The sequence below is a fragment of the Amblyomma mixtum genome, chromosome 5, assembly GCF_055824585.1.
Source record: "Amblyomma mixtum isolate Tamu chromosome 5, ASM5582458v1, whole genome shotgun sequence".
NCBI classification, from domain to species: domain Eukaryota; kingdom Metazoa; phylum Arthropoda; class Arachnida; order Ixodida; family Ixodidae; genus Amblyomma; species Amblyomma mixtum.
The window spans coordinates 112,317,730-112,461,908 of NC_143016.1; the positions used below are offsets into that span (position 1 = coordinate 112,317,730).

The 144,179-nt window shown below is 46.4% G+C and overlaps 1 protein-coding gene across 1 annotated transcript; it reads right to left on the reverse strand.

Moving 5' to 3' along the window:
* Positions 1 to 37,840: 37,840 nt before the first annotated feature.
* LOC149343374 (ATP-binding cassette sub-family A member 17-like) lies at positions 37,841 to 97,020 on the reverse strand. The gene is made up of 18 exons (XM_089542380.1): positions 96,740 to 97,020; positions 85,691 to 86,119; positions 81,926 to 82,679; positions 78,851 to 79,032; positions 70,780 to 70,893; positions 69,831 to 70,103; positions 65,494 to 65,643; positions 64,421 to 64,564; positions 62,157 to 62,330; positions 59,850 to 59,990; positions 58,408 to 58,699; positions 54,349 to 54,509; positions 53,224 to 53,788; positions 50,498 to 50,706; positions 49,122 to 49,447; positions 41,733 to 42,350; positions 40,361 to 40,589; positions 37,841 to 38,146 (listed from the first exon to the last, which is right to left on the reverse strand). Exons 2-18 carry the CDS (start codon positions 86,111 to 86,113, stop codon positions 37,841 to 37,843), a joined length of 5,061 nt encoding a protein of 1,686 aa, XP_089398506.1. The 5' UTR covers positions 86,114 to 86,119; positions 96,740 to 97,020.
* Between the last annotated feature and the right edge of the window lie 47,159 nt (positions 97,021 to 144,179).

A 144,179-nucleotide genomic window follows, 5' to 3' on the forward strand; every position in this document is an offset into this window, starting at 1 on the left:
ACGGCACTGTGCTTTTTTTCATTCTCATCAATTCCGCCTCTAAACACTCGAATCTTTTAGCTTGTTTTGTACAGCAGCAGGTACTTCGTTCTCCTTTCTGCTTTAATCATGTTCACGGAAGCGGAAGCTACCAGTACAAAGACTGAAGTAGTTATCTCTAGAAGCCGGTGCGCTGCCTGTTAATTGCGCTCCGATTTGGTTGCGCAACAAGCTCACAGGACAATGAAGGCAGCACTTCAGATATATAAGAAATGACCAAAATTTGCACATGAGCTTTAGCCGCATGTTGTGGGAAGGAATAATTTGTTCCATAATGTGTCGTTATTTGTCGAATGTGGCATAAATATGAAAATTTAGGGCTGCGTCATCTCTACCACCCCACTTCAATTTTTCTCTGCCGTGTTTTCATTTCTACGGTTCAGTGTAGAATGTGAAACATCGTTCTCTGAGCAAGGTGCCAAGTCGGCCTGCGTGACGCCGACGTGAGTAGCAGATTCCGAACCATAAGCAAGGCACAAGCGCAATAGAGTTCTTTAATTTCTGCACTCAGAAGGTGTCGGGTACTGAGGAAGGTTGGAAAAAGCGTGGTGTATGGCGGCGCAATCTGTTGTTAAATGCTGTAACGTAAGGTCTGGTATGCGGGTCGAGCGGTATTCGGGATTTCTACGTCAGGAACATGACGTAACAGCCTAGCATTGTGTCCTGCGCTGGGGTGGGAGGGAGCGCTGGTGTTGCTAATTTAAGTATAATCTACCATATCTACCACTCCAGCATGGCCTATTCTGAGCACTAATATCTCTCTCTCGTGTCTAAATTTTCAGTCTTGCTTTTTGTTTTGCGTATCAGACATAATTTGAACTTCTGAGTTAATTCAAAGATTGCGACGTCTCTTCACGCACGTCGTTTTTTCGCCTGTTGAAAATTAAGCGGAGGCTGTGCTCCATACCTACTGATAAGCGCATTTTCTAAGTACAGTTTCTCCATATAGGAGCTATTATTCCCTCTTTCCTTGCACTGCCTGTATTTTACCCCGCTATCTTCCGTAGGCTCTCATGAAGTCTTAGGTCATATCCTTCACTTCAGCTATGTTAATCTCGTCTTTTCTTTCAAACCTTTTCTTCGGCTAAATTTTCAGTCTTTTGCAATAACGCTGCGAAAGAATGTAAGCAAGCAAAAAGAAACACTGGAGCTCTAGAGCTAAGTGCATCCCAATTTTATGAGAAAACAAAATTACGGGGTAGAAAAAGGTATGCCCGCATCCAGGATGGGCCTAGAAAAAATTGAAAAGCAGACAAAATGTTTCATCATTTCCTGTTCGAAGCCATTCGTCTTGAAAAACGATGAGAGCCAAACAAACCTTTAAGATACATGTGGGGCTTGATGTGCCTACATAACTATACCAGGGTTTGTACGCCTTCAGCCCCTATAAACAGCTGCAACACCGCGCCTTATGACTTCTTTTACAGAACGGCGACGACGTGCGAGCCATTCTCCTCGCCAAGCAAGGTTTGCCAGTCAGAGGATTTGCACGATGCCGACTTCTTTCTTTAAGATACTTGCACCTTGGTGCAAGAAACTCAACTTGAAGGGCGAGATTCAAACGAAACAAAATGATATTCTACGGTATGTTAGGATTAATGCCCCTAAGCCGCTCGTGCTTGTAATACACGCCGTTGTGACAGCTGTAAAATAATTTGAGCCGCCTGTGGTCCACTATTTTCTACTGACGTCGATCAGGAACATGGTTTTGTTTGCATTTTTCCTCCATCGAAATAGTGATATAACGACCCGGGCTTCATCTCGCGTCAGCGAGTCTGCAATCGAACGCAATTGCCGCTGAGCCACCACAATGCGTTAAAAAATAATGACGGCCACAAAATGCTGAAAACGCCAGAGAATTATTAATGTTGTTGTGATATCTCGAAGAATGACATTTTCCAATTTTCAGAAGGAAATCCTCAGCCGAGATAAGCGTCGCTATCTATTAATGCGTCGCGCTGGTGTCAAGACCAGCGTGAAAGGGCTATAAATAACTTGTGCTTGATAGTCCATGGTAGAGAGAGGGTGTGGTAGATGGTCCTTGGCGATCACAAAATGAACAAGGGAGGGGAAAACCTCAGGTTGCTTGAGCCAACGTTTCGACAAGGGGACTTGTCTTCGTCTGGGCAAAGCGTTCATCATTGGCAGGGATTAAATAGGGCCTTCGCTCCGAGGAGGAAGGCCCCGGGGGTGGGGTAGGAAAGGGGTGTGAGAGGGGATGCGTGTCAGGAAGGGGAGGGAGGTGAATCTTGATTCGTTAAGCTGCAATAGTGGAAAAAACTTATATCCGGGGGGGGGGGGGGGGGGGTGTAATGAACAAAGGCTTTGAAGGGCCTGCGACGGGGGGCAGGCGCTGGGTGGACCTGTAAGACTCAGATAAGAGGATTAGTCAGCGTGGTACAGGGAAATGAGAACAAGGCAAACAAAATAGGCTGGCACTGGAAGGCCAGCCTATAGGATAGGATAGGTTCGACGCTCGCTACTAGAAAACGCAGTATTGTGCTTTGCACTTATAAGCGAAGTTTGGCATCCAGCGTCCAATCCACGGCAGGCGCGAGGAATAGGAAAGTTCACCGCCTTGACAGCGTTCTTCAGATGTGATCACAACCGCTATATTCCATTCCTTAAATAATAAGGAGAGCGACCATTTCTACAGCACCGCACTATTACCTTCAAAAATTGCGACAGAAAGGCATCATATCGTGGCCACTGTTTCCGCCGCGTCAAACATCGCAGGATATGTGAAGAATTACAAGGAACACCGCGTGGATTCTGGTTAGAAAAAAGATATAAACAAAAGCATTATGTGCTGCTCAAGACCTTATTTAGACGAGTTTGAAGGTTTCAAAAATGAATCACAAGGACGAAGTCATTGTTCATCTTAGCCAGGCTATTTATATATTATTTTCGTGCAAGTGTAGTCCTGATGGAAGAGCCGGAAAATAAACCGTCCCTACCAGCCACCGCAACGGCGTCCTTTTGTGATAAGTACAGAAATATCGCCTTTGGATAGTCTGTGAGTTTTTGGCATTGCCGCCATGTGAATTCAGCACCCACTTTTTTCTCCCGGCTAAGCGCTTCTTGTTTTGCGGTTCGGTGCTGAATCCTCTTGTCCGCGTTTTATTTCTAGCTGATAGTATTTACATTAGGGAGGGCAGTGGTAGCTGTTTTCTACGACGTCCTCCATCATGTAAGTACACAGTCTTTTGTGCATAGCTTTCTCTCCTGTTCTGGGTGTGGAGACATCGCGATTATGTGATGGATCTTGATTTATAATGACATGACCTGAATCTTCACCTAATCCGCTTTTTAACATCCCCCCTTCCACATATCAGTGAGAGTACCATATTCAAGATGCGTTTGTTCAGCCTTCCTCAACAACCTCCGGTATGATAAAAATGTCTGTCCTTCTCTCCCATCAAAGTTCTTTTTTCTCTCTCATATACGTCGTCGGTTTAGCAGCAGTGCAGCTGTGTTGCTTCACGTTTTACAAGGCCATGGATAGCCACAAGAAAACAATGCCACATTGTTTTAAACCATTGCACATTTATATGTTATTAGGTGCACCGACTGCAGGAATTCCGCGCCGGTGCTGTTCCCCCTTGTAGTCACTACTAGAAATTCTGGACTGTTCCTAGCCCGTGCTCCTTAGCCTAGCGACCTATGACGTTCTGTTGTGCAGCCTCTCAGTCATTTATTTATTTCTTACGTCACGAGTGGTGCCAAAACACTTTTTTTGAATGTTCAAAGTCATGCGTCATAAGGTGGCACCCAAGGAAACTAGAAGCACTTGTTCGATATTCATGGTAACGGCTTTTGTGCCACGTTTATGCGGCAGCATATTGAATCTCGAGTTTCAAATGTTTCTGGTGCCCGCTTGTTTAGACTACGACACTGTGTTCCGTTCCTTTAGGGTGACCAGTACCTTTCCGGTGCTTTTTAATGAAAAGTATTAAAGGCAGAACCAACTGAACCCAGCCGAGTTCAAAGGTTAGTCCATTTCACCAAACTCTCAAATGCGGGACTAACAAAGAATACTATGCGTGATGTACTAAGGTGCTGCTGGTTATCAGTAACTCACAATACATTTGTTTCAGTAAAAAAGCGAGCATAAAAAATGCCGAAAAGCTGTCGATACTTCAGAAGTAGACCGCGCTGTACTTGAAAAGTTCGACCCGCACTTCTTAGGCGTAGGCATGTTTCATCGGGGCTTAAACACTAGGAGTACTCAGCAGGTTTTAGTTTTCGTTAGACACAGGAACTCTGCACTGCATAAAACAACCCATTGTCCTATTTTTTTTTTGCGTCTCCAAGCGCACGTTTCGCGCCCGGGCTCCTGAATAGCCGCTTATCACGTCGACATCTTCTTTGCGCCTTTTTACTGGATTAATGATTTTGATAAAGCCGAGCATGATATCTCAAGCACAAAGACTGTGCCTGCTAGATCAATTTGTTCTCATCTGCTTCCACTGTAAATAAATGAAGCGCATGAAAAAGGGCCTGCTCAGTGGCTTTTGTACATACGCGATAATAATTTTTATTTAATAATGCTATTTTATCAAGAGCCTCATCGGCAAAAAATTTTTCTTTTATAAAATTCACCCACAGGCTGGAGTGTAGCGACATCACCTGACCCGATAACTGCCACAGGCGGGAAGTCGGGAAATCGGGAAGTCGGGATTAATTTTAGTAGCCTGCGACTGCTAACTTAGGCCCAAATCTCATTACACGACTGCTGCTCAATGTCACCTCCATAAAAACGCTACCACAGCAAGCTGCATCGAAACCACAGCATTGTAATTCGCCGACGATATATTGCGGAAGTTTATGCAATGAAGATAGGCACTGAAACCTCAGAAAAAAGTGAAAATTACACCAGTAGGGGTCTCCACTCCCCTTTTTTTAGCTGCGCTCCCAGCAAGAAGCTCGATACCTTACGCGAGTGCTCTTGTACATTCCCTCTCCACTTACCCGGCAAGTGTTTTAAAGTTCCGCTTCATTCAAAAGACACTAAAGATCCAACAAAAGCCTAACGATTTAATGCTTGCAGTGGTGAGAACATTCTTTTTTAAAGCACTTGTAAACTCCAAAGCCACGTTAAACATTTCAGTTTGTGTTTTTTGCGTGCTCGATGTTCTACTGAAATTTTTAGTAGAGAATATGTTGACACTATATTGCCGATGCGCAAGCTCAACCATAGCCACAACCACCTTTTTGGGTTTGTTATAGGGTTTGAAATTGCAGTTTTAAACTCAATTGAAATGATGTGATGGAACAGAAACTGTAAACCGATGCTCCTGACGCCTGAACTGTCAGGCAACGAGGGAAAAGGGCCGCAGATTAGAAGGAAGTATATGCAGAAGAAAATAAAGTGTTCTAGGCCAATTTCTTCCTACTCAATAAGTGCAGGGAAGTTGTCTCGGCAACACGGCCAGGTATACGTTCATCTTAAAGAACTGGTAGGCCTAACTAATTTTTTTTCCAGCCCGTGGTTTTCAAATTTGTGTAGCACGTGTAATCTACCGATGCGCTTGATACGTTTTTTTGCCCGAAGGTCAAATAAAGACCAGCAGAAGTCACTGCTTCTGCGATCACTAAAAATCTTGCTCATCCTCGTCAGCTTGGTTACGCCAGCTACAAACGACTCTCCTATTGATCGTGTGTTACTGAACTTACCCAGCTGCATCCGCCCTTTCCCAGTGAATTTCCTTGTTTCATCTCCTCACCAGACGCCCTCTTGTCTCCTGCTAGGTTCTTCAAAGAAATAAATTCAAGACGCAAGGGAACTAATATACTCTTACAACTGAGGAGTGCAGGGGACGCCTTTCGGCGGAGTATACGTTTGTCTTATATTCCACTCCTTTTCCCAGAATCACCGCACTCATGCAAGGCGCGCACCCTCTGCAGAAGTGGATATACTCCTTGTGTTAGAAAACTTCTGGACTGAAAAAAGCTGCAGCCGATAAAGTGATCGAATCGCGAAAGTAAGCGTTTCTAATGACATGAGAACCAGGCGTACAACCTGTTCACGATTTCTGGGATGAGTGTCTGAGCATTTAAACACACATATATATGCTTCATTTTGAGTCCCGCTACGTCTTCATGTGCGCATTTCACGAACAATTGTTGTTCAACTCCACACATTGCTGCCACGTTAGAGTTGGCACAACTCAATAAACGATAAAACAGTTCAGGCAACAGTACACGCCATAGAAAATGTTCGCTCAGAAGCAATTTTGGGGCGCATGGTATGTTGAATACTCTCACTTCAATTTCAATTTCAATTTATTTCCCATGTACACATGGTGAGGGCCGAGGTAAAAAGCCAAAAATTGTGGCTTGACGTGCCCCTCGGTCCCTACATTGCAGGGCAGCAGGTAACATATAAATGTTTTACACAAGTAGCATCTCAAAATGTAAACAATAGTTATCAAAAATGGTTTTGCATGTTATTAGAAAAATGACAAGGAATGAAGTGTACAACAAAAAAAATGGTAACAAAAAAAGGAAACAGAAAAATACATGTCATCGAACAACAGGAATTCGGTTACTCAAATCAGGTCAACACTATACGGAAACAAAAGAGATAAAGAAGCAGTGAAGAGATAAAGAAGCAATGAATCTATAAAGTAGCACATACATCGTGTATAACTTGGAGACATGCACGTGAAAGATCAACTTTTGCAGTTTGAAACTTATTTAAAAGACGGGGCAGCGTGTTTGCGAGACTATGTGTACCATATATTGTGCGGCAGGTTGGAATATGCCACAGTTCGCTGTGTCTGCTAGGATAAACTTGTACGTTTAGTGAAAGGTGTGCCGTGCCATGCAAGTAATTAATATTTCGTTTTATGTCCTTCTTGTATCTTTCAGCTAGCCTAACATTATACATTTCAGATACTTTTATGGCATTGAACTGGTGGAATAAATCGCATGTGTTTATATCATAACCGACGTTTAGTACTGCACGCGGAGCCTTCTTCTGTAAAACATAAATCTTATTTTTATTGGTACCTGTAGTTGTTCCCCAAACTAAGTGCACATAATTCGCACAATTATTTTCATTAACAATGATCTGCAGCTTCACTTCAGCTCCCCTCGAGCACTCACACCGTACATAATACGACTGCAATACGAAATATTTTGACTGCTATTTCGCGGCCAATCGAGAAGGTGCATGTGACCTGACAGAAGTGCTTTCCTTCAACCGAAGCATCATTCGTTTCTGCGAAGAGTTTCCCGGAAAGTTGCTGTTTTGAAACAGATGACCTAAAATATGAACGGCGTCTTCGGACGGCATTAAATATTTTCACTCAGCGATAGAGCTGTGTTCCACAGAAATTTCGACAGTTACAAGAGAGCCTTTTCTCATACGCATACAGGGAAGTAGCTCGCTTGATAGAGTGACTGCTTCGGTAGAGAGGTGACCCCTTGGGTCAAATCACGTGCCAGCACAAATTTTACTTCAACTACAATGTTTCTGTAGAAGCTGTGTAGCTTTCCTTTATAGCCGTAAGGCTGCGCTTTTGTGGATGCCAGTGGGTAATGGATAACTTATTACGAATCTAGTCCACAATTACGGATTCCACAACACGTTTCATCAGAATTAGGGTTTACAGCGAACTGTGAACTAGATGTGAGCGCCAAATATTTTAGACACTAAGCCTTCCGAAACAGACAAAATGCCGCATTTTTTTTAACTGAGGCAACATTCCAAAAGCGCGTTTACTAATGCGATAGCATCAGAAGGTTTATCGCGGAAAAAATTTCTTCGTCGTTCAAAATCTGCCCATTGCCTTGAGGAAAGCCACTTTATCAGACATAAAGTGCCTTCTCTTCCTCTAAAAACATGAACAAATTAAATGTTATGACATTGCCAGCACGTCTTATAATTTGGTGTCACTGCGAATTTTTTTTAACCCCCTTCAGTTATTTGTTGCATATGAAGAGCAGGATCATACAGCAGGGTGTGCATAATCATACACGTTTTCGGGTAGCTTCGCTTCAGACATAACATCAAGGCGGAGCTAAAGAAAAAATTCTAGGTCTGGTTCGCCAACCTCGTCCGGCACCAGTATGGCGTATAAGGAGCGTCTCTCAGTCCTCCTTCTTAATTCGAAACGTGATAGTGAGCCCAGTCTAAAATGATGTCTACCACTGACGAGCTCCATTACTCACTCTGTGCACAAGAGATAACTAAGATATAAATGTGAGGTATAGAACCTGCCCTTACCTACAGCAATCAACGATTCTTGTTTACGAGGAACAAAGTAGTGGCAATTCTCCGCGCAGAAGACACGAGGTGATCCATTAGCCTCGCTTGCACAACGATAAATTGCCCTGTTTCGCTTTCTTGCTCGCTAATTAGGAGCCTTCCATTTCCCTTCCATTCATTTCACTCTGCAGCTAGCACGTATGAGGCGCGTCTGTGGCGTTCACAGCTTCCTATCAACGACGGAAGGGCGCGGTCACTCTGTGCTTGCGCAGATAGGAGACTACATGCAATTCTCCGAATATAAAACCACCAAGGCACCTTGAGTCTTTTTCAAACAACTAGTTAAGGCGCGGTTCGAGTTTGAACAATACTCGAGCGTGGCATAAAACGACATTCTTTCAGTGGCTGTGCTTAAAGGTTGGCCAAACGTTAACTTCCTAGACACAATCTGCGAGGTGACTCGAAAGATGTTTGTTCTTTGGGATTTCGAGTCGCCTTTCGCTTGAACTTCACCCGTCATAAATGCTACACTACAGTAACGGCGCTATGAGTCTTTATACCACCTGGTAGGCACCCGAATAGGGCTATATAGAATCGCTAGTTTTGCAATAAATAAACTCATGAATGTTCGCCGAGCGCTGCTACAGTTTATCGACCCAAGGATGTAAGAATGCCACTCCGAAAGACGTTGCCACATAGAGTGGCACTTGTTTCATGTGTAATCATTCGAGCATACATGAAATATTTCATCAAGTGAAAATTAATGTGTTGCAGTAAAAATTAGTGATTCAGTTAAGTTTTGTATTTCTTGAAAGTGTCACAAGTGAATTTTTGTGCTACTTCCCAAGGTGCCCGTACCAATTTCATAAAACAAATTTATCGGCCATAGTCATTGTATTTCGATGTATGCGAAATGCAATACCACACGAGGGCTCTGCAACATTATTATATTTATTTATTTATTTACAATACACCTAAGGGCCCTCGTGCGGGAGGACTACATGGGGCGGGGGGAGGGGGGGGGGGGTATACCAGCATGAAAATATGGCACAGGCACTTGAAACAAAATACACGTAATAACGAAGTATGAAATAAAGCTAGTAATGCACAAAAATAACACAACAAACAACACAGATTAAAATACTCAGTAAATGCACATAATACAAAAAAACAGATCTGTTAGTCCATGGTTTGCTTTAGTGAATGCTGAAATGATTGTAGGTCAACCTCAATAGCTATGTGTGATGGCAAGTTATTACAATCTATTATAGTACCAGGAATGAATGATTTCGCGTAGAGCGATAAACGGCATGTTATGCGTTTTATTTTGTTATCGTGGTCGCGGCGAGAAAAGACTGCAGGGTGTGGCAAAAAGAAGACGTCGTGGAGCTTGGGATGGTGATACAGTTTGTGGAGTAAGGTTAGGCGAGCGAAATGGCGTCGACATGATAGTGGTTCCAACTCGGCACGTTGTTTTAATGCTGTGACACTGGTGAAGCGTGAATAATCTATAAAAATGAAGCGAACAGCATGGTTTTGCAGGGATTCGATGTTGTTTACAATGTATGCTTGTTGAGAGTCCCATAAGGCAGAAGCATACTTAACTTTCGGGCGGATTGGCGTGATGTAAGCAAGTTTTTTTAAGTGTGAAGGCACGTGCTTGAGATTACTCCTAAGAAGGCCGAGTGCGCAATTTGCTGATGCTAAATTGTGTTAATATGGTAATGCCAAGTTAGGCCAGACTGAAATTGAACTCCTCGGCACTTTTAAGTTGTTGTAAGTTCTACTGTATTGTAGTTCTACTCTATCGCACGTTAAAGAGCGCCAGGTGCCCTAAACTAATCCGGAGCCCTCAACTACGGTGTCCCTCTCACCCTAAGTGTCAGTTCGGGGTCGTATACACTACAATTTCAATTTTTTTAGAAGAAAATTTTTTTTCCTTTTAGTCGAAACAGTGCTATTATGTTGGTTGTTCTTTCTGTGCCACAAAGTGTTAGCGCTCGTCGGCATGACCACAGCCTCTCTCTCCACCGGCTTTTCGCTACAAATTACGACTGCCGCACTGCCTCACACAAGGTTCAAGGAAGCGAATCCCAGCTGCGGCAGCCTCATTTCTGAGGAAGTCAAATGACATATGAAAAGTCGTCCAACGTGAGGGCTCGTTAAGGAGCCTGCAGTGGTCGAAAAGAATCCCCAGCCCTTCATGACTTACCCCACGCACATCTTCGGGAGGCTAAGCCTCAATTATACGTCTACGGTATTTGATAAAAGAGCTTTCACTATTTATTGCTTTTCAGGCTCATAACGAGCCATCATAAGCTGCTATTACGTGAGTTCTTACCACACTGCTGCCAGCATTTACATCCCCATTAGAGGTAACTTGATGCAAGCGGCCCGCTTGAGAGGCATAACGAGTGGCATGTAAGATTGCATATTCCACGTGGCCGCGCGTCCTGCTGCATTCCTCGGCAAGGACTGTTTTATGGCAGGGCGTACATCACGGGAATGTCATATACTGCGAAACAAGAGGCAATAAAAGCAAGCCTTTTTTTTTTCTGAAGAACAAAAAATGTGATACTTTTTCAAGCGTGATTCCTTGCCTACGGCAGCTGCAAGACTGCCGCGAACGGTCGTATACCTGCGGGATTGCGTAAACATAGCATTACGGGTGCATTCGGCGGCAGTGCTATGCGCGCTGCGCAGCCGTTCATCGAGCTGTTTCACTTCTGTCTATTCTTCTCCTGCACAGTGAATTCTTCCATAAATGTACAGCGGTGGTTCTCGCCCATAATCTTTTCAGTGGCTGGCCTCATATCGTGCTGCAGTTTTCATACAAAGTATCGCTGAGTGTGTAGCCCAGGTGGCCACATGAATCCTGATTCTTAAGTTATAATGCATTTCAGCGCTCACCAGGAATACAGCCAAAATAAACATCATAGATATTTCGAGAGTAAAATATCGACATAAGTTATAAGATCTTTGACTTCTAGGGACAAAAAATGTGCTAATATTAAAATTTATCTCATTCATTAACACCGATAACTAGCATACGAAGTTCCAGCCATATCAGTCTTCGACTGATATTTTCAGATGTATCGGTATTATAATCCACGGCTGTTCTGTTTCCGCAGCCGGTAGACTGCGTGCGCGGGATTCGGCAACGCAGTTATTCAAGAAATTCTACTAAATTGAAAAAAATATTCGTTCACTAGCCAGGCGGGCGACACTAACGTAAATAAGAACAACCATGATTCATTCCTTACTCGGCATTACTTCAATTGTCAGATTGCTGAGCCGGTGTGGTTTCATTAGTACGAACTGCATTCTTGCGTTATAAGGAGTCCACACTAATCCGATGACAGCATTCTAGATCACTCGAGCATTGCGGGGGACGTTTGCAATGCATCTGTTGCAACTGTTTTGCTGCAGCCATCGTGATCCCCAGGCATCTGTCAAAGTATTTGCGACTGTAGCCAGAAAGCTAACTGCTCGACGCGCTTGGAAAAAAAATTCAGGGGGCACTTTGACTGTCTAAAGTGCGTAGAGGCGAAAGCGTTTTCCGCACCACTCGCTGCTTCTGTGGTACTGGTGGCGCCACACATAATTGAGTAGTAATTACTAAGTGATGACAAATCACTAATTAATGGTTAATTACTGATTAATGCCTGAATACTAATTAACTGCTAATTAATGGCGCTTAAACTTCGCCTTTAGGAGTGGAACGCGACTGCGTGGTGTAGCGCTGCCAGGGAGTCTACGGATTTATACGCAACGCTTTTTGAGGAAGAAATGAAATGGCGCAGTAATTCTCTGGCATCTCGGTGTATACCTGAACCGCACCGCAGAGGAAAGGAGGAAGTGGGAGTGAAAGAATACAAAGAGGGCCAGTAATGAAGAAAATGAAAATTGTATCTGAGGAAAGGAAATTAGGCAGTAACTGTCTCACACATCTCGGTGGACACCCGTCAAAATTCAGAGGGGCACTTTTTTGACCTGAAGTGCGGTCACTGATGTTAAGCTTCGCCTCTAAGAGTGGAACGCGACAGCGTCTTGCAACGCTGCCAGGGAGTCCATAGAACGCCATCGCCCATTCGGTTCTACGCCTCGCTTGTCAGTAAATTGGTTTTTGAGGAAAGGAAATGTATCTGTCTCTCATATCTCGGTGGACACCCAAACCTCACCGGAAAGGAAGGGAGGAGGATGAGAGTGAACGAAGACACCGTATTCACTAGGCGCGCCTTTGTTCATTGCAAACCATCGAGCTGGCATGGCGGAGTGGATAGCATGCTCGTCTCGCACGCCGAAGACCGGGGTTCGATTCCCGAGCTCGACCAATTTCCTACTCGGTTTTATTTGTTTATATGGCGTGACTATAAAAGTTACAGCAATTAACTAAGCTCAGTCCCACTTACTTGGAGCATCACTATACGTTCCCTTCAGTTGGTTGCATGGTTACTAGCCAAAGTACAATTTGCCCCGCTTGAAATTCGCCTACTGTGACGTCACGACCGTTTCGACCAATTCAAAAGCGTGACATTTTTGTCGACAACTGCTGCTTACAACGATGAGGCATTAAAGGCTTCTGCCTTAAAATGCGTTTGAGGACTCGTCATGATGGCACGAAGATGAGGGATGCGTGCCCTCAGTTAAATAAGAGGGCAGCTTTTGACGACTATGAAGAGTGTTATTAATTCTTGCGAACGTATTGATGCGTAAGCATTACTTGCTTCATGTTTATGGTAGAGACAGGGTGTGGCAGATGGTCCTTGGCGATCACAAAATGAACAAGGGAGGGGAATAACTCAGGTTGCTTGAGCCAACGTTTCGACAAGGGGACTTGTCTTCGTCTGGGCAAAGCGTTCATCATTGGCAGGGATTAAATAGGGCCTTCGCTCCGAGGAGGAAGGCCCCGGGGGTGGGGAAGGAAAGTGGTGCGAGAGGGGATGCGTGTCAGGAAGGGGAGGGAGGTGAACCTTGATTCGTTAAGCTGCAATAGTGGAAAAACTTATATCCGGGGGTGTGTAATGAACAAAGGCTTTGAAGGGGCTGCGACGGGGGGCAGGCGCTGTAGGACCTGAAAAACTCAGATAAGAGGGTTAGTCAGCGTGGTACAGGGAAATGAGAAGAAGGCAAACAACATAGGCTGGCACTGGAAGGAGGGGCATTTCCAAGGAAGGACAAGGCAGGGGGGGGGGGGGGGGGGGATGGCTCGAGTTAGGAGAAAGCCAAAAGGTGGGGCGGAGGAGGTAACAGGAATCTTCATGGTTTCCGAGAACAGATAGTAGGGGGTAAGGAGAAAAAAAAAGGAGTGAACAAAGGGAGACGGTGAGAAGGTCGGAAATGGGGTGGAAGATATGACGTGGGAAGAGTGCAGAGAGCGATGCGAGGTTCTAGGAAATGGTCTGACCGCGTGCAAGACATTCGTTAATTTAAAATTCTGCTAACCCTGGAATGTACCTGAGAGATTCCAGGTTTCCTCTGGACATGGTAATCCCTGTTGGCTGCAGTGTTTTAAATTTGTGGATTAGGAATGCTTCTCTGTATTTTCTGTCCCTAGTCGATTTGAAGCCTGGCTGAAGAATGAATAATTTGAATTCGTCGAATTTGTGATGGCGTTGATTAAAATGGGTCGACACTGCCTTCTGTTCATTCCGTGTTGTGTCAGCCCGGTTCCCCTTTTAATCTGGCACTCATTGTTTGCCCGGTTTCTCCGATATATTGTTTATGGCAGAAGGAGCACTGGAGAGCATGTGCAGTCAAAACTGGTCTTTATATCGAAACTGAAATCGCTTGCCGTACTTTTAACCGTAGTGTCCCTTTGTAAATGTTTGCATGTCTTGCATCTAGGTCGAGAGCATGAAGTTACTGTCGGTGGTGGTTTCTTACCGAGCCTAGCATGCACCAGGATGTCCTTCAGGTTTGTGTTGCGTGTGTATGTTACCGTTGGTGCGTCGGGAAATATTTTCTTGAGACGGTCGTTACCAGTTAAAATGGGGTGGTATTTCCGCAGGATATTGTTTATGTTTGGAAGCGCGTTTGAGTATTTCGTTATAAGTGCAGGAGGTCGTTGACTGTTAGCTTTTGTTCGTTTTTTAAGAACTACATCTCGTTTCAAAGTGGTTGCTCGTTGGAACGCATTATTAATGGTTGTCTGTGGGTGGTTTGTGATGATTAGTGTGTTTTTTCGCGAGTGGAGGTGTTTCAGGTAGTCGTCGTCGTCGCTTCATATTCTTCTTAGTCTCGTTGCCTGTCCTACGAATATACCTTGTTTGCAGTGTCTTGGATGATGGCTAGTGAAATCTAAGTATTGTTGTCGGTCAGTAGGCTTCCTGTAAAGTGTGGTTTTGAGCTTAATATTTTCTAAATAGACAGTGGTGTCAAGGAAATTGACTTGCGTTTTCGAGGAGTTGAAGGTGAATTTAATGCTGGAGTGGAATGAATTGAAATGTGTGACGAATGCCTTCAGGGTCTAAGCCCCATGCTCCCATATCATGAAAATGTCGTCTATGTAACGCAGGTATATAAGTGGTTTTTTTAGAAATGAATTTAGAATTTTAGATTCTAGTAGCCCCATAAAAATGTTCGCGTAGGTGGGTGCGAAGGGAGTGCCCATGCTTGTTCCAAATACTTGAAGGTAGTAAGAAGAATCGAATTCAAAGTAGTTGAGTGTTAGTACCAATTCAAGTAGCGTGAGGTACACTTCAGTTTCGTGCCGGTGAGGACTTTGAGTTAGAATTTTGGAGAGTGCGTCGATACCTTCATTTATGGGAATATTTGTGTACAAAGCGGCGACGTCAAGTGTGACAAGTATGCTATCTGCTGGATAATGGAAGCGTTATTCAGAGACTCTATTATGCGGAAAAAGTGCTGTGTATCCTCGACAAAGGAAGGGAGGTTGGTGGGAATATCTGCAAGATAGTTGTTCAGGAAAATTGATAGGTTCTCTGTGCGCGTGTTATTCTTGGAAACGATAGGTCTGCCGGGGATATCTGCGGTAAACAAGTCTTCTGCGGAAACCTTAGGGATTTTGGGAAGTAGGTAAAAGCGTCCTGCCTGTTTGTTTAGCGGATTTAAGAAGTGGTAGTCGGACTGCGTGATTAGTTCCCTTGATAATAAGTTTGCCAGTTTGTTCAGAATCAATTTGCAGAACTCTGAAGTGGGATCTGAATCTAATTTCCTATAATGACAAGGGTTGTAGAGTTGCCTAAAAGCTTCTTTTTTGTATTCTTCGGCCGGCAGGATAACTATGCTACCTCCTTTGTCTGCAGGCTTAATGACTATATCGGTTCTAGAAGCTAAGTGGTTCAGAGTAGCCTGTTCCGTTGGGGTAACGTTTCTGCGTTTTCGAGCTTGCTTTGTTTGGTCTATAATTTCTTTCGAGACAGATTTAATGTACAAGTCTAATTCGGGACTCTGCTGCGCTTCCGGCGTCCACGTGCTTTCGGCTTTGAGAGGGATGGGATTAAGGCTGGTTACTTCAGTAGGGTGAGCACGTGTTGACCACGTGTTACAGGAAAGAGCTAGGTTAGTAATCGGGGTGTTTGTGTTTTCGGCAAAGAGTTCCTTAATTCGCAATCTTCGCGCAAATTCTGTGAGATCTCTGTGAAGTTCATACTCGTTAAAATTATTGTTAGTTGGACAAAATGTAAGGCCATGCTTCAGAATCCGTTTGTCGCTATCACTTAGGGATTTGGAAATATCGAAAATGTTGCTGTCAGTGTCCTGCGGTGGAAAAGGGGTATCTTTTGTCTGTATCGAAATTGGCGGGCGGTTGTTAAACTGTCCAGATGCATTCGTATCTGGAGGAAATTTATCTCTAATTTGTTTACGCTGTTGTTTATCGTGCAGCTTGCGTTCCTTTCTGGCTACAAAATCTGCTAGTGCCTGGCTTTCGTCCGAATTTAGTTCTATCTTACCAAGTTGATCGTGGAGGGAATTTAACTGCTCTTGACAATGTTCTTTTAAAATAGCTATGATTTCAAAATAGCTATGAATTCAATTCAAAAGTTTGGATTCAATTCAATTCAAATTAAATCGAAGTCCTTTGAGTATTGTCCTGTGCAGCGAGTAGGATTTGTAAGTGTGTAGGTGGAATCGGTAGTTAGTTTGTTTAGTGGCTAGCTTTCTGGCGACCAGGAAAATTCGTCTTTTGGGTTCGGGGCTATTGGTGCTGCCAGATGTAAGTCATCCGTGCTTGTGCCGAGTGGACCTCTTGACGGGTGTTGTGTGTTTAGGGGACTTCTGTTTGGGGGTGGTATCGGTGTCGAGGTCCGCGTCGGTGCCAATCTGGGTGCTAGTGTGCGTCACTGATCGCGTAGGTGTCTGTGTGAAGCGGTGGCTTTGTTGTTTAGTGGTTACTTTCGGTGGGATTCCTACGTGCTGTTCCGCTGGTGTGGGATCCACGGTTACCGTCTGTGTGCCAGCGTCGCGAGTCTTTGGAGTGAACTGTGTGGAGGTGTCCTGGGTCCTAGTGGGGGGAGGCTGTGGTCGTTCCTGGGTGTTGCCACTTTTGTGGGTGGTCTGTTGTTGAGTGTTGGCCAGAGTGGGAGAGGGAGCATGAGTGGGTTGTAGCGTCCGCTTAAATGTGATTCTCAGCCGGTACTTTATGTTGTCTGCCATTACTTGGACGCCAAAAAAATTAGGGTGAAGTCCATCTCTGGCCAAGAGCGCCTCAGGGTCATGATGGATCTGAGCGTGGTGGATGATTTCAACGTCTTTTTGGTAATGTTCCATGTCCAGAAAAAAATTGTTGAGCTTAAACGAGTCCTGTGCGTGAGCTGCGCGTTGGCGGGATTGTGGCATGTGACTGTGGTGCAAGTTGACTACCCAACGAAGCACGGTTGTCAGGTGCAGTTTCGTGATTGGTCTGTTGGCATGGACCTCGTGTACCAGTGTATTCATGGCCTCAATGGTCTGTTCCGCACTGCTGTGTTTCATGTCATTAGTCCCGCAGTGAATGACGAAGTGCGTGATGTTCTGTGGTGCTGCAGCTATCAGTTTCCTTATGTCATTGGTTTTGGCGCCGCTCTGAAACATAATGTATGGTGCATGTTCTCCGGGAGGAAAGTGATTGTGGATGTGCTTGTATTGACTATCACCTATCAACGCTACATGTGCCAACGAAAGAAGGGGGAGAGGCTTACCTTGTTCCGTCATCTTCCGTTGACTGAAGTCCATGGTAGAGAGAGGGTGTGGTAGATGGTCCTTGGCGATCACAAAAGGAACAAGGGAGGGGAATACCTCAGGTTGCTTGAGCCAACGTTTCGACAAGGGGACTTGTCTTCGTCTGGGCAAAGCGTTCATCATTAGCAGGGATTAAATAGGGCCTTCGCTCCGAGGAGGAAGGCCCCGGGGGTGGGGAAGGAAAGTGGTGTGAGAGGGGATGCGAGTCAGGAAGGGGAGGGAGGTGAACCTTGATTCGTTAAGCTGCAATAGTGGAAAAACTTATATCCGGGGATGTGTAATGAACAAAGGCTTTGAAGGGGCTGCGACGGGAAGCAGGCGCTGTAGGACCTGAAAAACTTAGATAAGAGGGTTAGTCAGCGTGGTACAGGGAAATGAGAAGAAAGCAAACAACATAGGCTGGCACTGGAAGGAGGGGCATTTCCAAGGAAGGACAAGGCAGGGGGGGGGGGGGGGGGGGGAATGGCTCGAGTTCAGAGAAAGCCAAAAGGTGGGGCGGAGGGGGTAACAGGAATCTCATGGTTTCCGAGAACGGATAGTAGGGGGTTAGGAGAAAAAAAAAGGGGGGGGGGGGGGTGAACAAAGAGAGAGGGTGAGAAGGCCGGAAATGGGGTGGAAGATATGACGTGGGAAGAGTGCAGAGAGCGATAATATACTTATGCGAGGTTCTAGGAAATGGTCTGACCGCGTGCAAGACATTTGTTAATTTAAAATTCTGCTAACCCTGGAATGTACGTGAGAAATTCCAGGTTTCCTCTGGACATGTTAATCCCTGTTGGTTGCAGTGTTTTAAATTTGTGGATTAGGAATGCTTTTCTGTATTTTCTGTCCCTAGTCGATTTGAAGCCTGACTGAGAATGAACAATTTGAGTTCGTCGAATTTGTGATGGCGTTGATTAAAATCGGTCGACACTGCCTTCTGTTCATTCCGTGTTGTGTCAGCCTGGTGCCCGTTTAATCTGGCACTCATTGTTTGCCCGGTTTCTCCGATATATTGTTTATGGCAGAAGGAGCACTCGAGCATGTAGATAATATTGGACGATGTGCAGTCAAAACTGGTCTTTATATCGAAACTGAAATCGCTTGCCGTACTTTTAACCGTAGTGTCCCTTTGTAAATGTTTGCATGTCTTGCATCTAGGTCGAGAGCATGAAGTTACTGTCGGTGGTGGTTTCTTACCGAGCCTAGCATGCACCAGGATGTCCTTGAGGTTTGTGTTGCGTCTGTATGTTACCCTTGGTGCGTCGGGAAATATTTTCTTGAGACTGTCCTTTCTTGAGACGGTGTTTGGCTTGTACAAAGGGTGTCCACACATCCTGTCCACAAAGTAACTTTGGCAAACTCGGGTAAGTTTGGAGGAGCGCCGCGAAAGCTCCAGCCAATGGGAGGTGGTGGTGGTGAAAGCATTTATTACGAATTAACAGGAGGTATGTTTGGATCAGCCCATGAGGGACCGATCCTTACAAACACTAGGTGGAGGTCCCTAGTATGGGACCCCAGTGGCGGTTGCCGCCGCCCGGGCGCGCTCGAGTAAGGCTTGTTGGGCCTGTAAGTTGTGGCAGCCGAGCAGGGTCGCCTCCCAGTCCTCCCGGGTTGGGTTGGGGATGGGGGGAATAGCGGGGTTGGAGGGGCAGGCCCACACCATGTGATAGGTGTCAGAAGACACTGCACTACGCGCGCTCTCTCACCGGGCTGTTTTCTCCTCCCCATCCGATCAGGAACCCGATTTTAATCCGGTCTATACATTCAAAGATATTACAACATATTATCAAAATTGTCATCGCCTTTACCCTAGCCCATGTAAAGGCCTGAAGAAGGCGGATGAGCGGCTCCTTCTCCGCCTTCTCACCAATACATTGCTGTGCCCGGCAGCGCTAAAACATTTTGACCCCTCCTTTAGCGGCAGCTGTCAATGGGAGAAAGCTTGGGTACGTTCGGAAAGACCAACATGAAAAGACCTGCTCGGGAAGGCAAACATGAGTCTCACAATCCCTACTGGTGCCTGTCACAACTACAGCCACTTGTTAGTGCAGCAGCCGCTGCGCTGGTGGTTGTATGAGGAGACGCAGCCATCTATAAAAGTGTAGTAGAAAATCGCCAAATCTGCATATATGGGAATTAACCAACGGAGATCCAAGTGGTGCGCGTTTTGATGGCCAAAAAGAAATAAGTTACACACGCGCACAAACAACAAATGCCCAAACGTAAACAGTAGTGCTCAGTGTATTCGCGTTCATATCACGGAAGGAGACATACGTGCCCCATAGTTTTTTGACACTCGCACTTAAACCATATAGTAAACCTTCTCGCCGGAAGCAACATAAATAAAAACTGAATACCCACACTTTTGGCTCCCACTCAGTCAAAGGGGACGCAACGGAAGTCCCCCCCCCCCCCCCCCCAGAAAAAAAAAACGTTCAGCAGTGATGAGACTGAGGCGACATGAGACAACGCCAGAAAGAGTGATAAGGGAACAGCTGCAGCTTACTCCCAGTGTAACTTTCCATTTACGCCTCTCAACGCACAGCGAGCGACAGATGGAGTTTCTTGCTACAAGCGACTGCACTGATGCCACTACACTGATGACAGCGTCCACGTCAAAATGCCTGCTCTATAAAAGCTTGAGCTGTAAAATGTTCTCTATGCGTACGCGAGCACTAGAGGATAGACGCGATGGTAAAAGCTGCCTGACTGAGATGGTCACCATGCATTTCCCGTGCAAAATTTCAGGTTTTCATTCTTCTCAGCAGTCTTCTTGGCATTGCTTCGCCCATTCCTTGTTATTTAGGAATCGCCTGACAGGCCAATGAAGGCACGAAAGTTTGTTGTTCTCTCTAAAGCACTCCAGGTGAACAAAAACTGCAGAGCAGATAATTTTCGCGTGGTGAACACTAACATGTTGTTGGTCTCATTCGGATAACCATTCAAGCCACTAAAGACTAAAAAGCTGCCCGCGCTCCCTTCATTCTCTGAGAGTCCTCTTCGTGAACTTCTTTTTCTCGTCGGCGTCGGCCTCTTCAATGACGGGAGTTGCACTGCTGCCCCCATGAAAGATTGCCGAAGCGCAAGACACGGCGCTCACTGGCTCCGAGGAACTGTATGCCCCGGTAAGCTCACTGTTATGGCCATCGATCAGCATAAGTTTCTGTCGCTGGTGACACCACATCGGAACCCGCGGATAATGCGATCAAGACTGCCATTTCTGGAAAGGCGTAAACGAATAGTTCTTCACTATGCTCATTGTTCATTTATGGCAGCCAAGTTATCGTTTCTGAAGAAGCAGGCAGTGACGACCATTGCGCCTCGCTACGAGCAAAAGCCAGCGCGAAGCAACAGTAGTAACATCTAGAATAAATTTCAGTCCTAATGCACAAGCACGGATGGTTTATTGTCGGAAAAAAGCTGAAGACTCCAAATGCCACCGTTGCCTATTATCTTTTCACTTAAGTGATAGGAATGTTACTGTGCTTAAGAACTTACTTTCAGCTTATTTCAAGGTATTTTAGAAGGTAATCACTAATGGAATTAGCGATTACCACTTCACTTGAATTAACTTATACTTGAGTCAACAGAAGCGTCCACCTGGCTTTCGGGAAGGCTACTCAACAATACAAAATATTCGCACTATCAGTCAGATGATTGCGATAGGCGGATAATAAAAACCAACCTCTACATATAGCCTTCATACAATACGAGAAAGTCTTTGTCTCAGTCGAAACCCCAGAAGTCATGCATGCATTGTGCAACCATGGTTTAGAAGAGGCATATCTAAGAGTACTGAAAAATATCTAGCGGCTGCACAACGGCCCTAGTCCTCCAATCCTTAATACTGTAGAAGTATTTCAGGAAATGAGACACGATCTCTGGACAATTGTTCATCGCGTGTTTACAGAAGGTATACCGAGACGTGAGTTGGGAAGAGCTGGGATAAATGGGTAATGCTTCAGAAATCTCTGGTTTGCTGATGATACTGACTTGCTAATCACTAGAGGGCCGAACTGCAAAGCATAATCGTGTAGCTAGGCAGCCTAAGCAGAACTATGGGCCCAGAAATGAATATGAACAAACGGGCCGGGGTCAAATCCACGTCTTTGGGATAAGTATCCGAAAGCTATTAAACCCGCGTCTTTGGGAAAGGTAGCAGAAAGCTATAGATAGTAAGTCACCAAGTATGTTCCAATTGTCTTCAGCGCGGCACAAGCGGAGGAGCTCCAGGCATCGCAACCATTCACACCAAGTACGACTTCCGTCCTCGGACTTCCTGTTGCAGCGGCTTTTGCAGGAGTCACCTTCGCCGCACAGCCCGGCAGGACTCCACTAGCAGAAGTTGTTCACTTAGGACTCGAGGTAAACCGGTACCTCCACCGCCACGCCGTTCGCAGGGTGTGTAAAAGCGTCGCTACAAAGCCATTGCCGGAATCCTCCCGTGAGCCTGATGGTGGCTGGCTAAGACAGTAATTTAGAGTAGTTTGAGAACCCTTGGGATTGGGAATGCTGCTGATTCGACAAATTTAGGCTGGCGGTGCATTACTGATTTGTCTTTTGGCTTGTTCGACTAGAGCTGGTGATCTGAAACTCCACTGCTATTAGCGCTGGCATGTAAAACTGCTCAAGGTCAATTCGAGTCAGCGCAATTGATGTGAACTGCAGCTAAAACCTCACGTCTAATGGATGTGATAGCGACCTTAAAATATGTTATAGATCCTCTGCATTTTACGCTGCTTGTATAAACTCTTCTGTGGTTTTAAACAGTAAAAGACTGGAAGCATATTCCTGCACACTATGATTCACTCCCGGTATAGATACTTCAAGTGGCTAACCCAAAAATTTATTTTTGCTGGAAACCTACTCTACCGTGTAATGGGATATTTGAGGTAGAAACAAATAAGTGGTAATAAGAATGACACGCAATGGCTTTCACCTTCTGTCGTCATCATTATGATGATGAACATCATAGCAAGCCTGATTAACCCTCTGCAGGACAGATGCCTGTCCCGCATTTCTTCAATTAATCCTGTCCTCTGCCAGCCGCAGCCCCATTATCCCCGTAACCTCATCTCTCTCTTCTCCTCGTTCTCTCCCTCTCTCCGTTCCTTTTCCCACTTGTAGGGTAGCACACCAGGCATCGCCCAGTTAAGCTCCCTGCCTATCTCTTCATCTTTCCCTCTCGTATTGAGGGGCAAATACGTTTCAAGAGCTACCAAGCATTTCAAATTTCCGATTAGACCTCATTTTCCTTCAGTGCATGTACAGAGGAAGGCATTTAGTGTCCATACTGTAAACGAAGATTCCGTAAAAGCTGCGGCGAGTGCAATCCCTGCAAAAGTGGCATTTCGTGAGATAATAAACAAAATCATCCTGCAAATTATCGCCACAGCTACCACCATATATTTGACCAACACTGCTCCCTCTGCGAATTATTGGTGACAAAAAATTCCAACAGCACTATACAACTGGACCAGAAAGAGGAGGAGACAAACACGGCGCTGAACTGACAACTGATTTATTTGAAGAAAGATGTCAATATATACCTACAGAAATGTGCACACGTGCGCACAGTCATACATCCAAGTTGTGATAAAAACTACAAAATGCCAAAATAATCGCACATGTTGTACCTGCCTTCCAAGCTACGCTTCGTGCAGCAATGTCATTTCTTTCGCTGACAAAACTAAACATGTTCTGCTAACGCAACCATTAGACTTTCTGATGATGAAGAATGCTCGGCGACTTCTCTGGTAGTCTTGTCAATTGAAAAAATTAGAATTTTATGTCGTCAAAGAATGATACGCATGTGGGAAGGCAAAGTTTGTAAGCAAAAGTCGGGAGTGTGTATTGGAGCCAGAATTGCCCCACTTCTTAGCAACATTTTTTCCAAGTTATGTTGACAAAAATGTAGAGAGTGACTTCAATGGAAGGTATATTCAAATTTTTCGGTATGTGGTCGACTTCCTGGTTCTAGTTAGGTCTTTGGGTACTGATTGTGTCCCTGAGTTGCTTGATGTTTTTTCACGGCATGGGTCTGGACTGACGTTTGCACATGAGATCCCTCAGAGGAACGTCTTACAGTTCTACATCTAAATTAGTCCTTCTTGTCAAACCATGTATGCTGGCGATACGCTCGCAGGAGTGAAAAACCTCTTGTAAGCTACGCTTCTTGTCATTCCAAGCTTGTAAAATTCGGAATTGTAACAGTATGTATTGGTATGGCTGTCAAAAAATCTTGTATTCATAAAATGTACAGTAGTCTTGCCGTCCAAGCCCAGGGATGCAGGGAGGCCGGTTATGAGGGAAGCCGGTTATCCGCAAAGCGGAAAGTTGCGCCCAGAGTGGCGCCTGATGCTTCAATTTCAATTTTTTCCTCTGACTTGGTCTTTCGAGGAGGGACTGTTTGTGGTTGTTTTTGTTTTATGTTTTTTAAAGTGACTACCTTATATTGCGCGCGTCAGCAATAAACCTCAGTTGCGAGTTAGCGCTTGTCTGCGTCGTTTACTTTCCGTCCCTTGTGTTCCCTGTGCGCTATTTTTTACATCATGAAGCCGGTTATCTTCCCGTCCAAGCCCAGAGATTCTTAGAGCTCTGAAACGTCCCGGACAGCCAAAAGAAAATGCTGACAGGAAAAAAAAAATTTGTTTTCATGCCTGATGTGCACGCGTTGTCGCATCGTTTTAAGACGGTAGGGGCAAAGTATGGCCTGAAGGTTATTTTTTCTGCTCCTAATAAGCTGGGTAAGTTAGGGGCAGCAGTTCAGAGAAAGCTGGAAGCCCTCAAACGGAATACTGTCTGCAAGGGGAACCATGTGAATAAGTTCGTTAATTGCAAGATGGGCGTTGTGTACCAAACTCTATTATCATGTGGTCGTTCTTACATAGGCCAGACAGGCCGTTGCATTAATATTAGACTTATGGAGCATGCCAAGTCATTGGATAAAAAAAGACACGAACCTGGCAAGTCATTGCAGTGTATGTATATGCGTACCATTCTTTAACGACACAGAATTGTTATTTTTTCATAGTGACAAAACTACCATAGAAGCCGCAGAAGCATTCCAAATCATCAGAAAGTCTATTGGTTGCGTTAGCAAAACTTGTTCAGTTTTGTCAGCGAAAGAAATGACATTGCTGCACAAAGGGTAGCTTGGAAGGCGTGTACAGCACGTGCGATCATTGTGGCATTTTGTAGTTTTTATCTCAACTTCGATTTATGACTGTGTGCGTGTGTGCCCATTTTTGTAGGTATATATTGACATCTTTCTTCAAATAAATCAGTTGTAAGTATAGCGCCGTGTTTGTCTCCTCCTTTTTCTGGTCTTGTTGTCTAGCACTGTTTGAATTTTCTTGTCACCATGGAACACCAAGTCGCCCAATCTGCCGTCATTTTCGAGTTACTTATCAATTCGCTCTCGCCCTGCCATAAGCTTGCCGTCTCGGTAAGCCAAGCTAGTAGAGTGTTTGCTCCGCTAATCGCTGGTGCCGGGTTCGAATCCGGGACCAGGACGAATTTTTCCGTAACTACAATGTTTCTCCGAAAGCTATATAGCTTTCCTATGTAGTGGCATGGATGCGCTTGGGTGGATGCTGATGATAAATTATTCCGTTATTACCATTAAATCAGAAGCGACCCACAAAAGAATCAGCCTCGCTGCAACTTCATTCCAGAGCTCACACTTGACGCATACAGCACGGTTATTGGGTTGCACTATCGTCCACGCAGTGGTGGAATCATCATCATCGTCATCATCATCTGCCTGACTACGCCCACTGCAGGGCAAAGGCCTCTCCTATGTCTCTCCAATTAACCTTGTCTTTCGCCAGTTTTGGGCACCTTATCCCCGCAAATTTCTTGATCTCATCCACCCACCTGACTTTCTGCCGCCCCCTTCTACGCTTGCCTTGTCTTAGAAACCACTCCGTTACCCTTAAGGAACAGCAGTGGTGGAAGTGCTGCTCCAATTTCCCCAAAGTGCAGCGCAAACAAATTGGTGCTCCATCTTGCGCCAAGCATGTATTTTAGCGACAATTTGCGTCAGACGATTTGCGTGACAGAGAGATGTGCGCTGCATGCCTTGGCATGGACAACATTGCGTTAGAAGCGAGGAACCATAGCAATTTGCTTTGGCGTTGACAACATTGTTGTAGAAACGCGGCACTGGAGCATAGGGCGCCGGCGTGCATGAGGTAAATTGACACTGCCGATGAAAAAGTTGAATACGCGCATTTCTGGCTCCCTCGGTCGGTGGAATCCTTAATCGTGCCTTCAGGTACGTGGCGGTATTGTCCACTTGCAAAAAACTGTTTTCGCGCAATATATCGCGCATATAACTGCTAAATCAACAGGAATTTTTTTTGTGGCTATTTCCATGCATTCTTTTTATATATTCAGCCTGTGATTCGTGATTTCACGACAGCCCTGATATCCCACCCCCCTCTTTCCACACGCACACAGACAGCATAACGCGCAATGCGTGCTTCTCTCATCACGTGAGACTTTTTCATTTCTGCTGTGAGCGGAATCTCGCCGTGGTGCCTGTGCGAAGCTGTAACAAACACAAAAATTCTGGACAAATGGATTTCTGAGCGGGAAACCATTTATGAACGCAGTTTTTTTTTATATAATTGAAGATTTCACTGTACCAATATATACATCCGCAGATGAGCTGATGGCAGCAGTCTTTCTTTTTTTTCTATAATGTTTTTGTTATCGTCAAAAGCGTTCCCTATTGGTTTTCTAAGGGAGTCTTAACTGTGCGATGCGTCCGATGGAAACGCTTTTGAAAGAAGGGTTCTGGTACCTATGAGAACAATGGACAATTAGCTTCAATATTTCCATAACAGCATTGTACAATTTTTTTGTTTTCAAAATTTTTACCGCAGAATAGTGGGCATGCCACTTGTGAATGCGTACCCTGGCGTTGCAGGAGAACTGAAATGGCTTTTGATGGGAGGTGTTTGACTGCATAGAAAGAGATGGTAGAGATTGCTGGATACACTAAAACTGCCACTGTAGCATGGACGAGCGAAGAAAAGAAGTTATTAGAAAGGAGCTTCTAAGGGAAGGTTAATGGTGCAAACAAATAATATATTTTTAATCATGTCTTGAACGATGTTTGCTTTTTTTTCTTTTTTGTTGTCATCTGCAATAAATCTTACTAGCACAAATGATTGCTTTGAGGCATTTTTGTATATTCAAGTAGTAAATAAACATGCCTCAGCACCTGCTCGGAATACGTCTCTAGCTGCTCCTAATTAACATATCGCCTGCTCAAAGTCCTCCTCCCGAAGGTAAGATGCTGCTTTCTTCCCTGTTTCCGTTACGCGGGCACTGCACGTGTTGAGGACACGCTTTAATGTTTCGTCAGCCGCATAGACATTCAGAATGGAATGCGTACTTGCCCTTCCTCTAAAGAAAATCCCAGCGGCCACCGTTACGTTGCTGTGCTCAATGTTTCGAAAAACCCTGCCTTTCCAATTTTAGCTTCGTTTGCGCGTGACTTCCATTTCCAAGAGTCGAAGTCAGCGCGCCTTTTTTCCCGTCCTTAGATTTCGGCTGTATGAAAGGGAAATGCGGCCACTGCCGTTTAAGAAAAATGAGGAAAACTGGATATGCGTTGAGCGAAAGCCAGGCCAGAAAAGTTTTTGGTTTTCACTCAAGCATGAACGTGAAAAGGACTTATTGAAAAGGAAAAACGACTCCCAGTTACTGCCACTAATATTTATTTATTTTTTTTTGCTGCAAACGTCTGGAGCTCTCTCGTGAAGATGAAATGCAAAGCAAAACAAAAAACTCAAACAAAACTATCGAGCTGCAAAGAGGCATCAAAGTTAATAATTTGGCGCTTCGCCAGGAAGCATGAAGGGGCTCTCACATACAAAGCAAAACCTGAGGCTTGAAAACATAAGCGCATAAAGCTCTTGCGCATCTAACTTGCACTACCATGAATACAGTCTTGGCTGTAAATTCTGCTAGCGTATTTACAAATGATTGTGTATGGCGGGCAAGACACTACAATTACTTCAAGCCGACACAACACTGTAGTGCAGTGCAATACTGAAAGAACCTAAACGGCGAATCTTGGATAATGTAAGTTATGTGTTTTCATAGCCGGCAAAGTATGCGGGGGCCCACACCCTAATTAGTACTAGCGTTCCTCTGGCCTGATGTTTGACTTCTTGGGCCTGAAGTGCTGGGAAAAATTTTGCCCCTGACCCAGTCTTTTTCAAACAAAGCATGTAGCCGTGGCGCTCACTGGTCAGTCGGTGATGTAAGTACGTACAATTGAAATCAAATGAAATAATCAATAATTTAGCTTGTACAGTTGCACACCAAATTTTGCAAGAGCGAAACGAAAAACAGCATCGGATTCTCAGCTTTCCTGACTAGCAGCGGGCTGTGGAGTAATCTGAAGGAACGCTGGCTCTTTAAAGGCTTTTAAGTGCCCGAATACGTTTCCCTCTGGTCAGGAATGGGAGGAGCAGCTGTTTTCCTAAGCCTTTTCCTTTTTCCCGCAAAGCTTAAGGTTATTTTATCCTGCAAAGATTAAGAAAAAAAACATAATTTCGCAAATAACTCTGTCATTTCGTTCTTTCTAAACTTCTGTCGGTAATGAAAAGCCGCTATGAAAACATAAAAAAACGCAGACATGGGTTTCGTCAAGCGGATTACTTTTTCGAAACGATTCGCTTTTTCTGTGGGACGGAACTGCGGGGTGTTCTTGAAACTAAATGATGCAATCCGAACCAGCGATGCTGCACAAAATGGAAAACACACTTAACGAAAACAAAATAGCAGAGACTCTTGGCGCTTGAACGCTAATCCCCTATAGGCTTTTAACATCACAAACAGCCTGAGTGATTGGTTGGAAAATTCGCTTGCTTTTAAGTCCTGTCGAAAGTCGTATATAAGCTTACCACTTTGTGCGCGCCCTGGTCGTTTCCATGAACGTACCGAAAAACGCACCTGCTATACGCGAGAATACATACTGTACTGTCTTGGCGTTACTGAAATGTGAAGGGGTTTAAGGTAACTAAACAGAGTAGACGTGGAAAATCGTGTGCTTAATTTTCGATTGGAGAGGACATTGAAGCTCTGCCCTAAGGATATGACGCGATAGCATTAGTGCGTTGCTGTCGATACTTGTATATGCAGAATTTGTAATAAGGGAGTAATTACTCATTGGCATACACCCCAGCGCAGCCATACGGCTACAAAGGAAAGCTATACAGCTTTCTCAGAAACTTCGTAGTTAAAGAAAAATTCGTTCTGGTGACGGGTTTGAACCCGGGACCACCGCTTCACCGGAGCAGTCGCTCTACCAACTGAGCTAACCGGGACGGTACGCTTATGGCAGAGCGAGAGCGAATTGATCTATAACTCTAAGTGGGAACAGTGTTGGTCAAACACACAGTTCCCACTTCGAGTTATAGGTCAATTCGCTCTCGCCCTGCCATAAGCTTGCATTCCCGGTTCGCTCAATTGGTAGAACGGCTGCTCCGGTGAAGCGGCATTCCCGGGTTCAAACCCCGGACCAGGACGAATTTTTCTTTAAATACGAAGTTTCTGAGAAAGCTGTATAGCTTTGCTTTGTAACCGCATGGCTGCGCTGGGGTGGATGCCAATGAGTAATTACTCCCTTATTACAAATCTACTCCACCTTGGTAGATTCCCCTAAACATGTGACCATGGAGGATTTGTCATTCTATAGATAAAAATCGTTAGATGGCGGTGAGTCTTCTCAACATTATCAGCGCAAGGACGCCGAGGTTAAGCGATAAACCACTGCATTGGTAGGCGGCTGCTTCAATCACAGCCACCAGTGGGGATTGTGCCACACATGTGTCTCCTCTTGAGCAACCTCTACCCTCAAATCAATAACTTCCACCGGCCTCCCTTTGGGTACAGGTGGCGCAACTCTCCTCCGAACTTGCTCGAGCTTCCTGTCACTGGCTGCAGCTTGCGTGACGCTTTTTCGAAACAACCGGAATTTATCCTTGAAACTTGGGTAAGCTAGGGTTAGTTGACAGCAAGGGCAAGACAAGACAAGATTCTTGCTCGGGTTGGTGCGTTTGGAGCAGTGCTTTCACACTAATATTTCGGAGCACGGAACAAGACAAGACAAGATTATTGCTCAGGGTAGATACGTCTGGAGTAGTGTTTTCTGCAGTAAAATTGTGTGTAGCTCAGCATGGAGCCAAGCACGCTGCCTGTCTTCCAACGGGAAAAGAATTAACAGCAGGAAGAGAACGAGGTGGTGCAGTGGTTTCGATATTCCTTGGGCGAATATGATTTCAGTTTGGTTTATGCATTTCGTCTGGTCTAGTTGCTTTGTTAGAGTCAGAGTACTGATTGACTGCGCACCACTCTCAGGAATACATCAGGCCCTGAAAACAACTGCGGCAGAAGCTGTGTATTATAATTGTATCGTGGCACAGACCAGGTCTAAACATATACCAGGTGGTTCAGGGAAGCCCCTAACTAAGCTTTAAACGTAGGCGTTCCGAGCTAGCAGTATGGCTTTGCGGCACAGTAATACTAGTCTTATCGAGCAAACTTATAAAGTGAACTGCACGATTTGGGTGCCTGGTTTCAATAAGAGATTTGCAGCTGGATGCTATAAATAGCCATATCAGTTTTTACCCTCTCAAAAGCGAGATTTTCTACGCTGCTGTGGCTCAACAGTGAAGATCATCATGGCAAGTGAAGATCATCATCATCATGGCATGAAGTGAAGATTATGGCAACCGCCTATGTGTGCCTGCAACGATGACGCTAGCACCGTGGTTAGACTACTAAAAGTTTGTCACCATCAAGATTAACCTTAGCAGCAGCAGTTTCAAGAAACTTAGATTCGAGAGACAGACGCAAGGTCAAATCAGTTTTCGTGGCAAACAGGTGTACCCTTTCCGGTAAGGTATCGAGTCCTGTCAATTCGGAGTGCTCAGCATTAGCCCTAGACCTACACACTTTGCTTCTTTCAAATGGTCATCTGCGTCATGTTAGGTCTTACATTTTTTTTAGTTTGCCCTTTGCTACAGCCCCGTGTTCAGACACATTTAGGTCGATCGTTGGTCATGCTGGGATCGCAGGTAATAAGCTAGTCCACGAGCTTGCCTGCGACACTCTTTTCCAGACACCTGCGATCTCCTGCCAAAGCAGACCGTCCTGTAACGAGCATCTATGCTGCAAACGCATGGCATAGGAAGAGGACACAACTCTCCGTGACTCCTTTCAGACACTGCCAAACCTCAACTCAGCGACCCTGAGACTCACATTCTCCGCAAGCGTCAAGCCAACATAAAGCTCGCCTGCTCCTCTTTTGCATGTGGTGTAACCCCTCCTACCCTAACTGTCCCTCCCACTATGTCAAAATGAAGCACTGATTCTTTCCGTGCTCGATAGCCATCCAAACTCCTTTCATCCCCCCGCCCCCCCCCCCCACCCCTCCTCACCTCTCCTCTTAGCTGCCAACTGGACGACTAGCGTGCCGTAGTGCTCCATGCCCAGGATATTATCAGCGCTTATAGTATGTCGCTCTTTAGTAAAGTGCGTTTCTCTTTCCCATCGTGATGAAAAATGACGTACCTGCAGCTACCCTAAATGTAGACTTTCGTACACGCTGCCGACCAAACCACGTTTCTGCGTGGCAGCAGCTGCTGGTCATCTTTAAAATTGCTGAAGATGCGACAATTTCGCCTGTGCCAGCCATGAGAGGCGCTCTTTTGCAAATCCTATTTTTCCTGATTAGCTGCACTTCGAGTAGAAAAACATCGACACTTTCTGTCTCTTGCTCCTTCTCTCTTATATATACAGACAATGCGCTGCATTCACCCAGAAGGTTCTTTAACAAAGAAGAAATTCCTTTAAAGTTTTTTTTTCCAGTTGCAGTTCTTTTTGCGTAGGTAGGAAAGACTTTTATTGCTCTAGAAAGGTGCTAGTAGCAGACGAGAAAGAAGAGGTCCATCTTCCTTCTTCTCACAGGGTCGGTGCCCCTATTCCAGGGCTCCGCTGAGCTTCGCTGCTCGTTGGGCGTGCTGGATCAGACCTTGTTGGCAACCCAGATCGCCGCTCGAGAGCCGGCTCTCCCACTGTTCTGCACTCGGGTCTTTGCGAAAGCTGTCATTTTTACTGCATTCCCACGTGATGTGGTACAACGAAACGCTGCGTAACGAAACGCTGCCCGGCGTCGCTCATTTTAAAACAAAGGCTACACGGTCTGCTGCTATGATTGACGTAGGCGGTAGGGAAGCAATGTAAGTGCCTGCACACTTTTGTCTGTCAGAAATAACTGCGCTGCCAATCTAAGCCTTTATGTTCGTCTATCCTTAAAGGGGTGTGTTCTACGGTTTCAAGGTTTTTTTCTGAAATCCATCATCCCAGAAAATGCTTCCAAGTTTTGATGTCATCCGAATGCGCCCACTCCGAAGGCAGTTTATTCGGGAGTTCACATTGGGTCCTGAGACTCCCGTAGAAGATCATGGCATCATACGTGATCTTTTACTGTGCGCTACTTTTACGAAACACCAGATGGATTTATTTGTTATGCATGAGAAGTTTTTCTTTTCCTCTAGTTCGCTTTGTTTTTGCAGCAATCAAACAAAATGTCCCATTTTGGTTTATTCTGCAACAAAACGTTCCAGCTATATACCAATGAATGAGAGATAGCTTAGTTTCCTCAAGCGTTTCTGGCGCGGATGGACTGGGAGGTGTGTGCAGACGATTAACAATTATCAGGAGTGAGCAATCAACAATGAACAATAGGTAAAAGTCTCTTGTCAGCAAACATACTTTAAGGTAACAAGCTAATACACACTCCATGTGCACTATTCCTTTTCTGATTAAAATCAGACAACAAAATCAAAACAGTGGAAGGCAACAAGGAACAAAACAAGCTTCTCAAAAAGAGTGAAGACATGAACACCTTGTTATGCAATTTAGAAAGGCAACCATAAGCAATGGAGACGCAGCAGTTGCGGGAGGGGGGGGGGGTTGAAGGGGGCTCTTTTGCATATTCATAGAAGCTGCAACTAAAATTAAGAAAACAGGCTCGGTCCACCTTATGTTCTAAAACACTGAACTCCCTATTGTACTGACAAAATCTCAGAACTGCATGTGAAGCAGCTGTGAACTTGATGCCCCGGTCATGCGGCATAGAACGTAAGAGGTCATTAGCATACCTGACAGGAAACTCTGGGAAGTGATTAGCATACGTAAGCAGACCGGAACAGACAGCCCGCATAAAAAGTCTGGAATGTCCTCCAGACCCAATCCCGAGTGCGAGATTCAGAGGTCACAGCGCTTGGTTGGAACCACAGGAAGACATTATCCGCCAAGCCTTTGCTCCCTCGGTTCAATTTGTGTACATTTCACAATGTAAACAAGCTTAGCTAGCGAGGACAGCACCGCAAACCACACCGATGAGTGGAGCGCCGGTGAAGCGGACTCGAGGCATCTTATTAGGTTGCTGCACACATTTCGGATTCAGTACAAAGGCCGAACGTCAGATTCTGTTGTTCTGCTAGTCCTCTTTCGCGGCCCCTCCACGCATAAATAAACACTCTTGCGCGAACTTTTGACAGCCCACATCGATTCCCTATGCAACGTTCCTACAGTGCTCTCCTCGCTCTCTCTTGGTTCGCGCACATGCTGCAAAAAAAAAGTTTTTTTTTGTACTGTTAAGTCACTGATCGCAACCGAAGGAGTGATTCCGCGCAATCGATCGACGCTTGGAGTTGTGCCTCTGCATGGCATACGCATTTTCTTAAACGAAACTTGAGTCGACTGATCAAATAGTACATATCTATCCAATTATTACTACGCCCTGATAACAACACGAACTACGAGCATTTCATACTATATTTTTGTTGTGGTTTAACATTTATTGCGTATATCATTTTTTTTAATTCCCTGTCGCTAGATTTTATACTCTGTTCTTTTTTCATGTGTTCATATAATTTTGCTACGTACTGAAATCCTCTCTTCATATGCTGCCTATTTTATTAGAAATAGCTTGAAATTTTACGCCCCCTTACACAAAGCCTTAGGGGCCTGTAGGGTACTTCAAATAATTAAATAAACGCTTCGTTTGGAAAAGTGCATCATTTTTTTTTCGGCGAGTTTAACATGCCATTGCGACTCTGGATGTAAGAGACGCCGTAGTGAAGGGCTCCGGAAATTTCGACCACCTGGGGTTCTTTAACGTGCACTGACAGTGCACAGTACACCGACCTCTAGAATTTCACCACCATCGAAATTCGACCGCTGTGACCGATATCGAACCCTCGCCATAAACACTGAGACACCGCGGCGGCTAAACGAGCATCATAACTTAAAGAAATTCGATGAAAGGTGGAACTAAGCAAAAAATATAGGACTGGAGAGCTGGAAATCAAAACAAAACACTAGGCGCAGTAGGCACACTGTCCTGTCGTATTTTCCGAGTCCTATCTTTTATTTCAATAAAACAATCGCCCGCACGAAAATTCTCATTTACATTCACGCATACCAGGAGGTTTAATGGAAACGCTTTTAATAGAGAAGTACAAAGTTTCATTGCGGCATAAAATTTGAACAACAGCCTACTGAAGACAGCACCTCATTCCATTCAGTATTAGACACAGTGACGTAGTTTCTTTGTCAATAAAGAGATTTTTTGTGCTCTCGCCCTTCGCACTTCTCAGTGATAGCCAGTGTCTACGTGTGCGTTGCCTTTAATAGTCTTCATTGTGTCCGGAAATGCCATTTCCCCATTCAAGGTGTCGTTACGACGCAATGCTAGAGTACACTTCTGTTGGTGAGAATTGCGGGCCTATAACTCTCATAGCTTTAACAATCCTCTTCCGGCGGATTAAACCTAATTGCGAATTGATGACTTGCTCTTATCACTTTGGCATGACATATGAAGAGGCGAACAATCTCGCATTTTAAGGCGAAAGCCTTTAATGCCTCATCGTTGTCGACAGAAGGTTGTCAGCAGATGGTTGTCAGCAGAGGTGTCACGCTTTTTCTAGTCAGACCCGAAAAAAAAATCTTTCTTCACGATGAGATTCTAACCACCATCCTTCCGTTCCACAGGCGAGCGTGCTAACGACTACGCTACTTCCTGCCAACGCATATGTAGTTCTCCTTGTCTAGAACTCTGGAGAGTGTTTGCAGAAAGGCGTCGAATCAGACGGATGCCTTTCAAACGCCCTCCAATGTCTTCAGCATTCCAAACGCCCTCCAATGTCTTCAGCATTTAAGATTGACAAAAATTGTGTTCTTACTTAACATTTTAAACACAAATTAATGACGCTAGCAGCAACACCGCGCTAAAGACTTTCGCCTCACCGCACTTTAGGTCAACAAAGCGCTCCCCTGAATTTCTATTCGACAGATATGGTGCGTGCGAGCACATAATAGCCCCTATATTAGCACAGCTCGTCAGTTTAACCAAGTAACGACCCTGACATAATTACGAAGGAACAAGTTGCCCTCGAGAATTCTTCTGTCTCAAGCCACGCTTTTGTGTCCGAACACAATGTTATCTGAGAGAAAGGTTAAGTAGCTTGGGGACTCACAATTCCAGTTTAACCCATGCACCATAAATATCGATAACTGAGTATATTTTCGAGCATTAATGTCTACATTGGCATATGTGCATATTTATTTATCTAAGTATTCCAGAACAAAAATATTACAAACCATAGAATGCTAATTTTTCTTTCAGAGATTATCTATTTTTTCTTATATTCTCAAAAGGACACTGAAAACCCTATGCGAATCCCGAAATTTTCATCGTTCGCCGGGTTGTACTTTTACCACTCGGGCTAAACATTGGTGTAAACACGCATCGGGCTAAACACCCATAGAGTTTTCCAATCGACGGTCCCACTTTGCTAAGGAACGTACTGAGCAAATAGCGTGCAAGAACTGCGTCATATTTTGGTGGAGTTCAATCTTAGAGAGTGCCCCCCAGATTTAGAACCAAGACCTTTCTCGGCATTTTAAGGCAGTCACACGTGTAATGAAAATGGCTTTCGCAATTATATGAAATTTAGTTTCTCTGTTTGTTCAAAACTGTCGTCACCGGGCAGTTGTCTACAGTCATCAGATGGGAAAACCGATGAGTATATGCACATGTACAGCACGTTGAAGAGCAGATAACGCAATGAAGAGACTACGGCCTTCCCTACACGTTCCTCCTGCGACATAAATCTCTACAGTCCAACGTTTGAAAACAACTTTATTTCTATTACATTCTACCCATTTTATATTACCGCCAAATGCCACCTCTTCAGGTCAGTTTGTCAGAATGTAATCTTTAGGTGCCTGAGTGTTGTGCAAGATATGGATTAGTACCTTGAACAACCCTGCATCTCTTCCCACCGTTGGTGACCCGTGCTATTATTATGCTTTAAAAAAGCATAATAATACTTCCCACGCTGCTCCCACGTTGTTTTAACCGCAGATTTTTGCCAGAAACCGTCTCGAAATGCAACCCTAAGAGACACCCCGGAGAAAGTGTATATGGTTTTCGAGCTGTTCTTTAGGTCAGAAAAAAACGTGGATAAATGATTTCGATAGTTAGGATTCCATCTGCTGCCGTATGCAGCTAAAAATACCGACCTAATCCATTTTACTATTTTGCTCAATCCGGAAAACAAATTGTCGCAGCGAAAAACACTTGCACACAAATCGCATGTTACTCGAATTACCGCAGAAAGATTAATATTCAGCTAATTAATTCAAGACCAGAATTGTATTTAAAGTCATCACGCTTCAGGATTATCTCGCTGTGTCCCATCTGCTCTGTGGCGCAGACGTCACCGGGATATTTCGCCATACAGTACATGAAAAAGCGAAGTTTCAATTTTGCTTTTGTGTTCAAATCATGTCTCAAGTTTCGACGTTACAGACACCACAATTATTGGTCAGTAAGCATTACACTGCTACTGCATGGTGTCCACGGAAACTGCGGACACTTACCCGGACTTACCCGAGTCACTCGGTAAATCGGTTACTGAGTAGAATTTTGGGTAAGCTCAGGTAAGCTCGGAGATGCGCCGCGTAAGCTGAAGTCAATGAGAGGAAGCTCGGGAACAAATTCTGGTAAGCGCACAGGAGCGCCGCACTGGCTCCAGATAATAGGAGAAAGCTCGGGTAAGTTAGAAGGAACGTCGCGCCAGCAGAGCGGGAAGTTGCTCCGGAAGAGCAACATGTGTAGCACAATACCTACGGGTGGCTGTGACAGGAGCAACCACCTGCCAGTGCAATGGCGCATCGCTTAACCGCTGCGCCACTGCGCTAGTAGTGGTACGAGGACTCACGGCCATCTGTGAATGGTGAGTAGAGAATAACTAATAATGCATATAAAGGCAATAACCCAAGGAGTCCTGAAGGGTGTGCGGTTTTGTGACCAAAGCGAATTTACACAAGCGCGCAAACCACAACCCTCCAGAAGTTTTAAAAAGATGGTGTGTTAAAGGAATCTTTTTCCACAAAAACCGGTGTCGGCGTAGTCAGCGTCGTCGGCGTTGTGAGCGAAAAATGAGGAGCATAACTCTGGCAGGTAGTTTCCAGAGAGCAACCTAGGTGGCAGGTGCGCCACCTAGGTCACGTGATTTTGCGGCGTCATCACAGGCTGCCCACCGGATAGTGAACAAACTGCTAACCATGATGGCGGCATCTAAATTAGATTGGTCACTATTTTTCTGGGACCACTGCTGGGAACACCTGCCAACGAAAGGCAGGGGCGCATCGTTCAACCGCTGGACCACTGCGCCAGGAGGCGTATGAGGACTCCGAGGTATCTATGAATGTAAGGCGGAGAATTCCATGAATATAATTCCCATATATTCCATTCTTAAGGGTCAAAAATTGTACACGAGATGTATCCATATATGAGCAGGGCTCATGTTGTGGCGAATAGGGTTGAGACTGGAATATATGGGAATCATTCCATTAAGCTATTGCGACATACTCTTAGGGCGGCACCAACTGTTCTGACAGGCGGTGCCTCTTGAGCGGAATCTAAATATCTACCTATCCAACCCTACCCTAACCTGCCTACCTATACTACACACGTTAATTCTATCCAATCATTCTTTCGCTGTCGTCATCGCCCTCCAGACAAGTGGCGACTTTTATGAACGACAAGACTTTTCTTCGATGAGAATAATAATTTGACCACCAAAGAGCGCGTAGCTCTGCGGAACATGTGCGCTGACTCCTGTGTGACGTCCCACGAAGCGCATTTATTCTTTTCTGCATCAGTTTCAACATCGCGAGATTAATACTGCCAGCTGAATAGGAGTGAGTGAGGATTATCCTGAGCGCGCACCAACAACGAGCATCAAACGTTTCACGGGCGTAACCTCACAACGCCACAGAGTACGACGCTGAATATGGTAGACAGCAGCTTCGGCGTGTTTATTTCTTGCTCGTCGGGTACGCGTAGGGGTTTGGGAAGGCGGAGCGCGGCGGTGGGCCAGCGTAGAGCTCGCCGGCTCCTCCAGCGGCAGCCGGTCCCAGCAGGGGAGACAAGGGCGACATGAGCATCGACGGAGCGGGAGACGAGGGTGGTTCCACGAGACGCCGATAGAAGGCACACTGTAGCACCGTAGTCACCAGCACGCGGCAGTCGGTCAGCCCCAGCTCACGCCGAAGGGCGTCCAGGGCGTCGACCAGCAGTTCCCAGTTCACCGAGTCATCCATCACACGGAAGCGCACGTAGGACTGCGTCAATCACGACAGGGAGCTGTGCAAAACGCTGCTGCGAAGGTGCGCAACAGGTGCAGCTCCTCTATTCCGGCAGACTACACGGGACATTAGCGATGCGCACCTTGTGTTAAACGAATCCGGGAAAAGCACTTCTACTTCTGGCCTCCACAACTTGGTGCTTGGCTTTCAAGTTAAAAAAAAAAAAACGTGCTGAGATCATCCGTGACATAAGGAAGAAAGAGGATAGACCGAATGGCTGCCGATCAGAGCGTAATAGGCCACTAGGCTTAGCGGCACTGTCTGGGCGCTGTCCCAAATTTTTGGGAATGACACCCGGACGGAAGGTTTCCTGGTTATGTCGCCAGTGGACTGGCCATGCTAAAGCAATGCTCCGTGACGTGCGAACTAAGCACTCCGAATCGCCGGGTGTTAAGAACGCTGAGAGTTACCGAATCTCAATTAACGGTGTCTTTGTCGCCTTGTTTTACTACTCTCGCAAAAGGCGTAGCCATACGAGCCGTTTCACCGCGGAGCGTAAAAGCGTTCTTAGCGGTTATGATATACTAGACAATCAACTGAGAAATTGTGTAAGAAACGACTTTTGTTCTTTAGTAGCAGCCCTTCAAAAGACGTCCCATGCAGTTTATATACTCGATTCATCAGAAGATTAGTGCTTGGAAGTGTTAGTGCTAGTGTTTGGAATTGCGCTGTTTGACGTAGAACATATTGATATGTAAACATAGAAGTATACGTACATACTATAACTAATCTACAATTTCTGTTTACGTATGAATATGTTCTACGTCAAACTCTAGAAAGGGGTCCCTTTAAGGTCCTAATCCAACTAAAATACATGACATGCACAAAAATCTTTATGCGCCCTTAATACATTTTGCCTTCTGTTACGGAACAAGCCTTCTTCAGATCTCATGTCATATCCACTAATCGGCGAGCTTCGGCCTAGCTCGACGTTAAAGCAAGTATTGCGCTGAATAGGCTGCCTGGCACTTAGCACGCCGGTAATAACTCCTAATAAGGTTACAACTGCAGCGACGCACTTGTTCGATGATGCTACCCAGGAAGAAAGCAGCATGCTTAAATTTTCCGCGGCTTAAGACACTGTCAACAAAGACAAGCAGAAGACGTATTTTTTTATGCCTTGTTCGGATGTTGATAGTGATGATGATCAATTTTTGCGGCAGAAGTGCATCTATGGCCAAAGTGCGCCATGGCAAAAAAGTTTTTTTTTATAGTCAAAGTGAGGTCAAAGACGCATTTCCGAAGAATTTCACCGTCAAGAAGCCGACCACCAGGCAGGGGAAAGCTTGTACCCATTGCATAACCGGTGGGTACCCGGCGGCACTGTGGTTCTAACCCCGTACCTCCCGCATGCAAGGTGCATGCTGAAACGACTAGGCCACTACTGCGGTTATGCTTAGTTCAGAAGTAGCCATTTTTATCCTAAAAGCACTTGTTGTGGCCTTTTGAAGGATTAGCTTTGGTTGGCAACCTCGTGTTTTCAGTAACTCCAACGTTCTTTCACGCGTCAAAAATCTCAGGTTCAAAACAAGGCAATCCCAGGCGGGGGCCGTTTGACATGACGCCACTGGAGCAAGAAAATACGGCGCAATCGCCGATGTCGCCGCGTGATTTTCGATGAATGGTTTCGCATGCCACGCAGAGCCAACCAATTCTGTTGGAGCGACACACAAGGTTGATTGCATAATATTTGCATTGGCAACACAAAACTTGAACACTCGAAACACAGTGCTCGGGTTGGTTGTTCCGCTGCTTCCACCGGCAGAGGAAACGACGTCACAAAGCGCCCTTTTGGACACTTGAAGAGGAGTCAGTCCGACATTATGACTTCATTCTAACTAGACCAAAATCCATCCGTAATCCTATGTGACTGGATCGGCGGTTTCTTCAGTCACAGAAGAATATTCGCAGCAGCGAGTCACTGAAATCGCAGCATATAATGCGGGTCACTTTCAGGTTGCGTCGTGTAATGTTTATAAGCAACCTTTTCACTTCGAGAAATCGTGTCATAGAATATCATGTGCTCATGAGTACGCTGACTTGTTGGAAAGCCGGCTGCTGTAACCCTTCGCACTACTATAGGGAAACTGCGTAACCGCTCCAACAAAAGCTTTCGTTTTTAAAAAACTGCACGTGAGCGCGTAGCGGAGAGCCAATGGAGGCAGTGGGGCGCGAACAAAGAGTTCTCACCTGGAGCTTGGTGACACCGAGGGTGCGGCCTGGGAAGAGGCTTTGCACAGTCTCCTGGATCTCCTGCATCGCGGCGGTCGCCGTCAAGCCGCTCAGTCCATTCAGGGACACGGTGATCTCGTATCCACGCTCGGCAGCCGGATCGAGGTCGGCGGCACTAAGCATGGGCCGAACACGGCCCCGGTGCAGGAAGAGCACTCGAGAGGCTACCGACTCTGCCTCTTCAATGCTGCGACCGAGGAAGATACACCGGCCAGCTTCAAGCACGCAGTGTTGCCGGTGGAAAAGCGAACTTTGTTGTGCGTACGCTCATTAGGCGTACAACTTTGCAAATAAAAGCAGAGGAGAAATGTAGCCCGCATTTTCCGTGCAGGTGTTTCTGCAAAATGTCTACAAAAAGAAACATTCCAAGCATTTCTGAACATATACACACTAAGTGTAAGCACGCTTTGCATGCCTGCAAAAGTAACTGTTTCTTGCATGGCGACTCAGCTACCACACAGAACAGAAATGAACAATGAAAGGGACAGAGGTCATCAGTACTAGTTAGCGAAATTCAATATCGGTAGCTTCAATATTAACGGGTGGCTCGAAAAACACCCGTGGAGGAGAAGGACGGCTTTGACGTCATCTAACCTCTGAAAGTAACACAAGGCAGTCGTTGACTGCCATTGCACCTGCTCTCTGCCCGTTTCTCGCGTTTCGTGAAGGTCTTAACTTTCACCGGTAGTATCTGCTTTCATAAGTACGTAATGCTGCTTGTGGAAACACACGTAAAATTTGGTAGGTAAACCGAAATTAAAGCTCCGCCTTAAGGGTATGACGCGATAAGTTCAGTGGGTTAATGCCCATAAATGCAGAAATGGTCATTATCTGATTAGCATTCATAGACGGCGGCGAGTTCTCATACCACGACCAACGGAGTGTTGCAGCGGTTAAGCGATACGCCATTGCACTGGCAGATGGCTGTTTATACTACAGCCACCGGTAGGGATTGCACGATTCATGTTGCTCCTCCCCAGCAACCTGTCGTGAAACACGTGCGACGCTCCTCCGAGCTTACCCAGCAGCTTACCTTACTTATTAACGAGCTTACCCGAGTAACTCTGGTAAGCTCCAGTAGTAACTTGGGCTGCTAGGCAACGGCAAAAGATCGTAAGTATGTACTCGGGTAAGATCGGGTAGTTACTCGGGTTCGTATAGGCAACGTCACAAGATCGCAAGTAGGTAAGGACGTGCGTACGGTGAGATGATTCTTAGTCGGTGTAGGCGAGCGTTTAAGTGCTTTCACATTTAAAGGCATTGTATTGATGGGCTGCCCAGGGCACATCGCCTCATCGCGTTCTCCAAATTACAGCGCTCGTTTACTCACTCGTCGGTTGCCAGTAGGACCGACATATGAGTCTTCTTCACGAAAGTGATGATGCAGTGCCAGACACGCCTCCTGGCTACAGGATCCAGTCCCTCTGTCGGCTTGTCCAGAAGCACCACGGGAGGCGCCCCGATTAGAGCCAGTGCCACGGCCAGCTTTGTTCGCTCGCCCGAGCTGTACTCGACCGCCGGCCTGTCGGCCTTCTCAACCAGATCGAGCATGCGCAGCAGCTGCTCCACTAGCGGCTGCACACCTGCCGCCGGCAAGCGCCTCAGGCGGGCTGCGTGGCGCAGGAGTTGACGGCCCGTGAGCCAGCCGACGGCTCTGCGCTCCTCGCCCGCGTAGCCCAGCGCGCGCACAAACTCGGTCGGGTGTGCGAACAGGTCTGCGCCCCGCAGGTGGGCGTTGCCGTCCGAGATGGGCATCTGGGCCGTGAGCACGCGCAGAAGCAGAGATCGGCCGCTGCCCGTGGGTCCGAGCACTGCCAGGCACTCTCGCCGGTGCAGGCACAAGCTGAGGTCGTGCAGAGGAGCATACGGGCCAGCCTCCTGACGCAGGTGATTCACCACCAGCGTGTCCAGGCACGGAAGTGTCTTATCTCTGAAGTGGCGCACCTGGCTGCAAGCGCGAAGGAGCGTTGTCACTTCCCACGGCGTGCATTCGATCATTTAATTATATAAACCAAGCACGCTGTCCTGAGGCAAGAAATAACCCCACTTCCACAAGCAAATACTTGCGATAGGACACTCTTTCAAAGGAAACTCTTTGAGCCGCTTCGGATGCCTTGCAAGAAAGAGACGGTAAGCTGACCTTGTGGGTTTTTGCGTTGGTGAAGAGGTACGCCCAGCTGTAAACTGATATACATTGGGGCGTGCCAAAGCGCTTTAGGCGAAGAATTTCCGGTATCGCCGCGTTGTACTTGAAGCTATGTCAGAACAGACGCGAGCGCGTTTGTGGCGCCTATTTCTCCGCCGCTTATTGCCTGTTTAGATTGTGGGGTGAATGTTCCATGAAGCTAAATAGCCAATCTCAAAGGCAGCAGCGGGCCCAAAAACGCATCTGGAGGCTTCCTCTGAGCAAACTAATGCGGTTTGTGCAGCGAGAACTAATTCCTGCTTTTACGGAGTGCGCGAACATTGCGATAGAAGGCGGAGCCGTAGCCAGGCAGGTCACCTACGCACAGCAGGCGGCGATCACACGCTCAACACTAAACATTTTTCTTTCCATTGGACTGAGCACTGGAGGTGGATTCGGCAATGATAACGTGTCCGCTGTAATCGCAACAGTGCGCGCCTAGCTGAGATGACAAGACGCAGCAATAGAAATCAACGGCTTTATATTAATAGCCGCCTTTTCTTTTTCACGGATATGTATGCTACTAGGGTTCGACATAGCAGTGAATTCGAAACGCTCTCCTGGTTCTGACAACGAAATATTTAGAGTCCTTTTGCCCCAAGAAAGCTGGAGAACAAAAACGGCTTGCGAGAGACATGCTATTTTATGCCGCAAACGCATCACCTGCAGGATGCTTATATGCCCACTTGTCATGCTCAAATTCAAACCAGAAACGGTTTGGGAGCCTGACTGCACTGATGCTAGAGCAGAACATGTTTCTCGAAAGGCGAATATGTGCCTCGAAAGCCAAACTCTTACTGATATCTATTGTAAAACAGCCTGAAAAAAACAAGGACGGACCAAACGCAACACTAGCGCTGACTTTAATCTGATGTTTTATTATGCACACGTACAGTCAGGCCAGAATTAAATGCGAACAGCGAATATTTTACCTGTGCATTTCCAGCTGCAGCATATAGCTATCAAGATTCATGTCCCTGGATAAAGGTTCTGACGAAATACGTATTTAGAAACGAATTTTAAAGGGATATGTTGCCACAAAACAGAAATGCATTGCATAAGAGTGTTCACGATTCGTTCCTGCCTGACTGTATATTTATACCTTTTCCCTAAATGCTTTTTTGTTTTCATCTGCTGTCAATATTTCCGTCACTAATCCCCATAGCAGCTGCCGCAGTGCCATATCCCTTTCCGACCCAGTGACCAGTACACTGGACATAAGAAAAAAAGCGATGAAAAAAGCAGACGAAGCCCAAAATAAAAAACGAAACCACTTCCACGGCTTTCGGAAGAGACGAGGAATATCTCGATCGAGATAGTTCCTCTTTCGGCCGCATCTTCTCAGGAGGGCAGCACAGAGTAATGGTGTCCTCCGCGACCAAACGGCCATGTGCGACGTGCTCAAGTAAGTAATTTGTTTTACCGTTTTGTCCTCACTCAATTCAAATAAATAAATTCGTGCGAGATAACTAAGCTCTGTTTGAAACAATGTGGTTAAAGGTGTGCCCTATTTATGAGTAGTTTTTCCGCATTGCGACAATGTTTTTATGTCCAGTGTACTGGACACTAGGATTCAACTGGCGCGTTTTGTCAACTCCCCGTGCAAAGCAGGTTGCCTTTGATTTTCAATATTTTCTGGCGCCAAAATTGCATAACTCCTAATGTCTTGGTAGAAATATCTTGATGGTGCTTTTCATTCAAGTAATATGAATTTCAGCACTATTTGGTTGTTTTATTTGCAGAAAAGACGCTCACTAATGAAGAAATTCAAGAGCTTTTGTTCGGGGACCAGTCTGACCTAGACGTCGATTCGGACTCTGGAGACGAGGTGGAGAAATTCCAGGCAGAATCTCCATTGGAAGAAAGCAGCGACGATTCTTCAAGTGGGGATGAAAATGACCAAAACGAAAGGTTTGACAAAGAAATGCGACCGCAAGGTTCACGCCAAAAAGTAGCACAGTCGTGGACGGCACAGGCATTTACCGCGCCGATTCACATCGAAAGAACCGGTGAAATGGATGGATACGCGGTCAGTTACGCTGCTGTCTTCATGTTATAGAGCTGAGTCAGTTGACTCTACAAGGCGTTACGACAAGAAACAGAAAAATACGTTGGAAGTCGAAAGGCCGGCAAGCGTCCGCTTCTACAACAATCACAAGGGAGGAGTAGACCTGAACGATTTTCTCATCAACCTGTATCGCATAAAAATAAAAACTAAGAAATTGTCTGTAAAAGTTATTTTCCACTTCACGGATCTCGCCGTGGTTACCAGCTGGCTGAGTTACAAAGAAGACACCAAAGAGGCAGGCTACACGAAGAATCAAGTGCTTCACCTGCTAGACTTCAGGATGCATGTAGCAGAAGCTGTTATCAGGGGCTCCCAAGAAAGAAAACGGCGTGGTAGGCCATCTACAGATGCTACTGTTCAACATGAACACCACCACAGGGCTGCCGTGCAAATACCAGGCCCTGACGTGCGTTTTGATCAAGAAGGCTATTGCCCAGATTCTCAAGTGATGGCGAATTCCTCCAGGTGTCGACTCTCCGAATGCAAGGCAAAGTCATAAGTTCAGTGCACAAAATGCAAAGTCTTTCTTTGCTTGAAGGCAGGCAAAAACTGTTTTCGCGATTTTCACAGCAAGTAAGCGCCAGAGTTGACCTTGTGTTTGGATGTTTCATCAAGCACAAAGACGATACTCCAAGAACATGTCGCTCCTAGCGCAAGTTACTTCTTTTTCTTAAGTCTGGCAGTACTGTACTTGTGATTCTAAGAACAGCTAAGCTCTTGGGATGACGTACAGCATTGCTCAATCAACGAGCAAACCAGATCATGTGCAACAAATAAATCCCAGTGTCCAGTATACTGGACATGGTTCTCCGTTGAAAATCACTGTACTTACTGTCTTCATAATTTTTCACGCGCTCTTTAATACCTTCTTAACCGCAAAAAACCACCAGCGATTTTTTTTCTCCCCCACAAAAAAATTCGGGATGCAAAGGGATATACACTTACAAAAACTACATAAATAAAAGTGTGAAAGCAAAACTAAACTAAGTACGCGTACCCTGAAACATATATCAGTTTCCTAGTTACGGCTGACCTACTCGACTAGCGAGTTTCCCATGGTGACCAGGATGGTGGTGGGGTGTTTTCCGGCGGCGCAGCTTGATGACCGTAATAACTTCAGATTTGTTTAATAAAAGTTCTAGTGCGGCGACCTTGGCATACGGTGTGGCGATTTAATTTGGAAGCTGTAGTTTCCAGCTCAGTGTGTCCCAGTGTCCCCCTAACTGCCCATACTGCGTCATCCGCACACATGACATGGCGAATACACGGTGTGGCAGGCAGCAGAGGAGGGAAAAGTGCCGCATAGTAATTGCGAAGGGTAAAATAGATCTTACACACCCCTTCGGTGTACCCCTGTCTGCCGAGAAAGGAGGGGATGCCGATGGGAGTCTAATGTTAGCGTAGCATGCCTTTCGCATCGGAAGCTCCGGACATCGATGTATACGAACAAGCCACATCCTGTGGATTCCACGCTGGTCAGTATGGTCTCCCGACAGACATTGCCGAATGTCCGAATTTCCGACAGTGCAAGGGGGGGGGGGGGGGGGGGGGTCTGACAGCAATTCCTGGAGATTGAATTTAACTTTCTCCATTACCTCACCAATAAAGGATGTAAGAGATTTTAAATGCTGATAAGCAAGGGAGCGAGTTCTGACAGGCGAATAACGTTTATTGCTGCAGTATTCTATGCGGATGCAAGGGTGCCAGAGATCCAGCCCTCATTTATGCAATGCGTTAGATGCTAAAGGTCCGTATCAGATTGGTTGCGAAAGCGATAATACCAAACTGAGTCGGGGCAAGGGATTGTGTTCCGCTTAGTATACGTGAGTGAGACACGAACCTAGGATAGGATGACAGGACCGTCGAGGTAGGGGAACGAGTTTTCGCGCCGACACATTATTTGTGAGGTTTTATGAGGTCTAATGTTTCAAAGCCACTCATGCTATGAAGGACGCCAAAATGGAGGACTCCGCATAATTTCAACTATGTTGGGTTCATTGACGTGCACTGATATCATCTAGTGGACGGTCAAGATCGAACCTGCGTCTTTCAGGTCAGTAGGCGAGCGCCACAACCACAAAGACACCTCGGGGGCTGTCTTTCTAAGCTGACTTTGCTGGGGTATGCCGTTACTTGGTTTAAAAGAGATCGATGCATTGCTCCCCACTTAAGATGCTTTTTATAGAAGAGGAGAAGGATGTCCTTTGCTCGGACCAGCTTACAATGTTAAGGTTGTAGGAGATAACGATGCAGTGACCACCTTCGCTAGTTGATCAGAGCGCTGTTTAGCTACCAGTTGTTTTTGGAAAGAGTAAGCGGGTATGTAGCTACATTCTCTGATAACTAAGAAGTGCGAACTTTGAGTCGGCGATGGTCCCTTGGCAATTCAAACGATTGATGAGGCTGGTCCGTGCATCCGAAGAGTGCACAAGACGTGGGTCGACATCGGTGGCTCGATATTACTACTGGTATGTACTCTATTCGTGCGCATAGGTAATGTTTCCTGGGATTGCGTGAATTATGTGTGACGGGCCTGGCGGAAGTCCGTGTGAGATTGTGATCGTTCAAGCAGCAGACCCAGAAACGCTGTGGTAAGCAGCATTATGCGTGCGGAGGAATTGTGTATAACTGCCATACAAAGGACGATCATCATTGCGCCCTTTTCGCGACCTCTTCAGGCGGCAGACGGACCGTTCTGACCGGGCGTGTAGGCGACCAAGAATTGCCACTAGCCGGTCGCACTGCTCAATGCGCAACGGCGTGTCATATGGAAAGCGAATCGGTGGGAAATGGCGGTGTGTGGAGCTCGTGCCAGCGGATTTTCGGCGAGTGTGCACCAAGCCAAACAGGCCATCCTTCTCACCTGCGAGCACGTCGCGGGTGATCTTTAGGTGACCACTAGCACGTGCACGAGCCGGCCTCTACCGAAAGACTCCTACAGACGCTGGAGAACATCATCGCATATATGGTCTATCGCAGACGCAGGATGGGGTGGACTCGTGGTGGACTCATGTGGTGTGGAGCCTTACAGTCTCGCAGTAGGATCATTCTCCTGTAAAGACGCGTCTGTCTGCGCTTTGTGCTTTCAATCGCTTGTGCAAATGCAATGATACAGTCTCTTTGTTCTCTCCTCCCTCTAAGAGAGGCCTCGGAATGTGATGTCGGCCCAGCGTCTGGACCCCAATCTCAACACAACATGAGTCACAGCGGCGGGAACTGATCCTGACAATTTTCAAGGTTGAAGTTCTTTCCTTCTTTTCTCAGCGCTGCACATGTGCCGAGCCAAAACAAGTTAGATTTGGCTGTGCAAATTTAATAATCTAGACTGCACCTGAAACTGTCAGTGGCGGTGGGTGTCAGTTACTGTTAAAAATCAACCTAACTAGGGGTCGAATTAACTGTGTTGCACTATTTAACTTTTATTCAGCATTTTAAGGAGGTTAGTGGCAGTTGGGAGTTCCAAGTCATGGACTAGTCGATGCCAGATCAACTGCTGAAAGGAAGAAATAGTCTTTCTCAACAGCTCCCCTTTCTTCCACATAAAACTGTCACTGGGCGAAAGAGGCGCGTAAGGAAAAAGGTGCAAATGCAACCCCCGCTGATGACGTATAGCATGGCTTACGGCACCGAATTCCAGCTGCTCGCACATTTGTTCTACGCTGTGCCAAGACGTTTGCTGCCACAGTGGGTGAATAGAAAAAAATAGGCATCATCAACTGCGTGGTCGTTATTCTTGAGAGTGACGGAGCGAAGGAAAGTGCAAGCAGTGGTAAAATAGAAAAGGCATTCTTAAATCGGCGCCGTGGTCGTTACATGTCATCAGTGGACGTTGCGTTTGCGCCCAGTTTCCTGCGCATCTCATGCGCTCCGCTCCAGTTCTTGTCTGGAAAAAAGCACCGATTTTCTCGCGTTGCAGAGGTTTAGAGAAACACTTTTCATTAATTTCCAAAACTATGACATCGTCTTGTCTGTATCTTCGGACTCCCTATTGCCGCTAACCACCAGACTATCCTATTTACACAAGTAAAGTTTAAATGGTAGTTGATTAGCTTCAGTATTCAGATACATTTCCTAGTGACTGGCTTTCGCAGCGGCTAATAGTGTTTCTAGAGAAAAATTATCGTTTGTTATAGATATGTAGTTATACATATTTATATCATTCGCTGACACACCCGGTATAATCTGTCCTATGGAGTGCTCATTATAATAGACAAATAATTTTGCTGCCTATTTGAATATTTATCGCAAGGTAAGTCTGCAACCGTTAAAAGGCACAGCAGGATTTAAATGGGTTCTTTTTTATGTTGCATTAATCAAAGAGAAGATTTCTCGTACATTCATACGCCGTCTTGAGGTGCCACTGCGGAGGCGAATTTAGGAAGTTCATCGGCCTTCCTTACATGAAAGCACATCTGACTTTTGTTCCCACGCGCTGAGGGAGACGCATGCTTCGGCAGGATGCTCACCGCTCCTTCTCCCCTTCGTCCATCAGGCACTGGGGCGGGCGGCTGACGTAGAGGTGTGGCTGGTACCCGCAGACTCTCCGCAGCAGCCACCACACGTTGGTCTCCGTGAAGCACAGGGCGGCCAGGCAGAGGAGGCCGGTGAGCAGCAGGCTGGCCACCTCGGGCCACACCGAGTGCGGGTTCCACGTCAGCAGGTGGGCACGGGGCAGAACGCACCGCCGAGATGTGGCCATGCAAGCCAGCCGCGCGTTGCAGCAGCGGACCAGGAACCAATAGCGGCGCACCATCTGGCTAGGGGACTGCGTTGCATTCAGGATGCGACACGCCTGGAAAAAGGGCGGAGCCCCGGAAGTAAGGTTACCACAAGCGCACTAGTTCCACTAGCCATGTTGCTAACGACGAGGGATGCAAGTGCGCTTTAAAGAGGGTCGAAGTGTACGTATGAGTGCCGAGTATCAGATCTTGATCATTGCTTTCTACCGGTAGGAAATTCCACAAAATGCTTCAAAACGAGGTAAAGACATCACTTAGCGGAGCACCTGTTTAGAAAGATTGTGAGGAAAGAATAAAGAAATAGTTTTGTGCTTTACTTATTTATTAATTTTCCAGATTATCATGATCACCAGCCTGACTACTTGCACTACAGAACAAAGGCGTCTCCCATATCTCTCCAATTAACTGTGTCGTGTGCCTCCTGTGGGCCCCTTATACCCACAAACGTCGTTTTAATCTCATCCGCCCGCCTAGCTTCCTGCCATACGCTAGTACGCTTGCCTTCTCTTGGAATTCAGTGCGTTACTGCTAACGACGATCACTTGCCTTCTCAATAGATGCCCTGCCGAAGCCCATTTCTTCTTTTTGATTTCAACTAGGATTTCGTTAACCCGCAGTGGTTCCCTGACCCCACTCTGCCCTCATCCTGTCTCAACGTTACACCTATAATTTTCCTTCTCAAATCTCGCTGCGTTGTCCTCCACAACAATTGATTCTTTCCATTAGCCTCTAGGACTCAAGGAATCAATGACCCAACAAGTGAGGACTGGGAGGCGGCGCTGTCCAGCTCACATTCAGAAGACCAGCTGTCGCTGGTGAACTGCGAAGAGCGGCGGCAAAAGCCAATAGGCTCCTGGAATGAGGGCCCACCCACTCATTTTTTTTGTGCATTAAACTTATTTTTCTCCCTCTTTCTTCCACGTTTCTACCCTACAGGTGAGTACGGGTGAGATGCAGCTGCTATATGCTCTCGATGAATAGACGTAAAGGGCCATTCTTGATCTGAAAATACCCGCCAAATGCGCTCTCTTTAGATCAAGGATCAAGCAATGGAGAATAAGGTGGGCGAGCAGTTCGTTGAAATGGTCCCTGAGCGCGTTCACCTGCATGAAGTCGGCGTCGTTGTTCATGTGGCAGAGCTCGTTGAGAGAGGTAAGCCACATAGCCCGACCCAGACCCCAGGAGAGTGCCACAGTGGGCAGCGTGCGCAGTAGGGTGGTGACCAGCTCGAGCGTGTGCTTGTCCAGTAGATCTTCCTCGCCCGTGTTGTACAATATGTGCAACCGGATCACGTACAGCATTGCCAGGACCCCTGTGGAAAACACCGTACTCGCCTGTAACCAACCGGCGCTGAAGATGGCTGCGGAGATTAGCGAACTCAGGGAGTTTCAGAGGCAAGGAGCTGTTCTACGATCCCGCTTCAGGATGTCGTGGTCTGCACAGCGGGCTATGCTTCTATGGACACGATGGGAGCAAAAGGAAGGCAACGCTGTGAAGCACACACACGCGTCTCTCGAGAAGTCCATAATGGTTTTTAATTTTCCGAAGAATGAAATGGGACTTTTCACTAATGCTGCCATCGGCGCTTTGGAAAGATGAGTCCGCAAGCCTCTTCTTTCTTCCTCACTAGAAAAGTGTGCGCTGTAAACACACACTCATAAAGCTTCACCAAGATAAGAAATTGTGCTATATGGTTTACCTGCGCGACGCAATGATACAGCGCGGCAGCAGCTTTGATGCGTCCCTAGACAAGTTCGTTGAACTATCGCCACAAATTTCCCGTCACTGAGCCATTGTTATGGCTTTCTCTGATTCTACGTGCGGGTCCAAATCACATTCACGTCCCAAGTCGATTGAGCTGCAATGTACTACTGTCTTCAAATACAGGTCACCCTAGCGCAAAATCTTTATGCAGTCGCTCGCGGGTAATCACATGAAGGCCGTTTATATTGCGTCATAGTACTCTCCGCGTAAGACTTAGCGCTGCTTGAAGGGGTTCGCATCACAGCATTAAAGAGTCAAGAAGCCCGTGGTCATCTCCGAATATCACTTCGTAGACAAGGACAATGTTCTTTAATTTATTTTTATCTCATTTTCATTTTTGTCTTCCTGTCTTTGCTTATCAGAAGGCACAGCAGGCCTTCCTTATGCCGAACGAATCGGTGCGTCGTCGCATTATAAGGCGTGTGGCAGACGCAGGTTCTTGCGGACTCGAGGTGGACTCAGTGGTGTGGGGCGCGTATAGCCTCGCAGTCTGGAGCTTTCTCCTGTAAAAACGCGCCTGTCTGCGCCCTGCGCTTTCAACCGCTTGAACGTAATGTAAATATGAAGACTTTGTGTTCATCCTTCGCGCAAAAAGAAGACGTCTCGGAATGTTCTGCCGACGCAGATCCTGGGCCCGAGTCTCAACGTAGCGTGAGCCACAACTGTGGCAACTAGCGATGATGATTTTCAAGGCCGAAGTTCTTTGTTCCTTTCCTCAGCGCGGTACGTATGGCGTGGCAAACGAGGTTAAATTTGGCATTGCAGAACGAAGTGGAACGAGCCTTCCTCAGCGCGCCCAGCTGAAGACTGAGGGCGCTGCGGTTCGAGTCCCGGCTCTATCATTTTTCTTTCCAGTGCAATGGCTTTTCATTTTTCAGTGCACTAAAGCTAGCCCCGTGCATGTCTAGCTGCAGGAAGAAAAGGCCGGTCAGCATGACACTTTGCAGTTGATCACAGAGCAGTGAGGTAATGAGCAACATCCAAAAGTCGACGTAAGAAGTTTCTATGCGCCGTTCCAAACAATAACTCAGCCACATGGATGTCGCATTGTGTCCTACTCGTTGCAGAGACTACCTGCTTTGGAAAGAAAATTTTACGGTGGGCTCAGTATCCTCCCTCCGCACCCCCCCCCCCCCCCCCGCCTACACTCTATCCGGTTGTGACAAGGTCTGTACAATTTGCATTCGTGCGCACTCGACATCCATTAACATTGCAGTACCCCTGACATGTATTGAGCAGCCAGAGAGAAACACCACATGGAGGGTGGCTGCCACGAGAGGGTACCGGAGGGTGGCTAGCAGCTTAATATGCCCCCTGCCAGGCGTGGCAGGTGCCGTGTGAAGAACTAAGCAAAAAATTCCCATTACCGACTACCGTAATCATATGTCAATTTATTCGCAATTTTGGCGGAGTCCGCCACTTGCGCGTAAACAGCATTTGTAAGTTAAGTTTTCCAACAATAAGTTTTAAAGTTTTATTCAGAATGTCGCTTTATCTGGCACCTAGTTGCAGGTGCGACGAGCAGACGAGCTGCAGTGATGTTCTTCTTAGCCGGCCATCCGGCATTAGTTACTGAATAGCCGTTACCACCCGCTCCCAGTACAGGTGTCTGATTTCTAATTAGAAATGAGACGCCTGTACAGCTGCAGAGCTGCATGCTAGAAGATGCACGCATGCTAGAAGATGACATAACAGCAGCGGCCAGAATACATTATATGACAGCTTCCCGCGAAGTGCAGAACTCAAGAAAATGTTTGCTCATGAGACGCAGTTGCACTTTGCCGTTTTCCTTTTCCAAATGATTCGTTGCCTAGTTGGCGGGAGAGACCCATACACGAGCGGGGCCGTAAGACGGTATTTTTAAAGTATGCAATACTACGGCTCGAAAAAGTAATTATGCTGTCCATTGTCCTTTCCGGTTCTTTTCGTTATGGGCTTGGCCACTTCGTACTAAAGGTCTAACTAAACGAGCACAAGAACTTCCATGGACTTGCAACTTCACTGCGAAAACACAAACAAATTTCATTTACCTTCACCAGGGCCTCGACAGTACAATGAAGCTCACCTAAGACACACTTGATGACGATCGCCAGAGAGAAAGCCCTAGAAGGTCGGGATCCCGCCACTTGCGCCACCAAGTAGGACAGAGGTATAGCTGCCCACCCATAGGAAGCGAACAGCAGCACCACGGAAGACCAGAACTGGAGACTGTCACCGAAGCCCCAGATGACCACCATGGGGGCAAGCAGAAGCAGGTACAGCAGGTACAGCACGGAATAGTCCCAGAGCATGTTGGACAGCCAGTACAAGCCTCCTGGCACTCCAGCGAGCCGCTGCAGAAGCCGGCCACCGTCGGTCTGGTCCAGGGACGGAAAGAGGGTCGCCGAGGCGGTGAAGAGGCCCAGAGAGATTGGTACAAAGGTAGCCCCGCTCAATTTAAGCTCCACGTCAGAAAGCCACGAGAACACGTTCACCGGGCTCACAGAGGCACCTCCGGGGAGGAACTCGAGCGCCGCCTCGATATGGTGTTCGGTATTGCCGGTGATGTGCTCTAGCACGGCTCCCTGGAGGAGCAGCAGTGAGAGAGCCTCCGACCGCCGGGCTTGGACGTTGTACCAGGCCACCAGTGCCTGCAATGGACGATGTCGTAGGGACAAGAGAAAACAAGATATGTTGACACGCTTGGATAAGTGAGTGTCACGTCATAGCAAGCCTCATGGATTCGTGACAACTGCCAGCGATCCACTTCATAGAATACTGCGGATAGCGAATGTCGATGAAGGTTAGCTTGGTATACCAACCTCTGATATCCAGAACGACGCTAAATGTACGCCGTAAAGAATAGGAGAGGGACCCACTCTAGCCAATAAGGTATACGTTTGATTTCAGTCGCTGTCATTCAGCTATTAATCCAGTCGTAGGAATCGCACAGGGCGTATCTCGATCCTGCTTCTGGCAAATACGTCTGACACTGGTTCTCCTGGACTGGTACCGCTAATTCTCAGCCGCTAAAAGTGACGACGCGCAGACATGACGTCGTGTTCTTAAGGAAGCACCCTTCCTGCGGATGGTCACGTCGCGTCAGCGCGCATGCTGCGGCGTCTCCACATCGAGAGACAAACTGCTAACGGTTTTAAGGGGCAGGTCTGGTAACTATATAACCAGAGCTTACGAAACGCATTCTACTAACCTTAGTTCCGAGCTCGAAGGCAAAGCGTGCTGACACGTTGCCATGGGCGAGAGAGTCAGCGACACCGTGTGTAGCTATGTCGATCCGGATGCCTCGCTTCGCAGTGTGTTCGTCGAGTGCTTTCGCCAGCTCCGCGGTCTCTTGCACGTAGCGCAGGTACCCTACGCCACATGAATGTAAAGCGCACAAGAAAACCAACTTACTTTGTAAAATCAATCGTTGGCCATTATCTACATCGCAGTGAAATCATCAGTTATATATTTCTATGGCTACCCTCGAGCTGCGTTTGTCCCGGGTCAGAAGACATGGAGCTGGATCTAGAGCTTTAGCTGGCAGTTATTTTATTCCGCATTAGTGCACAACTGTGGAGCGAAACGATACGAGGTTCTTCGTGATGATTTTGGGGAGAGGAGGGACGCGGCGTGGCAGGAATCTCTCTCTGCGTTGGCAGCGTGTCAAATCCATGGGGAGAGGAGACAAGGTGGACGGAAGGAAAGGGCGAGAGAGGACAGGAAGAAAGCGAAGAAAGGGAGAGAAGACGGATTGGATGCAGGCCACGCGTGATGAGAAGGAAAGCGAGTTTGCCGAAAAAAAACGAGATGGAAAAAATGGAGAAGGGGTGCTCGGTGAGAAGCTGGGGTTGATGAACAAGATGAAGCACCCCGCCACCGTAGGCGGGAAACACTAATACTAACACATGCTCTTTTGCATGAATGTCAATAATCGCCTGTAACATTTTTATTCTGATCAGAACACACTCGTTCAGAAAATATCTGAAGTTGTTAATAAACGAAACCGATGCTATCAGTTGTCTTAAAGCCATTACAGCCGAATGAACATTCCGCTAGCTGAAAAAAATAAAAGAAAGAAGCGCCTATAATTGCCGATTTCTTCCCGGCCGAAGCTCCGGCAGTAAATGTACCGAACACCTTCAAGTACTCATTCAGCATCGCAGGCTTATCAGTGCGCAGAGGCGGCAGCAAGGCAGCCTACTTAGGCTGTTACTATTGCATCGAAGTCTAACACTGCAAGCATCAGCAAACCGAAACTGCTTTTAGGAGATGCTCTCTTTCTGGTCAGTGGCAGCTTGCAATGACTACGCTGGTTCAGACTGGCGCGTATGACTAAAAATTAGTATGTTAGCAGTGCAGCCGCTGTCAGAATTACACGCAGCCCAATCCGCTATTTCAACTTCTCTCTCGCATTTCGGAAAGGAATAGATACGCACGGACAAGCGGCAACGTGCGCACCATTTTTAATCGACTGCAAAGGCGTGCTCCGTAATATTATGGCGTAGACTACCGGCCAAAGCTGCACATTTTTACGAGAGACAACCCCTTTAAAGATCCCGTACGAATGTGTCGACTTTATGAAATAAACCATTCTGCTTCTTTTGTACGGAAAGGACTGGTGCCTAAGTACCCGGCAGATTCGGCATTTGACGCTCGCTGAAATATGAGGAGGAATTGAAACCGCATTGACACACTAAGGGCGCGAAGGCGATGATAACTGTAAACTCCGAGTCGAAGGCAGAGAGAAAGGGTCGGTGATGGAAGGTCCTCTTTTTGTTGAATGGTTTTCTTTTCTCCAAGTATTTTTTTTTCAACACCATACGTCAATTCTACAGTATCCCACTCTCCAGGAGAGCCTCATAGTGGTGTTAGGCTATCGCGATGATAGCCCGCTATGTTCAATGAAAAGCTATTCGATTCCGCGAGGAACTGCTAATTTCCGCAGCAAGTGTGTATCTAGAGCAAGCCACGGCCCCAAGCTTGACATGACTACACTCCGTGAAAACGCTTCTTTTATCCATGTAGCCACAGGCACAGAGCCGAAAGACGCCCGCTGTTCCTACGCAGCGGAATGTAGTCACTGGCTTCAGCCGATAGTTTCCTTTTAAGACATGGCATGTCGGTAGCACTCTTTATTGAACCGCATATTTTATTGCGAAAACAATACTACTTTCACTTTCAGCTCCTCGCATGGCGAGGCCGCAGTAGCTATCATTGACCTTTAGCTTGACCTCTGCTATGACGTCATACCATTTGCCGCAAACACCAGGGGCCCAACTTGTGCCGTCACGAGGCGAGGCCGCGCTTGGTAGCTGCTGCCTAACTCCTGCGCCCGCCGCGCGCGGCGCGCCTAGCGATGTGTCGTCACAGCTGCAAGAGCAGGGCTCCAACTTGTGCCGTCGCGAGGCGAGGCCCCGCGTGGTGGCTGCTGCCTAACTCCTGCGCCCGCCGCGCGCGGCGCGCTTAGCGGTGTGTCGTCACAGCTCCAAGAGCAGGACTCCAACTTGTGCCGTCACGAGGCGAGGCCGTGCTTGGTAGCTGCTGCCAAACTCCTGCGCACGCCGGGCGCGGCGCGCTATTCGATTGGATTGGATTGGATTGGAATGGATTGGATGGGATTGTATAACCGATGCATCACCACAAGTCTAACCACAAGCACTACCACCATCTACACCACCAGCTGAACCATGGCGTAGCTACTGATATTGCTTTCGCAATTACCGGGCTTCAGCAAGCTAAGCCATAGCCAATTTTTTAAACCAAACTGCGCACTTTATGGGTTAGAGAGCTGCAGCCAAAATGCTCTTTCACTTGAATGAAGTCTTTTAGACAAGCCTACTTACAAGAAACCTACATAGATTAGAACGGAGGGAAAAGAACCATGCTCACAGCAAATTGCCAAGCGGCCATCCTGCCTCCAAACTATTGGAGGAGGGACACAATCACAGACTCTCTACCCCTGCAGCCTTCTGTTCATTGCAAATAAACGTTGTCGGAGGGTACGTGAAATTCCTTCTCCTGTTTTTGTCTTCTTGACCACTTTTCACACATTGCAGGGCATCAAAGTACCCTATGAGCACGTGATTGTTTTTCTTTCAATAACATTTTCGACGTGCACCAATTTCCGGTTCTGAAATTGGTTACGACTCGGGCTAGTTCGGTGAGCTACCAGAAGCTTTTAATTAAGCAACGTTTTCATTCCAAACAGCTGTTGTTCGTCAAATCTTCCTCTCCAGGATCCATTAAAGAACATCTGCCTCGTCTGCCGTCGCACTGGACTCTATTCTTTCATTAAATTGCAATTCTTCATGCTTTTTTCCCAAATGAACAAGCTCGGTACCCCGCATAGAGTCTACAGCCGTTTAGTCTGCCCCAACAACACGCCTGTGAACACATGCAAGGGAACTACCCATGCCGTTGACCACGCAGGCCCTTTGTTGTATCTGTGCGGCCCGGAAAAAGACATCCAAGCGCTCCTGAAATGTTCGAGTGTAAGAGGTTTGAACAACACGCTAAATATTGACTGCGGGTATCCATTTTTGTTAGAGAAAAAGGGCAACCCGAATACATTTCAAACCACGAATTGAACTGAATTTTTCTTTCGCTTTTTTCTCACTTCATTATTCCTACCCCCCTCCTTACCTACGTATAAGGTTGCCAATCAATTTTTGCCTCCTTAACTTCTCTGTCTATCATTTCTCCGCTCTCTCTTTCTCTATCTCTCTCTCTCTACGTGTATGAAGAAGATGGATCAAATGAGAACACTCTGGATGAACCTCAACCTTTGAGGTAAAATAATTGGCGCAAAAAGACACATTTGTGATGGAACAGCGCAGAACGACGGCACAGGACAGGAGACAGTCTCCTGTCCGGCCCCGTCGCTCTGTTCTGTTCCATCACAAAGGAATAACCAACACGCCCAAGCTCCTGCCCTGGCAAAAGACGCACACACCAGGAAAATTGACAGTGGGCAAGGAAGTTCTGTTCTCTTCTGGCGTGCGTGTCCTGAAAAGCCAATTTCTATGGCTGAAATGTCTACCGACCACCTAGCTCATCCAAAAGCTGGGCAATCGTATCTAAACGTCGCATCGGTCTGTACCATTCACGCCAATTTTTGCCCTCTTTTCTAGAATTTCCTTCCGAGCTGCCGTACAGGTAGTTCTCAACAGCTTAATCCGGACGTTTTGTAGCGTGTGGGAGTTTTGCGAGCCCACACTCATCCGGGCATCATAGGAGTAGGGCTCTCACGGAAGTGGCAAGCACGTACCGGCGCGCATCGCGCGGGTGTCCAGGGGCGTGCGGGGCAGGTTCCGCGGGAAGGGCATGCGCACGCTGGCCACGCGATCGCAGAACACCAGGAAGAGCATGGCTCCCAAAAGAAGCAGCAGCGTGTAGAGGAACACATGGCGGCCCAGGTGCAGGAGCCGGTAGCGCTGCAGCGCCAGCAAGCCGCGCCGTAGCACGCTGCCGCTGCGGGAAACGTGGGCCTTGGCTCCGGGAGGCACATTCAGCCCGCCAGGGGGAACCACCGCCTCACCAGACATGTAGCTCACGCGCATCTGCGCGCGCGGACGCCACCACTTTGTCAGTATAGGGATTCCAATGACGACTAGTGCAATTTGTTTTGGGGGAATCCCTAAGATAGCGTGGATTAGTAATGAAAGAGGTCTCATTAATCAGTATTCACTCAGGTTTAGCAATCAGCTGTAAAAGAAAGTTCTGTAGCTTTTAGACAAATAAAAATTCGTCCCACGCTACAGAACGAACGTAGCGCCTATCCCGGGAAGTTTATCTACCAACCGAGCTAGTCGAGAAGGCTAGCAGATGGCAAAGCAAGGCCAAATTGCCCAACAGCTCGAAGCGGAAACGATGTTGGTGCAGTGCTAATTGTTTTGCTAAATTCGGGATTATTTTTTCTTCAACTGCAATGATTCTGTGGAAGATGTATAGTTTTCTTTTCTAGCTGTATGGCTGCACTTTACTTGGGTGGATGCTAATGAGTAATTGCTGCCTTACTCCAATGAGGGTTGAAGAGATTACAGCGAAGAATCGTTCTTATGCCAGTTATACTTCATATCACGCCCCGCTTGGGTGCGAGGCCGGAAACATGGTCGCGGGCACTGCGGATTTTTCTGGCAAACCACTAGCAACTCACGCTGTGAAACCTTGATAAGACTTAGGACAGTGCAGCTAGAGAATGAAATTAGAATGATTTATGCTGTAGAGCAGAACTTTGCTGAGAACAGGGTGAAATAGGAAAAGGGCCCTGATCTAGAAAGTATTAGGATGAAACGGTCACGTAATATACAAAAGTAGTCCGCTCATTTTGGAGAAGGCATACCAAGGAAAACGAGGCCTATGTTTCTGTGCTTCGAACGCGGGAATTTTGGTGGATGAGAAAATTTGTCGGGAGATAGAGACCGAGGTGGGAGAGACCCAAAAGGTACTTGAAGTTTAAAGAGAGAAGCTGTCTACTTCTTCACCCTCAACTTTCCTGATAAGCCAGGAGCCTACGCCAAAGCAGTGGCTCCTTTCTGAGGAAATGCGTTTATGGCCCTTTCGTCAATTTTTGGTAGGACTGAAATCACCATGCGACGGGGCCAGACTTTACGGTTACACAGCCAATAAGGAAACTTACATGCACTGAGGTGCCTGCAGCACCATGCACGAAACACCTACCAGGCAGATTCTCTAAAGGTTGGGACTCACCACCACGTCCTCCAGGCTGAGGTACGGAAAGCCGACGTCGCGGACGTACATGGCCGGCGCATTCTCGTTCAGTGCGCGAAAAGTGTGGCCGAAGTTGAGCAGCTTCTGCGTGCCCAGCGAGAACAGCAGCTCGTTCGCGGCCTGGAAAAAAAAAAGTTGAACAGTTTACTCAGGCGCTGGTATCGAATTACATATCGTCTGTTTTAGATATCTGCTCCGTTGCAGCAAGAAAGTTATCCATTATAAAAGAGCCGTATTCCCCATAGAATACATGATATGTTAAAACTGTACCGCTGATCTTATGATGTTTGTTGTTTGACCCAGAAAAGGAAATAAAATACACTTGTCGAACAAACTAACGAGTCTTACTAGATGGCACCATGTGTGTCAAAAACAGGAAGAGGGAAGCGAGGAGCATAAGAGAAGGAAGGTGTACATGCAAGCGTACATGAGCTTACTGCATGGGTAAGCCACAACAGCGTCACAGTACTGTGTCGTCATAGATAACAACAGCATTAGTCTGCTATGTTGCAGTAACATCACCCTATCAGGCCCAAGCTATTCAATATAGCTTGGGGATGCGTTGAAGAGGGAGAGTAGAGAGGAACATCTGAGGTTGTCTGGTTTGCGACGAAGCAAAAATTTGAGAAAGACAGAGAGATGTCGAAGGCAACAAAAATGGCTTGCAAATATAGTTTTCTGGACAACTGCCAAGCTCAAAACGCTCATTTGAGAAGATTTGTACTGCCGACATCTGCGTCTGTACAGCTGTACATCTGTTCAGCTGCGTCTGTGAGGTTGTTGGTGTACTCTACAAGCAATAAACGATAGAAAATCTATGACTGACGCCTCAAACAGTAAGCCAGGGAGCAGAATACAAAAGCCGCAGTTACAATGGCTAATCCTACAACTTATGAAGTTTGAAGGACAGTGCACTGTGCCATTTCACCGCTGTGCATTGGAATCGGAACCCGGTGACATTATGCCCCTATTTACAGAACAATACCACGCCCAGACCTGGTTTATATTTTTTTTGTAGAAATGCACGGCGCTTAGGCAGCAGCAAAATATAACAGAAAACGAACATGTGTGTTTCGCAGAAGTTTTTCACCACGGATAAAACAAGAGGAGAGGTGGAATTCGTCTCAAAAGAATTTTAAAATTGCACATGTTTGGCCAGAATAAAATACAAGTTCATTTCAGCGCTCCAAAATTCGCGATTCAATTTCTTTAGCTGCGGGCTCAGTCCGAATCCCACACGCCGCAGTGAGCGGAAGGATCTGGTATAGATTCAGTGCCGCGGCTGCCGTATTTCGATGAACGAGCAGAACATAAGCGCCTGTGTGCTGTGCGATGCCCACAAGTGTTCGAGAACCTGGTGTAGCGGACAGATATCTGCGACTGCTAGTTCTGGCGGCGCTGACAGCACTGTTCCAGCTACTATAAAAATTAATCTCTGTGCACTAGCTTCTGTGTGAAGGGATTAAAGCTTTGCACATCCATGCGTACCGGAAATTAATGCAAAGAAAATTAATGCGTGGTGTCAAAGTTTGTATGACCAGCGCCGTGTAGATCGTGGTCGTAGCTGCGAAAACAAAATGAGCTTGCTCACGGCTTCCTTGATCAGACGCTTCCTGATGGATTGATACATGGATCAATAGCATTCTGTCTTATCTGTGTGGTGATAGGTGTCATATACCAAACATTTTCTCGCAAATGGAATTTCTTTTCATTCAATGCCAATTTTCTAGTTTCCCTACATAAACTGCTCTCCCGCTTTTCTCTACCAATGTTTTAATCGCTTCTTAAATTGAGCACGCTGTCGCTATTCCTACGCCACCACGCATTTGGGACCTCTGCGGTGGCCCTCTACACTCAGGGTTGGAGGTCCTTACACTGGATAAGAACACGTCGTACGGCCCTGGTTGCGCGTTGCCAACTAGTGCCATCGAGTGGCCGCCAGCAGAAAACATCGCGCAGCTCAACAGGAATGTTTTCATACGTAGGTGAAAAAAAAACACGAAAGATTGCGGTAATACGGTGTACGTGATGCTGATACTCATGGCCCACGTTCTTACATAAATTGCTTCCTGCGGTCGCACGCACTTGTTGTGATGGGCATAGGAAATCAACAGGGTGTACCAAACATCCAAATGGCCGCGCTGATCTTTGATGTTCAGTGTCATAAAGCTTGTGATGCCAGCAGGGAAAAGCACGAGCGTTTGCCCATATTTTTTCCTCTTAAGAAATAGGTAACCTCATTCTCAGCACAGCGCGAATGATCACTAACTACATCAAAGGAAACACCTTTGAGATCAGTCGCGCGCTGGGCAGGCACTCTCGCAGCTGTGCCTCGACGAGGGCCGAGCGGCAGTCGGTCGTGTCCCGAATCAGGCGGCACCGGTAGGGCACAGCGTACACGTCCTTCAGGAACGACGGAGACCCCACACACTGCACCACGCCCCGAGCCAGGATGGCCACCTGAGGGGAAGGCAGTGGAAGAATAGCAAAAATGATGTCGACAAAAATTCGAAAAAGTTTTATTTACGCTAATTAGTTGGTGATTCTGTTTCAAGATTGGGACTAGTGTAATGCCGTACTTTATGCAAACTTAAGCCTTTTGTGGAAGGTCTGCTTTTGAGTTTTCTTTTGCTCACCTTTATTGATAAGTTAAATTTTTTTGCTACATTGCCAAGGCATTGATTTCTCTGCTAGGATATTTTTGGAAAATCATGTTTGCTTATGGACACTCATGGTCTAAAAACGAGCTATCTTTTGAACACAAGTGTATGCCTGGTGGCAGAAAGTTGAAGAGCGTCAAAATGCGCACATCATCATATCGGCAGCTTATGCGAGCAGTGGCGAACAGCTGTTGCACAGAACGAGTCGCATTTGATTAATCGGCGACGATCGCGCAATCTATCCAATCTTTGTTGATCGACTAGTCATGAGGCTCGATCTTGAGCTAACTGTGCCTGGAATAAACTAATAATATCAAGAAAAAGGCTCGACATTCCTTCATACAGAAGAAATCAGGTGTTTGTAGTAGCGGCTAAAAATTAGATACTAAAGTTGGTAGAACGATTGTACGTACTGAAAACAGGTAGATTTGTTCGCAATTAAACAATTTATGTTAGCGCTTGCAAAGTGGAAAATTTAGACAAAGCGTGGCTAATGAATTATTAAACATACAAACAAAAGTCTATAGGTCACATGCAGTTAACGTCCTCGATATTAGATTCCTTTGGCATGCGGTACCCAATAGATATGTTGGCCGAACCGGTCATTATATAAATTATACGCTCAGGAAGCATGCCTCAATTTGAGAAATGGGCAAGAAGGGTTCTTTGTTGGTCAGTGTTGAGCAGGGCACACTATGTTTATTTAAGTTTTTCGCCGAAACTAATATCTGTTAAGCATGTAAACCTCGTTACTGCGCACTATTCTCAGAAACGTGTTGTGATAGGCCGAAGCGAAATCAGGACCAAGAGATAAATTACTTAGAGGAAATACGAAGATTATGCAGAATATGTCCAAGCCCACCATCTTTATGCTTTTCTTACACGCTTCTGCATGATGCAGTACGACATCATGCATAATGGATGTGTGCTTCTGTACGAAGGTCCTTGCAGAAAGTTATCTCTCGTGCTGTTCTGTTCAGAGTTTACAAAGTTAAACACACAGTGGCGCCACTGGGTGTTAAAAACAAGTGCGACTATTCTGTGTCTGCGCTGAAGTTGTTTCCAGCACTTTTTTCTCTTAACTGCCTGTGCAGGAGGTGTCGTGTGTTTTGCGAAAGAGAAGCACGTTGCCATAGTAACCCGCAAGCGATGTGCAGTGACACATCGCTTAACAGCTGCACCACTGCGCTAGAAGTGGTAAGAGGGATCCGAGGGACCTATTAAGATAGGGAATGAGAAGTTATGCATATATGGGCATTTAACCATTAAGTTATTGTTTCGTAGCCTTAAGGCGGAGCTGAAGCGTCCCCTTCAATTTTTTTCGGTGTTTGCACAACGATTCCCCGCCTATGGCTAAGCAGCGTTATAATTGCTGTTAGGTGCTTTTCTTTTATTGTGGCCAAGCAGGACAAAACACTTTTAGCTACGGTTCTAAGACTTCAGATTTGTAAAATATAGTTTAACATTAGATCACTATTCCTGGCTAGAACTTCGTCAAGATAGAAACGGAAGGCGCAGATGAATAAAGAGAGGTATTTTGTGCAGTGTTCCTAAAAAACCTGGCGAATATATGTATGGACCACGGGCCGACTCAGTGCTACTGCACATCGATTTGTTCCCCACAGGGCACTCTTAGACGGACCTATAACAAAACTTCTTTCAGTGCTTAACCCAGTGATATTTGCGCGCAGTTTCCAAGCCTCCTATAGCTGTCGTTAGTGCTCTTTCCTCTTGCACCAATATTGCCAGAAACCACTTAGCTCTGTTCTGTGCATGATCAACTTTTATGCTGTACGTTTTTTTCTCCCATTCAATCCTTGTGCAGCTCATAAGTTTAAGGGCGGAGATCCTCTTGAGTAAGAAAATACTGCATGAACTTATACTGCGTACCTTGTCGGCCACGAATTCCAGCTCGTCCGGCCTGTGGCTGGTGAGGAGCACGGCACACTGGCCCTTGATGGTCTTGATGAGCTTCAGCATGCGCCGCCGCAGCATCACGTCCACACCGCCCGTCAGGTCGTCCAGCACCAGCACCTGTGGGCACGCAGTCGAAGAATACGGCCATCTCTAAAGCGTACCACGGAGAGCACACATCCTAATTCATGCATTTCCTCCGATCTATATATCGGTTCGGTGGGGAAAATTCTGTTTGAAAAGACTTTCCACAAACGAAGGAACAAGACCTAGAGCGCGCTTATTCTCATATGGCCTTAGAAATCGAATAAATAGCATCGTCAAAATCGCTAGTACAGTTGGTAGAAATATATCAGCTATATCACCTATATCAGATTTGCATATATTGCTCCGGCAGCTGAACATATTCGCCGGTTTTTACAGCATCCCTCCGTATAGCTTAGACTTTAGCCTGAAGGTAACGGCGTCAGAGTTATTTGGTAGTCTCACCAATGACCACGCATTAGAGGAAGCGATCCTTTAAAATGAACATGTATTTACAACGTTATCTGTATAGAGAGTGTAGGCTTTTTTCACGGCGTTTCTTTTCGAAGTAATTCCCTAAAATCTTTCACAGCATGCATCTCAAGGCCCAGAGACTTGTAGCACATAGCACGGAATGAGTCCGTTAAAAAACAGCTTTTCGACTTATGAGAATAACAGTTTATCACGACAGATAGATTTAAGAAATGTTTTGTTTGCGCTTAAATTCCGACCTTTTGCTCAGGTCTGAAGAGCATATAATTATATGATGGCCTGCGCTCGCAAACCACGTGTATGTACATAGTCGACGCATCGTCAGCGACGTGGTGCCCTTCCATCTGACACCTGACATCTCAGCGCACAGTTACAACTTTTAAAAAAGTGCCATATCGAGTATAGGCTTTGTGCATTTGAGCAGCATGTATCGAATGCCGCTACTCAGTTGTCATGTAAGCATTTAGGCATGACATTTGCTTTCTGAATGGAACAGGGAATACAGTGGTTTCGTGTGCTTATGTGGTAGGTACCCTTGGGGCCGTCATGAGAGCGACGCAGAGGCCGGCGCACTTGCGCAGTCCCACGGATAGCTCGGACACCAGGTCGTTCCGCCGAGCATGCAGGAAGAACGTCCGCAGAAGTTCGGCCACCAGGGATGACGACACCGGCTCGTTGCTCATCTGCACAAGCGCATAGACACCCAACGCCCCCATATATAACGACTACTCGTGAGCATCGCGAATAGGAACTTTTGAAAGAACTGGAACAAGTGCCCGATTAACAATGTGCCCGACTTGTGAACAAGCGCCTGAATTCTCACAGCCCATTTCCCGAGAATTAATTTTATCGCAGGTTATTATCTCCATTGCCCTCAAGAAAACATCGATGTATTTTTCCTGAGACACTGAGCAGCGGAAAGACCCAGTGTATAGGGATTGCCTTATATGTCGAATGCTCGTCCCTGACGTTGGAGGTCAATCTGCTATGCTCGCGTGTGTATTCCCGGTTCCACACGGGGGCTTCATGTCCTGTCGAAGCTTCACGCAGGGTTCACGACGTGCTCGGAATTTCGGACTTCTTTCTTTTAACGTATTGTAGGTTATAGCTAAAGATCTGATTTTTGTTTTGTTTGAAACACAAAAAAAAACCGCAGTAACCGCCGTTATCCTTAACAGAAGCACCCCACCTGGGTGACTACTAACTACGAGTTACACTCGATCACTACAGACAATAAGCAAATTTAGTAAAAATGTGGCGCGGTGAGACAATGGTACCTCTCGTGTAAGCAGCGCGGCTGCCATTTTTAGGGCTTGTTTTGCTGGCCCAGACATGGCGGTGCAAATAAAAACAACCGGGATCTTTCCAGGCGCCGACAAAAGTCCCTGGAACTCTGAAAGTAAGTACAGCAGCTTTTTTCTCTTTGCCGCCACACCGCCTATTGGCCAGCTGCGATCACGTGATTAGCCGCCGCCACGGATGGTAAACTCGCTCTAGGAGCCTACGGGGTGGAGTGTTCGCGAGATGGTTGGCCGGCGTATTTTACGAAGTCGCTGGCTAGTTCAGTAATGCGCTGTTTGCACAAAACAGGCACAAAGCGGTACCTTTTGGTCTCCAAGAATAACGGGATGTTCGGACATCGGATGCATCAATAGAAGGGAATCCGGCGAAGCCCTATTTTTTCTCCCCAGCGCCGCATTCGGTGCCACGAATCTGTCCCAACTAAGGGCACCAGGATTCAAGGAGAGGGCTGAGTCGGGCTGGTTGGTTCATGTTGAATGGTACGGCAAAACAGCGCTGACGGACGGGACGGAAGAAGATGAGACAAACAGCGCATGTGTTTGTCTCATCTTCTTCCGTCCCGTCCGTCAGCGCTGTTTTGCCGTACCATTCAACACCCGGATCAGCGAGGTATCGTGCAAAGTTATCAGCTGTGATCTAAACCAATTATTTGTTTATCCTAAATTTTACCACTCTGACAACCCTATGGGGTCTGCATTATATGAGTCTCTCGATGTTGTTTTTGTGCGTGAGCGCGCATGTGTGCGCGTGTGCGCGCGTGTGTAACAGCTATATGTTTTCGGAGGCGCTGCTTTGCAAGCTTTTCTCTTCTGTGCTGGTCATCGATATCGGCTGATGAGGATTACGCAAAAAAAGATTAAATTGTGGAGTTAACTTCCCTAAGCGACATGTTAGCTATGAGGGAGGGCGGATCGGAGGATTTTAGGTGAATTAAGACCACCTCATATTTTTTTGAAGCGCATTGACATCGCACTGCACACGGGCGTTTTTGTATTTCGCTTTCAGTGAAATACGGCAACGCGTCAGCACGCTACGAGGCACGTTTATTTCCCAGACACAGTCCTCGGCATTGAGTTTCTTTTGCCGACAGGCTGCATCATCACCATCTCTTCCATCGTCTGTACGCCGTCGCAAAAATATTTTATCGGGCGGCCATCCGGCCACGCCGTTTATGCGGATACACAGTGGAGAGTGGCTGAGGTAGCTCGACAGGTTTAAATCGATTTATATGCTCCCTACCCGCTTTCCTAGTGCTTTGAAAATGCAACTAATTGACCGAAATCGGTCAATTGACGTTTGTGACCTACCAGTGTGAATGTGTCTTTAGAGCGTCGCCCTTGGGGTCGCCCAACTACCTCCCACAAGTCTCCAACAGGTGACTAACCACAGGCGAGCAGGAAACAGCAAGCGTAAGGGAAACGTTTTCTACGCATCACACTTCCAAGCGTACCGATTTACTAAACGTTTTGCTACATCCCGCTCATACGTGCGCAGCCTGCCTGCTTTAAAGTTTTCCGGGTCCCGAAAACAAGCATTTGCGAGCCTCTCACAATAACAAGTTAGAGCCTCTTACGAAGGTATCAGAGCAAGCCTGCTTCTTGCGTTGTCCTCGCACACTCGGGGACTCAGGAAAACGAGAGGGTACGCACCTGTCGTACGACGCTTTCAAGGCTTTCGTAAACCCTCCTCTCATCTCAGCTCTCAATCATGAGTACTTTGATTGGTTATTTTTTGCACAAAAAGTATCAACAAGGCTGCCGCAAGGGAGACTGTTTGCGCATAGCAGATGACACGCTCGGCGCGCTGTACCATTTCTGGCAACAACAGCCCAATGTTGCCCGCGCTCTGCCCGCTGATTGCGGTACTTTCAGGGATCCAGTGATCTTAGCGTCGAATGCAAGTTAGCGCCAACTGCTCACAGTGTTATCAAATGGTTCAGAGAGGGACACGACGCTGTCGTGTCCCTCTCTCTGCTTCGTCCCCGTTTTCAGGCCATTGCCAGCCTAAAGGTACGCCGCAGACAAATTCAAGTTCAACAGTATGAGTAGACTGCCAAGCTGTATTGAGATAGAGGCGCACCACCTCAGGATTGTAGCTCTGTCTATCCGTTATCGCTGCTCTGAATTCCTTCACTTGTAAGTGAAGGTAGTTTTGTCACTATTTGCTGGCCTGAAACATAATATAAGTATGAAAAATATCAAGGTGGATTTGCGCATCTAGGCAGAATGCAAATTAGGTGCCCTAGCACCTTGGTTCTCACTTTGAGTCCTTTGTTGAAATGCATTGTTCACGAATGAAACTTGCTTGTATAGGAAAATTAGGCTTATGCCCATATATGTGTGGAATTGGTCGTCCTCGACTGTGTATTCATAGGACCCTGAGTGTCCTCATACCACTCTTGGCGCAGTGGTGTAGTCGTTAAGCGATGGGCCACTGCCCAGCGATGGCAGCTGCTGCCATCGGTGGAGCTTGTGAGACCCACGACTGGTTGAACAGCCTAATAGAACATCCAAAAGAAGTAACGTAACTAAATTGCGCGGGTGGCATGGTCCCAAGTGGCCGTTGCGGCGCTTAACAAGTGCGTGTCGCTGGTCGCTCGAATACGTCTCCCGCAAGCGTCTCTGGAATCCTTGATACGGGCCGCCCGCCCTGACCCGGCGGAGTCTTGCGGGGGATGCGGCTTTCGGGTGCGGAAGAGCCGCGCTTAAGGCTTTCTTGTTTCTATCACTCTTCACATTCGACCTCTCCTCTGCGCTTTTACCACTTCCATGTCCTCTGTTTCTGTCTCATTCAGCCGCGATCACTGCTAGACCAGTTGTGCGGTTTGCTATACGGTCCCTTGCCCTCACTCTAAAGTTTACTGCCAGAGCGGGGATTATATCTCCTCGCTTGTGCTGCCTCCTTGTATAGGCTAAAATGAGTCATTATAAACCTGTCTGCCCTCACGAAGGAGAAAAGCATTCCCGAAACGTTTCGGGAAATAAACTTTGAATATGAACAGTCGAGTACATCGTAATGTTCTACTCCCCTTAGTAAACTGGCCTATGGAACATGTGCTGTGTGTGTGTGTGTGTGTGTGTGTGTGTGTGTGTGTGTGTGTGTGTGTGTGTGTGTGTGTGTGTGTGTGTGTGTGTGTGTGTGTGTGTGTGTGTGTGTGTGTGTGTGTGTGCGCGTGCGTGCGTGCGTGCGTGCGTGCGCGTGTTGCCCGCAACTCGCTGGGTGGGCGCCGGCCATAAAGCAGGCTCTTCGAACGAACAAACGAGCACAAAACGGCTAAATGCGGGGAATGCCCACTCTTAAGTTCTACCGCATCAAAACCAGGCCTGTAGTGAGCTGCTGGGCGAGTTGTGCTCCTCTATTACACTGGAACTCGAAATGTGAGTCCTCGTTACAAAAATACAGGAGGAGTCCTCACGGGCACCGAAAGTTCGTCGCTTAAATTCTGCGCATCAATTTTAGGCTGTACTATAGAAACAGCAGAAATTTGGTGCCATAAAAGAACAAGTCACTTGAAGTGCAGAACAAAAGTAAGAGAAGTTCCGCAATGTTCCCCACTGCCCACCATTACCTTGGCGAAGTAGTAGAGGTTCTCGTTGACGGTCATGTAGGGGATAAGCATGCAACTGTGCGGCAAGAAACCCAAGCGACGGCGGGCCAGCTGCGGGTATCTGCGCACGCTGTGCTGGCACAAGAAGACGTCGCCGCTAGATGGGGCTGTGAGGCCGACGGCGATGTGCGCGAGCGTCGTCTTCCCGCTGCCGTTGGGACCGAACACTGCCATGATCTCTCCGTCGTACACGCGCAGGCACACCGAGTTCAGCAGGACGTGATGACCCTGCATCTGCGTTACACACACGCACCGAAGCGCGTATTCAGGAAGTGCCCACAGAGTGAAGATGTCCGGTTGGGCGCTGTGTAAACAAGTTCAATTGTCCTGAAAAGGACAGCACAGCACCCGTGGTCTGAACCTTGTTTGCTACATAGAAGCTACCACTGCTCTTGAACCAAACGCAGTCGCCTGCTCCCTATTTCGCACGCTGGTGTACCAACCATAAGTTTTGGTAGCGCGTTTTTTTTTTCAATATTTACGTTTGCAGTACTACTGTTAATGCAGAAAACATTATGCAAGAGATAGGTATGGTCTGATGCAGTTGTCAGATGAGGATACCTGAAAACTGCATCACCGAGACATCTCTATCCTTACCTTGGAAAGAATTTTGTATTCTAACGCGATAACGTTAATATCCCCGTGTCGCAGAAAAGCCGGTGTCGTCGTCGGCGTCAGCGGCATTGGCCATCAGCGAAAAATCCCAGAACCAACAATAAATAAAACCGACTAGTATATACTCAGTGATATATATGGAAAGTATTGAAATTTCAAAATTAAGCAGACCCACGTCCGGAACCGTGCTGGGCACAATATTTCCTGCTTAGCAATGCTAAAACCAACCATTCATTTGTTGTTGTTGTTTTTTTGTGCTTTCACTAGAGGTTCAAAACAAATCAGTGTAACCTACCATAGAAACGTGGTCCACGTAGATGGCCGGTGGCTCGGATGGCCGATGCTCGCTGGGCTCAAAGAGCTCATTTTCCGGATCTGGCGTTGTCCACGGGGTGCGGCGCTTGCTCGGCTGCGGAGGCACAAAAGCGTTTTTACCACACAAGTACAGTTAGGATTGAATTCACACGTCACAAAACACACTATGAGGAATAACTCTGAATGGAACTGAAGAACTGTAGTATTCAGATATGTTCCATATTACTCAACGTTCCGATATTTACAGAGCCACACATTCCATCCCTCCTTGGTCGTTATTTCCATTAGCGTTTGGGAAGAAAACACGAAAACACTAGAAAACACTTTTCTTCCTCTTACACACTGTTATCAAAATATATAACTCTTCTCTAAGAATGTCACCGCACTGATTCTTTGAAGTTCTTGCATTTCTTTATTAATTAAGAGCAGTAATTACTGTTTTGTAGCGGTGTCGTGCCTAGTAGAACTGTGTGATATGACTAGAAGATACCTGTTGTTGTTGTCGCAAATTCGCGCTTCCTTGCTTGATTTTTTACTACTTCTGTCTGGTGATATCGAAGTGAACCCTGGTCCTGATACCCTTGAAATTGTTCTTGACGCAGTGAAAAGACTTGAAGCAGGGCAAGCTGAAATATTAGGCGAGCTGAGAAGTGTTAAAGAAAAACAAATATCCACTGACAATGAAATCAAACGTCTAATGGACAGGGTGTCTGCCCTTGAAACCGCTATTGCTTCCCCCCGTAGTTCCTCAACCAGTGCTTCTAATAATGTAATGTCCGATATTACGAAAGAACTGCAGTCCATTCATTCAAGATGCGATAACGCTGATAATAGATCTAGGCGTTCCAACTTGTTATTCTTCGGTATAGAGGACGACCCTGAAGAAGACTGGCCAAAGTCCGAAGTAAAATTAATAGACTTTTGCTCTGAGCACCTGGAAATTACAATCGCCCCATCAAAATTTGAACGCACCCACCGTTTAGGAAAGTTTGCTTCCGAAAAGAAACGAGCAATTATAGTAAAATTCGCTCATTTTAAGGATAAGCAAACGGTCTTAGCTGCTGCTCGAAAACTAAAAGACACTGGATTTTCTATCAGTGAGGATTTTTCTGCTGCCACCCGCATGGCACGAAAAAAATTGATACAGTACGCCAAAGCAAATGACAAAAAGTTCAGGTTGTCTGTTGACAAAATGCGATTGGGTGACAGGACCTACAGATATGACAGTGAAACCGATTCCGTAATCTCTTGCAGCTAGCTAGCTCGGAAATGAGGTCTTCATACGCATACAGGCGCTGCAAGAAACGCATCGGGGTCGAGTTTATCAGTAACATTCGCTAATATTCGTAGCTTGCTTCCGAAGCGCGATCAGATCTGTTCTTTCATCGATGACAACAACACTGATATTATCATACTAACTGAAACCTGGCTACACCCTGATATAAACAGCTGTGAAGTTCTGCCTGACAGAAATACTTTCTGTATATATCGTCATGACCGCTCAGAAAGAAAGGGCGGAGGCGTTTTGATTGCCATCAAGAAAACCATCAGGTCATTCGTATTCGAAACACATTCTCCCCTTGAAATTGTCTGGACAGCCTTCGTCTCGTCATCGACAAAGATACTTATTGGTGCCTGCTACCGACCCCCCGATCAGAGTCACGGCTTTGTTGAGAAGTTCCACCTTAGCATTGATGCCGCTATAATGAAATATCCATGCGATCACCTATACCTTTTCGGTGACTTCAACTTTCCAGATATTGATTGGTCTAATTTATCGACCGCTAGCAGCACATCCCAAGATTTTCTAAATTTGACTTTGGACCTTAACCTGTCTCAAATTATCTACCATCCAACACGTGGCTCAAATACTCTAGACCTAATTTTTAGTAGCATTCCTGATTCCATAGGCGATATTACATATTTTGATGATTTCAGTGATCACAAGTTGACGCAATTACCAATTAAAATCAGTCATAGGCACTCCGGTCATGAAACTAAAAAGATACGGGACTACAATAAGGCCAACTATTCTCGGATTAACACTGATCTTGACACGTTCTTTCGGTTCACATTTCTGCCACATTTTTCTTCTAGAACGGTGCATGAAAACTGGGCCCTTTTTAGGGCAAAGATCTGTGAGTTGGTTGACTTGCACGTCCCATTAGTCCGTGTGAGCAATGATAAGTGTAATCCTTGGTTTAACAAGTCCCTTAGAAGGTTTAGAAATAAAAAGAAACGATTATATAAGAGAGCCTTGCTGACTAGCAATCAGAATGACTGGACGTCTTACAAAGTCTGTGTCAATTCATACTGTGCTGCCATACGTGACGCGAAGAATAAATTCTTTTCTTATGATCTCCCCGCATTGTTAAAATCCGCGCCTAAAAAGTTTTGGCAGTTGATTGCGCCGCAGCAAAATACTAATCACATCTCTCTGTGTAGAGACGCACATGTTCCTGTTCCTGATAATGATATCCCCTCCGAGTTCAACAAATTCTTTTCATCCGTCTTCACGAAGGAAGATCATTCCAGTGTACCATTTGTCCCCGAATTTGACTGGCCGTATATGGAACCCATTACTGTTACTCCTGAAGGCATATCACTTCTAATCGACAACCTCAACCTTTCCACTTCGTGTGTCGTTGATAATATTAATTCCAAGGTACTCAAAAATACTAAGCCGATTTCTAGCGAAATATTATGTCGTATATTCCAGCAATCACTAGAGACAGGTCAACTCCCTGCAGAGTGGAAAATGGTAAAAGTCATTCCAGTTTTTAAAAACGGTGATAGAAATTCTCCTGACAGTTACAGACCAATATCGCTCACATGTATATGTTGTAAACTACTTGAGCATGTTGTTTCTTCTAATGTTCGTCGCCACCTTGAGTCCAATAACTTTTTCTTTCATAACCAGCACGGCTTCAGAAAAGGTTATTCGTGTGACACTCAACCGCTCGAGCTAACAACTGATCTAAATTTTAATATGGATAAAAATGAACAAACAGACAGCATCTTTCTTGATTTTTCGAAGGCGTTTGACCGTGTAGCCCACTGCCGTCTAATCTCCAAGTTGTCAGCACTTCGTCTTGATTCACTAACTTTATCATGGCTCCGTAACTTCCTTTCCTTTCGAGAACAGTTTACCTTTGTTAACAGTTATTCTTCGCCGTCTTCTTCTGTTACTTCTGGTGTTCCTCAGGGCAGTGTTCTTGGTCCTTTGTTGTTCCTTATCTATATTAATGATCTACCAACTAACATATCATCTGTTGTGCGCTTGTTTGCTGATGATTGTATAATTTACCGTGAAATAAAATCGACTGATAACCATCACCTTCTTCAGCAGGACCTTAATATTATTTCTAAGTGGTGTGAAAAGTGGCTCATGACGCTCAATTCCTCCAAATGTAAAACATTGACTTTCAGCCGTGAACGTTCCAATTCCGAGTTCTGCTACTCCCTGAACAACGTGCCTGTGGCTCAGACTACCTTGTATAAATACCTAGGCATTCTTTTATCACCGCACCTCTCATGGACCGAGCATATCACTTCCATCTGTGCTAAAGCATCTCGCTCGCTTGGTTATCTCCGCCGCAACCTAAAAAATGCGCCTGCGCATGTTCGCAAGTTAGCTTACGTGACTTAGGTTCGCCCCCAGCTTGAATATGCATCTCCGATATGGTCACCACATCAAAACTATCTGAACTTAAAATTAGAATTGATACAAAACAGAGCTGCCAGATTTATTTCTAACAATTATACCCGCCAATCAAGTGTGTCTGAAATGAAAAAAGAACACGATCTCCCGCCCTTAGAAAAACGCCGCCAAGTCGCGCTTCTATGCTTGATACACAAGTACGTGTACACAGATAGACCATCACCTCTGCCACTCAGCAATCCACTGCGCACGTCTCGACGCTTGCATAATCATCTTAGTTTTTCTCGCATTTTCGGCCGTACAAAAGCGTTCAATTCATCTGCACTTCCTCGTGCCATTTCACTCTGGAATGATCTTCCTGATGCAATTGCATCGTTACCTAACCCTGCGTCATTCCGTGAACACGTGTTAAACTTATACTGCTAGCGCTAAGTACATGTGTTATTTTGTACAACGTACATGTGTTACCATGTTAGCCTTATTTTTCTGTGTATATGTATGTATGCACCTGTAAGTATTACGCTGTGTAGGTATGATTTAGTTTTCTGTTAGTTCTTGTGAATTATGTTCTGTTTTGATACTTATATACCCAGTGTTTGCCTCTTGTTGCTGAAATCCTTTTTGATACTGTAACCCCCCTCACACAATGCCCGTTCGGGCCTGTGAGGTTCAATAAATACATAAATAAATTTTCGTTATCGCCCCTCGCAGAAGCCTTGCTCAACGTTCACCCAACTAACCTCACCGAGAAGCTACCACGAGTTAAGAATCGCACCTTTCTACGCAGGGACTACCTTATTTACAGTTTTTTCCCCTCAACAATAGATGATTGGAACTCGCTCTCTGGCAGCATCCGTGCACTTCCTCTGAATGAGTTTCTTGACCGCAATTAATCAGTGTATTGTTTAAAGGTCAGCGTGTGTGTTTTTGTGTTGTATGCATGCGGTATTTGCTTGTTTGTGTTTTTGGTGGTACGGTGTAGGTGACTGGTGCATTTGTACCTTGTACCTGTATACCCCTTCCTGCTATAGCCCAGAAAAAATGGGCTGCAGTACGTGTAAATAAAATAAATGAATAACGGAATTTATTAATCGCTTCTAGAAGTAAGATTCCAGCAGGTACTAGAAGGCTAGTGCAGAGAGACTTAAGTTAGAAGGCGTCCTGGCATTACGATGGAGCAGAAAAAAATGTCATTTATTCCATGAGAAGAATGGGTTAAGGGTAGAGGTCTGATACGCCGATCTAACCGTTTTAGTGGCCGCAACAAGATGAACTCATAACTAGCGCCCCAAAAGAGTCAAAATGTTTCATACAACGTCAGAACCACGACATGAACTGAAAAATCGGAGCCAAAACACGGTGCAAGCTTCTAGGCGCATAGTGGGATTTACTGACCAACGTCGAGCGAGTGCTTTTGCACCTGTCAGAATGGTGCACAATCTATTATAAATTTCGATCCATGCAAAGTCACTGACTGCGAGTAACTTTTTAAAAGGATGGCTTCAGCTGCGTGAACTCGCGATGTCGAAGAAGCCAGGCGCTGGCACCTATCTTGCAATGCACCGCACTATGCGTGGCTCTCTACCTCCTCTTCAAGAGTCATGTTTATTGAGATCCGTAAGTGATCAACGATTATATGTAATATCTGAGGCCTCATCCGTTCTGAAAAAAAGAAGGCAGCTGCATCCATCATCGTACCACAGGCTGACTTGTGGCCCGTGTATCAAGCATACTATTTATCACAGCAAGCCTACATAGCGAAGCAAAGAGCTCTGTTACTTGGCCGCAGTGGGTGTAGAGAAAACGTCTCATAGAAAAAAGAGCTATCTTCGGAAGCGCCAACAAAACAAAAAGGTCCCCTAGCCAAAAATTACCCAAAAGAATGAATGGGGATCGGGCAGCAAATGACCTTTTGTCGAATTCTCCGCCTGAGTCACTTAGTAAAATGACAGTGGCTCTAACACTGTTCCATAATGCTAGCGTCGTCTAAAATATTCAAGATTGATGGCGATACTCACAGCCGCTCCGTTCGAGACCTCTGTGCTCTCGATGGCAGCAATTACATTCGTATCAGCACCATCGCGAGTATGGAAGCACGGAATTTTTTCGTTGCTTAGTCGCCGGTGAACGGAATCTCTGGCGTACAGTTTTGTATGATCGTTAGTCCTGTGTCCTTCATCAAGAGTAGCCGAGCGGATGTTCCACATAGCGGGGGGATACTAGCAGGAGGAGTTCGCCGGGAAGTTACGTTTTGGCTCTGTTTACCCGCCTGTTGCTACCGGAAACATATCTACCCAAGCAGTCCGGTAAGTCTCGCGCAGCTTCTAGCATTACTCTTTTGGATAACGGAACAGAATTAGCACACTTCTGCAGTTTAGCAGAGTGGCAGTGGGGACAAGTATCCGGCTTAGGGCGCACTGCACACCGGTACTGCACGTAACGCAAGACAAGCTCAGCACCAGGCCGGGGTAAAGCGAGTGCGTGTCATCAAACCGGTGGGTACCAGGTGGCACGGATCTCACCCCCAACCTCCTGCAAGTCAGGCGGATGCTGGAATCCCAGGGAGTCGCTGGACGTTTAATGGCACCCTTTGGGACCATTTTAAGGCAAAAGCCTTTAATCCTTATACTGGTATACACTACTACCCTTATACCTGGTGATACCTGTCACGATCTAAACATGCATGCTAATCCCATATTAAACAATCTAGAGAAATGGCCAGACTCAAATTTTCTTTCAATAAATGTGTCAAAATTCAAAGCTGTAATTTTCTGTCCGAAGAATTAAACTTGTAGTGCAGAAATAGCTCTCTCTTATAAATCACAAGAAATTGAAATAGTAAAATCATTCAAATCACTTGGTGTTTACTTTCACGAAAATATGCTGTGGGATGACAATGTCAGTCATTTCATGTTGAAGACATCCAAGATTATAAGTTTTCTATCACGCCACAGACATAATTTACCACAGACAGTCAAACTTAATTGTCTTATATAATTCCCTATTCTGTTCACACCTAAATTACTGCACATTAGTGTGGGCAACAACACATACTAACTTACACAAGATATTCGTACTTCAGAAAAAAATCCTTCGTACAGTTTATGACTTGCCCGTTAGACTCACAACTCAGGATTTCATAATTAACCTCAACATTATTACCATTGTAGACCTCTATGCTTACAGACTGCTGCGCGTGTATACAGTTGAGCAAAAGCGCCATATTGACACCATTTCCTCTATGGCTCCTTTTGCATCAATCCGATTCACGATATCCGTACCGCCACAAACCACAATGGGTTTCACAATTCACAAGAACTAGCTACGGTCGTCAAAGAATAAATTACCAACTACCGTATTTACAAAACCAGTTAAATGAAGCAGGCGTAAACCTCCGTGAAATCACCATCTCCTCTCTGCGTAGTATGACTGTTCATTTGGTTAAATGCTAATACATCAACTTCTGTTTTATGAATTGCCCTCTACCCTTTTTGTTATTTGATGACTGGCCGTCTACTGTGTTGATACCCCTTTTTCTTTGCTGATACCCCTTGTTGATTTCTGCGTATTCTGTTCGGTTATAGACACAGCTTATACTGATGTTTTTATTCATGTTTGACTCGATGTTCAATTTAGTTCCTCATTTGATGTTATTAATGACTTGATGATTTGATGTTCAATTTTGTTCCTCGTTTTCTGTCACTGCCGTCTGAACAGGAGAGGACAACTCCGTCAAGCGGATAGCCGCTTTTTTTCTCCCCTCCTCCATCAAATTGTATTTGATTTGGTGGAAATAAAGCATTATTATTATTATAATGGCTCATACTGTCGTCCGTTAACAAAGCGTGTCACGCGCGCTTATCCGCATGAACCTAGAAGCCAAGTTTGATGACTGTAGGTTAGTTATTTAATTAATTATAGGCAAAAATGTCGAAATTGCGTCGAAATAGCGCGGACGTCGATATAGCCACGGAAACGATGTGACGTCATATCCACCAAAGGTCGCCACGGCATAGTAAAATTTTTCACAGAATGATCGGAAAAACGTGGGATTTGTGCCAAATTACATTGAGAAATTTGTAATTAAGCGTGATTAACACTTAAGATCGCCGAAAAATGTACAATTTGGGTATCGATATAGCCACGGGAACAGTATGGCGTCACATCCGCCGGAAGTGGTCACGGCATAGTGTGCTCTCAACACTTTAGTTGCCAAAGAGTCCGCGCATTTTTTTTTTCTCACTTCGAGGGAAGGGATGTTTCTTCCGGGGATATCTTTCCAGGCACATTTTTTCCGGGGACACTGAATCCAGGGACGTTTTTGTTTCCCGGAACCCGACCGCTGTACTGAACGTAAAGCGTTATGCAGAGGTAAAAGGTCGACGCTCACCGATAAAAAGCTCAAGAAACGGGGCCCCTCAACGTTGCTGCTGAGTGGCAGCAGGTCGTCCATGAGGACTGCCAACGTGAGGTTGAAGGATATGCCAAGCACCATGACCACGAGCACCGATGCCAGGCTGGGCACATCAGCGGCAAACATCAGGTTCAGCTGGTCCCACTGCATGCCAGTCACTGCGCACACCAGGGGCGCATTTCCATCCATCAACAAATGATTTTGAAAGGCGTAATGAAAAACTCCCTTAATTAGACTCTAAAATCCTGACTTCTGCTCCTTTTTCTCTGCAGTTGTTTAGGAGATACATGTTTCAATGAAAAGGAGAAAATTTTAAATTATCTGTAAAACTATGAAGACTTCCTTTTGTCTAGATTTTTCTCGTAAAATTCTATGAAAAGGTGAAAATTCTTAGAGTGAAGCATTACTACCATCCACCCAAATTCACTTGTTATCAATGCCATCACCCCAGCTATACCCGCTCCAGCACAAAGTCGTCTACTACTGACCTCCAGTCATCCCTGCTCAGCTCAGGCTGTGGCCATTGCATTTCCAAAAATTGAAAACCTAACCTTATTGCACCACCATGCTCTCTGCCGCCCTCTACTACGTTTAAATTCTCATAGGGTCCGGTCTGCTGACATAAGAGAGGATCGTTTGTCCACTCTCGGCCCTACGGGACAAGTCCGTGTACCTTTCTACTTCTGGGTGATACACGCTACATAAATTCGTGTGGGCAGAGAAATGAAATAAAAATAAGCTCGTACCGTGTAGAGCACAACTGCACACTACAGGTAGAATATTATTTGCGTTTTCTTCTTATACACTACGCGTCTATTAAGGCTGCCACCATGACATTACATAGCTCGCCACCATCGGCCGCAGCTTATATTAAAACCTCTTTGCTAACCGCCAACATACTAGAGCACAAGTAACTACTAGTAAGCTATAACTGCTGTATCCTTTCGTCGTGACAGATGCTGACAATACAGTTTAGTCGGAGGGGCTGCGGGCTCGAAGTACTTGCTTTGATAGCTGGACTAAACACGCAGTGCTATAAAAGTGCGGAAATGTTCAGGGTACATTTAAGCCCGGCCTTAAGGCACGGACACATGCAGCGATTTTACGCTGGCAGGCCGCCGATTTTTGCCTGACGGCCGCCGACGGCGGCGCGCTTGAACCCCGGCGTCGAAAAGAACATCCACCGGCGTCGATCCGGTGACACCGCGTCCGATAAGAAAGGCAAGCAACCGCTGACGCGAGAAAATAGCAGCGCAGCAAGCCCTCTTGTCCGGTATAACTGCTTGTGTCTGCGCTGCCAACATGGCCACCTTTGTCGACGGGCTATGCAGCCGCTATGTCGCTTTCTGGACAGAACATGGCCTAAGCTCGGACCGAAATGCCTGTGTTGTCTCTCTGAAGCGAAAGGTGCCATAAAAACCGCACCTCTGCTATCCGCGGCTTAGCGGTCATCCCAAGGTACAGGGCTCCATGCATTCGAGCACTCAAATTTTTATAAATACCTAAGCACGCGTGCTAAAATTTGTAGTGTCGTGGCGAAATGAACAATTTCATGATTTTAACAGTGAAGTCATCGTGCTCTCTTCACAGACAGCCTAGTCCAGTGGTATTTGCCACGCGTTGATCACATCTTATCTCTCGTCGAGGGATACACGGCGGCTCCCGCCGCTACTTTGTTCTGTGTACCTCCAGCCGGGCATCGCGCCGCGGTGGCACTTTCTGCCACGCGAACTCCGAAAAAAAAACAAAAAAATGGTGCACGTATCTCGGGCGTTGAAAGTCTCAAGTGATAGTTTTGTAGATCCAATGGGCAGCACAATTTCATGATGTAATCAGAAAACGAGAAAAAGGCAGATGTCCAGCATTAAAACATGCTACTCAGAATAGTTTGTGGAGAACAAAAAAATAATGCGTGGCGAACACAGGCCACGACTGACTACGTTGATGCTACGAGAGCCACGCCGGTCGCATTTCGAAGGAGGCGAAATGCTAGAGGCCTGTCTTCAGTGCGAAGTCAGTGCACGTTAAAGAACCACAGGTGGTCGAAATTATCCGGAGATTTCCAGTACGGCATCCCTCATAGCCTGAGTCGATTTGGGATGTTAAACCCCATAAACCAGACCAACAGAAAACTCGGCGGCGCCGAGCAGCCGCTCTTTCGTCTTCCACTGTGCTGCCGCACACGGTGCTGCTACCGCTTCAATGGCGCCCTTCAGTGGCCTGATCACTAGGCATACCAATTCGGAGAAATGAACACTAAGCGGAGCAAGCCGTAGCTTTGCTTGCGCAGGTCGACTCACGCGCCATCTGTTTGGTGAATGCGTTCCACGGCACGTCTTCATTTTTCCCGCATGCCGGAACCAGTGCACCACTCCGTTGCGCCAAGCTTCAACGCCAGCCGACCACTCCCGAGATTTTAATGTGATAGCTTTTTCGCTCACGGCCAACGCACGGTCGTCGCACTAGCAACGTCGATGACGTCAGATTTTGTGCGTAACGAGACGCTTAGAACTATCGGTTTAAAATCCAATTTTTGTTCCCATTCTTGTAGCTTTCTTTTTAAGTTTCCAGTTTCTAGCAATTTTGCTTAACTCATGTATCTATTTTGTCCAAGTGCATTGTGCTTCCTTAGCCGCACGCTTCTATGCTGCCCCGTGTGCTAGGGGGTCAGGGCTCCTCAAGCAGTTTATCACAGCTTTTCCCCGCCCTCCTCGCAACTTTTTTTGTTGCGGAATAAAATTTGATTGATTTGATTCGAAGTGGCAACAGCGGTGCCGTTGTGTTCGGCCCTGTTGCAATCGGCCTGAATATTGACTTTCGGCATCATTGTGCCCGGTTTCCTTCATTATGTGACCGTAACTAATACCAAAATCAGTCAATCTGTGTTTACATCACTGAAATCGTTGGAAATGTATTCGTTGCCCAATAACGCTAAGAAAAAAACTGTCACTTAAAACCATCTGTACAGACCATCTGTACAGAACGCGAAACCTTCACTAGCTGCTGCCGCTGCCCCATACATGAGCCCCACTGAGAACAGGAGAAACTCACACTGTCGCTCGAAGGTGACGACCAAGTCCATGGCGAGCTGCAGCGCGGTGTTGGGCAGCATGCAGAACAGGAGCCGCACCGAGAAGGTCATGTGGACATAGAACAGGTACGGAAGGAAGGCGATGAGCACTGCGATGCAGGTGGCCAGCACGGCGAGCGTTTCCGACGTAAAGAAGGTCGTCACCAGAGTCACATAGCTGAGCAGATGCAGAGCGTAAGTGTACAGCAGAATCAGAAGCACGGTTGGGTCGGTGTAGTGCAGGTACGACACGCCGAACTGGTCCGACACGCTTGTCAGCACGTAAAGCATGGCGCAGCAGGAGGTCAGCAGCGGGCCCAGGCCCCGAAGCAGGACCTCGAACCAGTAGACGCATGTGGACTGGCCCATGATGCGCCGGAACTCGCGATGACGCAGGCGCTTGTCGCGCACCGTGTCCGCGGCGTAGTTGAGCAGGAGCCACACGACACCCAGCTCGAAGGCGAGTGCGGTGTGGTCGCGGTGCAGTGTGACCCGTGTCGTGGAAGGGTTGTTGCCGTGGAAGGAGCGCGTGCGCCAGCGGTACTCCGGCTCGGGCTGACCCTGAGCGCGCGCCGTCAGCCTAAGGTGGGTGTCCCCGAGCAGGCAGACCACAGGCAGCACGTAGTCGCGCCTCAGAGGGTAGTACCCCCGGCGGTCGTCGCGGTCGTCCAGTAGGTACAGCCGGCTCGTGTTGTAGCGCAGTGTGTAGCGGAAGTCTTCCGGCGGGCGCTCGTCCTGCGTCGGCCAGCCAGGGATGTCTCATATGTGTTGGAACATCATCAGGCAAGCATGAACGGAGAAATTTTAATCCCGCCAGTTCGAAAGTTTAACTGCTAGTAGGATGAGTAAACCGTGGTAATATGTGCGAAAGGCAACCGACTTGCCGTATTGCTATGGCCGAATTTCTTCCCTTTATTTTTCTTAGCGAACCCTTGACACTGCAGATATAGCTTCTGTAAAGCACTTCGTTTCCTGGAAGCACAGCTTATATACGCCGTTTTCCTGTTCACAACGCCAGCTGAGAATTAACACTTTTCGGCGTCCGCCATGAATTCTTGGCAAAATATTTTGTTTCACAGCTACAACTCTCTAAGGAAAGCTCTCTGAGTCCAGCGTCGCTGTAGTAGTACACTAAAGTTGAACACAGATATAGTGAACTCCAAAAGAATAGCGAAATAGTCGATATATATCAGCAGTTCTATGTGTAGAAAATTACTACAGGTAACCTTCTCTGTAACCTAGAAGCCCGCATGCTGGCAGCGTGCCGCTCGCTTGGGTTGCGAGGCCTAGTATGCGTCGCATCGAAGCCATGTAACTCAGTATTTTATAACTAGCCACTGCCGATGACAAGGTGTCTGTTCCTGTTGCCTGTACGGTATCACTAGAAAATTCGCTCATTGATATTAAGGCTCAGTTGAATTCTGCGACTAACAGTAACCTACTTCTTCGGCGCAAAGCGAGCGAAGCAAGCCACACGAGGGCAGCTGTTAGTCTTTAGTTAAGTTGCCTTAGGCCCGTCACAGTAATGATACAGGAAAATAGAGCGCGAGAGACCGACGGACACCTATATGCAATCCCACGCTCACCACTCTTGTGGATTCAAAGCGCTTGTATGTCGGCACGTGCCTAAGCCTGTGTAGCTGTCCCGTGACCGCGTGCAAAAAGTGGTCGAAAAGTGCCAAAAATGGCGGAAAAGTGCCATAGAAGATCCGCCACTTGCTGAGGCACGACGCGCAATTCGATATATTGAACCGCCGGCGAAATTTAAATTAAATATATTGCACAACTTTTCTACAGATTACAAAGAAAATTCAGGTATCTGAGCGTTGGATCCTGGCCGAGGTCTCTCTCACGGAGCAATTCGCTGCCGAGCTGCAGCCGCTCGGAAAGTGACAGACAGAACCGATTAGACCAGCTCACGTGGCCGATGGCATTCGTGGATCTGAAAGCGAGAGGCGGGGGGCATCTTTGCGTTTATCGGTTCTTTCAATCGCTGTCGGCAACAGCATGCCTCCATTTTCTCCCCTTACTTCTTATGGTGTCTTCGACTGGTCGCTCCCGCGATCCGGTTCGGATTTGGCAAAGTGAGAGCCGCTCTAGCTCCGAGCGCATAGCAAGACCGGTCAAGCCGAATGGTCTGCAAGTTTTCAGAGCGAAAGCGCAGGGAGCAGAAAAAAGACGTAACTTCCGGAACCGCCACACCGCCGTGGCACCGCCGCTGCCGCTGGTGTCAACGACAGCAGCGACGGCGGAAGTGGCTCTGTCACGTGAATACATATGGGGGCCGCTCCGACTTTTTTCTCGGAGCGCCTCAGAGCGCTCTGAGTTGGAGGCGGACGCTCTGAAAGAACCAGCCGAATGTAGTCAGAGCGCTTGATTTCGACCAGCCGAACGTGCGGCTGCATCTCAGAGCGCTCTAGAGCGATCTGAAACGACCAGTCGAAGACACCATTAAATTCTTTCTCCCGTCGCCATGGTTCCATTTGGGATCTTATTTTTCGCTCTTCGTCGCTTCCATCGGTGACTTTGGACAGGCTTCAATCATGCGATGGCTAAGGGTTGGGTTCGTAGAAATGCTCACGCCGCAAAATCTAAACGCGTCAGTGCAACTAGTTACCCTAAAGAGTGGCCCTCCTTTATCGAATAATTCAACAGTTGGTCTAGCTCTCAGCGCGCGTTGGCTTGAGCTCTCCTCGCACATATTTAAAGGAAAACATACTAATACTTCGAGCGATAAAAATGAACAGTTGTCTAGGCTTGTGTTCAAAAACACAGCTCATATATGCCTGGCTGCATTCTGTCCGCGCAATACGCTACTTCTTTCTTTAAAAAGGGCTCCTCTAGCCCGTCCTTCTCACGTGCTTTCTCTTCTAGCTGCAACAAATTCCGTCAGATTTTGGTTTGCCGATTTCGCATGAAGCCATTCAAGAGGGCATTGTTGCTTGTGCGATTTAATCAGACATTTTAGGGTGTGCAGCATGTGCAATTCAATTTAAAAAAAGGCATGTAATAGAAACTTGTTATTTGTGTGAAGAGAAAACTTCATTTGGCACTTAGCCTGAAAGACAGAAGACTGTGCTGCCAAAGTTGAACAGAAAAATGACGGACGGTTAGTGTGGTTAAGCAAAATGTGAAATAGGCACGCAAGCACTTTTCATTTCGGTTCCGGTTCGAGTCTATTTTCAAGGCTCTCTACTTTACACCCACAGATCGTTGGGAGTCCTCACAACCATCCCCGCGCAGTGTTGCAGCTGTTAAGGGATGCGCCACGGCCTTCCGACAGCAGGTGCTGAGCAGTGGGGCTTCTGAGACCCGAGTTACTCTTTCTGAGCAACTACTCTCGACCAGTCATTAACCGGACTGTCGCCTGCAACAGCATACAAGCTCACAATCCGTTGGGCAGGTTAAGAATGTCGCGAAGTCACTTCACCTTGGTCGCCTACCTTCCATCTAGAGAAGTCGCATGGTTTGCGTCAAGATCAAGCGGACGTCAGGCAAAGATCGCCGAAATCGCTATGTGCGGACTGAAGTGCTAAGACCCGTCGCATAGTTAGCCACAACGCCTGCCGGCAGGTTGTTCACAACTCGATTGGCATTTGCCACCTGCCCACTGCGGCATCTGAGCCACCCGCCACAAACTGCAAATCGACGACAGCGAAATCGGTCACTGCAGGCTTGAGTGCTTGCGAACTAATTTTTTCGGACCTGTTTTCCTAAGTGGTAACTTGGTGCAAAATATATCTCACGTCTTTGCGCATGCCCTCAAAGATGATGATTAGGTCGAAGGCTGCCGACTCGTTGGCCTCGGTGTGAGCGTAGTCGACGGCTGCCGACGGGTCCGGGAATCCCGCCAGGCCCTCGACGGGTCTGTAGTCGCGGAAGGCCTCCTCAATGAGGCGTTGCGAGTAGGGCGCGTGGGGCGCGTAGGCCACGCGTCGGAACACCACCTGGTTCTCGACCACGGAGCATGGCCAGTCCAGCATGTGGACTCCCGACAGCGGCGTTTCGCGGACGTGGACGCCAAACGGCATCCCCGTGGTCATCAGGAAGAGGAGCACAAGGAGCGGCCCCATAAGGCACTCGGACAGCGAGAGCCAGCCGTGGCGCAGCATGGCGCGCAAGCACAGCTCCTTCCAGAGCACGGCCATGAGCTGACTGCCGATACCCATGTCGATCTGCGTCGGTGCAAAAAAAAAAAAAGTCACAAGCCGATTCCCGCTGAGAAACGCGAGATATAGCAAGAACACTTCGCGCTGCTCTACAAATGTTAATTGTTGAGGTCCAGCTTTCTTCGGCATGACTGAGTTGTGAGGCAACTGCCTAATATTCTAAGATACTGTTGTGAACATATTGATGGTAATTGTCTACTGTTCCGGTGCGCAGCAAAATCTTGCGTTTTAAATTTGTTCTGTGCTCGCACCGAGTAGTAAAGGCTGTCACAGGAACCCAAAGGGTTGTGTTTGACAGTAAATAACAGAAAAATACAGACGTATATTGACAGTTACGACGCAGTCTTAATATACGCGAAAAAATTGCATTCATAACATTGTACCGTTGAAAAAAATGCGTTTGTACCAAATTTGCAGGTATGCATTTCCGTTCGTCTATAGTAGAGTGTGCGTGATGTGCCTAGGAAGCGTACAAAGTGGGGCGCACCGCTGTAGTAAGTGTGACACCAGTGCATGCAGACCAGTCAACGTGGGGCGGTGACGCTAACGCCGCGGAACCAGGCCTATAGCAGCTATCGCTGTAAAGTTTAGCGGGCGTTTATTCTTGTGGTAATATAATTATCACTGACAGCGGAGGTTGTGCGAAATGCTTATGCCCTGTTTCGTTTGCACCTCATGCTAGTGCGCCATATCCGTTCTTCGCAACCCCCCCCCCCCTTTCACACCCTTGCCCTCTCTCCACTCGTTATTTATTAAACGTGGTCGCCGGTGCAGGTCTCCTGGAGATGTGGGTAGTCCTGGGGGCGGGAAGGCGCCGTGATTTCGCCGAATGCGCCATGTACAGCCGGTGCGCTAAAAAGTCAGCGATAAAAAGTTGGAATCGGCCTTCCGCAAACCGTTGTGAAAATAATGCACTTACGGAAGTGATAATTAAGGTCCCAATAAGACTTCAGGCAAGCAATTAGTAGGACAAGCACCAAAGGGTGAGGAGCGGGCAGAAGTTATGTTTGGAGGATTGGACACGTATGAATTGAAACATAAATGGCATCTGAAAGGCAAACAGGAAGCGCTTCACTTTCGGCAGAACAGCAGAGTGATTTAGGGCTCACAGAAAGGCAAGCCATGCAGGATTTCTTAAACATCAAGCTCTTCTAACTCTTCAGACCCGCTGTAGTGGCTCAGTGGTTACGGCGCTCGGCTGCTGACCCGAAAGACGCGGGTTCGATCCCGACCGCGGCGGCTGAATTTCGATGGAGGCGAAATTCTAGAGGACCGTGCACTGTGCGATGTCAGCGCATGTTAATGAGCCCCATGTGGTCGAAATTTCCGGAGCCCTTCACTACGGCGTCTCTCATAGCCTGAGTTGCTTCGTAACGTTAAACCCTAATAAACCAAACCATCTTCTAACTCTTCAGGCAGGAAGAAGAATAAAAGAAACATCTCGGAATCTTTAGACATTCTGCAAAAATAACTTAGAAATGCAAATGCCTAACAAAAGTGAATAAGGTGTTTGAAAGAGAATGCCGCAGAGATGACACCGCAAATTTCTTTCCGGGCAATGCCGTGTTGAGCAAATAAACGAATGGCGTCACTCATGCTCGAGAGGTGTCGGCAACGCGCACGCACACAGGCACTAGTACCGACTGCACAGGCAAGATGGCGCGAGGGGAGATCAACCCTTCCCTCCTTCCTTCAGTGTCCTTATTCAGGGAACTAATAGCCTAAGGATCGGGAGGAGCCGTTAAAAAGGAACCGCTCGGTACTTCCGGATTGGAGCTCAGCACCCTGCTCCCGGGAGGAGATCGTGCTGTAGCACGACAAACTTTTCATTCGTCAGCCGTGCCAACAAAGACATGAGAACAGGACACTCTCAAAAGAAGACCCTCACCAAGAGAAGCCTCGTTTACATGAACCCAACAAGAGCGGCTAGGGTCAGGAGTGCGTAAGCAACAGCTCGTTTACCTAAACTCGTGACCAGAGAATTAACAGCCCCGTGCGTCCTTGAGGTTGTGGTTCAGCTAGTAGCAAACCAGCTCCCACTCCGGCGTTTCCCTGCAGATAATCATATTCCCACGCGTGCAAGGCCACTGAGGGCAAGTAGCGGGGGGGTTCTGCTTGCTAAACCATCCCTGTAATCCAGCTGACTGCAACCGAACCCTCGACTCGCAGACCCGACTCGGCGGCTTGCACCTGAACTAGGTAACCGGTTTTCCGGCCGACAAAGGAGCTCAGCTTGATCCTGTCCAGTTCATGTGAATGCCGCTATATGGATTAAAGGCCTGCGTACGCAGTTGCTTACCGTTTAATGAGAGCTGCAGAATTCGCGTCGAGACAGGAGGTCGTTGTTGTTCTTCTGCTTCGTCGCCACGTTCCCACGCTCACTCGCGCCCGGCAGCGTGCACGCGACCCGCAATGACAACTATCTTCATTTTTTCCATGTAGGTTCGGTTAATAATGATATTTAAACAAATAACATTCTCGGCTTTGGTTTCGTGAAAGCTGTGAAATAGTTTACAATTTCTAAGTTTAAGCAAGACAAATATTATCAAATTCTGCGGGAGCATCATGAAAGGCTGCGTCTTTTAAACACTGAACAAAGTGCTTAAATTTGCATTCCCTTTCTGTACTATAAAAGCAATAAACACAAAGAAAGAGAAAGATAATTAATCAACAGGTATAAAAACACGTTTCCTTTTTAATGATGCGTACTGAGCGCGGTGCAGGCACTGTGGCTTGTCTTATTTTTGCGCACGCCTGCACCAGCACTAACTTGTTTCTTTTCCTCACCATCAGTGCCACGTGCGGCATTACAGAAGTAAGGAGTGCCACTGCCCACGGTTACGCTTAGTAAAAGGGGAAAGGTTAGCACGTGCAGCTAAGGAGGAAACTGAGCGAATACTGAGTCGAAAGACGATTACTGGAAAAAGCAATGCTGACGTGCTTTCCAGAGGATCGGCACGACAAAGTAACAAATGTTCCCAAGGTATGTTTAGCGTGAGGAAGAATGCGCGCCTCCCTTGAAACAGAAAACTTTTAGTTGGAGCGGCTCGCTAACTCTGATGTCACGTCTCAGTAAAACTTAGGTGCACGTTCCGAATACGCTGACAAAGAAGAAATCATTAGGCCGCAACAAAAGCAATTAAATTTTACCGGTGCATGGTAACACGTATTGCGGCCTTTTCTCTTTTCCCGTCGTGCATCCTCACTGCGAATTGATTTAAGAAGTATCACCTTTTATCCTGCCCTATTTTTGCCGCAACAGTATTTTTCAATACACGAACTCTGGTTGTTTTCGGGTTGTTCTCTGCATCTTTGCAAGCTTGGTCCTTTAAGTAACAGATTCATTATTTTATGAGTCATTCATTTTTGGTAACAATTGTTTTGCTTCAATGTAAGGCACTTAGTTACGCGATGATAATTATCTTGAAATATCTCAAACTAGCACGTTATAGGCACTTAGATTATCAAGAGCTAACAGAGATCTCCTCTTAGTACTCTTGATTACTTCCTCAAATTTTTATTCCCTAAAAGAATCCCTATTGTGTGTCTTCCCTTGCCATCGTGAATTTTTTTTTAGAATATCACGGCTGCCTCAAAATAACACGCCTGACTTATATGACTCTTTTGCTAATCTGTACAAAATGCGGTCAATGCATTTATCTTCTGATTCTCTGTCAGGGCTGTTACCTGGTTTAGCCATTTATTGCATTATTAAGCCCATATTGCGTTAATAAATTCAGGCAGTCAGCAAATGTTGTTCCACATTATTGTAGAGTTTCCATATTCAGGTCCCCGGTCAATACAAACCGCTGTTGTTCATCCATATGCTGTTGAAGAAAAGAGTTTAGTTCATTGAAAAAGATATTAGGATTCTTGTCGGGTGGTCTGCATATGCTACAGAGTAGGTATGTAACTTCTATAACTTCTGCGTGGTATAAGTTCATATCAAGCTTAGAACACATCCATGTGTGTTTCCCAAAGATGAACACTCCTCCACTTTTTTGTTTTCTCTACATACATTAAACTTTTTATGGTCATCCTAGTCATAACATGTCTGTCTGGTTAAGTCCAGATTTATTCAGTTAAAATGATCACATCAGTAGCCACCCTACCCGACAATTAAACACATAGCCAAACACAATTCTTTCTTATGCTTCGTATGTTTGTCTGTGGTATATGCTAATTTCTTAGCTTTGTCTCCGTTCAGCGATCGCATTCTGAATGTTTTTATTCCCATTCAGTGGATAGCTAAAAACAAGCCAATAAATTAATTTTGCCAAATCACTACATGTCGGAACTTTGATCACAGTAGCACCTTCAATCTTTGTAGCAAAGGTTTTACTGTTCAGCATCCAGACCATGTTGTAGTCCTTCAAGCCTGCAATGCTACGAAATTGTCAAAATAAAGTTTTCTGATGTCGCGTCATGTTTCCCTTTATGAAGATCTCCTCACTCCGTCGGGCGTTTTTCTTTGACATCCAGATGTCTCCACTGGCTTTGACGGCGAACCTGACAATGATTGGTGGAATTTTATCTTTTCCTGCTTTGATTCTGTGGATTGCTTCAATTGGCTTTTTTCTGGGGCCTATATTTCTAGCTTCCTGTTTAATTCAGCTAAAATTTCGTGCAGATCTTGTTCTCAGCTCACTGCCATTCCATGCGTTTCGGTGTTTTTACACCAGGGGCGCTATGCCGGAAGGCCCGAGTTTGGCGCTCGCCCGAGTTTCATCCGAGTTCGCGATGACGGCAGTCAGTGAAAGAAGATAGCGCGGAACGTGCGCAGGCAGCGGACAATGAAATGTAGAGATAAAGCCACGTAAAGGCGATACAAGCGCACCCTGCGCGCCCGTTTCGCACTTCAAACACAATACACTGCGCAATACCAGGCCGCAGCGCTACCTGAAGTTATCAGCGCCATGTCAGCAATCGCGAAATCGTAACTTCTCTCCTATCTATCTGCACACTCACCGCTAGCTGTTCGACACGCCTTTTCGGGGGCGTCAAAGGCGTGTCTTCTCTTTCAGGCTCTATCTGTCTCTCCATTTCCGAAGACGAACAGTGCGCACTAGGTGCACTCTTGTATCAACCCTTTCTCTTCTCTCGAATACGTTAAAAGGCAACAGATAATATTACGAACATTTTGTTCATTTCCAAATTTATTTTAAAATCTGAATCCAATGAAGCGTTGTTCAAAAGTATAGCTTTAGGAAATTAACAAAGATTTCACACTTTCTGCCCCCAGTGGCGATACTGAGACCATTGCTTGCAGCGTGGCTTGCATACGAACTAGAGCGGCAGCCGGCCGTGCCGAAAACGAGAGCTCCTGCGCTGACACGCCGCCGGTAGCGCTGCCTTCGACTGGAAAGACTGGGCAACTACTAGACGCTGAATCTGACTTATTTTTCGGCCATTGCGATAATATATTTTATTGTGTCGTATATCAAAATATAAGAGTCATGCATCTTCTGGCTTGCATAATACACAAAAACAAAAAACTGGACTGCATTGCACCCCCCCCCCCCCCCCCCGCGTCACTGCAGCTCTCTGCAGTGACCTCAGGTGGAGTTCTCCGCTGCTACGGCCGCTGCCGCACCCCCCTATGGCCAACCATTGCTTTTAGTACGCTCTTGGCGAATCTCAGCGGTAGAAATTGGCCGTGCGAGCGGCTGTGATTCGGTGTGAGAAAAAAATTGCTGTTTGGCTGTATTCAATGATTCATTACGTATGCCTGTTGTGTGTGACGCCTCTTTAGTGCGCTGCGGATGCGAAGAGCGTGCTACCCAGCGACACAACTCATCTTATGTCATCAGACGCTGACTAAAAGCTCTGAAGGTGGTGGCGCGCGTATCTGCGTAGTATTTGTTTACATCGTGCACTTCAAGGTTTTGCGGACTGGTTTTGTCACTAACGTCGATCGCCATTGTATACCGCGTGACATCGCAATAATATCGTTCGGGCAGATGAGGGAACCTTTTTGTAATAATGGAATCGGACTTATAACAGAGAAAGGTGTTGCGGTTGTGAAGTACGCAGTGCTTGCGTGCTGGAAATTACAAACTCTTTATTGCACTGGGTTTAGAACAGCGACCGCTTGTCGATCCCGGATGTGTTTGACACATTGATGCTGAGCTTTATCACCGATGAAAGCACGGCCAAGCCAAACACCTGTGGTGCCATGTTGTTGGAGTAGGACGTGCTCCAAGCACCGTTTCGTCATCGCGGTCCGGGTTTGACGCCTTGCAAGCAGGTGTGACGCGCCGTCAGCGTTGTGCTGTGTCTTACGTGGTTGCAACAGGCTATAGTGCTGTGCAATCTTGGTATGCGAGCGAAGAAATCGGCGGCTGTCGCCACGTTGCGTGTCCTCCGCAGAGGTGCTTAGATTAATCAGCGATGACGTCCGTTTTGCCTGTTATATTTCGATGGTCAACATCGTCGATGTCTGTCAGCAATCAGCACAGCCGCGCAGCATACCTGTAGCCGGCAGGGATGTTGGGAGTGGCCCACCCAAAGCGCGTACGCCTATAATTTATGTACGGCACGCCGGGGGCGTGAACAATGGTTTGATTGACAGGTGAACTCGGAGCTAAACTCGTGAACGGTGAAGTGCCCCGAATTCATCTCGGGACTGTCATGGCGGCAGCAGCAGCAGCCTGGGTCATCGCTTCCTCTGACGGAAAATGTCAGTACGGCCGGCTGGACCCGTTTACTGCCATGGCCGACGACGAATTCCAGTGACATTTTCGCCTCTCCAAAACATCGGTACGATGGTTGTGTAAAGAGTTAGGCGGCGACCCAAGCCTGCGGAGAGTGCGTACCGGGCCTCATTCGCTTTCGAACAGCAAGTCCTCTGCGCCCTCCGGTTGTTCGCGACCGGGAGCTTCCAAGGGAGCGTCGGCGCAGACCGTTTTATTGGACGCCACCAAAGCACTGTGAGCCGCTGTGTGAAGGACGTCTCCGACGCGCTTATCGACGCGGCTGTGCAGAAGCGGTGTGTTGCTTTCCCCACGACTGCGGCCGAGCGTGCGTATGTTAAGGAGCGTTTCCTTCTGCGCGGCGGCATCACGGACGTCGTGGGATGCGTCGACAGGACCTACATTGGCGTAAAGGCCCCTTGGAAGTCCAGCTCTGACGTGGTGAAGGCCTACTATTTCACGAGGAAGGCACATTATGTATTGAACACAATGGTTGCAAGAATGCTGTTTTTGCTTTCATGCATGTCAAGGTTAATGGAATGTTCTCCCATTTATTAGTGATAGTGGTCCGTGTACTGTGCAGTGTCAGTGGATGTTAAGGAACCCCATATGGTTGAAGTTATTGGCAGCCCTTCACCATGGCATGCCTCCTCGCTTGAGTTACTTTGGGGTATTAAACCTCAAAAACCACTTCCGTTTATCAGTAACTGAGCAGTTTTACACTCAGTGTAGATAATTTTTTTTTACCTCATGTTTGCGCACGTAATAGGTGCATGGATTTTTCCAGCTATTTCATGCATGCATTTTAATGGGTTTTTAAACGGTAGCATTTGTGTCACTTGGCAGATTTCATTCTTATGCAATATTCATAATCGTAAGTCGCAATAAATGTTTCACTTTGGCTGAAGTGGAAAAGCTCCTGCCGGAAGCACTGGCGTCTGTAAGCCAGGAAAACTGGCAAAACTGTTGTGTTCATGTGGAGCAAGTTGAGGCTGAAGCATGGCAACGCGATATGATTGTTGAAGCTGAAATTGAACAGGTTGTCTTCAGCATTTCCGACTCGTGCAACTCCTCCTCTGATGAGTCGAGCACCGATTCCAGTGATGAAGATTTGAGTGGCATCGAGGAACTTGTCTGACTTCGAATTGATGTGTAATACATATGCTACCGACGAGAGAGAGAGGACTCATCGGCTTGCTGTGATCACCTTTGTGCGTGTGTGTGGAAATGTGAAATATCTGTGTATGTGGGTGTGTGTGTCGATCAGTCTACCGAGGAAATTGTAACATTTCCATCAAACCATTGCATCATTGCAATTCGTTGCATCAAATTGTATTGGGCAGTAACTTGTAGTGTAGGTGTTGAGGTGGCCGTGTTAATAGTGTCTGTATAGAAGTAGAATTTGTAAGGGAGTGCAAATAGTACTTTTCCAATTAGAATACGTATACTGGTACACGTCGTCAATGTGTGCAGTTTTTGGAAGTTTAATTGCAGAAAAATACGGTGGAGCTTAATGAAGCGTTGTGTGAATTATTCGGAAAGTATATGAAAATTTGAGAGTAAATTGGATTCATTTAAAATAATTTTCAACATATACTGTTTGATTCGTTCGACTAACTCAAAAGAAGATTATTCAATTATGCTGTCCAAAAAGTTCGAACATTCACAAACCCCTAGGCATTGGCCTCATTTTGTGTGTGAGGGTTGGGAATGGTATGTATGGGTTTCTGATCTTCATGTCCTGAAAAGGAATTCCTGGTTTGGTGCTGTCTTGCATTACCGTCAATCTCTGGTCGTTTTGACATGTTATGCAGTGCCAGTGTTGAGGTAGCCAGTACTGTATGTTTTGTCCTTAATTTTTCGGAGGTGTGAATGATTTCAAGCTGGCTCTTGCTGGAATTTCTTTGGAGGAGAAATTCTAGAGGCCCGTGTACTGTGCGATGTCAGTGCACGTTAAAGAACCCCAGGTGGTCGAAATTTCCGGAGCCCTCCACTACGGCGTCTCTCATAGCCTTAGTCGCTTTGGGACGTTAAACCCCATAAACCAAACCAAACCTTGCTCAGTAGAGTGTGAATTTGTTTCGGGTCACGTCTTTGTTAGTACATTGGTCAGGTTTTCGTTTTATCAAATAGTGTTGTTCGATGGCTTTAGATTTTTTTTTCAGTTTTGGAGCACTTGACTGATTGTGTGTTGGTGTACATCCACTGCACGTATCCTTTAATTTGTGTGCACTGTGATCCATGCCACTGGCTGTTTCCAAAATAAACCATTTCTCGCAAACACTGCGGGGTCAGCATTCTTTATTGTCCTGTCTCATTTGTTGTTTGCTGTTTTGAAAAATTTTTTCCTAGCGTTGTACAACTTTTTCTGCATTCTTACTTGACGCTCCCACAGCTTGGAACTCTTTGTACCTGGCTGCATGAAAATCCTGCCTGAGCAGCTTCTGCTCTTCTAGGAGAGCAGGGAAATCGAGCCAAGCTGACTCTTGAGGCAGTACTATTTGCTGTCACTGTGGGAATCAATACTATGTTCAAAATTTAACACTTAACACGAGAAAACAGGCCATATCGAGGTGGTGTATGCATGGTGTATGGTGTATGCGGTATGCATCAAATGAACAGATGCATCCTGTTCCTTTCAGAACACGGAATAATATTCAAGCGATTCTGAACAAAACGAGTTTTCTCCAAGTCACGCGAAATTCAACTTGCGATGAAAAAAAATGTTGGAAAATAAAGTTTAACTATGCGGGATTTGAACCCACGCACTGCCATTGCCTGTCGACCCTCCGCAGCGACGCGTTAGACCACACGGCCACAAAACAGCGCAGAGCGATACACCTCTCTTTATATTTTATTTGCGGACTACTTCCGTAGCCTTCACAGCGTTGCTAGCCCCAGCGTTGCACATGATGTAGCGTTGGTAGCGTTCCCTCGCGGTACAAAGGAAAATTTAATAATGTATGAATCACTCTAAAGCGCTTTAAATCCAAATCTTGCACACTATAAAATGCTTATAAAGGTGTACTAAGTGCATTATAAAATTCAACAAACCTCGTTTGTTGAATTGCACACGCAATGCACTTGGTGGAGCGACAGACAAATGAAAAGTGCACCGGCGGTTGGCTCACGTGACCCGTTCTTTGTAGACCGCCCAAAAAGACCATGAGGTGGCGCCGATGTGATGATAAAGCACGGAATATATCCGGATAACCCAATGAAGCTGGAGGCGTGACGAGGGTGGGATTTTGTCTTGCTGCCATTAGTTCACTCATCTGAGGGCGTCGCCAGAACTCGGGAAGATTCCGAGTTTCAGCAAACTCGGGCCTTCCAGCATAGCGCCCCAGGAGTGCCGTTCGGAATTATCTACGCTTTCTATCAGCTGTTAAATTTCCGTGTCCTTCGCAGACAGCTTTTTGGCCAGTTCTTCTGACGAACATTTTAACTTTTAAGTTTCCATTTCCTGGTTTCACGTCTTTCTTCATAGTATTTGAAGCGAGCAATTTCATTAATTTTTCAATTGCGTTGGTTGTTACGAATTGATGATCTACTTTCTTTTCAACGCCTTCCAGGCGTCTTAAAACTTTCTCGAGCAATCGATTCATCGTCGCCACCTGGTCACCTAGTTCCTCAGCAGTAGTGTTCTGTAAGCTTACAGTCATCTTCGCGGCTTTCAGGTTCTGACGATTGGTTGTCAAAACTATTACATTTCCAGCCAACGATTTTCCTATCACTGATATTCTTCAAGTTTTTTTGGCAGTTTCCGAACATTGTCTGGCATAATACAGCTTTTACGTTGTCTACATGCAAGGCACTGGGCACCGTTTCCATGAAATACATCGTTTTCCCGGGATCTTGAACACACACTACCCACGAAATCTGCAGTCCAGTGGAGCATAGACGCAACTTTGGTTAGGTCACACATTTCTCTTACCTAGAGGCAAGGAACACGGTCAGAGCGTCGTTCGGTGCTCCACCCCGAACTGGAGGGTGGGATCCTTTGCCGTGTCCTTTTGTAGGCTTCAAGTGGCACAGTCGATGACGTCACGCCACTCCCAGCAGCCGAGGCGTCAACTACCAAACTGTTTTATATTTTCGTTGAACAGGCTGCGCAGAGCGCTGTCGTCGAGGAATATCCACGTTAATCAGCTAGCGGGAAGGCCCCAGACAGCACACTGTAGGCGCCAAGCTGTTGGTAGGCGCAAATACGGGCGGACGGACCTAAAGGTAAGAAAATAAGGTTAGTGCTTGAGTGACGTAACTGAAAGTTTAGTTAACGGCACGTGGCCACACTATATAATTATGTAAGATCGGGTCTTCTCGGTTAAGACGGAAAAAAATGATATTTATGTACAGCGAATTCCATTTTGGAACTCAGTTTTAACCTAGACAAGTCCGTACCCACCAAAAGTGACTATTTTCCGTTCATGCCAGTCAGTATTCAAGTGTAAAAGCATTTGTGAATGCCATTGGTGACTATATATATAAAAATGAGATCCCTGTGAATGTGCATGCATTTGATGGCGAAATGTTTAGGGGAATCCCCCAAGGTGCAGTAGATTTGTAATAAGTTAGTAATTACTCATTGGCGTTCACCCGAGCGCAGCCATACGGCTACAAAGGAAAGCTATACAGCTTTCCCAGGAACTTCGCAGTTAAAGAAAAATTCATCCTGGTCCGGCGTTCGAACCCAGGACCACCGCTTCACCGGAGCAGTTGCTCTACCAATTGAGCTAACCAGGACGGCAAGCTTATGGTAGGGCGAGAGCGAATTGATCAATAACTCGAAGTGGGAACTGTGTTGGTCAAATGTTTAGGGGAATCCCCCAAGGTGGAGTAGATTTGTAATAAATTGTAGATTTTCTTTAACTACGAAGTTCCTGAGAAAGCTGTATAGCTTTCCTTTGTAGCCGTATGGCTGCGCTCGGGTGGATGCCAATGAGTAATTACTCCCTTATTACAAATCTACTCCACCTTGGGGGATTCCCCTAAACATTTGACCAACACAGTTCCAACTTCGAGTTATTGATCAATTCGTTCTCGCCCTACCATAAGCTTGTCGTCCCGGTTAGCTCAATTGGTAGAGCGACTGCTCCGGTGAAGCGGTGGTCCTGGGTTCGAACCCCGGACCAGGACGAATTTTTCTTTAACTACGAAGTTCCTGAGAAAGCTGTATAGCTTTCCTTTGTAGCCGTATAGCTGCGCTCGGGTGGGTGCCAATGTATAGTTACTCCCTTATTGCATGCATTTGACTGTCACACATTTCTTTGCAATATCGAGCAATTGAACAGAGGTGTGAAGTGTCTCGCTTTTATTTTTTTATCCTGTATTACGCATAGGAAGTGCGCAATGTTTATTTATGTGTTTCTATTTTACCCCCCCCCCCCCCCCTCCGAAATAACATGAAATGAGAGTTGACAGTATGAATAAATAAAAGATAAATAATGTAGAAAAGTTAACATATCATGCTCCCTAAAAAATTTAGGGTGTAAACAATTGCGAACCAGGACCAAAACCTTAGGCCCATGATTTAAGAGCGAAGCAGCCCACCCTAATAGGAAATTGGTTGCTCTTGAATTCAGTTTTTAAAAGATGAAAAACACGGATCGTTAATCATTTGACTCAGACTAGGTTTTGTACAGTTGCGTTCTGTCTGGATGGTTGTAGACTTTGCTGCTAAACTCGAGTACCAAAGCCTTATTCAAGTTCAGGCTCCGCTAGCGCCAGGCCCAGAGACGAGGAAATAATGTGAGTTTCAAAACTGCACTTTCGCAAACTTTCGGAGGTTTTTGTAAGCCATAAATTCAGCACAAAGGTTGACTATTTTGCCGTTCGCACTTTTGTTGCAGATAGCGCAACGCTCGATTCTGTACACAGACAAACACAGACTCGAGTGAATTAAGCACAAGCAAATATGTTACTCGCTGTGTGAGTAAGAGAGAAGAATAGCTGTATCTAGAAGCAACCATTTTTTCGCTTCCCTTTCTGTTAGAAGAAGTTCTGTAATACTGACCCTGCTCTGCCATGCGTAAATAACTTTAACTATCTCCTTACGCTGCACTGCTACGCTGTCATAATATGCTGCAAGTAACGGTGTCTCGGGTGGCGAAAGGCGCAGAAAAACCAATAATTAAGTTGGCCCTCTGAGCTGTCTCTGCTGAGTTAACTACGCCAAAGTCGGCAGGGAATAGGAGAAACGCAATGAAGAAGCGGAGAGCTGGTGTAAATAAAAGCAAGGCGACTATATGTTCACCATCTTGCAATATTGCCTGATGCATTCGGCGGAAAAATGTCTTGTTTTCGTAAGAGTAGGCATTTTCTTGAATTTTTCTGTACAGCCCTAGTTTAAGTATGGCGCTCTCCTCACTGCAATTTCTCCTTTCGAAGAATTGCACCGCTTATCTCATTTCGTATCTAAGTGGCAGACGCCTGCGCAGAGTAAACTGTAGTTATTTATATCGCTTTATACCTTCGAGGACCGGTTTTCATTATAAGCCGTTTCCTCGCACCTTGAGAGACGACATCAAAGCCGCTCATATTCTACGTCGTGCGAGCGTTCATTCAACAGGCCCGCTTATTCGTCTAGAACCTTGTGTTATCTTGCAAGGGCGCCGTAATTGTGAAGTGCTTCTGGCTACCTGATTTTCTTTTTTATTTCGAGGACTAACTATGTTGCATAGGATGAAGTTGTCGATTAGACAGACTAGTTTGCGGAGGCTGTTATCGTTACAGGAACCTAAACAGGCTCCGGCTTTTAGCATTGTCCGTTAATTACAAGGACGCACTTTGCTCCTTTGTAACCATACGTTGAACTTGCTGTGTCTGTTTCTAGAGGCTTGCATTCCTGGACGCATCGGCAAACAGTGCTGAAGATCTATCTCAGTAGCCGGTGTGGACAGCCGCATCCTGTTTGCTATTTCCAATTGGTCGTCACACCAAGTTGACTTAAAAATTAGGGAAAAACGGGAAGAACAAAACGTGTTCACATTAAAAGGAGTAGTCAGAATGGCGCTCCAGCGTCGCCCTGTCTAATCCTTCTTGCAAACGTATCTGTTTATGCCATTTTTTTTTCGTAACCATGCACCAAATAGCTGAATGACCTACGCTTCTGCAATTGCTTCAATAAATTTTGGAAAGTAATGACTTTCTTGAGTCCCCGCATTCGTTGCCCAGACAACACCAGACAGAAGGTCCTGCACGCGAAGGGTTACGCCAGCACTTTTCACGTGTGCTTGCCCGTTTTCTTATCCATTTGTGTTTCATTATACAATACCAGTTTCGTGATGCTCATGACGCATCCCGCAGCCTTCAAGACAAGCCATAAAACGTTACCTGTTTACCTGAATGTAATTATAGCATGCAAGATATTTTGCGTTTACTGCCGTCATTTTAATTTTGAAAAATAAAGGTGGCAATGTGCCCACACAGCTTTAGGAACTTAAACTTGGACCACGGCAACTGCTAAAAAATATGCCATTTATCACGACCGCAAGGTAGATACCGTATTACACAGCCATTCACTAACACGTAAATATATAGACTGCAACATGCCAGAACCTACTTATTAATACAACGTCAATCAAAGTGAAAGCAGGGAAGATGAAAGCAGTTATTTTTATCTGGACTTCATTTCTGTAATTTCTTCAATTTTAACGTCGTCTTCGCCCGCTGCTTCTTGCTTTGTCCCTCCCCATCCCCAGGAAAACACAAGCAAGGTAAGTGTAACAGAGTTTGCCTCTACAATCAACGAGCAATTCGTACGTGGGAATTAAATTCCCCGAGAGAAAATTATTTCCTTGCACTTCGTCAGCAACCGGCATCTTTCTCAGGTTGCTGCTGCATCTGCCAAAGTGGTGTAGGGCAAGAAAATTACATGACTGCAAATCCGGCATCGCACGTGCTTTTTCTCAACAATGTAAGTGTAGCATTGGGGTGTTCGCATTCAAAGCCAAGGTATACTGCCTGCTGTAATAACGGATTGACCTCTCCCCCTGGTTCCTGTGTGAGTGCTTCAGTGATCACGGTCGCTGTCATGTTTTTGGTCCAGCAGTGGTATCTGAAAATCAACAGTGTGTGCACAGACCGTTGCATGCAGCAGACTGACCCCGCTTTAAAGGCAACCATGATGAGACCCGTAAAGCATGTCTTTTACTCGCAATTCACAGGCCGACATGTTGCGTCGACAGAATTCTTTAAAAAGACACTAAAAGTTTACGTTGCTGCTGGGAATGGCGCTCACGACCAGTGATGACGAAGCCTCTTCTTCGAAGGACCGCAAAGAAAACAAACGCCTGGGGAATGTCAAATAGGTTCCCCAGAAAAACGAAAAAAAAACAAAACAAGCGATGCATTTTTGTTTTATCATTGCGCCTACTTTGCTGTTGCTATCGAAACCAGACTGGAGAAGCGAGCTCAAGCGCACAATTGCATCCTTTGCACGGTAGTGAATGGTCATGTCATTTCAAAATGAACTAAACCATAGCCTGAATGGGACTCTGCATACTTTGTAGTATGCAGTACTCTGCGTACTTTGTAGTGAATGTAAACGCTGTTACTGACCCAGAAAAAAAAAGAGGAAGGAGTTGGCGTTTTATGCTGCATTTTATGTGGGCATCAGCGAGAATACGCTTAGTCACTGCTTCACTAAACATTGAGGGTTGCGAGGAATCTCCCTGATCAAGCAGGCAATGGTAAAAAGAAATATATCGCGCACAGTCAAGCTGCCATAATTCTTCTGAGCAGTCATTTATTATCTGCGTTCAATGTGGCACGTCGGGTTTGTTCTGGGAGCTTGACGTCTTTCTTGCTTGGAGAAAGGAAAAAGAAGGAAACAAAGGGATAACTTCGAAAATGTTTATAGCAGACTGTATGTTTCTCAGGGGAGCTAGAACATTGGTCTGAGCTCATGCTTTACAATATCGCCTGTCGAGTCGCAGTAAGGCATCGTGTTTTGAATGGAATATCAAGAGTATTGCCCGAGAATAAATTTATAATTTTAAACGAGAGAGCACACTTTATAGAACCGGCTCAGAGCGTATGCAGAGCGGGAGTTTGTATAAAAACTTAAAGGCCAATGTACTGATCTCAATGGTCCATGGAAGGAACGAATGGTGCGCATGACGACTTTGCGCCCGTGCAGTTTCCAACTCGGACGAAGAAGTCCTACCCTTGCACAAATGATGATAAGTTGTGCAGAGGAGTCTGAGAACATTCTATACTCATGAATTTACCATGCGTCGAATGGCTAACACTATGGAAGGTGCCTGGAACATTGGTAAAGTAAATGACAGAAACGCAATGGAGAACTTCGTCCTCAGCTCTAAACGAGCGCCTTTGCCTCTTAAAGCTGTCTGATGCTTGACTGCTGCTTATATATATATATATATATATAATCAAGAATAAGCTTCTACGGTTTTCATGGTGTAGTAACTTATAATACGGGTACAAATGCTTGAGCTGCTACCTTTTATAGAAACTGTTAATGTGCAGCTCTCTCGTGGGCAACCTGGCGTCATTTCGTGGAAACATAAAAGCAAGCTCGGTTTAAATTAAATGTTAGCCATCTCAAGCACTGCCTCCTTTCTCTTATCAGCGGTTTGTTTCCGAAAAATTTATTTTCCTAATCGTTGTCCTGCGTCTCCGGAAAAGGTTTTTTGTGCGTAAGGTGAGTTCGTGGCTGTCCCGCACATTAATATTCGCTAGACTCGTGTAACTGGTCCCTATGAGCGCAGCTCCAGAAAGAGAAGCCGACGCTAAGTAAGAATACGACAAATCACCTCGCCCGTTCAAGGTATCGAGTGAAACTTCAGTTGGACTTTTTTATCATCCAAAATTCTAGGCGGCTTCCACTAGGCTATCGCCGCAGCCAACCGGCCTCGTGTTAAACTGCGCCACACTCTCGCGCTGTGCACTGGAGAGCGTCCTCTTCATCAACTTCTATCTGCTCCGTCCCGCGGCACTGCCTGCTCACTGTCGTCTTCAACGTAGCGCAAATCTGTGCTTTCGCTGCGATTCGGGTGTAGTAAACATTCTCTGTAGATTTTATGGCTTCTGTATTGTCTGCGAACTAGACACGTAGACACGCCCGGCAAAGCTAATCTTTTCATTTGATGCTAGGAAGAAGGTACCTAAGGGCGAAAAAATTCAATCCGGATCCTACACCTTCCCAGCGGTCTTCCACTGTTAACTTACGAAGAATGTTATCATGTGAGCACAGCACAGAAAATGGTGTACTCGAAGAATGAATAGCTTTTAACTGCCGGCGGAAACATTTTGCACTTTTTCCAGCAGAAAGATCAACGAACTTTCCTGTTGCATACTGAGTAAAAAAAAAGATAACAGCAAAGCACGTTCCAACTCCAAACGGTTTTTCAAGTTAACAAATATCTTTCTTTGTGTTTATTAGTTCTGGCTTTGCCTGAAACTGCTCGCGTCAACAGACAGCGGTCGTTTTTCACGGGAAGAAACGCTTCAGTGCTTGCTCAACAGCAAGCTGAGGACAGAAACGTTTTATGCCCAGCGCCTGTCGCCAACACCTGGGCTCCTGATCTCTGTGCCGAGTGCCGCTTTTCTCCTAGCGCAGCTGTTTGTATCCGACAGCGTCCCATAAAGACCTGCGTCATCCTGACAACATTTCTGACGCTGCATGAGGACCACCTCCTGGATGCAGCTGTCGCGATATGTATTCGGAAGGCAGGAAACCGTACTCGTACACGAAAGATCTGAACGCGTAACGTACAGAAATAAGACCTCGCGCGCTATCGTGAGCATTTCAGCGAGCCCTGCTGTTTCAATGGACTCGCCAGTAGTGTACAAGAAAAGTCTGCATCCCGTCGCTTCTTTCTATGTGCAAGTGGCTGGGTGCTATAAAGGTACCTTGGAAGAGGCGAATTTGTACAAAATAATGAACAGCCAGGCCCAGGTCAAAACCTTTATCCTCTTGAAAATTTGCTTTTTATATAGATAACGCATTTTCTTCCAAATTTGGGTGATATATGTTCAAAGAAACTATGAAGGCAATTTTATTGGACATACTTTTTGGAAGGGTGTTGAAAATATTTTTCTAAATGCTACTGGAAATGCCCAGCTTTGTTTTCACCAGCAAGATAGCATTCAGGTGTTCTTCATTCTAGGGAGGCTGTGTTTTGAGTGTGCACTTGCGTGCTGAGACCAACCGGCACACGGATCGTGATATATTGATAAACGGTCATTCTAAACAATCTCTTTTCATTCGGTGTCACATGCGACTTTCTCTTTTTGCTTTGGTACTTGTTTCTGCTTCCACAGCCTCGGTTTAAACAACGCCTCATTGATTATAGCTACGCACAGTAACGTATGCAGTGTGTCATTAAATAACAAATTCTACTGCAGGGGCTCTGCATAATCTCCTTCGACCCAATCAACGGTTGGCCTTTTATATCAATATTGTTCATTCATTAAGTCCTCCATTTCAAATAATGTCATTAATCTCGTGACCAGTCACATTACAACATGCACGACATTATTGAGAGAAATACAAGGATTTACAAACCGAATCCGGTGTGCTTCGTCTCGTGACACTCCTTGGCAGTGAATTCCACTCTATGATGGTTGGTACAAAAAAAAAAGAATAGTCGAAGATGCTTGTACCTGAACTGTACAGTCGCACTTTGTAAGTATGATTGATTCGTGGAGGTACATAATGCAATGGTTCCAATTACGATGAGGATGAAACTCCTGCTTGATCATGATAAGAGTCATTAGAAGAGCTTTCGACAGAGCCCTGCGGTGTTCTCTTAGTTAGACCCAGCCCAATGCCTTTTTTATACAGCTTGTGCTAAGAAAGTGATCACACAGTCCAAGAATAAACCGCGCCGGAGCACATTGGATACGTTAAGGCATGTGTTATTATTTATAAAACCGGATCTCACATTGGACAGGCATATTCCGGAATAGGTCTGACGTATTTTTCATACGCCGCCTCTCTAACCTCTTTATGCGTGCAGAAGTGAAATCACCTGGCCAATGCCCGAGTCCGCCCGCCGCAACTCTGTACCCCCTCGGATCAGCTGCGCCTCTCCTGCAGCCCATTTTATCCTTGCACTGACTCCCGATTTCCAAACACACTGCATTTTTTTTCTTGCAATTTGAATGTTATTCTAGCAAAAACCATGAGTGCATCATTAAGGTAGCTTTGTGCCTACTTATTAAACAAAAATGTCCGCCGTTTCGAGCCGTTCTGTGGGACTAAAGAAAAGCAATGGTTGTGTCAGTACTGTTCGCTCATGTATACAAAAATACCACGAGCTTTTTTTTTAATCAGGGAGCGATAATGTGTAGTCAGACTTTGTAAAGATAACCGGAAGCGTGTTTACATCATTTGAAGGCAACGACAAGTATTTAATGATAGATTGTTTTCCATAATAATGGCGTGGGCATTATTGTCTTATGGTCTCATATCTCGGTGGCAGCACAGTCTAGATTCGAATTTGCGCCCAGAAGCTGAGAAGCACTCGTAGTCTTTTCTCTCTCGGAGAGCGTAAAACACAGGTAACTGCTCTTTCTGTTAAAACTGCTATGTCTTTTAAGCACGTGCGTGCGATTAATGTCTTGTAGAAGCAAACAATGGAATAGTGCACTTTTTCCTAAGATGAAGCTCGACGTCCCTATTTTTGGGCAGTGAGAAATGCTTCTTCTACGGAGGCCACATATTTGTTAATATGCAGCAAGCAAAAAAAAGCACCACTTCTTTTGCTAGTGTACAAGCACACTGTTGCACTGTAAATAATTTCCAGCATAGCGCGTGCAACAGAAAGAAAAACATGCTCTGCCTGCAATCCCCCATTGAGAAACACGTGAGACGGGCAGTTACGCACAGGATAGCAGCTCCCTCACGTAGAGTCTCAGGCCAAATAGAATTTTTAATCCTTTATCCAATGTCCGCTGCGACCTCAAAACGAGCTCTTGCATGTGGGCATAACAACACCTTGAGGACCCACAGGAGACACCAGTCGCCCTGAATATCACACGGAGATGAACTACAGCGGCTCGCCCACGTTTGACTGATTATTTTTTCATCGTTTCTTACAGTTGTATTTCAGCGGGTTGAAGGCTAGTCTGCTGGCATGATGCATCAATTTCTATTAAAACTAGCCACAGTCGTACACATACATGAGAAATGTGCCGAGCGTATCGTCAGTGCTTGCTGTCAAAGTACAAAAAAATTGTTTGAGATGTGCGTAGTAGGGGGATCTTATGTGTGCGACGGGAGTGCAAAGGAGAAAATGGAAATGACGTATTCTTACCCTGACCACATCAGGAAATCCGGGAGTTCAGCTTTTTTTCGCGGACCCAGGAGGACCAGGAGCGCGGAAAATTTTTCTTTGGAATGAATGTGCAGATATGTGACGAATAATTAAGTTCTACGCTCTTCTGCACAATACTAATTATTTAAGCCTAATGCGCATTCTCAAGCAGCATTTCCGTGGTTCTCACGAAATAATGGTCTGTAATGGCTGATAGCTTGCTGCAAAATGTTAATGCCTTCAAATATGACCTCTCTTGAAAAACGTATCTTGCATGCCATTGATAGTCTGACGTTCTAATTGAGCACTCTCAGAGAAAAGTTAAATTTTCGTTTCAACTGATATATCCCTATTATAAAACAAGCGATGAAATCACATTCCTTTCTTAATACTGTACGCTTTCTTCATGCTCATACATCAGTGGGTCATGACAGGTATACAAATAAGCAGCATGAATAAAGAAGCAAGAACACGAGCACAATAGAGCTGACAACAATCTCATCACGGCCAAGTGCATCACTTTCATGGGCAAAAATTCAGGGGGCACTTTGTCTAAAGTGCGTAGAGGCGAAAGCGTTTTCCGCACCACTTTTGCTGCTTCTGTGGCAATGGTGGCGTCACATATAATTGAGTACTAATTACTAAGTGATGACAAATCACTAATTAATGGTTAATTACTGATTAATGCCTGAATACTAATTACCTGCTAATTAATGATGCTTAAGCTTCGCCTTTAGGAGTGGAACGCGAGAGCGCGTTGTAACGCTGCCAGGGAGTCCACGGTACGAACGCCACCACCCGTTCGGCGCGATGCCTTGCCCTTTGAACGCAACGCTTTTTGAGGAAAGGAAATGGCACAGTAATTCTCTGTCATCTCGGTGGACACCCGAACCGCACCATAGAGGAAGGGAGGAAGTGGGAGTGAAAGAAGAAAGGGAAAGAGGACCCGTAATGAAGAAACTGAAAATTGTATTTGAGGAAAGGAAATGCATCTGTCCCTCATATCTCGGTGGACACCTAAACCTCGCCGGAACGGAGGGTAGGAGGATGAGAGTGAGCGAAGACATCGTATTCACTAGATGCGCCTTTGTTCATACCGAATTCGGAGTTGATAGCATGCTCGTCTCGCACGCCGCAGACCGGGGTTCGATTCCCGACCTCGACCAATTTCCTACTCGGTTTTATTTATTTATATGGCCTGACTAGAAGAGTTAATTAGGCTAGTTGGGTAATTAATCAAGTAAGCTCAGTCCCACTTACTAGGAGAGGCACTATACGATCCCTTCAATTGGTGGCATGGTTACGAGCCAAAGCACAATTGGCCCCGTTTGAAATTCGCGCACAGTGACGTCACGACCGTTTCGACCAATTGAAAAGCGTGACATTTCTGTCGACAACTGCTGCTTACAACGATGAGACATTAAAGGCTTCCGCCTTAAAATTCTAATGTTTTTGATAAAGACTAATTATTAGCTTTTGGAGAGCTAACAACTTCACTAGGCAAGCCATTACACGCTTCAATTCCCTTTTGGAAAATGAGTGTTGGAATGTGTCACAACGCACACGGTATGGCACTTGTTATGGATAACTCGGATGGAGAGAAATTGGCTGTTTTCATGTTATCCTACTTAATTATATCTAATCGAGCCCGTAATTAAGCCGGAGGCTCTGGATTAGAAAATAGCAGTGCCTAATAACTTGCTTCAAAATGATCACTTGTTATCTTGCAACGAATTTAGCAAAACTTTAAAGCTGTTTCTCGCAAGGCCCACGAAAAAAATTTAGAGCGAAAAGCAATACTACCCCAGTGCTGAACCTCAAGGTCAACTGGCTGGAAGATATGACCTCTAACGGTAGGTGTGCCGGATGTGGCTCTGACGTCGCGCCATGTGACTCGCCGACGTCACAGCAGCGTGCTTGGCAGTCACGTCCGCCGCTGCGCTGACTGCTGCTCGGCCGCCTGTCCCAGCTAGTTCTGGCATGTGATGCGTCACGTGATTTGCTCTTGCCCTTGGCAGTCACGTCCGATGCTGTACCGACCGCCGCTCTGGACGCTCGCTCTTGCACTTGTAGCACGTGATGTATCACGTGATTTGATCTCGCTAATATAATTGCAATGCTTTCTGACAGAGCTTTCGAACTTCATATCCTGGCTCAACTGAGTTGTGCCACGGCCACTTTTTTTGGTAAAATGATAATATAATAGAATTAATAAAAATTTTACTAAAAGTGAAGTTAAGTCTGCTAATATGATAATGGAAACAGTCATGAAAAGATTCTTGGGATAGAACTAGGCACTTCCACGAATATATGATCGCACGACACATGACTCGACACAGAACAAGGCACAGAATTTAAGAAAAGGTGAAAAGAAAAAATATATTCAAAGAAGAAGCAGTATCTGAAGGAAGGGTGTAGCGCTGCCTGTATGCAGTCTGTTTCTATTCTGATATTAAGGATCCTCTCTCGAAGTTTAGATCTACGATTTAATATATGTGCTTCTCACTTGTGTAAAGCAGTCTCGAAAGCCTCTAGATAGTAGACAGCAACATATGTGCTGTGACAATCCATCCGCTGATTATGACCCCGGTTATTTCTTGGAGCGTTCGCAACTGTTAATTCCTTTTTTTTTTTTTTACTGTCGAGGAGCTACTACGCATTGATGTTTGCCTGATGGTACGCTTGCAAAAAGAATTTGAAAGTACTGTTATGGTATTCTTTCCATCGGTTTCATCACAATGTAGTGTTTTCAGGCCATTTCTAGCCGTCTGTTATTTCCGCATCACACTGCTTTTAAGCCTAATAAAATCCCATGACCCCAAAGCCATCGACATACTTTTTCATTCTTTTTCAATCTGTACTGCTTGCCATGATCAGTAGGCAGAAGTACAGGGGAAAAATAAAATAACTTCTAGGTATCAAGAAACTGAAAGCAATAATGCCTAAATATCTTGCAGCAGTGGTGGAAACATCAATAGGTGTAAATTAAAAGCGAAAAGTAAACATTTGCGAGTCCCTATGAAGACCTGTGTTCGTCCATTCGGGCGGTTTTCAATTTTGCAGCGCGCACTCAGCACGTATTCCGTCTAGGTCGTCGCACTGCCCTTCAGTTTTTCTTGCAGGAAGATACAACATTTCAAGCGTAGCTTCGACTCATAATCAATATGTGAGACTTTTCAGTCACCTTATAACGGTATACCAATTCAGTTTAGGTTGAGAGGTAATGATATTGTTTTCTAGTCCATTTTACTGCTAGCTTAAATAATCGTTGGCCGCTTTTAAAATAACGGAGTGTCTAGCGTTCCGTCCAGACGGAACCATTGCTGCTGCTGCAGTTCCGTCCAGACGGAATATTTATTGCAGCTAGAGCTCCGTCCATACAATAGACAGTTTTAGTTTCACGTACGTAGAAGCTTCACGTAAGTAGAGCGCTTACGGGTCACCAGTGCGCATGCGCAGAACGTGATGTGTCTGCGTGGGTCGCACGGACGTACGTGAGATTCGGATCTTTGCGTAGCGGTCTTCACGTTGCTTGCTTGCGTACGTGGCGTTGGAAAGATGGCGGCGCCCTGCTCGCCCGCTTCACAACGATAACAGCTTCGTCGCTAATCCCTCGACGTGGTATCGTACTTTAAACTGCTGTATTTGCCTTCAGTTGGTCCATTCTTGCTCTCGCATGATGTTTTAGGTGGGAACTAGCTTTTATTTTCCAGATAAAAATCCGTTTCAGCAGCTCCTAAGCTTGACGGAGAAGCGTTTGTGGTCGTCATAGCAACGAGTGCGCCAACGATCTCGCGAGACCACGCGAAGCTCGAAACCTCGCGGGATATCGCGAGACCCTCGGCATAGTCAGCGGGAAAAGCAAAACGGTGCACGTTTTGACTCCATACGCACGCGTTGTCAACATAAGTGGGACACCAGCGCGCCTTCGCTTCCCGAAAAGCAATGATTGAAATATGCCGCGGGACGTAAAGGAATGCGATCCCTTTGAAGATAACATGCAACATACAGTTCGGTGGAATGAAATCACTGAACGTTTGTCGGAAGAAAGGGGCAAAGTATTTACCGCCCGCACTGTGGCTTGGCCTGGCTCCGCTCCAAGCAGCTCGACTAAACGAAATTAGTTTTCTTTATCTGTACTAGATGGCGCGGCACAACATGCTAGCGCATTTTTTAGGTTCCATGGCAGATCTACACAGTTTGCGTCCCGTACGTGTAGCTAAAACTTTACGAAGCGACACGAGCGTACGCTACGTAGACTGCTCACGTTTACGTGCGCGAAGGTTGTACGTGCGTAAAACTAAACCTGCCTAATGTTCGTACTGCCCATACTATACAAAATCGGTGATTTCTACCCACATAAAGCATTTCCTTGCCTCTGGAATAACCAGCTGACAAAGCTGTATCCAGATGTTCCCTCTACGCATGTATACGGCACCAAAATATCTGTCCGCGTACTGCGTTTAGTTACATCCTCGAAGGTATAACTTCCGTGCATGCATGCAGGATCGGGAAAATGACACTGTTAGAAGCAGAGAGCAGAAACTCTTTGCGAAGTGATGTGAAGCCCTGTCGCTGTTTGTACTGCAAGATGACGTTGCGCGAAAAAGAGTAAGACGTACAGAAACGGTCAACGAGCATTATGCAAACGCACCAAGAAACCCAAGCCAAAACTAGTTCAATTGCCAATTCTCACTGACTGCTGGGAAAATAAAATGATGCAGCAGAATATCCTGACACACATTAGGCGGAACAGAATTGCCACTTTTTTTAAATGGACATGCAAAAGTCTGCAAACAAACTGGTTTCCCAATCCCTAACGCCAGCTTTAATTCCGTCTTGACATAACTATTGTGGCAGATAATGCTGGACGGGGAACTGTATGGTGTCATATACAGTTCTGTCTGGACGGAAACCCATCGCTGCATGCAGTTCCGTCTGGACGGAACTTTAGCGTAAATTGTAGTTCCGTCTAGACGGAACTCTAGCGCAAATTGTAGTTCCGTCTGGACGGAACTCTAGCCACAGCCTTAAAATAAATCCAAGCTGCCCCTCTTGACCCCACTGTGTTTTTTTTTCGTTCGCATAGAAGCGTCCTCCGAACTCAATATGACAGCATTTCAAGGTTTTTCATGTTTGTTTTGGGCTCAAGCGCCTGGAAGCGAATGTGTGATTGCCTTCATAACTGTAAAGTAATTATATTTCGTTGAACTCTATTTCGCGCCTACACTCGTCAAACGAAAACACCTCGAGGAGCGCTTACTTAATCAATCGAGAGTTTTCATATATTTTTTGTTCGTGGTTCACCGATTTGGTGTTGAAGCGCGGGTTCATCATGCTCTCTCTTAGAGGTCATAGAAGTAGGCTGCAGAAAATAAAACCCAGTTTATAAGGCTCTATACAGAAGCTATGGTTGGAGGAACTGCATGAGATGAGAAAATATCGAGCTGTCGCGTTTTTAATCGTTTTTGGCAGCCTGTCATTGTGCCTGTTATAATGCACTCCGCGGTAAATTTTCTGTAATAAAGGAAACAACACCTGAAGCCCATCTGCCAACATTCCCTGTACGGTTTATTTATCGTTCTTTTGCGTTCCATTTCCTGCTTCTTTATTTTTCAACGCGCCAAGCCTTCACCGTGCCTGTGCAAAATTGAGCGAGTCAGCATGCATGAGAGAGAGAGAGAGAGAGAGAGAGAGACTCTTTAATGAAGAGCAGAGAATTTAGCCGGCGTTTAAAGATCGCTGGCATGCTACTCTGCGTAGGGAGGGGAATTTGGGAGATAAAGACAGGAGAGCAGAGTGGAAGAGGTAAAAAAAAACGAAGATAAAATGCGGCCATGAAATGAGTACTAAGCATGCAATGGCGAGTATTGATGTAACCTATGGAGTGATGGAGTGCATAGTCCGTCAAATGGGCTGACGAAATTCACTGCATGAAGAATGCATGAAGGTGACGTGCAAGTGAATTTAAAGCTTATCGAGATGTCCAATGTCTTTTAAATATGTGAATAGAAAAGTCATTGCAAGTCTCTGTTGCCTAAGGCAGGCTAAGGGACCTAAAACTTTGTCCATTGCAAGGGGCACTGAGCAGAGCTTCTGCATGCAATGTTCATAGTACGCACGCTCGTTAGCATATGCAGGGCACTCAAGCAAGATATGCTCCACAGTTTCTATCGCGGCACAGTTGTCACAGTGCGGACTGTCCATTTGTCTAAAACGGTATCGTAAGCCGTTTGTATATGCAGCATTAAGACGAAGTCGATGATAAAGTGTTTCCAGATGTCGAGGAATTCTGGGTGAGAGTCTTGATCTAAGATGTGGGTCGACTGAGTGAAGAAATTGGTACTGATATTGCGGCAAACTCCAAAGCCGATACATGTCTTCGGAAGCAAAACTTTTGGCCACCTGGGACGTATCAGATTTCGTAAAAAAAGTTCTAATGTATCTCCGATGTTGATGGCCCTTACGGGCCGCTTCATCTGCTTTTTCATTAGCCTGAATGCCACAGTGAGCAGGTACCCACTGAAATGTTATGCAGTGGCCTGCGGCATTAGCTAAATGATGTAGATATCCGATGTCCAGGGAAACTGGCTGGTGATTCGTTTTCTTCCGCAGGTTGGCCAGGATCTGGAGAGAAGCTTTCGAATCGGTGAAGATAACCCAACGGTCGGTGGTTCGGCGCAGGATGTAAGAAACAGCTTCCTTAATGCCGTGAAGCTCAGCTGTCGTAGAGGATGTCCTCCGCTGAAGCCGGTAAGAAAGGGCATGGCCTGTTGAGGGCACATAAAGGCCACATGAAGAGGTGTCTTTAGTAGTTGAACCATCGGTGAAGATATGGGTGTGCTTCCGATATTCCTCCGTTAAGTAGGCGAGAGTAGTTTGCAGAAGCGCTGCCTGTGGCATGCGGCTCTTTGCATTCACACCTGGAACAAACTTCTTCACCTTTAGAGGAGAAAGTGTCCATGGAGGAAAGGCCAGAGGTAGTAGTTTCTGTGGCTGATTAATAGTAGGGATGGGCAGGAGCTGCACTGCCTGGCCAAAGCTAGAGTTGCTGTGAGTTAGGTGGACACGGTGCAGGAAGTGCTTCTTCCCTTGAAGAACATGGCGGAGATGAGTACGCATAGTTTCCTGGGCGGCAATCACCTCTAGTGGGAGACATCCTGCCTCCGCTACTGTTCCTGATGCAGAGGAACCCTTTGGGAGGCCAAGGCATATTCGCAGGCAGTTGTTCCGTGCGGCAACGAGAGACTTATTGCTTGATGTAGATAATCTTTGAAACACTGGTAGACAGTAGCGCAAGGTTCCTTCAACGTAGGCTTTTTCAAGCAGAAGCATTGATCGGCAGTTGCTACCCCACCTTGTTCCCGCCATGAACCTAAATACTTGCGATGCTGCAGTGATCCTCTCGCGGAGTGTTTTGATCTGAGGTGTCCATGACAGATTATAGTCAATTACAACACCCAGGAATCGCTGAGATCGTACATATGGTAGCGATCGTCCGCCTAGGAGCAGCGGATATCGGGTCATCGTTTTTCTTGTAAACGCCATTGCAACACTCTTCTCTGGCGATAGACGAAGACCTCTGGAAGCCAGGTACATCGAAATGTGCAATAGCGCTTTCTGTAGACGTTGCTGGGTGATATAGCGCGAGCGTGATGCGGTCCAGATGCATATATCATCAGCATAAATTGTTATACGGACCCCTCGCGGAAGCTTTCTTTTTAGGTGTATAAGGGCAATATTGAACAGGAGAGGGCTGAGCACCGCTCCCTGTGGTACGCCCCTTTCTACTGCGTGAAAGCGTGTTGGACCGTTTGGAGTGGTCATAAAAATTTGCCGTTCTTTCAAATAATGCCCAATCCATTTGTATAGCTTTCCTCCAAGGCCAAGACTGGCAAAGGCGGCGAGAATTGCATGGTGAAAGACAGAGTCAAAGGCGGCCTTGATGTCTAGGAAAACGGCTGTCGGGATGTACCCAGCATGAAGGTACTCCTCAATTGATGAGACGAGGGAGATGATATTGTCAGTCGCGGACCTGTTTTGACGGAACCCGTTCATTTCTTGGGGGAACTCATTTCGGCTTTCTAGGAACCAAGTTATGCGTTTGCAGATCATGCGCTCCATGAGCTTACCAACGCAGCTCAGTAGGGCAATGGGCCGGAATGATGCGTAGCTTCTTGGCTGCTTACAGGGCTTCAAAACAGGCACAATTTTCGCCAGCTTCCATTCCGTGGGGACCTCACCAGTCATCCAGGAAGAATTGTAATACTCCAGGAGTCGAAGACGGGAGGTGTGGGGTAGCTTTGCAATGACTTCATAGGTCACCTCATCATGACCCGGAGACGTGTGTCTATTTGTCTCCGCGATAGCTGTGGATAGTTCTTCCATTGTGAAAGGCAGGTCTAACGCTGGCACTGCCGCCTTTGGGATGCCTGATTGACCATTTGCGGAGAGTGTCGAATGTCCTGACCCTGCCGACAGTAGCCTGCAGTATTCTTCTGAGACTTCTTTTATAGATTTTTGTTCGTGAAGGGAGAGTGCAGCGAAGGGGTGGAGTTGTTGAGGTGGCGTGCGCATACCTCTAACTATCTGCCAAATATTGGTTACTGGCTGGCGCACATCCAGCGTAGAACAAAAGTCACGCCACTTTTGCCGACTGAGTTTATCCATATAGCGTCGAATGTGACGTTGTGCCCGTCGGCATGCACGTAGGTCATCGAGGCTTTTTGTGCGCAGAGCTTTCCTTTCAGCTCGCCTGCGTATAGCGCAGAGCCTTTGAAATGTGTCATCATTTGAAGGTAGGCTATCATTTCTAGTTGTAATTTGTGTACTCGCTCTCAGGCAATACGCCATTGTTAATGCTAATTCCTCATTGCGAGTTGCCGCTGTAATTCCTCTGCTTATAGCGCTCTTGTATGCATCCCAGTCTGTAGATTTTGTAAGGAATTTCTTTGTGTTCCTCTGCGCATGGAAAGCCGATATGAGGATTGGGTAATGGTCGCTTCCGCGTATCTCCAAATCAGTGCACCAGCCAAAGTTGTGGGCGAATGAACTTGTGACAAATGTCACGTCGATGCTGCTGGTAGTCGTCGGGCCTCGGAGGTGGTGATGCTGCCATCATTTAATGGCTGAACTGAATGCTTGGAGAGAAGTTTTGCAAGCTTGGCACCTCGGGCACATGTATGTGAGCTGCCCCAAATTTCATTATGAGCATTGAAGTCTCCGCAAATAATATGCGGTGAGGGCGTCCTTGCTATCAAGTTATCAAGTCTCATAGCATCAAATGGCGTGCCTGGCTCAAGATATACTCCAATCAGAGTGTACTGTTGTCCGGCAATAACTGTGACAGCGCACACGTATTCATTGTCGCTGTGAGGCGGGACATCAACCGATGAGGCCGGGATATCCTTGCGAAAGCCTATCAGCAATCTGCTGACGTTATCCGGTCGTTGAGAATGATGGAAATAGTATCCGTGGAGTCGGAAAGTTTCCTCGACGCGTGATTCACAGATGACTATGAAGGGGAAGCGGTACGCTCGCACGAGCTGTCGGAAATCTGAGAGTTTAGAGCGTAGCCCGCGAGCGTTCCACTGGAAAATGGTGCATGTACGAAAGATGTTGTGGATTGTCAGCTGCGGCGAAGTTCTCGCTGTTGAAGCCATGATTACTGAAGTGTGGTATTACGCCCCTGCGGAGCGTAGGAGGCCGACATCAACGGCTCCATTGCAAGGACAGCTTCTACTTCTGGGAGTCCTCCTGACGAGGGGTTTGCACGGATAAGAGCCTTGATGGCTGCAAACAGCATCGGAATGAGTAGGCTTGTGATATCTTGTTCAGAGTTTCCGGTTTGCTGTCTGTCGCTGATCTTCCTGTCATGTTGTGGCGCCTTAGGCTCAGAGCGAGCGACGCCGTTTGTCGGGTCTTGTGCAGTGCGCTGCAGCAGCTTTGATGAAGGAGAAGAACCAACGGACTTCCCACGCTTCTTTTTTACTGCATCTGCGTAGGTCTTGTCAGGTGCTTTCCCACGCTGTGTTGACTGATTCTCGGAAAGAGCTGCCGTAGTCATGAAAACCACGTCGGGGTTAGGTGGTGGTTCATGGCGCTTAGGGGGTTTCCCTTGTGTCTGCTCTGCCGTGCGAGCAACTGTGGCTGCTTTCTTTTTATAACACCCTCCATATGAAGCAGGGTGAGGGTCACCGCAGTTAGCGCATTTAGGTTGTGCTCTCGAAGTGCATTCTTTGTGCGAGTGGGGGCCAGCACACACTTTGCAGCGCACGGGGCCGTTACAATATCTTGATATGTGGCCATGCCTCTGACATTTATAGCACTGAGTTGCTGCTCCGACGTATTCAGTTACAGGGTAACTACAGAACCCAAGCGTTACTCTTTTTTGTAGCGGCGCATCTTTTGCAAATTCCAATATAACTGCGCGACGGCGTACCTCTTTGATCTTTTCACCATCCTCAGGAGTGTAGGCGGTTAGCCTCCTTGCTGAAAGGACACCTTGGTCACGTAGATATTCCTTCAGATCTTCGTCTGTGTAGGTGACAGGTACATCTTGTATTTTGCCATAGCTTGCCATGTAAGAGTATGGGACTCGGGCCTCTACGGCCACTCCAGCCAGCTTAGTTACCGTGAGCAGACGGTTGGCGGCGGGCAGCGTCGATACTGTAACCATCAGGCTCCCATCCTTGTGAATGCGATGGCTGAGGACTTTTTCTTGTGCCGATGCTACAACCGCCCAAGCCACAGTGTTGGGGTTGGCTTTCCAAAGGCTTCCTCCTTCCTTGGTGGGCCTGAAGACTACAGGAACACCGGTAGCTCTCTTTTCGGTAATTTTGTAATAAAGCCGAAAATTACGGACCGGTGTCAGACAGCCGGCCCACTAATCATCGTCTTCCAGCATGCATGATATACAAATAAGCAGTCACTATACTCGTGCCATCCACAAAGGGCGTTTACATGGATAGCTACAATACAAGGAAAGAGTACGCGTGATACTGCGTCCTATCTACCAGGCCACTAACACAACCACAAAAAGGTACTGAATACTTTAGGATGTGTTACCTTCTGTGTATCTTCACGGTTCAAACACCCTCAACAAAACATTTGGCATCAGAACTTTGATTCGACAAAACGTTGCCCTGCACTATTGCGAACGAATAAAAAAAAAGAACCCTTGAAAGATATGCCATGGCATGCACACAACAGAATAAACGTGTAATGTCTTGACCGAATGCTTGTTGGGAGCCCTGAAGGACTGGAACCTTACAAAAATTCTTCTTGAGACAGTGTTGGAGTTCTCATGAGCAGACTCAACATGCAATGTTGAATTTCTTTTGGGACTAGGACGGCCCAGTTTCGTGAATTATTGCGGCCGAGTTGAAACCTAACGGAAAAGTGGACACCCAGCTAGACTAGAACATTCTCAACAAAATTTCTGCATTGCTTTCATTTTGAATTCATGCTCATATTACTGGGGTTATTCACACATCATTCTGAACCTCGGCTGTGGTAAAAAAATTGTCGAAATATGTACATTCGTAATGCGCCAGCTGGCCCGACACCCGATGCAATTTTCAGCGGTATATTCATATTTATTGCTAAAATTTTTTGTTAACGTGACGTTGACATCCCCAGTCGTGTAGTACTCCACACATACGTACAAACACACGTGTGTTTATATACATGTATACATGTACATAAATACATAACTCTCGAATTTACAACCATCATATAGGGAGAATGGAACAGTATTGCATACGAGGCTATAAAAGGAACTGACTTAGCGTTCATAACATTTAAATCTTAAGCGCGACCTTAGGTTCACCCTTATATAGTGCTGCACAGGGGTGTGGATCTGCGCAGGTAGTGGCCTGCCGATCAGCAGTTATGTCAATTATCATTATTATGAATGATTTATTTTATGTGTAGTACAAGTAATCAAGTTAACATCTGACATTCTGTTAGTTGTATACCTTGATTAATTCATAAAAATCGAAATAAAGCACTAATTAAGCACCGTTTTTTATGACAGAACATACGAATCCCCGAAGTAGGTATGCCTGAAAGAGAATATTTCACCACTAGCACTTTTTTCTGTGCAAGAAAATGACTTTGAGCGGTTTACGAGGCTCTTAACAGGTGCTGCATGCGTTCTTAATATCTATAATGTGATATGGTTCAGTTTACACGACGCATGTCGAACTGATTTCATTTAGTTATGCTTAGACACGGCTGCCATGAGACTCGAATCAACATAAATTCAACAGAAATTACAAAACAATCAATGTGTTGACTAAGTTCCACAAAAGTTTTGTTTAGCAGAAGTTGACTAGGCTCAACATGCATTGGGTTTATCTTGGTTTCTAGCTGATCCAACAAGAGCTCAACAAGGCGTCTACTGAAGCTCAAAAGTCATTTTTGTAAGGGGATTAAATCTAGAAGGTTGCGTTGAGGGGTTAGCTGGTACGAAATTATAAGAACAATAAATAACTGCGCAAAAAGGACGGGACAAGAGAGAGAAAGCACATGGGACAAGTACTGAAGGACTGTTTGTTTTTTCTCATTATTAGAATTAGTTACAAGAGGAAAGCAAACTTAAAAGCAGACACACGCCGAAGCCAATCTACTTCCAAGATGTCAGGATGGAAGCGCATGTCCTTAAGACTATCATTGTTGTATTCTGAGCTGATAATGCGCAGGGCTCTGTACCGTATCTATTCTTATTTATTCGAAAGTCAACCATACACTGCCATTTAGCCGTGGCTTCGATAACAGAAGAACCCTGAATTTCTAAAGCGCGCCACACTTCGAAAACACGTGACGAATTCAGGCGATGTTTTACCCGAGGTTATCAGAGCAAAATGTTTACAACTCTATGCAAACATGGTACCGTCCAAAGATACGCATTAAGGAGACTTTCTACAAATTAGATGTTGCCAAGAAGGCTGCAAATCCATATTTTGTTAAGAGTACACATGCATCATAACATGCCCGCCCTTTTAAAGCAAGCTATGCATTTGCGATGGATTCCGTTGCTAGCTGAAGTACGTTCACTTGCAATCACGTAAAAATTGCCTTGTTTTATCTTTTTGACGCTCTGATGATGTGCATTCAGCCGGAATAACTTGGCTACGCTTTGTTCCTCCCACTCAATAGGTGACTACGATGCCACGCGAGGTAGTAAGACGTTGCCAAATGCGTCGATATACCTTTCGGACTATCTCCGCTCGTCTGTGTCGAGATTTAGAAGACTCGTCACGGTGGCTGAGTGGTTAGGGAGCTCGGCTACTGAGTCGGAGTACCCGAGTTCCAACCAGACTACGGCGGCTGTGATTCGATGGAGGCGAAACGTAAATGACGCCTGTGAGCTGTGCGATATCAGCGCACGTTACAGATCTCCACATGGCCGCAATAATGCCGTAACCGTCCACTACGCCACCTGTTTATCTCTTTCTTCATTAATACCACCTTCCTCCCTTCCCCAAAGGCGCGATTGAGGCGTCCACCAAGAAGTGAGACAGTTATCAAGTTTTCATTTTCAGATAAGCAACCATTTATTAAAAAATAATATAAGGAAAGGCGTGGTAGCAATTTTAGAACGTTCTGACTCCTGAATCGGAGCGTCGAGGCGGAAAGTACGAGATGAGAGGGGCAGATATTGGAAAGCAAATGATGTATACGCGTGTTATGGATGAGGACTACCATTTTCGCGGCGTGGCTAGACAATTGTTTCTAGCCTGTGAACAAACCCACCATTTTTTTTTTACTCTGAATAACGTCTGTTGCTGACTACAGCTTGTAAAAGAGGGTTAAAAGTAGGACCTTTCACATTACTTTTGTGCCCCAATTTTCATTAAAGGAAATATTTTTAGGTTAGAGCGAAAAACGCATTAAGGCAAAAGTTACGTTCATTTCACGAAAAGAACCATTATACACGTCTGCTTTCCCATGCAGGGCCTAAAAGCTCTCTCCTAGTTGTCGAGATTGCTAGCGTGCTTTTCTATGAAATTATTTCTGCTAACAAGCTTCTCTGGAGACGCAGTGTAAGAATTAAGACACGAACAATCATGGAAGTTGGCCGTAGGTCGGCCACCGTAACTCGGACCCTCGACAAAGCTGCAAGGATGCAATGCCATAGCCAGTATGTCAGAAGTTGTAGAAATTATTGTAGATTTCCCACCCCGTGACTGGTTGGGCCAGCAAGGCATTCCTTGTGAATGATTGTCAAAGTTATAGATACCTGCCATTTATTGATCGTCGAACACGTGCAGTATAGCCTTCAACGCCACCCGTCCTTCGCGCGCCACTATACTGCTTCCACTTTGGACCAACTGGCACACGTGGATGCACCAACTGACACTGCAGCTAGTCAGTGCATGCTTGCTCTTGGAATTGAATGCCTAATTTTTATTCAGTTTCTGGTCCACATGATGTTTTACAATAACGGAAAGTTGGGCTAGTTGGATTTAACTATACATCACCGCGCTAAAAAAACAAATAAAACAATGAAGAGGACAAGATAGGCACTATCTTTCAATTGAAGGTTTATTCACCCGAAAGAGGAAATACATACATACAGGAATGCAAGAAGAAAAAAACCCATACACGCTCAAGCAAGACATTCTGTTAATGGAATTTCGCTCTACTGAAGTGCGATAGAGGGAGTGCTGACGCACGGGCCGCCGGCCTTACGAATGAAAAATGCTTCTACTATCTCCCTGACTGTTCTGTTCTTGGGACGGACAGTGGCTTCACTTTCTTGTAATATTGGATGACATTTGCGATTTTTTCAATGGAAGCTGAGGTTGCTGGGTGACCGCTGCTGCTTCAAATCTCGCTTGTGTTCTAGGAGGCGCTCATTTAAGCAACGGCCCGTTAGGACAATATAGCTGCTATCACAAGATATGAGAATCTTATTAAACTGTGCTCATTATGCATGGCAGGAGGGCAGACTGATGCTTAATCATACAGTCGTTATCATTTTGCAATTCTCCTTCCTCCTTGATGCGACAACCAGTTTATAAAATGGTGTCGAGCTTCCTTCCCGCATAAAAGAGACGTTGACGTCATATTTGGCACCTACTTTCTTGAGGCGAAGCAAAGTGCAGTGAACATAAGGAATGTCTGCAAAGTTTTTTCTTTCCAACACACTTCTCTGCTGGTCAGGTCTATTTATACCTTTTATGCATTCCTGTAAGTCTTATATTTCCTGTTTCGTGTGAATAAATCTTCACTTCAAGGAAGTGCCTGTCTCGCTCTCTTCTCTGTCGTCTTCATTGTTCAGGTCCATGATGTATATGTTGTTGTAGAAGAGGCGGAGGTGTCACGGAAGCTATAGCAACGCTTTTCTACCTCGACGACGGCGGGACGCGTGCCTTTTTTACCTGCGGGACTCAGTTTTTGGCGTCTCCTTGTTCACTCTAACCGAGTTCAGCTGTCACGGTCGTTGTTTGTATCAGAGACAGAGTGCCTTTGCCGTCAGACAAATTTGACAGTAGCCCCACCATCGTTCGTTATAGCTGCGGCCATTGTAAATTGGCTGCCTTTATATCGGTCACACGGGGTACAGTCAGTCGCGCTCTCGGAAAAAACAGCACTGCTCCATAAACTCTAGGGGGACGGCTGTTCGGTGCTGAACTTTCACCTGTCGTAAATTATAAAATGATAAACAGCTTAAAACGCAACACAGGATAGGTGATTTATAAAAAAAAAACTCTAGCAGTAATTAGAATTCATATGCGACACTAGTTACATGTAGTAGAGAGCTCCTCCTAGCATTGCTCGGGAATAGCAGCCTTTGCCTCAGAAGCCCCACCGGTAACTCTGAAACAGCCACCTTCCGAGCAGTGGTGCATCACTGAACCTCTGCGCCATTGTGTTGGTAGTGGCATGAGGACTCACCGCAATATATGAATGCAGCACATGTTGCCGAGTTGCGTAATCGTAGTTAAAGAAGAATCTGTATTGGTATACATAGAGGAGAGAAAGATAGCGAACTCAGATTTGGAACAAGATCAGAACTGGGATTCACTGCCGAGTGCAGGAAGCATGATTTCGTGTTTCCTCCGCATCCGTCTAATTCATCGGCCCTAATTTTTTCAACGAGATTTTTTTAACGAACTACTAGATGTGAGCGTTGGAGAAACTTTTAAAGTATGATTTTGCAACACAGCGAATGAATGTACAATTGCGTTCTATATTTCCAGAAAAGTACCTTACAATATTTCGCTGCTACTTCACAATTATAACTTATATGCAAGAATCCTTGGCCTCGTGAATAAAGTGGGCAGTAAATACTAACTTCACCTTCTGTTTTCGGCACCCTGCAAGCTTAAAAGCTTTTGCAGAAATTTAGATAATAGAAAAGAAAGAAAGGCTGTTAACTGAAGCATGGGAACAGATATCTCCAAGAAGCTGTACATAGGCCAGTCCGGACGTTGTCCTAACCCCGCCTCCGTGTAGATGCAAAATAATAGAACTCGATAGTACCTTTTAGTCAATTGTAAGCGTTCCAAATTACTTGGCACAAGCTCACCTTTGCAAAAGCTGCCATGGTGACTCAGTGGTTCTGGTGCTCGGCTGCTGACCCGAAGCACGCGGGTTCGATCCTGACCGCGGTGGTCGCGTTTCCATGGAGGTGAGAGGCTGGAGGCCCGTGTACTGTGTGATGTCAGTGCTCGTTAAATAACTCCAGGAAGTAAAAATTATCCCGAGCCCTCCACTACGGCGTCCCCCATATCCTGAGTCCTAATTTGAGTCGCTTTGGAACGTTAACGCCATCAACGAAATTTTGCTAAAAAAAGCCCGTATAATCCGAAGAGGCAACGATGCTCTATCTCGTAAGTTGATAAATGCGCTCCGCATCCATAAAAAAAAAATGGTCAGGTTGCGTCAGTACAGTGTCGGTGTGAGAGTTTACTATAGGGATTATGCTTTTTTCTATAGGTATATTTCATTTCTTTTCTTCTTGTTATTTCCATTGCCATTTGTATGAGTGTATGCGGTGTATATGCGCGAGAAAAATGCTAATGATTATGCGTGTGTGAGCCATTAAGCAAATAAGTTTAATGTAAACATTATACAGTCCACCTGCTGTCTTTTTCCTTCTCTGTCGCACTACATGCAGTTTCAAACAGCTTACTTGTGTTACCAACACTGTCTTCACCAGGGTCTTTTCTAGTTGTGGCATTTTCAGAATTAAGAAGAAACATACTTTTAACCTACCTTAGTTTTAATGCGACATCATTAGACTTGTCATTATGTGACTGCACGTCCTGCACATGTCAGAAAAGTCGCTGATTGCTCAAGAGAAGTCACGTGACCACCTGACGTTGCCACAATCTCACCACCGTGTGAAGTGGCAATCGAGTGAATTGAATTAAATTAATTTCGATTGCCATCTGCCAACACTGAAGCTCCACATTATGTGATATTTCGCATGCTGCGTTAGTCACAGAAGTCGCTGATTGTTCCAGGTGGCGACGACGTTAGACGGTCACCTGACCGAGGCTCGAAAATTCAAAACTGAAATACGGGAGGGAGGAAGAGGGAGGACAACGCGGAATGTACCAGACAAACAGGTTGCAACAGGTTCTCGGCAAACAAACTCAGTGCATGTATATATGTGTGCAAATAAAGATACGCGTAATTTTGTATGTGATGACAGAACCCACAATGGCACATAATCACGTAGAAACAAAGTTGGTTTTAAAGCTGCCGCATTACAGTTTTACGGGGACTTAGGCGTCACCACAAAACATTTGCTGATATAGACATGTGCGATGTCACAGACACCTTTTAAACTTTCTCCTGATAATTTTCTTCTGGTTACTGCCAACTGCATAGGAGCGGGGATGATGCAGCCCAGGATTTTTAGTTTTATACGACATGTGTCAAAATTTGGTTTTACTAGGAACAGTGTATTATTAAAACGTTTAAATTACGGCATCGTATAAATCTGTAAAGACTAGAATAGTGGGGCTAATTAGATAGTTTCGACCACTCAGCTGAACAATAAAGTATTTTATATTTCATTTGCGCCGAAAGCTCAGAATCTGAGATCTCGAAGTATTCGCTTAAAGAGAATGTTTTCGAAACACTTGGTTCGCGTAGTTTCATTGGCGTACTTCTCGCAGGAAAGCATTAGGGCGCGCACGCTGCTAATAGTGACAACCACGCACCGATGCAATCTAAGTTAAGACTAGCAGTCGGAAGCAAGTCGTCATCAAAGGCGAGGAATGGGCAAAACTTTCATGCCAACCATTTTGGTCTGTACAGCTTGACTCAGCCGAAATTTCAACCACCCATCATTTCCTATCCCGGCACAACTTACACTGTGTAGATTACTGGCAGGAGAAGATTGTTCTCGCGCTGGTTTCCGCTCCTCCAAAGAAGCGACCGCCAGCGCGAGCTAGCCGTGTAAATAGTGCGCGGTTCCAATTTACAGCGAGGAAACCCATTTGCACATCAATTATTTTTTTCTTTTTTTTTTTGTAGGCGGAGCGCTGTGAATCAGGGAGCGAACGGGAGTGAAAGAGACGCGTAATACCCACGGTTCAGGCCGCACCTGTCCAGTCGCCGCTGTCAGTTCCGGTCCGTGTAAAGGTGGAGTCCCTAATTTTCGGATGGCCTCTCTTACAAAACAATCGACATAACTTTAATGCACTCTCTTTTCATTTTTCTTCTAGCAGCCTCTTGTTCCAAAACGTATTCTTAAAATTCGCGTCGGAATTATTGCAAGAAAAAAAATGCTACTATTGGTTTTGAATTCACTCTGAATAAAAAACAACACGTTATTCGCACAAACCTTCGAAAACCAATTAATTTCATTTCGGTTTCTTCAGGTTTCTCTTTTCGAGTTGTTTCCACAACTAAGACTTTACTGTTTGTTTCCTGACTAGATGGCGTCCCGCTGTTTGAAATTTTGGAGTCGCAGAATTTATAGGACTGTTTTTTCTCGGTATAAGTCTTCTCACCAATTATTTAACCCACATTATAAAGTGAAATAAAAGAAACAACTGATAACAGCTTATTTAAAAGAGATTACTCAGCTCAATCCTTAGAGCGTAAAGCCGAAAACATTAACATCCAGAAATTTTCTCCTTCTTGCGGTGACAAACCACCCCGTTGCTTCAACCCATAACGACAGAAGATTAGTGAGCGCAACCTGTAGATTACTCTCTACAGCTGAGATTAACTGTTGTTAGCAACATTTTTAAAATAAAACAGTTTACAAAAAAATGCAATATCTCTGATAACAGCGAGTTAACAGGTGCTCATACCGTTTCAAAGAAGTGCCACAAAAAATGGACTGCTATCATCACACGCAGATACTGGGCTTTCAGAACCTGGTACATTTAAGCACTCGGTTTCAATCGAGGCTAAGGAATGAAGGCGGGGTCCTTAAAACTATTCTAAAGCTGCTTATTGTTGCTTATGCACCGAGAAACTTGAAGAAATCTGGCAGTAAAGATCCAGGTTCTACTCTCCTTGCACCAGCGGTGCCCCGCCAGAGACGGTTTGTTCCAACTGGAAGACTGAAGCTCTTCGCACCAGGGGTGCCTGCCAGAGACGGTCTTATGTTCAGTTGAGACGCAGGGGTAAGGCGAACATTTCAAATTTTATGTACAGTATTTACAATAGATGCAAGTTAAGGCACTAGACACATTAAGCAGCAAAAAGGACAAACCAAACAACAAAAAGGTGGATCTGGCTAATACTAGGGGAGGCCCCTACTCGGCGTTGCCGAAGATGCGTTGCATCTCACCTTAGCGCAGAACCCCGCTTCCAGCTCCGGGGCCCGGTTTTAAAGACCTAAAGGCCCGGCCCACATTTGGTGGCTTCCAATCACGTTACGATGTTCACATGATTGGTTTATCGAGAGCCTGGCCAGCCCTCCAGCTTCCGTAGGGCAAAACGCCCTTTCCACAAACTCAAACGCACGGTCGTGCCAGTACGTGCAGAGAACATTCCCTCCACCACAAAATAAAAATAAAACAAACACAAATACACATCCGTGCCAGCACGTGTGCGAATCGGTACCGCGGGTGGGGGGACACCCGTATACTTGCCGGCGCGTTCGCGAGCGGCCGCGTTCCAAGAAAGGAGACGCTTCGCTTTGAGCACCCCCAGCAGCGTTCCAATGACCCCCGCGAAAGCTACCGATCCCTTACACGCCCTTCCCAAGATTCTACAAAGGGCTCAAATGGCACTTTTAGAATTACAAACAAAAGGGATCGGTGTCTGACACGAAACTACCCTTCGGGTGACATAACATAAACAAAACGTACACATTCAAACGCGCATTTCACACCTGTAAAACCAGCGCATTCACCGAAGTCCAAGCTGTCGCGCTGCGACCAGTTGCACCAACAAAACCAAAAACAACAAAATGCACACGGGCACCAACACAACATCACGCAAAATGCACACTTAAATACACACAGTGGCGTGCCTGCCGTGCGCCGTAACACAGCGTCCAAGTTGCTGCGTTGCACCCAGTTCACCAGCATGCACACCCGCGTCCTGCTCGTCACACACACCGACACTCGCAACTAGAGCGTTCAGTAGCACTCGCACGACGTCCGTAAGTGGCCACATGAGCCTCCTTAGTCGCACCGAGCGTCCCTGTGTGCGTTTCGAGCCACCACGCGTCTCAATCGATACGATCAACGCCCAATGGCTACTACGCTCATTAGGCCGGTGCCACAGCGGGGCAAGAATTCAAAAATTGCTGCCCTCCAGGATCGAAAACAACGTCCTGATCCTCGATGGGTCCAAATCTCTGACCACACGACGCACCTGAGGGCCTGCTCTCTCTGGCGCGCCGGTACCAACTGCGTGCTGCGTAAGGAGCATAGCCCTTGCCCCGTCTAACCATACCAATGTGGCCGGTCTCGCTACGCTTGATTTGGCGACCTGCAGCACGGAACGTAATGTTCCACGTACCGACTTTCAAAATGAAAGCCGCGCACCTGCCTCCTGGCACTTCGCCTCGCTTAGAGCCATTTGCCCCGTTCCTGCTCGGGCAACCACTGACGTTGCCGTTCTCTGCTTGATAGGCATTTGCCGGCTTCGTGGCATCGTCTAACTCTGAGGCTCCATGAGCTCCCTCGCAGTCACTTGACCAGAGCTTGCCTTGCGGCAAGTGGCCACTCATTTCCGGGTCCTCAAATAACCTGGCAGGACACACACCGGGTGCGTTCAACTGCGCGGCGCTCTGCCCGGTCGGCCCAGCAGGCCCACCTCCGCTCTCTGCCTCGGGTGAAGGGCTCTTGCCACCAGTAACGCTACGGGGCACTTCAAGCCCTATGGCCGACACAGTGTGTGTTTGCAGCAACGCCAGATTTTCACCTATTACTAGTTCCGTGTCAGAGGTCACAATCTTAGTCATAAAGCCTGCAGGAGTTCCACCGTTGTCCTGTTTGTTATCGGTCACCTTCGTCTCGATTGGCCCTAGATCATAACTGGGCTGCTCCTGTTCTTTGCTAGCTGCCCGCGGTGGCGGAAAAGCTGTGATATTTCCGCGTCTTTCAGGAATCCTGTTTTCACTTCCTGAACCTTTTGCGGCCTTTCCTAACAAAGATGCGTTCCCGCATACCGGCTGATTGCTTTCCGCGTCCTCACTGCTGCTTCCCTGACCTGTGCATGACACGCATAATACTTTGTCTTCCAGCACAGGCGGCCTCACCTCTCGGGACTCAGAGCAGTTCTCCCTGGCTGGTTCACTAGCTTTCCTAGACTCCTTGAGCTCAGCGAGCTCCAGCGCTAGCTGCTGGCGCTTTGCTTCTAATTCCTCCAAGTTTGAGGTTCTTCTATACTCCTTGATCTTAGAGATCTCGAGCTCTACCTGCTGGCGTCTTGCTTCTATAACCTTCAAGACATACTTTACATCCTGAGGTTCTTCCTCGCGAAGCACCGCCTTTCTGCCATTTACTTTCAAGAGTTGAGCCTGAAGGTCCGCTAAGCGCGCCTTCGCTAACTCAACCTGGTACCTCACATCGAGTGAGGGCCGGCATGGATAACTCTCCATCCCCCGTCTGTACCCCTCAACTGTCTACCGGCTCGAACACATGCACAGGGACGCTAACAATGCGACGAAGGAAACTCACAGTTTCGATGCGTCGATCCGCATTGCCAGCTCCTTGGCGTCGCAGTCCACCGCCACTTTCACCGGACGCTGCGATGAGCTGTAGCACGCCGCTGGTCCGCCGCCGGTGACCGTCAAGTTCTCGACGCGCTGCTTCCTTGACCGGACGCAGTCCCGCGTCGCTGGACTACTACTGCTGTGGCCCTTGCGTCCTTGCCGCCGTCTCTCCGCAGGTCCTTTCTCGAACGCTGCTGTTGCCTGACCGTCGCCTTTCTCCCTGCTATCAATCTTCCTGCGCCGTCTTCCTATGGCCGCAGGATCCTGTCGACTGCGCCAGTAAAGATCCAGGTTCTACTCTCCTTGCACCAGCGGTGCCCCGCCAGAGACGGTTTGTTCCAACTGGAAGACTGAAGCTCTTCGCACCAGGGGTGCCCGCCAGAGACGGTCTTGTGTTCAGTTGAGACGCAGGGGTAAGGCGAACACTTAAAATTTTATGTACAGTATTTACAATAGATACAAGTTAAGGCACTAGACACATTAAGCAGCAAAAAGGACAAACCAAACAACAAAAAGGTGGATCTGGCTAATACTAGGGGAGGCCCCTACTCGGCGTTGCCGAAGATGCGTTGCATCTCACCTTAGCGCAGAACCCCGCTTCCAGCTCCGGGGCCCGGTTTTAAAGACCTAAAGGCCCGGCCCACATTTGGTGGCTTCCAATCACGTTACGATGTTCACATGATTGGTTTATCGAGAGCCTGGCCAGCCCTCCAGCTTCCGTAGGGCAAAACGCCCTTTCCACAAACTCAAACGCACGGTCGTGCCAGTACGTGCAGAGAACATTCCCTCCACCACAAAATAAAAATAAAACAAACACAAATACACATCCGTGCCAGCACGTGTGCGAATCGGTACCGCGGGTGGGGGGACACCCGTATACTTGCCGGCGCGTTCGCGAGCGGCTGCGTTCCAAGAAAGGAGACGCTTCGCTTTGAGCACCCCCAGCCGCGTTCCAATGACCCCCGCGAACGCTACCGATCCCTTACACTGGCGTTTTTCTGGAACGCCCATTATTGCGTAAATGCCAAAGGATTTATGATTTGGAGAAAATTTCCTAACGCTGAAACATGACATTACACTATGGGTTTGTTTAGAGAGGCTCCCAAATAGAAGGGGGTTGTGCTCTTTAATTATTTTATCCCGAAGCCGCATTGGGGGCAAGGGAGTGCACAAGGTAAGGTTTGGTTTCGTTCATGGTGGTTTAAAGTCCCAAAGCGTCTCAGGCAATCAGGGACGCCGTAGTGAAGGGCTCCGGAAATTTCGACCACCTGGGGTTCTTCAACGTGCAATGACATCGCACAATACACAGGCCTCTAGAATTTTGCCTTCATCGAAATTCCACCACCGCGACCGGGACCGAGCACCAGGCAAAAGAAAGAATACTTTGGTTAGCTAGGTAATTAACAACATCGAATAATTAAATTTTTATCATCATTTTAGAAGGCGTCTTGCATTTGCAGAATTAGAGCTCGTCCTCCAAACAGTCCAGCCAAGGAAACAATATTTCGTCAACCAATATTTTGGTTTATGGCTTCCGGGCTTTCAAGTCCATAAGCGACTCAGGCATGGGGGACGACATAGTGGACGCCTTTGAACACAACTGCCAATTTTACTCAATCAATTCAGAGTTTTTACTTTTTTTTCGTGCACCCTAATGGTCATACGAAACACTAGCATGCTATCACTTATTTGTTCTCATTGGAACCTATGATCAAAAATGCGTGAGGCGGAATATCATCTGGGTCCATTATTTCTCATCCTGGTGCAGTAACTGTTGCGGCGCAACAGAAGCTATTTGGTAAATAATTATGATTTTACTTTTCAAGCGAAGGTAGAGGGATGGTAATAGTGGAATTAATCGTTCGTCACGTGGGCCACACGCTCAGTGCTGAGGTCTCAGCATCCGAAGAATTACGCGTGTTTTGTCCTATTCCAAAAGGTAACATCATATGGATCGCTCTAAGGCTGAAACGTGCTGCGTACTGCTTCAAGGAAAAAAAGGGTACTGACCAGCAGCATCCGGAGTAGGCACACTCCGCTCACCTCGCGAGAGAGCTGGGTGTTCTGACCCAGTGGTTCGGCGGCGAGCTGCGCGGTCTCTTCTGACAAACAGCATCGCTCTCATGGGTTGTTCTTACCAGACATATATTTGCGTGCACCAGACACCGTTTCTGACTTGGATGCAATATCCATAGAACCGCACTCGTCTTTTCCAGCTGTTTTGCAGCTGAGTATCAAGCAACTGGCCGCACAAGCGTGGGTAAGTTGACGAGTGGGATCTATCTTCATAACGTGGTGCTTTGCGGTCGCGCGAAGACAGACAAGACAAAACTTAGGAAGGGTTGTCGAAATAGCAGTTTTTAAGCATGAAATGCTTTTAGCTCCCGTTGTCGGCAGTGTGGTGACGTCACGCCGAGACCGAGAGCCATCATCCGGGCACTGAAATCCACTCATCCGGGGACTGAATTCCAGTCATCCGGGCACTGAAATCCACTCATCCGGGCACTGAATTCCAGTCATCCGGGCACTGAAATCTACTCATCCGGGCACTGAATTCCAGTCATCCGAGCTCTGAAACGAGAACATCCGGGCACCGTACGAGACTTCACGAGATTTAACGAGACTCTCTAAGCCCTCCTACGCGACCGGCATGCAAGCGCCGGTTGGTCTCCAAATGAGACAAAAAATAACTGCTCAAAAAAACCTCAAAAAACCTTGCGTTCAAATGGCAAGGCATTGCGCTGAACGGGTGGTGGCGTTCCTCCCTTCCTGTACGGTGCGGTTCGGGTGTCCACCGAGATGACATTAGGCCCGTAAACATTTCATGCTTACTCTACTCTCGTTTACGGGAGAGGCAGAGATTTTTAAGCATGAAATGCTTTTAGCCCCCGTTGTCGGCAGTTTGGTGACGTCACGCCGAGACCGAGAGCCATCATCCGGGCACTGAAATCCAGTCATCCGGGCACTGAATTCCAGTCATCCGGGCTCTGAAACGAGAACATCCGGGCACCGTACGAGACTTAGCGAGATTTAACGAGACTCTGTAAGCCCTCCTACGCGACCGGCATGCAAGCGCTGGTTGGTCTCCAAAGGAGTCACAAAAAATAACTGCTGCCAGTGCCTTCTCAATGTTTATCAAGATATCAGTCGCTGTGCGTTTGATAATGCACGGAATTATAATTTCCGATTTCTAATAACGCGTGCAAAAAGCACATAAATGCCACGATACACTTCGTTGTCATACGTGATCTCTTAGGGGCTTCGCGCATCGAAGCAAAGCCGCGCAGGCGCACAGGGGCCCGGGGGAGAAGCGCTGCGCTCAAAGGGTAAGGCATCGCGCCGAACGGGTAGTGGCGTTCCTCCCTTCCATTATGGTGTGGTTCGGGTGTCCACCGAGATGGCAGAGAATTACTGCGCCATTTCCTTTCCTCAAAAAACCTTTCGTTCAAATGGCAAGGCATCGCGCTGAACGGGTGGTGGCGTTCCTCCCTTCCTGTACGGTGCGGTTCGGGTGTCCACCGAGATGACATTAGGCCCGTAAACATTTCATGCTTACTCTACTCTCGGTTACGGGAGAGGCAGAGATTTTTTTATCCATGTCCATTAGCCCTGTGAAGCCGCGAAATATATTTCATTCATCTTCGACGGAGAAATGCCGTGAACGTGCCTATCGTGTATGAGTACACTGTAAAAAATTTGAACCCTTAAGGGTGCATTTTGGTGTCTATAACTCACACCCTTACACCCTCCCAAACGGGTGCAAAATATGCTCGTCGCGCCCATAGCAAGGGTGGGATCGTTACAGTTGCACCCTTATTTTTTTTTTTTGGCTAAGTAAAAAGATGCAAAGTATGCTTGTCGCACCCTTTTTCAGACTGCTTTAATTTTTCATAGGTTTGATTGCTTTAAAAGGCGCTGATCAATTTCTTTTTTGGGGTGCACTCTTAAATAGCAGCTAAACATTTCGTACGAAAAGCTGCTAACGACCTATGTAACTTTGCACTAACGTTACGGCATTTCCAACTCTAATTATAATACACAGATGTATGTCTCACGTTGTTTCTGGACCTCCTTGCTGTGCAATGACGCGCGTGGCAACAACCGCGTCCACCGAAGCGAAGATGCCGGCTGAAACGACAGATACCCTTCCGCTCAAACTTTCTCTAAGTGTATATGTGCCATTTCAGCGACCTCCTATTTGGAGTCAGTGACGCTTAGCAGTTCAGCTAAAATATTTCAGTCAATTATCGCATTCTGGGGACACAGACTCCAGTCATAGCTGCTCGCATCAAGGTTGCAACTGTGTTTTAAGGGAAAACTCGAATAGCTAGCATCATTTTAGAAGCACGCTTGATTGAACTACTGGAATGTTGTTCGACAAGTCAAAGAATACCGTACACCCTTACGCACTCTTGCACCCGAAGGGGCTCCAACCCCCTTGCACCCGTGCAGCTTTGAAGGGTATATGGGTGTATTAAAGGTGCTAGCGTTCTCAGCGCACCCTTTTCCAAAAAATAAGAAAAAATGATGGTGTGAAAAGGGTGCAGCCCTGAGCGCTACACCTTTAAGGGTGCGAATTTTTTTACTCTGTAGCTAAACCTGAGCGTATTACCGCAACGAATACACGCATTACCGCTCATCATTGTTGCTAAATATTACGAAGTGTTGAAAATGCCTTAAGGTGGATGGTTTCTAGAACATTCAAAAAGAAAATCATTGCAGAGCGCCAGACTCAGACACATTTCTTTCGGCTTATTCAGAGTACGTGGAGAAGCCGTGTGGCGTATGAAATGCGATACACGGCTCAGAACCAGAAGAGCAGAAGGACATAAGCAGCTTTGCGTGGATACGCTACCGGTTGTCCTCGTCGCTGCGCACTGTGCTCTTTTACCCTTACAAAAATGGAATGTTTTGCGTTAGCGACCGTGATATTGACCAGGCATCTTCAAGTTTTAGAAAAGTAGTACGCAGAAAAAAGCAAGAAACTAAAGATAGACGAAAGGAAGTAGTTCAGACTTGAACGGCGAAAGCCGCTTTGGCAGCAGCATCGTTTTCTGAGAAATGCATGAAGTCACGGTCCCGCTCAGACAACTTAAGTATATCGAGGGTAAACAGTGGCAGCACCGCAAGTGACTGGATATGAAAACGCGCTAGTAAACTAAACTTTGAGAAATGGTAACCCCAGGGTGGATACTGCTACTGTAGTGGGTATCGGCTACCGTCCCTGAGATGATCTTTTTTCTCACCGTCATCGTCGCCTTGGAGGCCTTTTCCAATTTCATGCCACGGAGCGGTTTCGAATGAAAAGACGCGCCTGATGTGAAGGGTGTAAGCTCGATGCAGGCTCGTCTGGATTGGAGGGTCGCGATTTGTAACATAAATAAGTGTTTCTGAGCCCTCCTTTTCTTACGAGGTTCCAGGTTATTCCGAGTATAGACGGAGGTTGCAACGGATGGCATTCAGCCTTAACAAATGGGCCTCGTTCAAGCAGTCTCCGTAATTTCGCAATAAATGTTCCAACCATGGGCAGCACCATTTAACACAGCTCACCCCTTTATTAAATGTAATCAGCCACATGACGCCTGTCATTCCCGGCACGCCGTTCAGGGACAGTCATAGCACGACGGCCGAACGTGATCATAACATGTCATGGCGTCGATTGCAAGAAATAAGCACGGGAGGAATTTCGGGAATTATGAGTTTTCAGAATTTGGCTCCAAGTGAAGACGTCGAAGAAACTCATGCGCTTAGAACAATGTGCTTGCATCACTAAATATCTGCTAACGGCGGCCTCTACTATTAATTTTCGCAGTTTACCTCGCCGTACTTACCTCTGTGACAGTTATTTCAAATTCCAGCTAATTATCCGGGTCATTAACTAAATTTCAATTGACAGCTGTTTCGTACCTCTTCCTAATAAAGCGAACTGGTGAAATTTATTAAAACTGGAACTTGGGATAGTTGGAAGGCATTCGAAATCATACTTGCTAGCGCTATCATATTTGCAAGTGATTTTCAGCACCGTGATAAGAGTTATGTTGTATATTTTTTTTTACCAATAAATGGCAGTGGAAGACTAGCGTCTGTCCTGTGCCTATGTATTCTTTTGCCGCTCGTGACCAAATAAGTGCTAGCAAATATGATTTCTAGCTGCTGAAATTATTGTTTTCTCTAAATATATAACAAGTAAAAAAATTTCGAAAGGCCTTCAAACATAACCGCCGCTGCGGGAACGTCTCGGCATTTTCCAGCACAAAGCTCTTCATTCTCTCCGCATGTGACCTTGTCAGGACGCGCATACGCCCGCGCTTATTACGGTGGTGATGATGACAGTGGTTGGAACTTAAAAAAAAACGAGAGCGTGTGAGCCCCCAAAGGGGCCCCACAGACTAGGTGACATCCTCAGTGCGGCACGTCGCAGGACGATACCGCTCGTTTGGCACGCGCAGTGAGGACCTGTTGGGTCCCGAGATCGTAGCAGCTAAGCAAGGTCGCTTTCCAGCCCCTCGGGCAGGGTTGGAAAGAGGGGAATGGCTGTGGTCATCTGGCAGGCTCACACCTTGTAGTAGACATCGGCTGTCTCCCGACAGTGATTGCACCTGTCAGTAACCGCGCGGTCAAAGTGTTGTAATGTAGCCGGGCGGAGCAACGTGTTTGTTTGGAGTCGGCGTAGAGTACGTTCTCGTGTCCTATCCAGGTCCTTGGCGAGGGATGGATATCGACAGCGCTGGGAACAATACGGCTCCACAATTTATTTGTGTCGCAGCAGCAGCAGTTGCGAGGTCCAATCCATGTCCAAATGAGGTAGCCGGGGAATGAGCGCTTGGGCAGCCGCGTCTGCGGCCTCGTTCCCTCTAAGTACTTGATAACCTCGTGTCCATACCAAGCGTTTTAAAGTGGGGTACGCGACACTTATGCTTGAAAACAGAATCTCTTAGGCGAGGGATGGGATCTCTTCTGAACTGTAGCGAGTGCAGGCTTTGCGGGAGTCGGTAACGATTACTTTCGAATTTTGGCGTGAGAAAGCTAACACGATAGCGACCTCCTCCGCCTGTATAGAGGTGGGGCCTTAAAGGAGAGGCTATTCACCTGCGTTTCCCTGTGGAGTACAGCTGCCGGGTAGTACCCACCGCTACCGGTCCGCCAACGTCCACGTAATATACCCCCGAGTTACTACCGTACTATGTTCCCGCGCCCAAACGCTCGCTTCCCGTCTTCCCTGGTGTAGCTCCGACTGCATGTTTGTGGGCAGAGCCTGTACGCAAATGTTACGATGGTGCTGCCACCCGTGTCACAACGTGCCGTAGACGGTTACGGTGCCAGGCCGGAACTGAGTCCTCCACTGCTGTGATAGGCGTTCTTTGTTACTGTTCAGTGAGATGGCCATGAATACCGTGCCCATTGAGAGCTGCTTTATGAAGTGTCTGGCGCGTCTGAGTTCAGCGTCTGGGAGACATTTCAGACATGCCATATTGCGCTATTGCGCTCATATTGCGCTAGTTGTTTACCTGATATCTATGTTTCTTTCTGGTGTCCCTACGCGACACTGGGCTCGGAGGTTTAAAATATTCATGCACCATAAAATGGTCAAATAATTGATTCAAATTTGTCCTCTTCCACCTTAAGTCTCTTCGAGGCAAAATTATAGGCCAATGTCCCTTGCAGAGACGGTGTCATTGCACCGTCTCTGCAAAGGACGGTGCAAATCTCATCTCAGGTGAGCTTGGTTAAGATTATATTTCATAACAATAGACATTACATTATCCGTCTAATATTCTATATTCTAAGTTTAGTCTACTTTGTGCTCAATGCGTTGTATGTCGTACTCTTCTGCTCTAATATTTTTTTCCTGTTTCCATTCTCACACACAAACTGATATGTCATTTCGGCAATTTTCGCTCTTCCTAATACGGCGCTCTCTCTTATTTCCGCCATTGACTTATTCATTCTTTCTCACCATTGTCCTCCACGGCTGAAAGTGGTCGGAAAATTCCTTTTAGCACTATTAGCCCCGGCCTCGAACTTTTGATGCATGGCGAAATCATCGAGATATAGAAAGTGACGTCGGACGTTTCACAATGACGATAGAGATCAGCGCTCAAGCTTCCGCAGCGCCAGATCATGATGCGCAAGATTGTTGCCTCCTTAACATGGTTTTGTCCCGTGCTCTATTAAGTCTCTTTCGCAGCAGCGCTTCGTACGGCGCCCTATTCTCCCTTCTTTCCGCTCTTTCATGCCCTTGAAGCGCTCAGCTTGAAGTTAGGCTGGGAGAGCACTGCATGCTGTTTTTCTTCTGTAAGGGCGAACTTTACCTATCTTCCTAACCAATGAATCCTTGCAGCTTTTTTAAGGAACAAAGTGTTGTTAAGAAGACAAAAAAAGAGACAGAATTGCCCGTTCACTGGCATCGACAAATGTCCCAAAACCCAAGCCAACTAAAAAGAAGTTTGTTGGAAATAATTTTATGACTTGTACAGAAGCGCCCTTTTGCATCAGGGTGCAGCACCATGCATCTGAGTGCTGTTACAAGGAAAGGGCTAAGTTGTGTTAATAGGAATGCCGAGGCAGTAGAAATATTTAGCAAGTTTTTTGCGTTCTTGTTCTCAGTGGTTCTGTTATTTGGGTAGTGCAATTTTGCCTAGGTAATCCGCGATGCAGAGTCCACAGTCTTAGAGATATCTACAGTGAAGAAAAAAAAAACGCGTTAGCAAAGGGTTACTAGATTAAGCCTCTTTCCGCGGTAGATGGGGGAAAAGGAACCAAAGGGAACAAGAAAAGCCAGATGATAAATATATTGGGCGTTCAGGATGTCGAAGATGAGGCCATCACGCAAGTTTCTGAGTACATATGACCGCGTAAATCAGCGAGTCACGCGATATTTTGGACTTTCTCGGCCATATTCGGAGGGTTTGTGTTCGATCCCATCAGGGGCATGTGGTTGCTTTTTCTTCTTCTTTCTCATGCGTTATTTTCAGCCGTAAAGTGCTTACACTACTAATTTCCCGTTGATCAAACACTACAATTTAAAAAAAAAATTGATTATGTATTTTCTGCGTTTCGATGACTTGCCTTCCTAAAATGCAAATTATAAGTAGCCCCTAATTCTACCACTCTTGCGTGCTCTATAGCTTAACAAAGGCCTTGGTTCTGGCAGTAATGATGTAATACGTAGATTAAAAGTATTCTCTCAAGCTCCTGTTCTCACCTGTCGGCCTTGTTCCACGTGATGGTCGCGGTAATAGAGTTTTTATATCCACCTCTATGAAGGAGGGAGGCGCTGGTGGACACTATCAGCCTTAGGCTACTCGCCACATAATACCCTCGAAAGTAGAAGATTGGACAGCCGCCATCGTACCTCACTAGGCAGATCACCATACGCGAAAATAGAAGTCATGGGTTCAAATCTCTCCTGCGGTATCTAATTCATTGTTCTACTACTTTCTCTTTAAATTCTTTTTCAGTCATAAAGCGGTTCTGCTACTAATGTCTAATAAGTCAATAGCACAAATTAAAAAAAATATTTTGCTATCCTCTCCCTGGTTTCGATCGCTGTTGGCCTCCTTGATATGTGCGTCATTACGAGGCCCACAATTCGCAACCCTCCTCTTCTTGTCCACAGCGTTTGATTTTACATGCGACGTTTAACGCTTGAATATTTAGGAGCTATTCTTGTGCAAAAACAGATTCGCGACGTCTTCTGGAAGAATGAACTTTGGGACTCAAAACTATCTGCACTTAAGGTGGGTGAGATTTAGAAGCACTCAAAATAGAATATTCTGTTCCAATGACATAATTAAAGCAGTTGCTACAAAGAGGCAAAATTTGCCAAAAAATGTTGACAATTTGCTTAAATGCAAATTTATTTTAAGATGTCTTCATTTTTGCTGCTTTTTCCTTAAATGTCTTAATCCACAACGCTCATATCAGCAGTCCGGAACGGCATATTTACTCTAAAAATTGTAACCGCAGTAATAAGCCTATGGGAAAAACTGTTTTCTTAAATATCATCTTTATTTTCATTCAGCAAACTCATTCAGTGAACCAAAGCGAAAAGTTTTAGGAAATGTACTTATTTCTTGAAGAAATACAGTTCTAGCTCAAGTTCTGCTAAATAAACTAGCACTCCACACGGCGAATTTCAGCGCTGCCACTTCCGTTTTTTAGAGAAAGCCACAAGTGTGCAAAAAAAAATACATGTAGATACAAGATACAGGAAATGTAGATACAAGAAAACAATTCGAAGTCAAGTTTTTAAACATTTTGCAAGATTTGAATGGCGTTCCGCCCTGATGAGATCGGCGACTCAAAAAGTGCCCCTTAAGTCGCTTGGTAGCGCTTCCTGTACGATGCAAGTAGCAGCATTGCTATTTCTTGCGGTGCACAATTTTTAAAGCTCGTGTAATCAGTACTAGGTAACAGTTTACTAAATTTTTATTTCACATGCAGTGCAGGCGTATAACGGCCTCACGGACGTGATGCGGTTGATCGGAAGGAAGCAGAAAAAAAATACGCAGGTCTTTCGCGTTATGACTCACGTCATCGCCGATATCGTTGGTACAGAAAAAAATTGTGAAACAACATACGAGAAGAAAAAAAAAGCGCTGGGTTCGAAGAGCGCAGAAACATTGTTGTTAAAACTGGAAGAACAAGTGCAATATAAGCCCCCATCTGCTTTGCACACGAGGTGAATGCGGCCACGAAAGCAGCGCATATTCCCGCGAACCTACGACTTCCATTATTCATGCATGTCGGCGTTGTGTTGGCAGCTTTGGATAACGCGCCTCCGCTCACTGCTTACCGATGCGATGCAGGACAGGGTTGTGCGCAACGGGCGCTAAGCTTTACATCCACAGCTGTAGATGGGTGGGTGTGATAAAGGCTATAAAAAATATTATTGAATGCCAAAGCCTTGTATAAAGTTTTGAATGTGCGCTCTGACTATGAATACATTGATTCTCTTTCAGGCACCCTATTCTTCTTCACATTTGACAACCATCACTGTCAACCCCCGCCTTATAGCCCAGTAAGCTTTTTATAAATATTGAAGAGGAAAGTCCCGTCTGCTGCGCCACTAGTGGTTGCACTATACGCTGCTTCGGTCCCCTTGCTGTGCGGCCTTCACTGCTTTGATTACTTTTGTCTTCGTCATGTATCCGTTTCTATCAGTGTGTTAGGGTTAGAAGTGTCTGCGCTGGCGGAAATGGTAACAACCTGCACACGTGACATGGGGCGAAATTTGACACAGCATCACAGCCTGTCGTCCCTTGCAGGCGGCAAGCTGCCTACCAGATTGTAAGAAAACTGCCCACCGTGGCAGCAGTTGGCAGTTAAATGAATGACCTGTCATGAGCGGTTGCTCGGTAAGAGGAACCTGGGTCTCAGAAGCCCCACTGGTTGCTATGATAGGAAGAGGCACCCGTCGGGGCAGTGGCGCATCGTTTAACCGCTGCAGTTCCGCGCCAGGAGTGGTACGAGGACACATCTAGTAAGTATTAATGTAAAATAGAAAACGACCAATTCCGCACACGCGGGCATTAACCAATTAACGCTGACGCGTCATACCCTTATTGCGGATCTGCAAGTGAATCGGAAGCAAAGAAAACGCCACTGCATTAAAAAGATCCGCCGAGGATCATGGAAGAGTGTTTCACTGCTCACAACAGTTTGGTTCTCCAAATCACTTCCCAGTGTTGCGGGGTCATTATAAGCATTTCTGCTAGGAATATTTTGCGCGAGCTCAAAATGCAGGGCCATATTGTGGTTCTCACCCCGATTTCTGAATATTCCCCAAAGGATGCCAAAGCGAGTACTTACTGTTCCAGACTCCTCATCTCACAGCGGAAACTTTCTTGCCAGCCGACTCACATCAATATATTATTTTACGCAGTGGGTTCAACCCAGCTAAAGTTTTACCACACTAAAAACCAGGAAGGGCTGTATTCTCTTCTTATTTCTACATTAGTGTGTGAATTTTATTTTCTTGTCCCTTTGGTGCTTTGCGTTAGATGTTGCACGCCTTAATCTTGATAGAACTATTTCTAGCCTATTACTTCATGGATCTTGGTGAGGCTTCGAAGAATCCACATACCTTCAAACCCCTTGTTTTAAAGCGGGTTCAGACCTGAGTCCTCGCGGTTAGCATGACAAAGCTGGCTTGCGCGTTGACTGACGATGTCCATTTCTTGCGGTCCTGGGGTGAATGTTTAGAGAAATTATTTTGTGTCTTAAGGCTCCTTCTCTGCGCAACAATTATGAAGCCACTAATCATGTGTACAAGGCTGCTGGGTCGTGCCCGAACGAGCTCCACATGAACGCTCTTGTGTCCGAACTAATTGACGGCTGCAGAAAATACGTGCAAGCATTGCTAAGAACTAGAATAGTGAAGCACTGTCTGTTTAATTGATATCTTAATTTTCTCCCTTTCTTTCATGGTAGCTTTAGCATCTTCTGTCCTATAGATCAGGTGAGGTCTCACACTCTGCATTCTACCTGTCCATCAAATACATATGACACGTTCTCAATAGCAGCGGTTTTTAAATTGATTTGGAAAGCGTTCTAATTGCCCTGTGAAAGCACGGATACTTCTGGGTTAACACATAAGAGTAACCTGTGAGTTCGCAGAAACGAATTGATGTGCACATCTGTAGCGCCAAGATGGTCGCAAACAATTGAAAACATGGTGCAATTTTGCCGGCAGCTCTGTTTCAAACGGCTGACATAAAAGCTCTCTCTTCTTATTGTTTCTAACTCAAAGGGGATTTGAACCATTTTTGGAGAGTTGTACGATATTCAAGGATCAAAATTTAAAGAACCCATAAGAAAAATGTGCCCAGTTTTTTTTTTTTTTGAAGTGAGTTTTCCTACTAGACCTCGGGCTTCAGTCGCGGAACCTGTAAATTTGACCTTCAGCTGCGTTAGATGTCAAACCATTCAAAAGACAAAAAGAATTGGAATCAATATCTATGACTGGGAGTCGAACCCGCGGCTGCGCGAACAGATCTCCTTTAAAGGCCGCTCAGCGAGACCACTAGGCGATCGCCGCTGCCAACACGCTTCGTGTTAAAGCGAGCTATGGAAAGAAAAACGATAGAAGTAACGTGAATAGATCGGAAGCGGGCGGAGTGGGTAAGGAATCAAACGCGGGTTGATGACATCCTAGTCGAAATCAAGAGAAAGAAATGCGCTTTGGCAGGGCATGCAATGCAAAGGCAAGATAATCGCTGGTCCTGAAGGGTAACGGAGTGGATTCCAAGAGAAGCCAAACGCCGCAGTGGGCGGTAGGAAGCGACCTCAGTGCTGCATGGCATCCCCACAAGGCGCGGCCAACACGACGAAATATTATGCCGGTTAAATGCACCGCGCCCGCCCGCTATGGTGAACTTTATGTGAGGAACCGTGAGCGGCATAGACCACCGTAGCACGCTGGTGGGCTTTTTGTGACATCTTCAGACGAACGACTCCTCGAAGCGACTCATGAGTGTAAGATCCGAAACATTTCTGGCCATATCACATCATGACTGAACCAGCGCTGTGCTACTTCTGCACTATATGCAAAAGTAAATAAAAATATGCTTAGTACTGCCAAGAGCGATAGCTGCGAGAACCCTAAGGCTATCGGCTGCTGCACCAATTGCTTGGGTGAAAGTGGTTGCTAAAGCGCGCCTATTTTTTCTAACCGAAAGTGGCAGCGCATTCTAGAGGCGCTGTTGACACAGGCGCTGCTCCGGCTGCAACGCAGCACGTAGGCACCAAGGAGTAGCTAAAAGTTTCGCCAACATTTGTTTGGGTTCGATTCCGTGTTCTCCCTCCGTTTTGGCGCCAAGGGCACCCACAGCGCGCCGACAACGAGAGCCAAAAGCATCTCATGCTTACAAAAGGCCGCGGCGATGGCAAAATGGTCAAAGGCGTCAGCCAGGCGGGCTATTAACTCCGAGTAGGCGTCGAAGCAGCTGCAAGTTATGAAATATCAGAATTTTTTTTTTTTGTCTGGTACACTAAAGGCTGCAGTGAGCTTTCATGTTCCTTGAAAGCACGTGGCCTCGTCATAGCGTCGCAGCCGGCTGATGAGGATTACCTGCACTCATTTTGTAAATGCGCACTCGGATAATTCCCATCCCACGCGGCAGCAGCGCAGAAGGCGGAGATCTGACTGGGTTGCTGTTGGCCAGCAAACGTACCCTGGCACTAAAGTTAAAATATTTCGATTGGTTTGGTTTATTGAGATGTTAAACCCCAATAAACCAAACCAATCAATTCGTTACTATTTTTAACCATTCGTGTGCAGTAATTTAATTATCAGCGCGGCCCCTCTCTCGCTCTTACCACGCTTCTGATGCTTCCGCTTTGGACGTTTTCCCCAGACGGAACACACGCCCGCCCCGGCTGACTTATCTCGGTCCTCCGTGCGGGTCGTCAATTGCTATTACGATGCCGCCTTTTTCATTGCTTTGGGGGTCGACACTACCTTTCAGGGAGAACATGAGCTGGCAGACGCTCTTCGGTTGCCGCGCTGGCGGGGAGCCCACGTTTTTCGACTTCAGAGGTGAGTTTATAGGTGACTGCTTGTTCATTTTTACCGTGTGGTGCAGCCACGATTATCCTTTTCACCTGAGACGCAGTGCCATAGCCATAATACATATTTTGATGATAATAGCTCTCTTATTCGTTACAACTGCGCCCGTTATAAGTTGCCTTGACTGAAAGAGCAGCCTAAACTGCCACCAATTGCTATAACGTTACCGGGGAAAGTATTTCTAAACGCTGCCGCTATAGTTGTCAGTAAACAGCTTGTAACACTCTCCATTTTGTGTTGCTAGCCCGGCGGATTGGATTGGGACTACAGAACAAAAGGCTGCAGGGCCAAGCCTGTTTTGCGCGAGGAAAGTGCCGTACTTGGCGGGGCGTGTCATTTCCGCAAATTTTAGTATTGTGTGACCATTCGCAACACCAGCCATTCTCAGAGAAAGAAGTGCAATATTAAAATTTACGTGCTTCCTGAAGATGGTCAGAAGTGAGCTTGAATAAGTCCACACTGCTAGAGGTTGCTATGACAAAGATGCCAACACACTATTGCGTTCAGACAAGGCTGGTGATATCACATAAATACTTCCCAGGAACAACTAGGGTTGCATTACCATACACGATGAGTCAGTTGCGCGCCTAACACGCACAGGGCCCTGAGCTTGCCGGGCACACGCTTACTGGGCAGAGAACTTCAGTCGGGAATGTAATCATTCAGGAGGGCTTCATATTTTTTAACTAGATTAGCTCTAGGAGCAAAACAAGTCATCCTGTCTTTCAGCTGCGTCGATGGTCGGACCGTAAGCGGTCAGCCAGAAGGGCAGCCAAGCAGGTTCTTGGTTTCTTCATTGATGGTGAGGTCGGACACCCGAAGGCATCGGCGAAAGATGACAGCTCCCCGAGAGCTGCGTTGCACCTACGGCGACCTCGTGTTTCGCCGCACTGCAGGTAGCACCAGACTGCATACAGCAGACGGGGGCCAGATAGTTTGGGCAGGCCCACCAGGGCCATGGAATCGGTTGAGTTTCGGGCCCCAACAACATGCAGTAGGGACGCCATTTCAAAAGGCGGATTGACACCTTGCGCTCCTGTGCTAACTCTCGCACCACAGGCTGGGCGCAGTCGATGTGAGGACGGCTACGGCTACTGCACTCTTCCACCCGTGACGAGTTGTTATCAGTGAAGCCTTTCGCTGCCACCAGCCTCAGTAGTGCCGACGACATCACAGATCTCAGGCTTCCAAGCTTGAGAACAAGTGGGCCGTCGACATGGTAGAACGGTATGGCTATCGCGTCAGGAAGAATGCGAAAGTCTTCCTCGGCGTTTTCGCCACGGTTAACGAACTCGTAAAACGCTGGACGTCGCAGTTTTGTGTGAAGGGAACGGGCAAAAGTGCCCTTGTCTCGTTTGGAATTCTCAAG

Bases quoted from the DNA above. Each gene is read 5' to 3' on its own strand.
- LOC149343374 (XM_089542380.1), bottom strand. From the start codon at position 86,113: ATGGGTATCGGCAGTCAGCTCATGGCCGTGCTCTGGAAGGAGCTGTGC. The intron at 58,700-59,849 runs GTGAGTCCCAAC...CCGCGCGCGCAG, and splicing joins TCAGCCTGGAGGACGTGGTG to ATGCGCGTGAGCTACATGTC. The intron at 40,590-41,732 runs GTGAGTAAACGA...CCTCGGTCGCAG, and splicing joins GTCCTACTGGCAACCGACGA to CATTGAAGAGGCAGAGTCGG.